Genomic DNA, 136,716 nt, shown 5'->3' with positions numbered 1-136,716 from the left:
CGTTTGATCAAACTGGTACATCAATAGCTCAAAATCATATAAAAAAATCACATTTGGTGAATAAAATCTACATTAACTTCTGAAATCAATCAATTATAGAGAAATTTCATTTAAGGTTCGGGCTGGATCTTAGTATCTTAATAATAATATTCTGTGAATTTTGTATAGGTACTTTTTCCAAACTCAGTTCGCTGTACATTACATCGGTACTGTTTCACTTATTATCGTTTTAAAACCAAATTTCGGAATTTCACAAGCGACACGTAAAGAGTATATGGTTCCAGTAATGCTAGGACGTAAATTCGATGAAAGAAAACAAGAAACTCGAGGCTCGCGTTAAACCTTAATCCGCAGTTTGCGACATGATCTTGCCGGATTAACACGTCGATGAGTACACACGGAGTCGTTAAGCAATACCCGTCGAATGGCGGAAAGCTTAAGCGACGGTAGCGAAGAGCGCGGAATCGCGTTGCAATATGCAGACCGTATACGTGAGAAAATAACGAGGGAAGAGTGCAGGTTGCAAGCGACCTGCAACCATCGTCGCTGCCGGCGGCGGCGGCGGCGCGGCGCAAGGCTATGGCTTCTTCGCACGACACGCCAATAAAACGTTTCCACGGGATATGCGCGGCCCGTAAAATGCTAATCGCGCCGATTCTAACGCGTCCTCGAACGGATTTCACTCGTCGACTTCGCGGAAACGGTTGCTCCGTCTTCCCGCCGCCACGACAGGAGTTTCTCCTTCTCCCTCGTGCCCTTTATTATGCCGGCTGCGAAAATCGAGAACGGAGAATTGCGACGCGATCGTGTTAGGGAAATTTAATCCACACCGTGCTTAGCGTGTAAGCGGTGTAAGAAAAGATTTTAATGACTGTCATAAAGCGCGAAAGAGTATATACTCACGAGAACGAAGTTTGGTTTCTGGATCTCCAATTCGAGAGTGTAAATTATAATTTAATTCGAACATAAAATGCGCCGATCTGAAAAAAAATGTTTGAAGCGAGATGAATAATTGTTGTGCCAATTATTTTCGTATACTGGTAATGCAAGTTAATTCGGTCTTTTAGAAATTGCCCAGGAGTTATCAAAAAAGTGCTTCTAGATGAGAAAAAGTGAGAGGCTCGACAAGCGGACAAGCCGTGGTGGGCAATTTTCGTAATAAATTGCCGTTAATTCTGAGCGTGAAATCGGAAAACGATGAAGACTTTACACCTTGGAATGCTCAAGAAGCAACGTGGTCACGCAAGCTGTACGTTGTTTTAACATCCGTAACGTTTGTAATATCTTTCGTCTGAGTAAATACGTCATACGGCACAAACATATCTGCGGATAAAACGTTGATTTCATAGAAAAGCAGTGCGATTAAAGCAAATGCATGACTCAGCCTTTCTTCTGCTTTTTTCCCCTTAAAGCATCATAAGTATATGCCGCAAGATTTATGGCAATCATTTCTCTCGACAAAAAAAAAAAAAAAAGAAAACTAGAATCCATCCAATTACCTAATATTTTTCATTGTGCCAGCAGTTAAGGAAATTTAGAAACTCGGCTGACGAGGTATAAGAACTTAAGAACCCCAATCACGTTAATAAAACGTTGCAAAACAATTATGCGACGACGCGAAGATAAAGAATGCCAAGGTGCCTATTCGTCGAATATTCATTACGGGCCTCGTTTCGATCTTGATTTGGAACGAATACACGGGCGAGGGATCGATGTCGATTCGAGACGTGAAATTCGAAGGCAATAAGCGGGATACGTGCGGTAATGACTAGTAATAAGCGTCCGGGCGCGATGGTGTAAGCGACTCGAAAAAGTCGTTAACTGGTCGGAAATCGGTAATCACGTGGAATAATCGACGCCTCTTATAAGTGCTTACCTTTTTGTGCCCCGTATTAGAAAGAGTCGTGTGCGTGCGTGCGTGCGTGCGTGCGTGCGCGTCACCGCGGGTGTTTCACGCGTAAGAAGCGGTCGTCGACGCGGGCGTAGTAGGGCGGTTAGAGTCGGTCCCCGCGGTGGGGCCCGGGTCCCTGCGGCCCTCCTTTTTATCGTCGCGTTAATCGGACTCAAGCTGCGCATATCTCGCGGTAATGAGGATTATCCTCTTTCCGTACAGGGACGGATAATGAAGGTCGGGGGGGGGGGGGCCCTGAAGCTGACCTTTGGAGTTTAATTGCGTGTATATGATATACGTGTGAAGGAAAAATTAGAAGTATCTTGATTTCATCCGTGAAGAATTTTCTAAAGTGTGTATCCATTATAATGTAAGATATTTTTTACACACTTTAGTAATAAAGAATACATCCATATTCTTCTGTAGCATCAAGATAACGCGCTCGCGTTTAACTTGAATTATTTCATCTCTCATACGAATTTTTGCCTTGTATATCTATTTATTTGTATAAGAAGATATTTCATAGTTGTCACTGCTTATCTCTCTATATCTCTATAAAATATTTTCTTATAAATGTAACTCGTTTTTCTGTTTAAAAATGCAATCAAAACGTTATATTTATTTTCAGAAACTTTGAGAACATTGTATACTTAAAGAGTCCCTATTTCAAAGGCGATCTTATTGGTTCACATATAAATCCGCCCCTGTTTCCGTGAGACATCTTTTTATTCGGTCTCCACGAGTCGCGTTTACTCCCCTGGAACGCGCTCGCCGAACGAACGGACGGACGAACGAACGAACGGGATATCCTAATCGTACGGTTCATTATGAGTGCGCGCACGCTCGCTCGCGATGACTATGACTGATGCCGCGGCACGACGAATTGCGATGCGCATTACGAATAAATATCGCACTCTTTGCTCCGCTCGCGCGTCTAATGCGGCCGCTCGCAGATGGCCACTTGGGTGGGTTTCGAAAATGTGTGCGCACGCGGCGGCGGCGCGGCGGCGGTCGGCGCGAAATATAACGCGCGCGATTAAATTAAATTGCGAACGCGCGGCTTTTCATCAGATCGCGCGATAAACATACGTCGGCGTGATGTTGCCCAAGACGATCGATTTATCACCGCGATCAATCACGCGTCCGCCTTAATTCGCGCGGCGTTTAAAGCGCCAAACCGCGTAACAACGCGCTCTAGGCGGTGCTCGAAAACGTATCCGTCAACGCGGAAACCTCGTGCGATTGAATTAAATCGCGTGCCGCCGTCGCGAATGTGGCGAAACGTGAATCGGACGCGTTATGCAACAAGGAGAATCAAGTATATAAGCGTTTCTTAACAAAGCACGTTAAATGGAAAATGCGTTGCTCTTCTTGCTTAAAAAAAAAATTAATTTCGGACCCATCGAAGGGGGTCCCCACCGTTATAAAATATTTATAATATCGATCGGAAGTGGTAAAAAGTTTTATGTAAATAAGGTGAAAAAATAACAAATATTAATTACAATTTGTCAAATTACATTTCTCTCAAAAGTAAACGTTTCTGGAGGAACGCAACCTCCCTTCTCGATCTGTGAAATTTACACGAAACAAAAGGAAAAGCCCAAAGAATTCGCGGTTAATTTGAGACTCGCTTAATTTAGATGGAGATCGAATTATGTCGCGGAAATCGCGGTTACGCTCGCACGGGGCGGCGCAACGTGCCGAGACGAGACGTGCGAGATTCCGTGGCCGCCATCTATCTTCGGGCGCGCTGGTAGCGCGAAGAAAGAGGGCATAATTAAATTAAATTAAACCCGGGACGAGCTCTCCTCTCTCGGCCTCCTTCCGTGACTTCCTTTCCGTCGTTCTCGCCGCCGCTGCCGCCGCCGCCGCGCCGCTGCCGTCCTACCGGCGGCGATAGTCGCCCGACGCCGCCTTTATTTGCAAGCAATTTGCGCTCGCGGATCGCGCGGCAAAAAATCCGAAAATAATGCTCGCGTATTAATCATACCCGCCGCGTGCCCGCGCGTCCCTCTTTCGTCGTCCTCCCGACGTCTCCTCGCCGCTCTCTTCCTCCGCGAGGGGTCTTCTTCCGACGGGGCCCCCTCGTCGACGTGCCCCGTGTCCGATGCTACCCCCTTCCCTCTTTTCGCCGCCGCAAAAATGCGTTCCCGTTCGTTGCCGGCGCATAGCTGTGCAATCACGTGCCGAGATCCTTTGTAGCACATGTGTCTGTGTGTGTGTCTTTCTCTCTCAGGCGCCCTCGCGCTGCCTGAAATCGAGTCCGAGGAAGCCGGGAAAGAAGCACCGCAGGACGCGTCAGCTCTTTAGCACCCTTTGGCAAATTAGCCTCGGCGACGAAACTCCTAATTCCATCGCGATACACATGTACGTAGGTTACACACGATGCGATGTATGCAGTGTAAGCTTTCCAACGTTACCGCTAGCAGTCGGTTTTATACCGACCTCGCTAAAGTGCACTAGGATCAAATTTAATGTAAGCGTTTAATATTTATATATCTACATTAATATAAGAGTAGGAGAGGCACTTGAATTCGACGTCTGCAAAACGTGCTTATTGAAACGTTAAGTTTCAATTAAAAAGTTAAGAAATTCTGAGCTATATATATCGAATAACAAAAAACTAATAAATATTCCTGAGATATATTTAAAATAATTAAAATAATAGATGTTACACTGTGTGTTGAATGAAATACAAGTAATATATTTCGATATAAGGTAAGGAGCGATATCTAATTGCGAGGTATAAAATACTTGTGTTCTTAATGGCCGTTGAGTTCGATCCTAAGAATAGTGCGAGTCACAATCTCGTGACTGCGTGCGGACGGTATGCTGGAGTGGAAACGAAAGCGCAATTAGCGTGATATCGTTATGACGCCGGCGAAATGGCGGTTTTGTAAGTACGTACTATCAGAAGGTGATTGCTAATTATTGTGAAAAGAATGAGATAAGCGGAGCCGGGGCAGCGAAAAGGGAGTTAAAACGTTGCGCGATCTCGTGACCGCGAAAGCGTATTCGACGTACAGCCCGTACCGTGCGATTAGCGCGATATCATTACAGTTAATTTCCCTAAACCCGGCATTTTCCGTCGTACTGCATTTTGCCGCAGCGTATTTGCCACCAATTAGTAACCATTGCAAAAAATAAAGTGGAGAACGATGTTAAATGACATCAGAAACGCACAGTAATAAAAATAGAAACTGTAGTTAACGTGAAATAGAAATCCAATCGTTATTGAGTAATTGTAACATTTGTAAAAAATAAATACATTATAAAATTATATCTTGCTCATTTTATGCTGCTTTGTGTATCAGGATTCAACCATAATCTCTGCTAGTTAATAAAAGATGATCCCGTAGAATATTCAAAATAGTAAAAATGGTAAATACATATTATTTAATCGTCACAGTAGACGCAAGAAAATTGCGAAAAGATGCACATCTTTCCGTATTAAAACACTAAAAAGATAACTATCGAGTATTTGGAAAGATAAAGGATAAACAAGTGTAAATTAGGTTAAAACATTTAATTAGCATTTATTGTAAAATATATATCAAGGGTAAAAACATGTGGGCGCATGTTCACAAGAAGCGATGCACGGACGCGAAATCGCTGTTGCTATTTACAACATGTATACAATCGAGCCAATGTACATACAATTGCGACGAAGCACGAGGAATTACTTCTTTGATGGCTTCTTCGGGGGTTCGAGGCCGCTATCGTATTCGGAGGTGTTGAGCATTCTAACCCTCTTCAATAATCCCGTTCTTTGCCCGTCGCCGTCTCGGGTCCTCTGCTTCTTTTGCGGCACCCCTTCAGATCTGGAAGTGAGAGCAGTCAGTCGGCGCGCACTTTAATTCTCACATTAGGACTAACCCGCAATTTTCGATAATTCGACGTAAACGACATGTGGTGAGGACAGAGCGCGGTAATCGGAAATTGAGGCAAAAAAAAAAAAGAAAAAACAGGACGCGCGCGCGCGCATCAAAACGCGACGATACACCCCGCGGACGAAACGGAGGTGGGCCTCCACCAACTGCCGTACCAAATTTCATGTCCGCTACCACGTTTTTGTCCACCGCTTCGCGTCACGCACGAAGTACGCGTTATCATGCTTTATGGTCTACAATGGCAGCTCCCGTTTAACCGAGATAATTTACATATAAGTTTCGCAATTAACTTTGCAGTAGTAATCGACACGATAGTTTTTAACTACAATGGAATTATACATAAAATAACATAATTATCGTCCAAAATTCGCATTGTATCGTTGTTGTATATCCAATAAAAAAAATATATATGTGTATACTACATATGTATACGTATATCTAATTTATACGCAATTTATTTACTAATTTGAGTAAAGTGGTTTCCAGAACTAGATATACTAATACTGAGGCAAGTTCTGTATAAATTGGAAATAGAAAGAAAATATAAATAGAAAATATTGGCTACATTTTAAATCCTTAAGCTGTAGAATGGCATTGATCGTTCCAGTTGCAAAGCATCGAAACTATGAAAATTATCGTCGGTCTTACAACGGTCCTGCAGTAGACTGCAAGGAGGACGACGTGAAACCGCGTCAAGCATACACGCATGCATACATTCGCAAACGCACTTGGGCCAAGATACGCACACAAACGTATAGGTAATCGCACCCACAGAGGCGTATACCGTGGTCGTCTCTCGATCCATTGGACCGTCAGCTCAGTGCCCGCCTTTCACCCATTAAAACTGACTCGTTCTCTCCCCGTGCGGAGGGCACCAGTCGGTTGCCCGTCGTGCTCACCCAAAGCACGCCCATTCAAATCGCATTAAACACGTTAATGCGTAATGCCGGTCTCGGGGAAAAAGATTCGCCGCGCTTAACGCGAAAAAAAGGGCTGATAGAGGAGACCACTGTGTGGTCGTAGAAGGAAAGAGAAAGACAGAGACGGAGAACGCTGAATATGGCAGTGCAGGCAAATGATCGCCGGAGAACATAGGAATTATAAAGCTCGGTAAAAACGCGGGAGGTACTCGTGTGTGATGTAGACAACGCGATATACATGAAGTAGAAGGAACGTTGGCGTAGAAATTACGAAGTATAGCGCCCGTGGTGTTTGGACTTGGCTCGTTTGCGGCCGTGAAAAGAAAGAGCAACGGACTAAGTGTACGTATATGTATACGTGTACAAGTCGGAGACATGGCAAGCAACAGATGTAAAATACGTTAGCTATGATAAGACTAGGGTATATTCATAACCGGGGTAACTCCGGGAAAACAAATTCAGATTTAAAATGAAAATAGAAAACCTGTATAAGATATATCATTTCATGTTTATATACAGCATTAGAAATTATGTTCACTGAAATTAAAAGCAGAATAATGGAGAATAATGCACGAATGGAAGGCGGGAAGCGCTCGTGTCAAAAAAATCAGGACACGCAAGAGGGCACACGCGAGCGGGTGGGTAGGTGACAGTTTCAGGATTTCGAGAACGCGAGCGAGACGGAGCGACGGGGGCAAAGAGAGGGATGCTCGTGCTCGTCCCGTGGTTTCCGTAAATGGCGCAGCCACGACCGGAAGTGGCGGTCGCATCAGTCTGTTTAATAGCCGTATTGTATAATTATGAACAATGGAGAGAGAGATAGAGATAGAGATAGAGAGAGAGAGAGAGAGAGAGAGAGAGAGAGAGAGAGAGAGAGAGAGAGAGAGAGAGAGAGAGAGAGAGAAGGAGAGACGGAGAGAAGCCTGGAGAAGGGCAGAAGCCAGCAGAGTGCCATGTGAAATGCACACCGCATGAAGATGGAACGCGAGCGAGAGAGGAAGGCCAGAGCAACGAGAGAAGGAATAAGATACACTTGTCGCGAGCGAGCGAGACGACGCGAGTTAGATGGAGTGAAATGGAGGGAACGCAACTCGGGGGGGGGAGGGGGAGAACGGGGACCACAACGAGGATGAACACGATGAGAGCCGTATGGCTTATGGCTGCCAGCCACCGTAGAACACGTCCGCCCGTTCGTCGTACATGACGGATGACACAGAGCGACAGTTTTGATGCGTTCAACCTCTCTAGGAGCCGCACCGAGCCATCCCGCACATGGCGTGTGCGTGCCATTGCTCGCCCTATGTCGGCTACGCCTGTACACGCGCGCTCGCGCGCGGGGGTGGGCGGCGAGGAAGAGGAAGAGGAGGGCCAGGGATGTGCGTCGCGGTTAACACGCCAAGCCACGCGTGAATCCGTCATTAATACCGTCACTCCGGAGACGATGGGCTTCGCGATCGCGCGGCTGAAACGTCAGCTGAGCGGGTCAACAGCCGGACCAACCATTCGTGATGTCCTCTCCCAAAATGGGAGCATATTGTCCGCCGCAACTGTGCGTGACGCAAAGTGTGCGCTTCCGAAGTTCCGCTATACGCGACGCCTCGATAAGAACAAATGGGACTTTAAGAACGTATCGATCGTGATAATCGCGATATACTCGCGCGTAAGATTAATTCGGACGTAATACATTCACACCTTGCAAATTAGAAAGAAAAGGAAAATATTATACTTACGGTTTGTTCGACAGACGATTATTGTGCCTAGGTCTCGAGATTTCTTTCTCGTGTAGCTTCTTGCCAATCCCGCCGATTCGTTGCGGCGGATCCCTCAACGCGAAACTCTTGGCATAGTGACCCAAATGAAGATCCTTTCGATTAAATATCTCGCGCATGTCGCGCGGATAACTTGAATAGAAACGCATCCAGGAGACGTAGGCTACAGAAGAGAATACGATTCTTATGTAAAATAAAACAATTATCTTTCCACCCGCTCGTTGTTCCCATTGCAGATATGCGCATCAGATTACTTGCAGACACGTTAAGTACGATAAAAAATATGTACCAGCGTAATTATCCACGTGATGTGCGATAATTGTGCTTGGAGGAATAAATATGTATTTTGTTTCAAATTAATCGTGACTATTGGTACTGTCATAATGAACCGTTATGCATATACGTTGCAATTAATAGCAAAATACTAAATTCATGCGTAGTCTCCCAATAAGACGAATAAGCCTAAAATGTGAATAAACTCGAGAGGTGCCGCGCGCGCGCGCGTCGAGTACACTTATCTCGTCTACGTTTAAGAGGTCACGTGCAATTCTCGGATGTAATGATCGGTTACATGTAGTGCGCCCTTATTAATCGCAGTTCCATTAGGTGGTTCCACGGAGGTTGGGCCGCGCGATTCCGTATGGGGTGTGCGCGCGCCCCGTGGCGGGCTATTAAGGGGCATTAACGGTGAGGAGGAGGTAGCCGAGTCAAGTGCTGCAGCTAATAGTCACCCTCGCGTCCCTTCTTAACGTCTCTTGCTTGTGCGCACGGGTGAGAAACCCGGGGGATCTCTGGTCCTGAGAGAACTCGACATGTGCAATGTGCACATGCACCGTTGGCGTGCGTTCCGTGTGAAAAATCTCTCACAATCAGGTCCTGATAGAGTAGATAAATTCGGCTTCCGGTTGCTCATTCCGGATATCCCTGATCGCTTAAATTTATATATTCTAGCAGCGAAGACGTTTCGCGTAAGATGATGACATTAAGTCAATGATTATAATGGAACAAGGTACGATACAAGAAGAAACATCTCTTCTTCAATTATTAATAAACTTTCTCAAATAAACTAAATGCAGTTTGGATGGCAGTGTTTGAATGCTATTGTATTCTTGTATCTAAATGCGGCATCTATTTCTCTTGAAACGAAATAATGAATTTATATATCACCGAATAGATTTAGTTACACGTTTCGCTTGAATTCCCTCTAAGTACCTCTGATTTTCATAATTCTCTACGTATGTCTCAACGTTTTCCGTCCTGATTTCCGTCTGCTTCCAATCTCAGCTCCTCCTTTCCGCGCATATATATAAGAAACACTGCCAGAGTCTTTCTTGCGACTTGGTGTCAGCGTTGAAAAGGGAGAAATGTTTTTCTCCATTTAGCACATAAATCACACGTGGGGGCGGTGTCTAACTGAGAAGCCGGAGCGGCGGGAAGAACGGGGGTGTAAGAGTGGGGTGGCATTGTTCCTAAGTGATGTAACTGCGTCTTATTGTATTTGTATCCTGTATCGTATTGTTAAGAGTCTCTCGCCACAAAGCGTAAGTGGTTTTGGCGGAAGTCACATTCAGTGGTTGGATTGTATCGGCCACCCTCTGTGAAAGGCGCGCGAACGATGTACACCGAATTCAATCTAACTCGCGACGAGTGCGCAAGATTAGCTCAACAGTGATACGATTGTCACGACAATAATTAGCAAAATATTGCTTTTTTTTTTAAACAAGTGCTGTCTAGAAAACTCGACTATAACCCGATAAAAAAAAAATATAAAGTATAGGCAACTTCATAACCATCTTAAATCTCGAATATGGTTTATTATATCAATTTACGTATCATTATCTTGATAAGTCTAAATCAATTAAGTGGCCCAATTGTTGTGTTGCTTCTGCTAAGCTATAATATTTAAAAAATATTTACAGAGAATTATGACGAATGGAATATAGCCGAGCGACCGACACGAGGCTCAAATCGTATATATATGGGATAGGAGTGAGGGATGAATCCCTCAGGTTAGTGGCGAGGGTCGCAGCTCGGGGGTAGTTCTATAGAGCTGTACTTGCTATTGAAGGCTGTTCGGCTCTATTGGGGTGATAATGTTACGAATTAGCGAGATTTCCACTTCTCCGCTCGTCTCCGCATCGGTCGCGAATTAAATAAATTTCGGAATTGTCGCGAAAAGCGCAGAACGTGTCCACGTGCCGCATTATTTTCCATTGTTGTGCTTCTGCTGTGCACGAGCGTTTTTACGATCTTAATTCCAACACTATGCCTTGTATTATGTGTTCGATATACGACGTTATCACGGATTTAAGTACGGCTAATTTTTTTCAGCTTAAATGTAAAATAGCTGATGTCAGATGCACGATTACATAAAACTGCAATAAAAATGCAAATAACAAAGAATATTGGAATGCTTGAAAATAATTTTTATTTGCGTGAAAAAATTATTCTTGGACAATTATTCAATCAATTTCAGAAAACACAACTTATGTGTTATTAGATCCTTGAGGTAGATGAAAATACTTCGTAATAAAAATATTGTTTTTACCATATTTCTCTCTGTCGCGAGAAATTTTTCCAAACAGTTTGAATTATTTTTGTCGATATGGGCACACATTAGGACAAATAAATGACTGACAGCAAATAGTCCCGGTAGATATATCGAGAGATGTTAACTAATTTGTTATCCACTTCCTGCTTTCCTCTCATTCGCTCCCTCGGTTTTCATGCGAAAAGTGCAATACCGAGGTCACGAACGGCGGCAGCAATTAATCTATCAATCACTCGGTACGTGCGGAGGAACGGTCAAGTGGTTAGCTGTGTAACGTCACTCAAATCTGGGGCGGCTAAGCGCTCAAAAACCGTGGCTAACCTTCGTGTAAAGCCTCGGCTGATGCGGGACAATTTCGAAGCTCGAAAACCTCTTAGAAAGATTAATGGTCCCGAATTTCCTTTTTGGAAATGCTCGTTCGCGCGGTTATAGCAATCGACGTAACACTATTATTGGTTAATGCACTTCCGTAAAAGTAATCCTCGTAAGATATGCAAAATTCGTTTACATTGCTATTATTACGTCTCAATGGAGCAGAGATCTCTCTGAAGCTTCTCAAGTTTAATAAGAAAAAAATTTAAAACCATGTACATACTCGTATTTAAGCGACAAAGTTGTCCCTAGCCTTGAATAAAGTAATCGAGAATAAGTGATTTAAGAGAGAGAGAAAGCAACAAGTTAACTGACGATATTTATATGGAAAAGCAAATAGATTTGTCGGATTTGCGGGAAAAAAAAGTCATCGTGAATGTGAAGAGGGCTAATGTCTTCACTTGACGAGTATTAGACCGGGTATAATGGATTTATTATTGCAGCAAATAAATTCTTCTCGGTAACGACCCTAATAGAGTAACCGTGGCATAGCAAACAGGATCATCCCTCCTCGTCCATAGACTATGTAAATATCCAAGTGGCGAACGAGGCAAATGTGAAGGGAGACGGAATAAGAGCCCCATAACGTGTACGCGTATAGGGGTTGCTTTATATGCGAGTGGGGTGCTCGTTGGAATTGGCTTAGTCTACCCTGAAAGTCAGCTCGCTTTCGTTACAATCCAACTGCGTCAAAGTAGATGTTCACTCATCCTTCGCAGCTCCTCGTCAACACTTTGCCTCTCACGAAAGCAAAGATTTAAGCTTTTATTGCACGCGCACCTCTTAAAGTATACACGCGAATATATATGCTAATAACTAGGAAGACACTATTTTAAGTAACTATTTCTATATAGCAGCAATTTACTATATGATAGTTTGCCTCATTATCGAATCATTGAATTAGTGTCAAATTCATAAATATTATATCCGGCTTCAAGTCTTCGTGATGATTAACAAGTTTATGGTATCAAAAGAAGAGTATATACGTTTTAATACGTAGCGCGATTCGTAAAATATTACACGCTTACCTTTACACGCTTTCGCGCCAAGTTGTTGATTCTCCAACACTAAATCTTCGAAATCATTTTGAAGGGCGACAGCCGCTGCCTGCACGGAGTTATGCTTGGAAAAGGGCCCCAGTAGCTTGTCCAGGACATCGTTCATGTCCTGCTGCTTGATTCTGATGCGCCTCGACTCGAGCATCCGCACGAACTCGATTTCCGGAGGCGTCAGGAAGATTGTCGCCGTGCCGGAGCAACCTGCGCGCGCGGTTCTACCGATTCGATGAACGTAATCTCTAGCCGAAATTGGACCGGTATACTGAACAACGCAATCTACCTTCGGCATGTCTAATCCTCGAGCTGCGACATCCTGGGAAAAAAAAGAGAAATATATATCTTACATACCCTAGAACCGGCAATTTTCACGTCGAACATCTTCCAAATCTTGTTGAACATAAGAATATAAGAACAAGACTGGCTAAATCTAAATCCGCTGTTTAATCCCAATGACATATTACGACCATTCATAAATTACGTCACGCGAGATATATAAAGAAAAGACTTCGGATCTTTTCTAGATCGAGATACAAAGCACCTTGATATAAAACAATTCGGATAAGAACCGGAACCTCGTGATTCCACCGCAATTTGTTCGGAACAATGTTCCTGGTAGTTATCGCGCTCCAACCTCCTCCGAGAAGTATGGCTCGTTCCACGAACAAGAGCGGCAACGGCGAGTCTGCGACCTGCTGGTACAAATGTCTTACAAACCGCGGCGATTTCTCGTTTTGTGGCGACGTGAATGCGCGCGGCTGGCAGCGGGCGCCCAGCTGCGAGACCCCAACGGCGAACGTTTGAGCACGGCCCTGATTTCCTACGTTCGGCTGGCCGATGATTTACCGCGGCGAGAGCCTCCGCCGGGTCGCTCCGCTTGACGGGCCCCGGGGACTAATCCCAGACCACCAGTGGGGGGGCGTCGCGGCACCCCGGAATTCTTTCGCGGCACGATACGGACGTGTATCCGCGCGTGTATTCTTATTACATCTTTTCCTGCTATTAATTCAACATACGTCGACGACGGCGCGACCCGGGCGCCAGCGTGAAGGAATACGAGAGATAAACCCCCGACCCCGAAATCGAAATAAATGCTGTCGATCGGACCGAATCACTCGAGCTCGCCCCGTGATTCCGTTACATCTTGTCGCTCGATGAATATCGATAAAGCAATTTCCAACCATTTATTTGGCGCGATTAAGAATATTAAGGAGAACAAAACGACTGAATAAAAGGAGAAGTCAATGCTTGCAACATGGAACTTGAACTTAATAACATATAGTTAAAGAAACACATCAAATAACTTACATAACTTTGACAAATATAGTGTTTATTATATATAGAATTATAGAATGTTTATATTATATAGAAAGTAAAAAATAAATTAAACGCTTTTAACGTTAACTATATAATGTGATATCATCGCGATTTAAATTGTCACTCGGAGTTAACTTTGCCAAAGAATATTTCCTTAAAATTCAACGCAAGCCTATAATCATTTGCGCGCGGCGCTCGCAATCGGAGCAAGTGCACTTGGCACATTAAAACGATACAAGCACGATACCTGCCACCGGTTTCAACACACGTAAAGAGAGCGGCGCGCTGAAGAGCGATCGATGGCGGCGATTAAGACAAACGATCGTTTAAGAAAGGAACCGGGGGATCGCGGGCCGCGGGATCGAGAACGGATCGTCCGCTCAAAACATCTCACTCGGGCCATAGATCACATCGTGGATCCGGATCCACCACCGCTGCGAGCCGCGGAACATTCCGGCCGCGGGTACCCTCGTGGCTTTTCAACGTGGAAATTAATAACGCGGCCCGTAAAACCTACGTGCATGGTAGCGACGCCGTAAAACGTGGGCGGCTGCCATCGCACATTCCGCGGATCAACATTAAGGAGTTAAATATGCCCGACGTCTCTCTAAGTACACAGTAAATTATTCCGCCTTCTTCCTTCTCCCTCTCGTGCTCGCAACTACGTTGGCGACGTCACGTCAATATGTTCGCGCGACCGGGATTTATCGGTTTAATAATAACGAGTAAATGCGTTGCATGTTCTTAGTAGCGTAATTATATATTCACGTGTTTTTTATATTTTAAATTTTCTGTATCTCGATGATCTTGATAAATCTACCTGCTTTCTTAGACAATTAAGCATTTAAAATCAACAAAGCAAATTTAACAAATTTGATATTAAACTCGGCTTTCTCAAGAATTTTGATATTAAAACAAATCTCGCAGGAGAGAGAGAGAGAAATTAATAAGCAACCAATGAAATATAAAAGTAAAAAAAAAATATATATAAGCATTCTTTGTAATAAAAAATTATGCGCAAATTGTTTAATCTACATTGGCATAACATGCAACTAGAAAAAATCACGTAAAAAGTAAATAAAGTAGATAACATTATAACATAATTTTTAAAAATTAGAATAATAAGCATCAAAATGTTATATACGCATTTATCAATATTTATATCGCCGTAAAATGACGTGAATTTTTAAGCATCATACATTCATGCTTCTAAAGAAATACAAAAATATATTTGATCGTAATTTTAATCTTTCTACATGTTAATTGCCTCGTTTCATCGCAGCAAATATTATTATTATATTCGTGCCGTAACTTCTTTAGACAAAGTTTGTTTTGCCAGAGAAATTATAGCATATGCGATAGTCGAGAATAAATAAAATCGTGAGAAAAGAAAGCTATAAAGTCCGACGAACGAATGTTCGTTATATTTAGAATTAATTTTGCAGATTCTGATCTTGTTGTTCTTCTTTGGAGGGCGACTCGTGACACGGGTTTGAGACATAATTCGAAAGAACAGGTCGTCAATTAATCGCAATGTATAGGGCTTAACGAGGACAGTATAGAGAAGATAACGAGAACCCGCGGCGAGTCTTCGGAATTTTCGAATCGGACGTCGACTTGAGAGAAAGAGAGAGAGAGAGAGAGAGAGAGAGAGAGAGAGAGAGAGAGAGAGAGAGAGAGATCGCCTGATGGAAAAGAATTAATTTTTACGATAAGTTGTGTCATTCGTTTGCGTGACGCCGATCGTGAAGTTCACAATTGGCAAATCTTACCGCGATTTAATATTTTTCTTCTTTCCTTTTGCACGAGTTCTTCCGATATTCGCGATACTTGAGACACGTGAAAGCGCCATTTAACAGTATTTCACGCTAAAATCTAAATTGGTCGATGAAGAAATGAGATCCGCCGCCGTTTTATTTTCGACGGTCCCCGCGTCTAATGACGAAATCGATCGCTTTCACCGGTAATTACGGCAGTTAAAGCCGTCGCGTCGCCGAGAGTTCAATGCGAATCAGAAAGCTGTTCTGTTATTCGACGTCGGATTAATTCGGCCGACGTAATACGAATGTAATTAGCGGCGGTGAGCGGGGAGAAAGAAAGTTACTTCGTTACTTCGCAAACATTATCGCGTCACGATTAATTACGCCGCTCGCAGAATGCAATTAGCGAAACAGACACTTCTGTGGATATATCGCAAATAGGTAAACATTTCGCGTTTATTACGATTCGGATGAGAAATATCTTTCCATTAGACTATTGGAGATTTGATTGAAAAGCAGCGCAGTTTGTTTTGTAGAAGATTAGTAATTGTTAATAGAAAAGGATTGTTAATGCAAAGTTCGGACTCCCCTAAATCGCTTCGTGACGTAAAGAAAGCACAAGATATGGGGAACAGACAAATGATTGTAATTATACTCATTACGAAGGGTTCATGCGCCCGCATAATTTTTAACCTCCGAACACAGCGTGGGTCCAGAGGTATTAAATTCCCTCTCGCGAAAGAATAAGCCACGAAGTAATTTACAGCATAGGGAGTGCCGACAGATATCCCTGACTTTTCTTTCGTTGTTATTCTTTCGTTGCTATTCTCTCTTAATTTTTCAACGCTTTCGTATTATACACTTATATTTTTTATTTATATAATATTTAATCTTTCGAAGTATATATCTGCTCTCGAGTAAAACTCATGACGTGCAATGTATATTTAAGAGTAAACAAGTTAAGAAGTTCAAACACTTATAATGCGCTAAAGGATTAAAGATAACTTAATTATGTCCACAATAGGTATATGGTATATTCGTAGACGTTCAAAGCATTTAAAGTAATTTTCGAAAATATATAACTTACCGTGCACAGTAGTACTCCACTTTTCGCTTGACTGAAAGTTTTGAAGACCTCCGTCCTTTCTTTCTGTGTCATATTACCATGTAATTTAAAGAATTCTACGTCAACCAGCGGATCGGAGTCTTCGTCGTCGTCATCAGTTGGTTTCGTAAGGACGGAGGACAAAATTTCAGTATGATAATCTACCATGTCTTGTGTGGCCATAAAAATTAGTGTTTTGTGTTGCCCAGGAGTCTAGAGAAAAAAAAAAGAAAATGCTACTATACAAGTCGCAAGTCGACACAATGTATTATTGCTACAATGCAGTTTGAAAATTTTCCTACCTGACATCTCCCGGCGATGTAAGCGCTTAGAGTGACCATTCTTAATTTAGGCGGGGTGACTATGTAATTCTGAATTACACTTTGCGGAACTATTAGGTCTTCGTTAATCTCGCTAATATCGCCCTCGCTCGCTTCTAAATTCTCTTTAGCCGCGTCAACGAATATCGGATTGCGCATCGTGAGACCCGCCAATTTCTCGACGGCTTGCGTCAAAGTCGCGGACAATAAGATTGTCTTCTTTTTCGATTGATTTTCACAATCTCGCTCGACGTTTTCACCATCTTCCACTTTCGAATAAGATTCTTGATCCACACCGGAATGTTTTTCATCCTTTTTCATTTTTCTCGATAGAACGGTATTAGCACTCTGATCGCTATCGCTGTCATCACTTGAATTATATATTTGTTTTTTTTTACTATCATCGGTATTATTTTCTCCTGTTTTGAATTTCATATTATGTTCCTTCAAAATTTCTTCAATTTCTTCATCTGTAAATGTCTTTTTACTATTTTGCTTAAATATTTTCATAGCGTCGTATCCCGATTCGTCATTATTAGAACACGATGTTTTCAAAGCGCTTACTATCCTGAATTGCACAATACATATTATCAATTAATTTTGTAATCATTGTAATTATGTTCATGTTATTATTTAATTTTCTTATTTTTAAGATATTAAATAATAATTGCATTATATACAAAATTTAATTGCTAATTTTTTTGAAAAATAAAAAAACCAGAAAACCTACCCAGAAATGTCCATTTCGTATCCCATATCAAGCATTCTATCAGCTTCATCTAATACAAAATATTTGACGTCATTTAATCTCAACGCTTTTGTATGCTTTATGTGATCTAATAATCTACCAGGAGTAGAAATTAATATATTACAGCCCTTTCGTAACCGAGCTTTTTCCGCTTTTCTCTTTTCTCCGCCAACTATGTAGCCTGGTACGATCCATGTAAAAGGCTAAAATTATTTAAAACGTAATTTTGACATCTAATAAATGCTAATGCTCGTGCTAATGTATTTAAAATATATTTGCCTCTAACTCACTTTAACTAGTTTTATAAAACACTCGTACGTCTGCAAGGCCAATTCTCTCGTCGGAACAATCACAAGGGCTGATAAACCGCTGTTTCTATTTAATTTTGGTCTAATTTTGTGTAACATTTCAACAATTGGTAAAGCATACGCTAACGTTTTACCAGATCCTGTCTGAGATCTTATTAGAATATCGTTAGCTGAGAATATTTGAGGGATCGCTTTTTGTTGAACCGTTGTCATTTTAGTTATACCCATATTTTGCTCTAAATTTGATATCTGTAAGAAGAGGTATAAATCGTTACTTTGTTACAAACGTTTTCATTACGAATGTTAACTACATACAAATACTAACCATAAACGGATGAATGTTGAGATCTGCGAAAGTGATCTTTGTAAAAACTGGTTCATTTACAGGTTTTACAAATCGCTGACCTATGGTTGGTATATCGGGATTATTGCCAAACAAAGAGGAAATTTTTCCACCAGCTCTGTGCATTAATTTTGGAGTTTTGTCCGATTCCCTATCGTTATTTACAATTCTCTCTTTGTGTTTCCTCTCTTTCTTTTTGTTTAAGATATCTGTCTTCTTTGTGTTTTTTAAAATAAGTGATTCCTGCGTTACTACTTTGTTTTTCTTGTCTGATTTAAAATTATCTTTCGGAGTATCATGTTTTTCAGTTATATTTAGAATATCTGACTCAGTTTGATTTTTTAGTTGATTCGAAAATGTATTGGAAAGTGATTTCTTCAGTTCACCCTTGGAATTCTTTTTCTTTTTCACTAATATTTTATCAACATGTCCTTTTTTTGCCTTTGTAAAAGACACAATTGTGGAATCAGAGTTTTTGGTAGAGGAAACCTTATTAGATTTTACAACTGGTGATTCCTTAGCTACTACTGTGGATTCTTCGTCTGATTTAAAATTATTTTTAGGAATGTAATGTTTTTGAGTCAAATTTAGCGTATCTGACTTATTTTGATTCTTTAATTGACTCGAAAATATATCAGAAAGTGATTTCTTTGATTCACACTTCAAATCATCTCGCTTTCTCGCCAACAGTACTTTACCAACATGACCTTTTGTCGCCTTTGCAAAGGAGACAGTTGATTCATTTGCGGAGTCAGAGTTCGAATGGATCTTTGAAGGAATCTCATCAAATTTCACATGCTTCTTGTTTGCTGCATTAGATTGTTCAATTTTTTCCGACTTTGCAATCTTCGCTGTTGCGCCTTTACCTTGAGATGGAATTCGAGGTTGCTGTATGTTTTGAGTAAAAGCGTTTGCTTCTTTTAGCATCTTGGCAAAGATAACCGACAATGACTTCTGTTTAATTCTTCCCTTATGCCCTGTCTCTTGCGTATTCGCGTTTCTCTTTGATTCCTTGCTGCTCAGTGCTGCATCTTTATGGAAAGATTGATTCTTCAATCTTTTAATTGAGATATTGGAAGACTCGGTTCTTCTCAATGTGTTCTAAGCACAAACAATTACTTTACGTTATTCATCAGTCTTTTTCTCAGATTTTTGTTCAGTTTACCATACGCAATTGCATAAAATTGGTGCAAATTCTTTGCACACATGTGGCATGCTTACAGATCCGCCTAACCTAAATCTAACCTAACCAAGCACCTACCTTCCTCGTTGTGACAGCTGGACCCGCCGTGACATTTAAACAGATGTCCATATCTTGAATTGTCATTGGTGCGCTTGTTTACCACAAATCACTTTTTCCTTACACGCGGAAAAATAAAATACGCGTAAAACTGTAACGTTTATAAACATACACCGAGCACCCCGCGTAAAGCACGTTGTGAAACATGTGGCGGGCGAACTGCGCGAGTGCTGGACGCTCGACTGCTGGCGCATGCGCGTATTTCAGATGATTGTATAAAAATTCTTAACTTTATAATTATATAATACTGTATTAAAATATGCGACTAATGTACAATTATATATTGTGGAGATGCTATAATTTATATGTATGCATAATATTATTTATATTATACTTATTATTTATATTATAATGTATCTTATTATATAATTATTTATATAATATATTAAATTATGTGTGTGTGTGTGTGTGTGATATACATGTTATATATATATTTTTATATACATATTTATACATGTACTTATATATAATACGGAGAAGTATTATATTATACACATATATAATATTGAAAATATTGAATTCTTTATAAATTGACAAGAGATTTATTTTCAAATAAATTTATAAATCAAATATTAAATAAGTACGCGCGCGTGTAGTTATTATTAATTTATATTTTTCGAAGAATAAAGTTTATTAACAATAAAGATTTTTTATTCGACCTAACTTTATTCAATCATCTTTATTAATTATATTATAATTATCACGACGTTTCGACTATTGGTTTTGGTCCTTCTCAATCGATGTAACTTTTCATATGCTATAATAAGCATCCTTTTTTTAAAATCACTGAAAGTAATTTATTGCAAAATAAATTTGATTTTTTTATTACTTAGGATTAAATTAATTACATATATATCACTCGATCTTAAATTTATATTTGTTCTGGGAATAAAAATCACGCAAGAATTATAACATTATTTCTCTACATTTATAAAATTTTTATAATGTAATTAAAACGATTTAGAGTCAGGATTTTTAGTTATAACTGAAAATTAGTGCGTGCACGTGCGTATATAGAACACACGTGCAATCAGGACCTGCATTTAGATATTGGATCAAATATATTTTAATAAATATGACTTCCTCACGAGAGACAAGTCGAAACGACCTGTTGAGAAATAACGCGATAAAACGCTGACATATGTTTGATTATATCATGATTACAACGGTGTATCATTAGCGCGTCTTTTCGGAGTTTGGACCAGCTAAGGCAACATTGTCGTCGCGACAGTCGAACAATACGGAACGATTCTGTTCGGCGGGGCGCCTGTCGAAGTCGAGACTCCTGTCCGACAATCGTCACGTTATTCGACGGACGGAACGGTGTTAATTATTCGTTAACACGTTCGGCAATTGTTCCTGGGGTCACGCTCGCGCGATACAACACGCCAACGGTGCGCGAGATTAATTTCGAAGATTGTCGCTTTTAACGTGTGTTTATCTCCGTCCATGTGTGTTTACACTTTTTACAACGTATCGTGCGAGTGTTGTCTGGCAAGGTAACACGAAAGGTGACGCCGCGCCGGTGGAATCGGGCATTTTGTGTCCGTGAGGCAGAGCGATCGGACGAAAAGTTCATTTCGATCATGGAGAGTCGTAGTTTATGTTGCATCGGTGTGTCGTTCGCGGCGAGGATAATCGGGGCATATACGATGGTAAGTTTAAAATTTCACGCGTACTATTATTCTGTATTCTTTTCATGGATTCGGAGTACGGCGCTGTCTGATTCGCGTATTGCGATTGCATTATACAACATCGAATGTAATCGTGCCGAAGAAATGAGATATATGTCGAAACGAGATAACGAAAAACACGAACACTGTTTATATGTTTATAATGATTGGCACCATATATTATATGTTGCCCCAACGTGGAATAATATATAAAATCTGCCTTGTGCGATCTTCTTTTGGTATGAGCACGCACACAATATTTCCGGTGCCGAGCAGCGACTGTCAATAACTCGAGTGACGTTGTCGAATACCGACTCAAATCAATTGATCACCGCTACTTTGGAGTATAAATATAACATTATTATTTTAAGATATACTGCTTCTTGTATTATTTTTGTTTTAGACACATACTTCGATTGTTTATTAATCATATTGAAAAATAAAAGCGAAATATAGTGTAAGAGTAATTTATAAATAGTAATTTAAATATTTTTGAACAAAGCCGTTTAAAAACACACATAATTTTGAAAATTTATATCAATCTGTCAACTGTATTAATTTATTTGTATATCTACTTCCAAATCGTTCAGCTTTTTGTTTATTCCTTTTCAGTCCACTTCGGTTCTACTAATAAACGTGTTGGTGAGCAACTTCTTCTCGAGAGACGAGGATGATGATTTTTTTGAATCCGTCAAGACTTGGGCCATGCTAGGAGTGAATTGGATGCAAGCAATGAGATATACGCAATTGCAGAAAAAAGGTGAGGCCCGGTCATACTTATTGTTAGATACGCAAATTGCTTCCGCAAACGAATGGTATAACGTAACGTTGTACATTTCAGCACAAGCCGCTTTGATATGTTTCCTCATATACGCCGTCTCGTTTCTGTTGGCCAGTGCATACCTCGCTTTGGGATCGATATCGGTGAGCGTCTTAAAATATTGTGTAATTACTTCTAAATAACTTAATCGGCCTTAAGTTAACGCACCGCATACCAGAGCTGTTTAACGGATAAATAAGCGATCGAATATATAAAAGAGAATTATTGAGAATAGTTGGTCTATTTCAATTGATCTAGTCATATAACTCTGCCATATATTTTATTTTTCATCTTTTTACTAAATTAATTTCGAATTTACTTACATCTGTAAATTATTAAGTTTCGATAAGTATTGCGAGAAATTTTGCGCGAGCCTTCTAATTTCTTTTTTTTTTCTCAAAATATCCAGCAGCAATGTAAAGAATTCTTATATACAACACTCTGCTCGCACAAGCACGATTTCTATTATTTTTTTTAAAGGTCGCGGCAGAGACACCGCCGATCGAATACAAATTCCGTCATCAAGCGTTCTTTATAAATCCGCGAGATGTATTTTAAGCACGTAACAGCCTTGTCTCAACTCGCTAACGACCGCGTTAACTTCCGCGTACGTTCACAGAGGAGACATATGAGCGCCGTGCCTTGGATGTATTTGCAAACGATTAGCGTAATAGATCAGACCGTGGCGCTGTGTAGCCATATAATACACGACCGGCAGACTACTTTTTATTTGTGGTACATCACGATATGCAGCATCTATCTGAGTAAGTATATTTCTAATCTTCTTTTGCGATTCAACGTAAATAACGCATACTAATCACTGAATTCTGAATACAAATATATCTTGAATTACCTTTGCGAATTCTATTGCAATTAAACGCGAACAAATCACTGTTAATCTAAAATGTTCTTAAGATAAAAGTTTGATGAAAAATTTTATTTTTAATTATTATAAATAAATTAAAAAGATATGTTTTTTACGATCAATATCAAAGTAACTTTATTCTAAAAATAATCTTGTCGGAAGCGTTTAATAAAAGGAGTATTTAGCATTATCAATTTAAAAGTTACAATGATCCGTTACTGAGTCTTTCGTAAAAATAAATTGTAATTTCCATAAATGTAATTGAAAAATAAATTAAAACCAAAAATATGTGTGTGTGGGGCACATTCTAATATACAATAATTACATTTGACAATAATTACAGTTTTGAGCGCGTATTTCTGGATGGTCGTGGAAGCAGCTCGAAACCAATGGTATGACGAGCAGAACCGAATTGCGAGTATCGAATCGAGCGTGTTGGAATTTGTATCGACACCTAGTAGCGGTTCGAAGTCACCGTCCTTCCTCTCACAAAATTTTTCGATGTTCGAATCACCGCGACCGCCAACGATCCTACCTAAATAGCAGAAATTCCATGAAGAATCATGGATATAATGCTGAAACAATCCTGATAGACTTGCCGCCTAAGGCGAACCGTTGCTAGAACGTACGTGCAGGATTGAGGGGGATATTTACAGAACAATGTGAGAGGAAGACTGAGAGGTTTCTTTCTTCATACTTCGTGGACGTTATTTGCCATCATAACTTAAGACTTACGCGTTATATGTAGTGTTATATGTAAATAAATATCTACTATATAAACATCTTTCACACGTTTAAACTGCGCGATGAAAATTTTTCTATTTTATATAAGATTACGTTATTTAATCAATATAATTTTTACACATTTAATTTGGCAATTTATTATTGCATAACATATTTGATCCTATTAGTATAGTACGAAGTTTGTTGTAACGCGCGCGCGCGCGATAAATTGATAAAACAAAATTTTAGTAACCATTAAATAAAATTAAATTTAAGTTTAATTAAATGTCCGAAACAATATAAATTTTAAATAAGACGTGCAGAAATTTCTGTTCCAAAAATATTTGATTATCCATCAGCCGAAATTACTGATCTCAATACATTTATTCGTGCAGAGCTATGTGGCATTTCAAAGAATTTAGATGTTAAGTCGGCAGAATATCCATTGATCTTCCTTGCCTAATGGAATATACGCGAGCCACTAAACTTCGCTACGGTGAATCCCAGTTTCGATACGGGGAAAATGTATAATAATGCGGAGAGTAACTTCATAAATCAGTCGGGAGATGCGACTAATAGAGTGTATCAAATGCGCCCCCGGCGGAGCGTGCTTGCATAGAAAATATGAGAAATGGCCGCGTTTTACGTCGAAATACTTTTAAACTTCCTGGATTCGAATCGCACGCAAGCATATTCGCCATACGGGATCGACCGTCTCTTCGGATAGAGGTCGATTTGTCCGAGAATGGCCACAACTTTTCGCAATACTCTTGAGAATGGTGATCAAGTGTACAATACATGATAGAGAAAAGCTCTCGATACAATTTATTGGGGATGTTTTGTCGTATCGATTTCATATAACATATCTATGTTTGCAAGGAGTATACTCTAATGATAGCACATATAACATCTATATGTTATTATAACAAATTATTATATATAAGGAAGGCAATCGTTTATTTTATTCAATATTTTGTTATTTTAAAAGTAAATGTAACATGATTTATGATTTTGTTTGATAAGTTGCTCTTTTTATTTCCATCTCTTAGAAATTTCCACTGAAACTTATATACAAGTGAGAAATGATTTTGTTAGCATTCACTATTATATTTAATCATGAAATGTTGAGAAAATTTTTCTTCTTATAAGTAGTAATTTGTAATTTTATTTCTAGGAATCTATAGAAACAAATTCTTTACTAATAAAACTTATCAAATATGTATAACATTAATTTTCTGTTGCTAAAGGAAGTAAACTGAAGCAAGTAATGTATTCGATAAGAGGTAAGACAAAAAAAACAAATGTTCTTGTTAAACGATTTGTTCGATACTTTGTAAAATTCCTTGTCCCCGTGAGAAGGACTGGATTTTTCAGTCGTCGACACGGTCCTGGCGCCGGGGACAGACGGAAAGCGGGTTGCGCGACGTGGTTGGTTGCCGCTGCTTTTAAAAAGAACTGAGCGAGTCAATTTGTAGGCTGTCGCAAACTTTTAAAACACTAGTTGACAGCCGTTCCACCCCCGTCGCGACGCCCGTCCAACCGTCCTGAAGGATTCCTCCGTCTCTCTTTCTCTGGTATCCCTCCCTCTCCCTTCCCGTTTCTCTTTTCGATCAGTCTCTTTCCCTCTTGCTCCTCGACTCGCGCTCCCGATGAAGGACCGGGGCCCACCCCTGCGTGTCGCGGCAGCCGATGGATTGTAAAATAAAACTAACTTGGCTTTTTCGTGGCTCGGGAACGGGAGTACCGGCGAAATCTCATTCCCGTGGATCTCTTTTATTTTCATGTACCCCTTTTTTTTATTCATCCTCCGCGTAACGAAGGGAGCCCGCGGACGGTTTGTCGAGCACCACCAACGAGTCACGTCTGTTTGAAGAAATGTTTGCCTTCCGAAGGAAGTTTATAAACGAGATCTTCATCTTACGAGATTCATGCTTAGTTGCTAAAAGTATCGCAACTCTTTATCTCTATTTTAAATCGTAATCAGCCAGCATCTTCTCGTTCAAAGGAATATACGGCATTATAAAATATAATTACCAGTACAAATACCAATTATTTGTTCTGATATTGCGCAAAATGCTTATTCATATTTAGCGACACTAAATGCGTAAATGGGATTGAACATGCTCTCCTATATAGAAGATGTACCTATTAAATTCAATTATAAGAACATAGTGGATTATTAATATTTGTATTACATATTGCTTATATTAATCATAAGTGGTATAAATGCTGATCCGGAGAATTACCATTCCACAATCTTTCTGACTAATCATATTTCTACACCTCAAGGCTTCACCGTCCTCTTCTGGTGGTGTTTTCTTCAAAGCAAATTTTACGTGACCTCGCCTACTTCGAGTCGTATCGAGCGGCCGAAGAAGAGAGTACCCGCTCGTATGACACACATAAAACGTAGCCGCGACGTAATTAATCTTCTCGCATGACACTTCAGCTGGTTACGGGGCAGAGCTTGCCAAGAACCAGAACACAACATACCACTTAAGCCCGCCGTCCAGAAAACAATTAATACGGAAATTGATTAATAATTACCGCGCCCCAATTTCCACCCTCTCTCGGACTCTCGTCAGTCACCACAACGAGAGAGCGACGAGCGAGAAAGAGAAGGAGAAATAGATGAAAAAAGAGCATCGATAATCCTGCAAAAACACACGCACCGGATAAGGATCACATTGCAGTGTTCCACAATATTCGTTCGTTATCTAAATTCGACAGTGATTAATTTTCTGGTGATTGTTTATATTTAGGCACCCTCAATGCTATTATTGTGTTGTTTTCAATCAATCATATTTTTGTTTAAGGAGATTTTTCTCGGAATAAACATTTAATCCTTTCATATTCTCATATTGCTGGATAAAATATTTTTTTCAAATGAGATAATCCATTTTAGGACGGCAGAAAATTCCACATTGAAATCGGCGCCTTATCGACGAAATTTAAACCATCGCTCGTTGTTCCGCTTCCTTTGTGGCATTTATACGTGCCGGGAGAGCGGAGAGTCGATTTGGCATTACTTTTCTAGACAGACAGATTTTATTGATCTGTGCACCGTGGCGGCTCTCTGCCTCATTCTCCCTTCCTCCGTCTCGCTCTCGCGAATGAGTGAGGGCCGCGGAGTCAGAACCGAGAGAGAACGGCGGAACTGAACGCCCCATAAAGCTAACCAATGCTAATACTTCTCGTTTCGGCAGTGGCGTCGGTGCCGGGCGGCGCGACGCCCGGTCGTCGATTCGCCTCGACGTCGCGCGTCGTCGGCGGGGAAGGACGCACCGACGCCGCTGGCCCGGACCGGAATCGGCAATAAACGCGTAACCGAGCCTAATTCGTAATGTTGGCCCAGTCATTGTGGACCATTGTGAATCCCTCTCCCGTCCCGTTCGCCGCGGACGGGGACGACGAGTATAACGCTGGGGTTATCGCAGGAAACTGCCAGTAACGGTGGCAAGAGGTATGCACTACTCCTCGATGCGCCGCGCCGTCCTGGACCGTCCGGCTCCCTTATTTCTATTTCAGTTTTATCGCGCGTCGCTCGCCACTAAATTGATATTCGCAACGCTGAGCCGAGATCACTAATTTAATAGACGAACGAGAGGGAACCGTGTATTCGCGTCTTGAATTGAATCGATAACGCGAATCTCGACGTGAATCGAAGGCTGTCGATCGTACGCACTGCGACTCTGTTGCGATCGCGCACCAGAAAGAACGAAATCTAAATTACGCAAATAAAATTTAAGTAGTTATTTTATAAAATACGTTGTAAAATTAAAAATTTCATTGTTGGGTTTTGATATAGAACAAATGGTTATCAATCAAGCAAACTGAAAAATTGTTGAAAATGATTTCGTGTATAATTTAGGCTTAAATATGTAGATTAGCTAGAAATTACCAGAAAATTAATATTGTTATAGTAATACAGTGAATAGCTTATTGTGCCAAACAGTTAATGATAAATACGTTCAGCGGACAAATTTCGTTGAACGAACCTCCGTGTGCAAATCTTTATTTCCTTCAGCAATGTTTATCTTTTCCCGCTCATGAAAGTCGATTCATCATCAACTCGGTAATTGCAGCATTTGCAATGCTACATTAGCGTTCTCCGTTTTGCCTCTATTCAGAGATTGTTCGCTCAACGACTCCGAGAAATTTGCAAGATTCGATAACTTATGCGGCAAGATAAAAATTGCAACACATTGATGAACCTTCAGCTATTGCTATGTTGCGGCTTATACATCAGGATTCCCTATGGCGGTTTTTCCGTTGTGGATTGTGTCAAGTTTTTTAGGAAATCACAAATTTGTCAATATTTAGTTAACGGAATACTCCGTTCATACAGTACACACTTTTCGATTTCATTGAATGAGTCATCATTCTTTATTTTACAGTTATATATTTTTATCCCGGTTGTTTTCTTCATAACTTTTATTTCTCGCTCGCTTTCCGCTTATCAGCGATTTCCATTTTATCAATAGGTATATAAGTATTTGTAAACACATTTTTCATATAAAACGAAATCTGAGACGAGAGAATTATATTAGAAAATTTTAGAATTAATTTAGATTTGACTCAGATTAATTTTTTTAGTATATAACAATATGATTATTTTACACAGCTATTTTCATAATTTTTATTTGCTTGGCTAAAGATATATTACAACCGGCACTCGATATTGATAAATATAAGAAATAAAAAAAAAGTCCATAAATAAGCTTTAATAAGTAAAAGGAATAGGAAAAATTTTAGTTTACAAAAAATAAAATAAAATTGCGCGAATTTCGTGTTGAAAAATTCGTTCTACAAGGATCGTCCGGGGATTTCGGCCAAACGTCTTAGCATATGAATGCCGCCTCTGTCCCGCGAGATATATACGATTTTTTCCCCGTTCCCCCGTGAATGGAAATTCGAAAACGCGGACCGATGACCGGATGAGGTTTAGTGAATACGGGGCGGGAGGAAGGGAGGGGTCTTGGTATATCTCTTTCGTTGGAATGAGGGTGGCACGTGCTCGTCTTTTCTGTCTTCGTCCTTTTAAGGCTGTATAAGGACGGACCTACAGAATGAACGGGGGTGCGGCGGAAGGAAAATTTGTGAGCGCGATGGACGGCCGCCGACACAATGGCTGCGTTTAATAGTACATTAAGCACATCGCGGAACGACCTTAGTCGTGACCGCCGTGACGAACTTTTCCTCGGACAGTAGGGCGCAATAATCACATCCGGGTGCGAATCCCCCATATGGGGATGAAAATCTTATGAGTCTGTGCAAAAATACTGTTAAAATGTGCATATTGTATATTATTGTTATATTAGGCAAAAAATCTCTATACCCCTATTTGACGCATGTTGAGTTTACTCATGCATATACATAATTGTGCAAGCTATAATTTAACTTACAATAGATAGACACTAGTTTTACTTCTCTTTTGGCTATATATATATTTTTTTAGATAATATTAAATAAATCATTTTCGAAGCATGCAGCTAATATATTATAAGTTTTTAAATTATAAAACACATAAGATTGTTTCAAAACTATGTATTCAAAACAAATTTATTATTTGTTCAAACAAAATTTTATTTATTAATAAAAAACATAATAAAAATAAAGTCAAAGAAAGGATGACTGCGAGATAAAACTCGCTAAGAATAGAATGACAAGCAAAGAAAACTTAAATAAATATTATTCTTGAATTCTCTTGTAACATTTTGATAACAACGGTGGTTTAATTGGATCATCAATCAGTAATCAGTACTATTTTCAGATAATACAGTGTCAACATACTCTGTCAATAATATTAAAGACTGATAAGAATCACCGAAACTGCTCGGTAAAATTATCAACTATCTGGATAAATAAAATTAAATTTCATAAATATAATTAAATCATGTAAAGTGATAAAAATTGTCAATTACTTCAAAGAACGAATAAACATTTCGAATTTTACTGCAATGTTCATCAAAATCGCGGGTAAATATAGGTATACAGAAAACGCAAATGTTTGGCTTCCACTCGTCGTAATCACCCGATGAAAATGATACGCTGCGCTATTCCATAAAGGAGAAACAACTTCTTTTCTCGTGTTCAATTACGAGAAAATACCGTATATCTCGATCTGCGAAGTATCGGCGTATAATACGTACTCGATGTATCAGTTTAGATTGCGTTGCAACGTCGGAGTAAATTGCCGCAATCGTTATCCTCCGCCAGGAAAGAACTGTTCGAAATGAGTTTCCTTCGATCGACTTCCGGCCTCGAAGGAGCAAGGAGGCATCGACGTTCTCGCACGTATGTCGGTTTGCGGCGGTTTGAGCAATTGCACGCGCTCTCCGCCTCGTTACCGCGCTACGTAATTGGTAATTGGTAATTGTTGGCAATTGGCCGCGCAATATCGCGCGCCAATGACGCACTTATATGGATGTAAATTATATATGGGGCGACGTACCGTGTCCGACGGCAAATTCACCTTTAAAGCTCTGAATATTCAGCGGCAATTTTAATTAACATTCAATGGCGCATTTTGCCATTACGCGCGATGCCATGCTGGAAATTAGCGTAAAAATCGCTACCAGGCTTTCACGCGATCGCTCAAGTGCGCGTGCGTGCGAATTGAATCGCAATGAGCGTCACCAGAAATGTTTAGCGTCACCAGAAATCAATTTCATGCGTAAAGACTGTTATCGGACTACTCCTAATATATAGCATTTTGTTTATTCCAATTGACGAGGAAAATAACTTAATAGTACTTTAAAATACAATAGAATGTTTTTCATCACGTATTGTATTATAAGTATAACAGTTCAAGATATTAGCGATATTAATATATCTATTTATTACAATGTTAAGCAAAGTAATCGCTCGTGAAAAGTAGCAAGAGAGAATCAATAGAGTCGTACTGTCAAATACGGCACGCGAGTATCGAGCTCTGCCTTATTTTCGATAACGCGCTGAACCTCGTAAGAATCTGGGTGTTAAGTAAAGCCAGGCATCGATCACTTAACGTTCGCCTCGCGGTAGGGCACGTATATATCGATCATACCGTCGAAAGATAGAAAGACACTGGCGTTATCTCGCCCGGCGATTCAAAGCGACGGAAGTGAACCGGGGGGGGGGGCGGAGGCGGAAGAAGCCGGTTTTTCGGGAACGGCTGCCGCCGTAGGTGTCGAAGGGACACGAGAGGCTCGAACGAGCCCGCAATTAGACGGTCCCGGGGTCGACGACGGGCGCAGCGACGGGGTCGGGCATTATGCAAAGCAGATTTTAAATTTAGATGCGGCCCACCGTGGCCCATACACATACATACGCGTGCGCTAGCACGCCGTTCGTGTGGCGCGCGCGCGAATAACCCACGCGGGCCACACGTAAGAGCCTGTAAGCGTGGGTCGTGTCGTGCTCGACAAATTAGCGCGTTTTAAATCCAATCCGTGCTGAAAGGGGGAGTCGTTGTGGATGGCTATGCCGGGGATGGAAACGAGAATGCGGGGGAGAGGGGGGGGAAGGGAATAGAAGGGTGGCTGTCGGGCTGTTTTGCATTTCTCGCGCGCGCGCGCGCGCCGAACATTTGAGGTGTAAAATATTAAATCCAGGCGCCTCCGCCATATCGCCTACGTCCTCGGCAGGGCGGCAGGATAGAGGGAGAGAGAAAGAGATGGATAAAGTGGAGGAAAGGGCGATAGCGGAGAGAGCGGAAAGGGGTCGGAAGCTGTCCCCCAGAAGGGGAAGGAGGATACGGCGAGGCGGCTCTGCGGCGCGCACTCAGCAAGTTTACATTTAAATGTAAAAGTGCCGAGTGCCGCTAGGCGAAAGCTGCTGTTTTGCATTCGAAAGCTCATGATTGCCTCTGAGCTTTGCTTTTGATGCCGAGGCATTTCGCGCTTTCGACATCGGGCGGAGAGGTGCGTCGCTGAAGTCTGGTCGACTTCGGCTCCGGTCGAGATGAAGTATGGAGCGCGCTACAGAGAGGCGGCGCTTCAGCTTCGTTTCATGCACGTCGTTTCACATTTGGACGCTTTCATCGATTCCGATTCGATTTCTTCGCAGCAAAAAGCTATGAAAGGATTTTTTTTTAGTCGCGTTCTTCTCGAATAATCCGGTGCGTCGAGATATTTAGAAATTTGCAAAAACGAACTTTCAGAAATATGCAGTTTTCTTATTTTTCATTTAATTTCAGATAGACTTCACTTTAGACGAAATATTATGCGCTCTTAGATTATATGCGTTATGATTTGCGAGGGCGTTACCACGTTGTACTGCGTGCGTCAATGATAATACCATTGCATTTTTCACAGATATTACATTTTCCGCAAAACGTCGTCCTTCGGACACACGTGCACTCACCCTCACATATACACGTGTCCGCGCGCGCGAGTGCACCCACACGTTTGTCCGTTTGATTTCCGGGATCTAATCAATTCTCGGAAAGCGAAACGACAGACGAGCAGGTTACGAGCAAGCGAGGCGAGCTAGCCGTTATTCCTCTAATATGTATGTTTCTTATATGAGCGCCGGTAAAAGGGCTCCGTGCAATTTCCTATGATAGATCGAGTCCCGCGGACAAGTTCCATTACGGCCGGCTCTGAATTATTGAGCTGGCAATTCCCCGGCGACACGCGGTACGCCCTGCATCAAAGTGTCAACGGGCTCATTAAGCCTCCAAATCAGGTGAACTAACGCGGTAACCGTTCGACCGTTCCGTTCGTTCGGGTTCGTCGATAAACACCCTAGTGGTTTAATTTGAATTTGTTCACGCCATTATGTGCGTATTAAGGGCTCCGACACCTTTTCGTTCAATGACTGATCAAGCTTCGCGCGCGCGATTCCAGCTTCTCTTTTGTCGGTATAAAAGAAGCATATATAGAGAATATATATAATAAATTATAAACTAAAGCATGACGTCTTTATGTTAAATAAAATCATACAAATTTCAATAGGTATATATAAGAAATGTTATATATTTAAGATATTATTTTTATTCACTATAAAACGTGAACACGGATGGATAAAAATACAGGATTACAAAAATAAAAGTCATTATAAAGACTTTTGTACAAAGAAAACCTTTACCTACCTAATTTTTAAAGTAAAAATTATAAAAGGTTACAAAGTTGCGTGATTCATCCAAAATATGAACTACCGAGCGGCTTCCGCAAGTGGCAAGCACTGCGTATTGCCCGATGACGTTATGAAATATCAAGTATGTTTTATCGTCGCGATCGACAGAATATATACGCAACGATACACCACAGGGGATGAAGTGTAATGTTACTCTCTCGTCGCGGTTTTATTTCATTTTTTTTCCTTTCGTCCCTTGCGGTCGGAAAGGAGCGCGCATTTGCATTTCTCTCTCCACGGATCGAAAAGCGGAAGATGGCCGATGCAGATTGCGACTATCTGTAATCCCTTGAAATAGGACCTGTTACTATAAACTGCTGCTTGTATCTGCGATCGCTAGAAGGGCCGAATTGGCACGATCGTTATCTCAAGTCGCCCTTCTGGTCCATATGCTGGGCTAATAAGAGCCCTAATAACGGGTGCCCCACCCCTTCGGTATATGTGGGGACTGTCACTAAATATTTTTCTTCCTCAACGGTTGCTCTGGGAGTTCGTCCGTGATGCGATGACGCATGTGTCCTCAACGGACGGCTTATTTCGACAAAGATCGATTTTTATATTCTCAATATTTAATAAAAAAAAGGCTTAAGTTAGATTTATCTAATCACTTTGTCGGAAAATGCGTTGACATCAAATTACCTTTTTGCTGTGTATCGTAAAAATGACTGTAATTCTTGCATTATATTTGCATAATAATATATTTTATCTCAATAATATATATAGATAACTATAATATTTATTTCTTTGGACAAAAAATGTTTTAGTGAAAAATGTAAGCTGTGGAGATTAAGAAAAATTGTTCTGTATTTTTCTTCTGACAACGCGCGATGAATAAAAATATCCCGTCAGTTTCATCAGATGCTAAAACCAGATCAAAGCTTTACATAAAGATATAGCTCCTGCACATTTAAGGCTGAATATAGTATATATATATATTTTTTTACTAACTCTGTTTTCGCTTCGAATGCAAATGGCTCAATCACGCGTTCGGGGGGCGCTGCAGTGGTTGGTGCTTACCCGCGTAATTTATTCGTAAGGGCGTTAAAGTTTCATAAGTCGTGCACATAAAATGCACTCGAGAATGGAGAGTAAGAGTGTCCACCCCCTCGCCACCTCTCTATCTCGTTGCGCCGCTCTCTCGCTCCCTCCTATCCACCAGCCCACCCTTCCCGCCATCCCTGGCGCGGCAGAAAATTATGCAGATGGCGGAGAAAACCTTTGATAAACACGACAGTCTCTGATCGTTATGCAGATCCGCGCCACTGTAAAATGGCGGCAATCTCTCCCTCTCACTCGAGCGGCCGCCAACCATCCCTCGCGTCCTCATCCTCCCTTTTTCCGCTCGCCCTCCTCCCTCTCGCCAGTCCACTGGACCCCGGAGGGTGTTTCAGTTTCTCACTCCCCGCCACCCTCATCTCGCTCCTCCGCAGCTCGCGCGCTCCTGATTTTCACACCCCGGCCGCGGCGGCGGCGGCGACGGCAACGGCACCACCACGCCAAGTCGAGAGGGTGGAAGTACGCACCCTCCCGCTCTCGGTTCGACTTGTCTAACGCGTCTGCGCCGGGTCGTACCACCCGATATATATATGCGCTGCGATTTCATTGGAAGATCCTGGTGCCGCTCGAAGAGCCACATGCACACAGACCGCACACACGAGGCCACCCATCCACTCACTCACCCATCCACCCACCCATCGCCCGTCGTTGCCGTCGTCATCGTCGCTCGGGGGTACTTCGGCACCCTGGCAGTCACTGAGACACTAGTAAAGAGAGCGTATACTTTATACCTACATCCTGCCACCCGCGCCACCAAAATGGTCGTGAAGACACTTTATCGTTCCATTTTTCTCCCGGGAAACGAGCCCGAGCTCCGAGCCCGTGAAATCCTTAGAAACTCAAGACCGCGGGAAGCAAGCAGCGATCGCATTTCCATACATTCGGATGACGTAACGCCCAATAAAAGTCAATTAACCGTGAGAGTGTACAACGACGATCCTTGTATATTCTCACGAACTAGGTCGCCGCTATATCGAGCAACTGACAATGGGGATGTTTTCACCTTTGATCACATTATTTTGACGCATTACCATTACATAGGATTTCTCTTCAAAAGAAACACTTTTGGATTAAACATGGTTTTGCGACATCTAAAAAGCTAATTCGAGAGAACCTTGATTTTTAATGTCCTCAAAGAAACTCGCATTTTATCATTTTCCTATATATGCTAAATGATCCTAAGATAACTTTTTGCCAAGTTATCCCGCGTAAAAATAAAATAATGTTTTATAATTTTAAAGAATTTTGGGCCATTACGTCCACGTTCTACGAAGATAAACGTCCTCGACGAAGGCTTTGATGGAATCGTTAATGCACGCCACACGCTGGAATATTCCATTATACGACCGATGCTGCTGACGTCATCGACTACAATCACAGGTATCCCGCTGGCATAACGTAATTTCCTGAACCGAGTGTCTAGATGTCGAAGCCCATGCACCCTTCGCGATAGCTGTCACACATTTATTTCGTTATGTATTTAAAACCATTGGATGTTATACTCATATCATAATTGTTCTTCCGACCTACTTTCGATATCACTCATTTATCAATATGATATATGATACCCGAGATACAGTTCTAGTCTAGATTACAGTTTTCTAATTTTTCTATACGAGACTCTTCTAAACATCGCATTGAAAGAATGACCGTTATTTCAACGTTGAGATATTACAAAAATTATAGAATTATATAATATCGAAAATTAAAAAATTTTTGACACATTTTTGAAACATTAAGTTTAAGAAATCTAGAAAAGTAAAAAAATGCACTTTTTAAATTTAAAATATTTAGTTTGACGTTTAATAGTCGAGACATTTGTCGAGACATTTTGCCATCAAATTTTACTCAAAAAGAATCGATTCTACATATATAAACTCACGAGATAATGCAATTTCTATATAGCTCGTATATAGATCTACAATAAAGATACCTATGACGTCATCATGATATTATGTAGCTGTTAACGAGCGGAAGGAATTATGTTACCTTTGAAGAGTAGTGTTTTTCAAAGCTCGTCTGTTTCTTGAACCCCTTGAAATAATGTTTTATTCATGCACACCGCGTCCATCGAAAAGCGTTGGCCGAGCAGAGTTGCCTATATTTAAGTGCGTATAAACTTTTCCCTGAAACCATAGAATATTTTAGCACCTCGACTAATTGCGTGGTTACGTGCCGCGAATGAAAGTCTCTGCTGATCGTTTCGCACTTCCGATACTTTCGCGGTGTTGCAAATTATTTGAGGGAATAATTTAAAATACATAATAGAAGCGAGTCCCCTCTCATCCATCCTCCACAATTCATTGAATTCCGAATAATGAAGCATGTTTTAATAACTGTCAGAGAATTGAATCATGAAAGATATTTACAAACAACAAATTACGAACAACAAATGTTTTCTTGTACGTAAATCCACTTTTTTTTTACTAAAATTTAATTAAAATTTGCAATTTCACGTAACATTAAAACTCTTCTGATAACTGTAATTTTAAGCTAAGTCCTTTTAAAATTAACTGAAGAATAAAATTGTTTTTATTTATTTGAATACTTAAAGTTCAAAGTTGATTAAGTTCGATTAATTCGTTACCTTTCTATATATTTATTTACCATCTATCAATCAAATGTATCGATTACGATTATTAATTCAAAAAATAGTTCTTTATAGGTACCTACAATAAACCCGACGATCAATAGACACAGTTATGAAGCTATGATCATTACGTAATGCATAATTAAAGAAGTTCAGTCAAACTAGTTAGCGATCGTGAGGCTCGTGAATGAAGCTTATTGAATTTAGAGCGCTCTTGTTGGAAGAGCACACTCTTTATGAAGTTTCGATCAAGACAAGTCGGGAGGAAATTGTCGTCCTGCCCGATTGGTCGGCATATCACGAACGCTCGGGGCGTGGCTCGATTACTAGCTCTCGGCCAACCGTTCTCTCCTTTCAATTATTATTTAATTACGCTAATTGCCCGCCGCCGAGTCCCGGCCTCTTGCGATTTGCGAGCCATCCGGGGGAGCGGCGATCGTTAAGCTGAAATAAACTTCGCGGGTTCCAAATGAATCGGGCTCGCTTGGATGTGATCATCGCCGTCACTAATTGTAAGTAGGAATGCGCTAATTAATTTACTCGACATGCAAATTGCCGTAGTCGCAATTTTTTATATTACCATTTCTTTGTTTATTGTGACCTTTTTTCATATTTTTAAAATATTACTCGGACTTTTTTTTCCGTTAAATGTTCTATCATTTTTTTAATTGTAGAAAATGCCGGAATTAAAAATGTATATGTAAGAAAACATCAGAGAAATGTTTAAAATATTTTTAACGTTTGGGGCATTTTTTAAACGTTTGTTAAATGTTTATTTTGAATTTTTGTGTTGTACGTATTGATTGAGATGTACACAAGTGTATTTTTTATTTCTATATTATTATTATATAGTTCTCTAGTATTTGCTAAAATTATAGTGTGTTGTAATAAATAATCTTATATAAATAGTAGATATAAAAATTGTCTATATTTAAATGGAAATACACTATTAATGAAATATTATACTATATGTATATATATTTTTATATATTTGTAAGCAAGAATTGAAATAATCTTTTTTATTAAGACGACATTTTGTTAGTTTCGTAAATTACTAATTCAATAAAATGATAAACGAATATCTGTGCGATCCTGCGTAAAAAACTTCGTGTGAGTGTGAACGAGCACTTGGCACCCACGCAAATTGTTCCGCAATGTCAAGCACCGTTGTTCGCCGTTTCTTTTTTGTAACGTCTCGTATATGCGGCCGCAGAAAATTCCGTGAAATTATGCGGGGCAGCATAACGTGCGCCGGTACGTGTAGCAGCAGAGGATCGCGGGCGAATCGGGACACACGTGAGCATAAATTGGCTTGACGCAGAATCGGCCTGACAGTTTAACTATGACAAAAGCACAATAGAATCCGCCGTTTCCTGAATGCAACATGCGGCTGTAATTTCTCTGTCCGTCCGTCCGCCCGTCCGTCCGTCCGTCCCGCGTTTTCTCTTTCTCTCTAACCACGCGTCTCTATCCTGCTCTCATTTTTTTCTTCCCTATATCGTTCGCGGCCCGTTTTGAAATGGCGGATATTGCGGACAGTTTAATGCCGCGCCAACATCACGACCGCTCGTTAGCGAACGATGCTTCAGTTAAATCAAATTCACCTTGTGAGTTTCGCGTAATCAGCCAGTGACGCATTAACCAGCAATGGGTTTATCAGTTTACTCGTTCTGCTTGCTTTTGGAGACTTGCGTCGATGACTTTTATTATTCGACTGCAACCGCAGCTTTAATTTATTATTTTTTAATTATTTACAATTATTCCTCAAATCGTAATTTTAATTTTGATATAGAAAACAATTTAGTTTATTACATATCGTAAACTTTGCTTGTAATATGCCACACGGGAATGTAAGATTTAAATCAAATTATATTTATATATTTGAATGCACATAAAATTACATATCATAAATAAACTAAAAAAAAAAAAATTATATTGTTGTTATAATATAGAATTATAAATTTGAGTTTTTTAAATTTTCTTTTTTTCTATAAGAAATGTATAAAATTAAAAATATTTTTAATAAAAAAAATATTATGTAATAACCGTTAGCTATACGGATATCTTTAAACTGCCTTATTTCAATTGAGGATATATCTCTGTTAGATTTATTTTGAAATATTGTTTCACCGTAGCTATGGTGAATTTTCCGCGAATCTTCTATCTCGGCTCTAACTGGTCGCCGTGTGATGACGGTTATTACCATGATGCGCCGTTTCCTGCGTCCGTGAACGAGCATGTCTGGTACAAAATCAACACGGCATTCCATGCTTGGAATTACAGATATCCCCGCAAAAAGGCAATAAACGTCAAATCGAAGTGTGTCATTAAATTACCACCTTTTTTCTGATATTTTTGGATCCGAGCTAACGTGACTTGGAACTTATTGTGTGTGTGTGTGTGTGTGTGTGTGTGTGTGTGTGTGTGTGTGTGTGTGTGTGCGCTACCTGCTTACTTATTATCTACGAAAAAAGCACTCTATCTTCTGATGATTACAAATCCTTTTTTGATTATCTAAAGATATAAAGAAAAGCGCCGGGAATAACTTCCAGAATCAATTATTTAAATAAGGTTACTGAATAATATTTATTAACATTTTAGTAGTGAAAAATTATGTTACAATTATATCGCTCCGCAATTATCTTTTAACATAAAAATTAAAGCGTTGATAAACTTTGCAAAGAGCGCGACTGCTTTCCCGTGCGTTGTTCTTCAACGATTCACGGTGCATCGTACCCCTGTGCGTTCGGATATACATAAAACAACGAATTTTCCACGTGGAACTCGACCTGGTTCTAAGTGGTTGTCGTTTGATGACGGTTATTACCATGATGCGCTGTTTCCTGCGACCGTGAGTATCTTCCACCCACGCTGCGGCGGGGCAAAGAAAACGCACGCGTGTCGGCCCGTGCGTGTATGTACACGCACGAGTGGTACTTCGTGTGCACGATATGTACACGACCGGTATGTAACGACCTGCGCACGTCTACACGCGTACGTTTCATAAACGCATTCAGGGTCGGACTGGACAGGCAATGTAATGAGAAATTTCTCAACGACATCAGAAACAACGCGACGTTATTCGCGTTCGCATATACCTTTTTATTCTGTATTACGCAAATTGCATTTTAAGCTAAATTGCGAACTCTACGACATGTGTATCGTCTTGTGAATTTTGTTGCTCCAAAAGTGCAAAATTTATGACATATGAAAGATATACTTTAGAAATATATTGACATTGAAAGAGTACATGATATATTATAACGATATCTAAATGATGGTTTTTTAAACTTTATAATGTAGATTTTTCTTTATACCGGAAATTCTTTACATTTGAATTCTTTATACTTGAAATTACAAAATTAAGTCGCATGTATTCAGTGTCGTGTTATTTTATATAGGAATTAGATAAGACTTTTCCAATTTAAGGGGTAATAAAATTCAAAATATTAATACATTTGAAAAGTTTAAAGATTAGAATTTAGATTACCTGCGTAAAAATTTAAATTCTTTTTCATTGGATATTATCTATATAGTGTTTTATGTTTATGTGTAAAAGCTTGATACAAAAATTGATATGAGAGAGAAAAAGAGAGAAATTTAAGTTGTATTTAAAATGCAACTTAAATTTCGCTCTTTTTCTTCTTCATATCGATTTTTACATATATATACATATATATTTCTTTTTTTTCATAAATATATATATATATATATTTTATTTTATTAAAATATTTTTTTTAGTCCGAGCCTGGGGTGTACCTCTCAGTTTCCCGCGACGGCGCATTTCGCCATTATATAATATACTCGTTTACACAGAACATTATTGTCGCAAATATGTCATTAACGTCGGAAATCAGCGGCCCGTACTCGTAACCGCCCTTGCGTGATGCGGTTCCCCAGGATCTGCCGCAATGGAGTCCTGTGCGCCGGGCGCGGAGGATTCCGGCGGTCGGCCCCGCGTGCCGGAAGTCGCCGATACGTCATTGTTCCTGCTAAACGAATCGCTGCTGCCGGAAAGAACGGGTGTCACGACACCTTTGTCTCGGCTCTTGGAAACGCGCGCGAGCCGCTCCGGCATAATGATCGTTTTCGGTTTGTAAATGCGATTGCTCCCATATTTCACCAAGGCTAACAGCGACGTTATATAGTCAAGGATGATATTGTCGTTAGATTGATAGGTTGTTTTGTGTTAGCGACCATTTAGCATTGTTTCGCGATTAGATAATTGGAGCGCTGGTAAAAAACACATTTGATTACAAAATTGAGAGAACCTACATTAGTTGTAATTTCTATCACAACAGCACTATTTTATATATCGTGTTTTATATTCTATAATGCAGTTGTATTTTATTTAAAATTATTCCTTTGAATCCCTGATCATATTGTGTATTTAATTATTCATGTATTAAATTAGAAACCTCTTTTGTTTTTGCTTATATTTGGTTTTAATAAAAATATTTTATGTTTTTCCTGCATAATTGTCTATTCAATTTTTCTGTCGATTTATATCGAACGAATCAGTACATTTTGTGAGTAATAATTGCAGGCGAGGGCAACAATGAAAATACGACGCCGACCTCATCGGTATGTTTGTTCGCCGTATTCTCCGATTCGAATAAGATCGTTGTCTATAGTTCGCGACAAGAAACTGTCTCACACGTTTTCTCTTTCTCCTTCTCTCTCTATTCCGGCGGTAATAATATAATTCAATCCAAGAGAGAATGAGCGAGCGAGCCAATAAGAGGCCCCCTTTAATCGGGTTACTTCGTTACCGCGTTACTCCGTTACTCGCGACGGTGATATCAGCGGAATATCAATTATAGTGATTAACCAAGACGCTCGACGCAAACTTCGACTCTCCCGGGAACACGGAACGAAAGAGAGAGGAAGAGGTTCGCGAGTTCGAGACGAGGGAGGGGGGAGAATAACATCTTTTGTCGGTCGGGAATTAGCCGAAGGAATATTCAAATCCACCGTCCGTTCGAGCGACGATCTTCGAGGCATTTCAATTAAGAGCAAAATGCTGCCGAAGGACTCGCCGTTGCTTTTCTTTCCCTCTGTCGAAACAAGGAATTCTCTCGAGAAATTTTTATCTCGATCTTTAATATCCCAATTTGAAATTATGTTAAACACTTTTACCGCAAATTGCGAACGAAGTAAACGAGATAAATAATAATGAAATTGTGTATCTTGGGAAAAATCTTACGGTATCTTCCGCGAAAAAATGTGTCTCAATATTTTTTCTGATTAAACTAAGCTTTAACAAATTTGATCGTTTTTATCATTAAATTGAAGATCATTAATATTATAATAAAATCCTTGTCCGACCCCGCTAAATATAATCGATCGGAATAAACAAATATTTAAATTGTGTCCACATTTCCCGTGTCCCAATCATCGCGAATTAATCGAAGCGGAATTGCTACCAATTATCCGGATCCACTGACTGATCTCGCACTCGTCGCGACCCTGAATACGGACAATGCATTAGGCACGGGTTCGTGATCTGGTAAAATTAGGCCCGAGGCCACATTATAATAATGCGGGAATCGGACGTAGTCCCCCGAGGGTGGGTGATCTGGCGCGGAGCAGAAGTATGTATCGCGACGCGTACAGCTGTCCACGTGGCGTGCGTCCATTGTGGACTCGGCGCGTTGGATTAACCAACCGTAAACGCCGAAAATCTAATTGACGAAATACAATTTCACGTCGACAATGGTCGCCGCGACGGATTATCGCGCGCTCGCGTCGATACGCGACCGGCTGTACTTTCCAAAAATTACGTTGAAATCGGCTTCGACGCATTCCTCCCTCGATCCGATTCGACACGGCCAAAGGATTCGGCGAATCGCGCGAATCGTGCTAACGATTATTCTTTCACCGGGCGGACCGCGTGACGACGCTAAGCCGTCCGGCAAACTTTGGAGAGCCCTCCTTGATCGCCATTCGATCATCGTGCCGAACATACGGCGAAAGAAGATTTTCCTCGGGGAAACCGCAATGTAATATAACGCATTGTAAAACGCATTGTTGCGAACTGTCAGGTTTTGTAACAAAATGTTTCTCTCTTTTGTTTACGCTTATACGTATACTGAACAATTGCACCAATGTATGTAAATTTTAACAATACAATTTTATAAAATTCTAAGAATAATTTAGCGTATCTACATGATTCCATTAAGTTTATTAAATTATATATTTAGCTGCAAAATTGTATTGTTTTTAAGTCGATTTTTTTCTGTTTGAAAGGTGTAATATTATTTATTATTACGTGTTTGTTTTAATAAACATTTGTTTCAAAACATACTTGAAATTGTAACAGAATTCGCTCGCACATATATCTCGCGTTTTTTTTTTTTTTTTTTTTTTTTTTAAATCCTGCTAATCTCTCGTGTCGAATTTTCAGGAAGAGTGGCTACTGCAATGCGTGATGTTTCCGAATTTCCATCAGAAAGATCGAATCACCATTTTCCTCTTCCTCTCGTTTTACGTAGCGGGGGAACGGCGTATTAAGGGTGAATTATCGCAGAATCAAAATAATTCGATAGATGGGGTGGCGTATTACAAGAGGGACGAATATTTCTGCGCGTTGGGGTGCCAAAACATCTCGTGCTATTCGAGAAAGTATTGTCAAAGGATCATTATCCTTTATTTTTGTTTGTCACAAAATTATCTGATCAGCTCCATTTGTATTTTATCGTATTAATATCACGATTCCGCCAAAAAACAATCTGAATATTAATGAAATCGATGACATATTTTTAGACACGCTGGAAGAAAGGACGCGTAATCACCGAAGGTCAATTCTTTTCACGTCGAGCCTGTTCGTATTTATTCATTTGAGCTAATTTTTTGGGCGTGGATGCGCCTATTAGATTTTCGTGTTATGCTTTAGGGCAGATTGGCGCCGTGGCTTGGAAAAAATAGCGTTAATGCAGCTGTCAAAATTGAGGCAATAAAGCTTGCAAAAGTAATACATGTTCGATATTTGTTGGCAATTATTTTTAAAGCATCTATTTGTGCAACAATAAATATATACCTATAGCTAAACTCGAAACATGTTAAAATTAAGTCAACATCAGAATTTGATCATAAATACTATAATAATTATATGAAATGGGATAATACTTTTTGGTATTTGCTTCAACTTTTAAAATCTCTCCACTTATATATTCTGTATCAATTTTTCGTGATGTAACAACAATAGAAACCAAGACATAACGCGATTCGGAAAAGTGGCAGGCTACAGGATTAAGAGTCGCCATTGTCGGTCGAGATTCGACGAGCGATCCGCGGTGCCGAGAGCGAGCTTAAAATACAGAAAGGCAAACGGTAGCGTGTCAAGGGCCGTCAGGTGGTCGTTTTAAAAGGACACAATGGCTCAATTCGGGACGAAAATCCGCCGGCTAAATCTCCCATTCAAATGCGATCTCAATCCCCTGCGTCAAACGGGGCCTAAGTAGGTACTTAGATGCACATTTGGTTTGAAATTCGTGATAGCTCCCACCATGGAGAGCGATTTTGCGATGCTTATCGGCACTTCTGTGACCCAAGTGGTATCTAACTACGTCACGTTGATATATTTTAAATTTCATCATCTTTATGGGCGTTCTAACGTGTTACACGCTTCCCTCATTTTATGCGTGTTGATTGCAAATATTTGTCAGTTGCATACCAAATTGAAAATAAAAGTGTAATTAAAAGATCTTAATAAAATCAAGCCATAGATACATTCAATCGCATTATGCCCGACTCTAAAAAGATAATACGATAAAATTATGCTATAGATGTACTTCAAAAATATATTTAAATCAAAACAAAATTTAATATCGGAATATATATATATATATATATATATATATCGTTTGTTTTAATTAATTGAAAACATTTATGTATATGGGCGTTTGCTCGAATACGCAATATCGATTTCTATATTTATCTGCGATTATATATTATCCCGGCGATTGTATACATTCTTCATTTTCGTTACAGTTTCGATAGCATTAGTGATGTTAAAGTTTAATATCGAATTCTCGCGAGACCTTGATTCCTCGAAATTGATCACCGGACGGAGAAGTTTCACGAGTTATCTCGGAAACCCTCGGTGTTGTTTTCAGTCGGTGGCAAACGGAGACTCCCTTTAAACACGCCCTTGCGTATACAATTAGCCGCGATCGCCCGCGGGAGCTCCGATTACGCCGACGGGAATAATTAGTTTTAATTGACCCGCCCGAAACTTATCCCGCTAACGCATTAAGGCCAAAGTTATACGGCCCGCCAGGAGGTTTAGGTTTTGCGAAGCGCGCGAGCAGGCAGGTAAGGTATACACGTACTACGTGACACGGTTGGTAAACCCGAAGCTGCCTTTGTTAAGCTCGGATTCTGAGTGCCTTTGATACGTGTACTTGCACGCTAACTAACCAACCTAAGCTATCCATAGTGGTTACTGGTTACGTGGCTGTGCGCGACGTATACAGGGTGTTTTCGACCAAACGTATCCTCGTTCAGCCTGAGAAGTTCCCCGATGAGTTGGAAATTCGTTCCCGAATATCAAAAACGTTCGCCCAAAGAACGTTTATTTAGAGAGATATCGAAGAAAGATTAGAATGTCTTTAAAACTACTTAACATTTTCCCTTTAGAGCAAATCTAATTCAAGCTATTACACAATATCATGATATAAACTTATATGTATATAACATATGTAAATATGTATACACAATATAATACAATATTGTATAATATAGAACTTACCACAATATAAATAATTTTAAATAGCTACACAATTATATAGGGGCATCGAGTTGTTTTTTAAAGTATACTTCTCTGAGAATTAAATAAAAATAAAGGAAGATTTGAAAAAAACAAGCTATTATATTCGTAAAAAATTTTGAAGAAAAGCATCTTTGGTTTCAACTCTGTATGAATATTTTGAATATCCTATATGCCTGGTGTGTGTACACATTTGTACTACACTACGCTGCTTTATTATCGATTTGATGTTGGTATCTCAGCAGAGATTTCTGTGAAACTATGGGCACTTGCGCAAATATTTGTCGAGCGATTTCAATCAAATTTCGATAATATCGCACGCGATAATTTTAGCTCGTTCCTACTCCGCTAAAGTTCCCATTAATTAATCGCATTTAAAAAAAAATAATCTATGGAATCTATTGCCAGTTTTTGCCGATACGATAAACAATGATCAACAATATTTTGGTGAAGCTACGTTTGGTAAACCAAGAAATTTTATAAAAAATCTACTCTTAAAAATTTTTAATAGAACTGTACGACTCACCACGAACGCGTCGATCTACTCCCAACACTACGAAGTTTTCTTTTCGCCTTCATTTCCGCGCCGAATCCACGTCCTTCTCCGCTCGCTGAAAACTGAAAACATGATAGATTGATCGAACGTCTCTTAATTTTCGCACCACCGTATTGTCGAGCGAGGTGCGCGTTATCTCGCGCCTCTCTTCGTCTTACCTGGACACCTGGGGCACGTTCGACGTTCCGCGGATTGACGCTTCCATCCGTCCGCCATGATTTTTCGGCGCGTTTCTCCGCGCATGGCCGAGCGCGCGCGAGCGCGGGATACATATCCATCCGGGAATTGAATTTCCTCGGTAATTTTAATGCCATTGTGAGCCACCGAGGACGAAAGGCTAGTTATTTAAAAAAAAAATTTTACAAGAATAAAACGGGATTTTTTAAAGATATTATAGTACCCGATTTTGCTTCACCGATAGAGTAAAATCGGTTGAAAGTATGTAAAACACCGAAGTTACAATTACGAAGTTTTGTTTTTTAGTCAAATTACACTGACAATGAGAAAAAAATTGTCTGCATTTTTCTTAGTGAATACACATATGCTAATAATAATAAAGAAACTGTTCTTCATTTTAGTAAATAAAGTCAAGGTTGTTTGCAAACTAATATTTACTGAAATGTACAATACGTTGTTGAATATTTCTCTTTTGAATATTTTTTTCTTCTTAAGAAGGGGAAGTCGAGAGCATTGCAAATGTTGACGGGTGGATTTCATTATTTCCAGATATCACAGAGTAGGCCTCATCATCTTGGATTTCCTGGTGCATAGGCATTTCAGTGGTTTTTGATGGAGCATGAGGATGATCAGCAAACACGTCTCTATTCAATGGGTATATTCCCGATTTTTTAAAACCTTCTACAGCCCTTTGTCTTAGAGCTGCTCTAGAAAAAGCTTTTTCGTATAGTAGCGACACTTTATATATTGGTACATATCGTTTGTAATAATTTTGCCATTTTTGCACCTCTTGTTCATAATATGTTATCAAAGGGAGTATGAATGATACGTCAAGTGGCTGCAACCAATGTGTGCAATGCGGAGGGAAGGACAAGATGATGACGTTGTTTCTTGTGCAAGTTTGATAAGCTCCACACTTTTGGTATGAAAAGCGTGTCCATCTATAAGCAAAAGCACCGGTTTTTCAGCAAATTCAAATGCGAGATGCGTATATCTATTAAAGTGAGGCCTTTAGGTGTAAGAAAGAAAATATTATATAGACTTATTTATATTTATACACAAAAAAGATATATAATTCTAAGTAGAATCGTGCAGATGTGACAACTTGCCCCCATACCCAGGGTTGGTTGTCACGTGACTCCGGATTCGTTATCACTTATCACGTGTCTTTCATATAGAGGAAACATACGACAAATAATTCCTGGTTTAATATTTTATTAATGTTAGTGACAGTTTCTTGTAGATACTTAATAATATTTCGCAGCATAAATTAAACGAAAAATTAATGATTTTTAATTTAAACTTTGTTAATTTTAAACTTTGTAATATAATACAATTCTCTCATAAACTTTGAATCTCATCTCATTTGAGACAACTTATCTCGAACGGTCATTTTAAACAAAAAAGATTATATTTATAAACTATATGTTGCAATATGAGACGGTTAACTAACTACAGGAAAAATTATCTGAAACTATAATATTTTTTATGACTAAAAAGAAATTACGATTAGTAATTCCAAAAACCAACGGGACAATAAAAATAGAGGTAAGAATAGTTTATTTACCATTGCACGTCCAATTTTTAAAAAATACTCGTAAATATCATATGCGATATTTTTGAAACGAGCTATTTCGTACACCCGACTAGCACAATAGGAGCGACCTATACTATTATAGAGAAGAATATGCCACTTCATCTATTAAGTGAGATATAAGCTTTATGACAACTTATTCGTGTGTCCTCTAGCCCCGGTCTCCCCCTGCCTTAATACGAGAAGAATAATAAACACGGCGGTTGTACATTTCGCCGTACAAAGTAAAGATCAAAATTAGTGCGATATACTCTCTAATACGTATACAGAATGCAATGCTGGCACTTACCGATTTTTTCTATACAGATGCTTTGTGTAGAAGGAGTCTACGACGGCTCGTTTTATTATTGTCCCGATGTCGATTATCTGGTTCGAAAATTTTACACGTTTCTCTAAAAAAAATATATCGTGTGCACGTGGGCATTAACACAATTAATAACACGATTTAACCGAGGATAGCAGCACCTGTCACGAAGAAAGAGGAGGTACCCGGTCGACCAATAGGCTGCAATCCTAGGTTGGCCTATGTATACTCCTTCTTTGGTTTAATGAAAAATAAAAATAAAAAAGTGGGGTACCCGGTTATATGCTACTTTTCCTTACAATTCTATCGAAAATTATATTGATCATTTTGGACCACAGCCTTCAACTAAAAAAAGATATCGTTATATTTTTGTAGTCGCAAATGCATTTTCAAAATTTGTGTGGCTATTCGAAATACGATCAACTAGATTAACAGAAATTTTATATAAATTAAATAAATTGGTTGTGAATTGGTATGTACATACAAAGTCTTGACATGGTGCAAACCTTTCGTCATCCTTAGGGAAAGTAAAGAAATGGCAATTTGAGTTTTTGCTCGTATAGTTTGGCAGTCTCGAACACTGCGAATTTTATAACTTTTCTTTTATTCATTTTGGCGACACACTGATTTGCACTGATTAACGAATTTTTAATTTTTACGATACTAGTCGGTTTACATGATTGTGATTAATCCGATTGCTAAACGTAAATACCCACTATATTTCACCGAAAATTTGAGCGCTGTGGCGTCACACCGACTTTGCATTACCACATATACAAAAATCCTCTGATTGGTGGCACCGTCGAAAATGGCGATGCGCAGTACGGATCGGCGCAAACCACAAAAAAGGGTTAAATGACAGTACTAGTTATACTATGCTCTAACTATCGGCCAAATATGACATGTGACCCACAGAGCAGACTAGCGCGCGCGATAACAACGCCGTGCACGACGCGCGATATCCAATAAGGGTGCAGCGATGAATAGAAAAGCTTTACGTTCTGCCGGAGCCCGACATAAAGGCAACTAGAAATCACTAAAATTCCCCATGCGGATGCATGTCATTGGTTAATCAATTTCCTTTGTAACTCAGTCGATAGCCAATAAGAGAACATATAAATGTAAATATATCGTTTTTTCGCTTTTTCTTTTTATTTAACACAACGATTAATGATAATTAAACGCTATAAACCTTGCTTGATCAATAAGAAACTTATATACGGAAGCACATGTCAAAGTATGTTGTAGTTATCGAGAACTAAGGTAACAAAGGTTCGGCCCCGGTGAAACGCATACTCCCTCGTCTTCGCCAACCGAAGGTTGGGAGCAGTCGGAAGAAAAAGTCTTTATTATTAAAACAAAACGTTTTTATAATAGGTTTTTAAATTATATTTAACTATATTTAAACTATATTTAAACTATATATATATTTTCCAATAAACATTGGAAAAGAAACGTTCCATCGAACGTTTTTCGAATGGACATTTTTATTACTCATGAGAAACGTTTCTAGAAATCGGTTTTAAAACCTTTCGAAAAAACGCTTATAAAATATTTCTGAAACGTGTATGTGTATTGTGTATGTGCTACCTGGGTAGCGATAAAATTGCCGACAAAGCTACACCATATTGATGCATGGCTTCCGATAGGTTGAAAATTTTGTCGCTATCGCTATCGCTATCGCCTCGCAAAAACTTGTACCTGTGTAAAAAACTTAATGCGGATACAGATTATATTATTATATTCATTATAATATACCAGGTATGTTGCTCTGTTGCGATATCAGATTGTTATACAAACTCATGAAGAGTCACACATATACTTTAGTTTAATTATCGGCCGCTTGGTGCCTTTCACCTTGTATCTTTGCGATTATTTAAGTTGTTTGCAAAATTTATGTTATACATTTATATTAGAATTTATAATATTTTAGTCGAAAATCTTGCAAATAATTGAATAACTTTATATCTTCAATATTAACTAAGTTTTATTATTTAGTTTAATTTCACTATTAGCTTCATTTCGGAAAAATAAAATTAACAAAAAGTTTTTTTGATTCTCGATAGCGGTTGTTTTGTAATGATTCTTATATAAGGATAGGGCATAGATGGATACTTTGGATCCTATAAGGAGTATAAAGCAGAACTCATGGTCCGATCTTGTACTCAAGATCGTTCTCGTCATACACTCGAAATGTTGTATGGTCATTCTACTTGCTGGGGATGGTAGCCTTAAGACTGTTCAGACATTCGGACGGTCTTGAGTATACGTTCGGACTGTGAATATTGTTCCTGAGGATCTGGTAGTCTGATACTAGTCAGAGAAGTGTCATCTTTACCTTTACCTTTACCTGCATTTCCATCTCTTAAAGACTGATAAGAAAGACTGATAATATAGACATCATCATCATATAATTAGGAAATTGTTTCTTCATTCGACTTTTATTTCAAAATTAAATTCAAACGAAATTAAACATATAGCATATTGCGATTGAGGACCGTGATTGAATCGATTACGTATCGATCACAATTGGACATAGATATTGGTAACAATTCTATGTCGAGCGGACCTATTGTGTATCGATCACAATCGTATTTAATCTCGATCATCCTCAATCGCAATATTATACTACACAATACTATACTATACGCTATACACTATATACATACACCACTTTGTATTTGCTATAATAGTCCACTGTACATATATATTACAGTAAAAATCGAGTGAAAAAGCAGTTTCCTTGTATCATTTAGATAATATAACTACAAATAATATAACATAATATATAACAATAAATAATATAACAATATAACAATAAATAATATAACATAATAGAACAATTAACTAACAAAGCAAACTAACAAAATAACAAAGCAGCTTTCTTAAGATCTCAATAATTTAAGTGCCATGGGTGGTTCTACTTGAGCCCCCAATGCCGCACATAATCATGCATCATATAATTTAAAAAGTCTGCAGGTAATGGTTTAGGTTAAGGTGCCTAAGCACAATATGTATAAAGCATAGTGCTGGCTGAACTGGTAACGTTGACTAGCATTTTTTTTTTTTTTTTTTTTTTTTTTTTTTTTACAAAAGCTGTATTTCTTTATTTTTCCAATATATGACTACAGGTTGATAGCAGATATTTGTTCAGATATCGCAACGGATCCGGTATCATCTGTGTCCGCATTAAACTCGTGTTTTGCCGATATAGAGCCTGCCGATATAATCTGACAGCAGATTGTTCGCAGAAACCGAGCAAAATCTGTTCATTATTTAAACATTTAAGGTAGTTCTCCGGTCCTTATACTAGAGAAAATCAATTTTCTATAGATTTTCTTGAAACTGTGAATATACGTTAATTTAGGTGTGCTTTATGCGTGGTATAAATTTTAGTACCTCTTCCGGTATAAAAAAAATCAAGATACTGAGCCCCAAAAAATTTCAATATTTACCAAAAAAAATTTTTAATTTAATTTTTTTTAATTTTGGCATTTTTTCCTTATATAAACTTGACGAGAGGAGCAACTTTGGTCCTCTTGGCCAACCTCGTATCTCTTACCGTTTGGCCTGGAAAACCTTTTTCATTAGTAAAAGTTGAAACTTTGAGGCTCATCAGTATCTTAATTTTTTTTCTTTCCCTTATGATTTTATAAAACTATTTGTGGGGCTACTTAAAAATAATATTTCGGAATTGTTACGCTATATACTTAATAGCCAGAACTATTTTCTTTCTCGCAATCAGTGCAAACTATGTAAAGTAAGAGTCCGTCCGAAAAGTTTTTACGTTTCGTTCGCGAAGGGGGGGCCGTTCCGTTCTAAAAATTCTACGCCAAGGCGTAGCGCGCGACCATGCGAAACATCGTCAGGGGCCGGGGCCTCGATGGACGATCGATGATGGATCACCGTGGCCCTCGCAGACTCCCAGCGCGAGGAGGAGAGCTCGATCTCGGTTCTCCATTCTCGCGCATAAATCGAGCGCCGGGCCGCGGCCGATGGGGCTTTATTTCCGGTGCTTAAGCCGAGCCGTCGGAAAGCCGTCGGATACAAAGCCAAAGCGCCATAACCACTTAAGGGAGCTTTTCGCCCGCCGTGGGTGGTTCATATAGCGGAATCGCGGAGTATAAGCGGATTTGGCCGCTGTTATATCTTTATAAATGGAACTACTCGGGGGCTCCCGTCCGCGCGCGCGCGCCAGCGCGGACGTTCCATATCGCTCAGAGGATTTGCAAAATTACGCCTTTGTTGCCGACTTGAAAATCTCGAGAAAAATTGTCGTTGGTCTCTGAGCCGTCAGATTGACGCGGATCGTCTGGCGAGTTATAACACTCCGGTAATTGACACTTCACCGCAAAGTTGTACGGTCAAGATTACACCTATAATATGAATTATGTTTACACGAATCTTTTTCACAGATAATAATCAATGTGAATTGATATAAATTGATGATTAATTTTGGTAAATTGATTAATTTCTTTAAACTGTATATATTTTTGCAAATAATCCTACAAAAATAAAAAATAGTTTCAAACTAGATTAGATTAGATCCATTTTAGTTATAATTTATTTGTTAACTATACACAGTGTGACGTAAAAGATATTTATTCCTTACGAAAATTTAAGACTGTAATTATTTGGCTATAGTGATTAATTACTTATTTTCAGTATTAAAAGAACTGTTTTTAATGCTTTATTTAATGCTGAAAATAAGTAATTATAATCACTAGCCAAAGAATCGCACTATTAAACTTCTGTAAGGGATGATATATATATTAATATAGAAACATTATTTTACAGGATATATTCTTATAGATGGCGATTAATAAACAACCATTTTTTTCTGTTATTTTATTTCTGCAGAGAAAAAAATATAATGATTTCTTGACACCGTGTTACGCAATGGCGATATCCCAGAATACTGCTTTTCCGACTACGGAAATCTTATAACGGATGCCTGCCGAGGTGGAGTTATCACCGTATGCACCGAGAATGTTTTCACAAGTTTACGCACGTAATTTAGCTGTAGAGCTAACAATTTGGAACATAACTAATTTTCAATCCTTGTCAGTATCGATAAAATCACAAACAATTCTTTAATAAGGACACCAAACATGTATTTTTTTTTTTAAAGGAGATTTAAGAATTAACAACAGTAGGTACGCTCGCTCGGCATTCGTAATCAAGCGTTCGCTGATAAATCATTTACTGCCATCTACGAGTTATTTGTTATATTTAACGTATAAAATGTACTACATACACGCGCACACAGCACGCAGCATCAGAGAGAATAACAGAGAACGCGAAAAAACACAGCTGTGTGATATGCGAGCTGTATGCACATTGCACGTCAAAGATACAATACATATTATTGCATTATGTTGGAAAAATCAGTATCGTCCAGTACGGACAATCAGTTATCCAAAGAAGATTATTTAATAATGAGAGCTAAGCAGGCACTACCGAGCGATATTTACGCCGCTAAATCCTGGCTGATTACCGCAAAATCATTATTTCCGCATAGCGCGAAAGTTCAGGTTAGTACCGGCTCGTCATTGTACATATACTTGATCTCTCTCTCTCTCTCTCTCTCTCTCTCTCTCTCTCTCTCTCTCTCTCTCTCTCTCTCTCTCTCTCTCTCTCTCTTTGCTTCTTTATTTTATATATTTACTATATATTTTTTCTCTTTACTTTTTTTTATATGAAGTAATTTCCGAAGAGTATTGTCATAATTTTCAATAACTGGATTTGAATCAAGGTTTGTCTCTGTAATGACCATATGAGTACCGATATGAGTCTTTTCTGCTTTCAGTTTGAGGCATATCGTATCGAGAAATTGTCAAAAAATGTGAAAGAGGCAGCGAAATGCTTCAGCGAGATGTGAGTATCGATCACTATTGAAATTTATGTACAGAAGGCGTCATTAATGCCCTTCCTAGCTGTGTTCTCGGGATTTCTATAGTGCACGTGACGTACGTGTACTATGCTTCAGGTGGAAGGCATTAATGACGCCTATAAATATAAGACTTTCTTTTAATCTTTTCTTAAACCTAAGCACAGATTCCAAAATTTTCCGGACGACCGCGATATATGGAAAGAGATAGAAACGATAACGACGTGTCTTCGCTTAGAACAGTGCGACGGCGAGGCTGAATTTTTGTGCCAGATGTTTCAACATATCCCGCAGGATCTACAACATAGGCTGCTCGTAATGACAGCGGATCATAGCGAAGACACGATGGAACATTGCAAATTATTGCTATTGCTACTGCGCAAGTTTCCTCAAACTATAGCGACTCATGGAGTATGTATCTTAAAGTATGAATGAGAGGATGCTTTGATTTTTAGGAGATGCTTATTTACGTTATTGTTTTAGCCGCGTTTAGTGGAAACTCTGTTAACTGCGGAGAAACACAGTCATCCAGGCCGAGCTGTGAATGGTTTCAGAAGATTATTGGCATGCGACGCATTGCCACTGCTTGGTGGTGCTGTAGTAGAATTGAATGCTCGTCTCAGCTTGCGATTGTTATGTAAGGCTGTAGAATTTTATTTAGCGTACATACAGCAGCCACAAGACACGCAAATTCAAAATCCATGGGACAGACTTTTCCAAATCGTGGAGCTAATAGGCAAGAAATTGGGATGGGAATTGAGCAGTTTATTTGCTATGCCTTGGAATCGCGAAACATACAGCGATAGACTGCAACAGTATGCGATTGCACATAGCACCGGTCTGTGCGACGAGCCTATTGTCAGACAATTATTGATGTGTACAATTGTAGTATTATTAAGAATACTGAACGAGCATAACGGTCTTATTTCTAATGAAGAGACAACGTATTGTCTTGTAGAAGCGTTTGGGGAAGGAGTATATTCCTCGGCAGGTAAAATATTATGTTTATAATTATTTGGATAATTAAATTTTATACTTGTATATCTTAAATTTCATGAACCAGAATCCAAATTGAAAAAGCGAAAGCGAGATGATAATGCTGGCGTAATAATAACTAGTGACAGCGATTACAATGGCAGTGGCCTAGCAGTGGCAGTAAAATTATGGGACTTGTTACACAGTAGTGACTATCTTCAAAGAGAGATAACCAAATTGAATCAACAATTACGGCTAGATAATTGGCTGAATCTTTTCTTAACGGATTTAGCAGTGTATAAAGGTTTACATCATGAAGTGTTGGCCAGATTAACAGAAGGGGGTAATTTAGCCTCTAATCTTCGTTCGGCCAGTACATGTTTCTTCTTGAAAGATTATAAGGTGCGCTGTGATTATATTTTCATTGAACCTTAATCAATTATATAGGGTGTTCTCTAGTATATTTTCAATCTTTCTTTTCCGAAGCTATATTAAATAATCTTTCTTCTAGAGTATGTTGGAATATATTATTCTGGTAGTAAACTCGTTACCCACTGCATCAGGCAAAGTATCTCACAATCTGACGGTTTCAAGCGTGAGACATTTACATTATTTGACTCTCGCCCGTTTCCCTATTCTACAATATTGTTGCAGATTGCTTCTTTTAGCTATAAAGGTAATCATTCTTTTTTTTCTGTCATAATATCCTATAATATTGGTAAATATATGATTGATTTTTGACTTCAGGAAAATTTTTCTTTGCCCGGAAATATTGGGGACTTGGCTATTGGACACGCATTGGTCCTTATGCAGATAGATTGGCCACAAGAAGCTAGTACTTTAACTACAGTGACGGAACGAATTCTCAATCGTGGAAATTTTTCTTATCCATTATTTCAAGGGTATATAATATGTGTAGATATTTTAGAAGAATTAACGTATTTATGGACTGAACATGGCGGAGGAGTATCGCTGGACATAACATCAGGAACGGGGATTATACAAAGTATATATAACTTTCTTTAATATAATACTAGTAGAAATAAAAGAGTAAATGAGAATTATTCTAGATCGCCGCATTACAACCCGCGGTGCAGATAAAGGAGTACGGGAGGAATTGAAACAAGCCATGCGTCGACAAGCCGCGCGGGATGGTATCGACCCTTTAGATGAACTTCTACAAAAATTTATTATTAACGAGCAAGGCGCCATTCTACATAGCTTAATCATCCAATAAATTTTGAGCCTCACTATACACTACAATATTTTTACGTCAAATTTTTTGAAACAGTTTCCAACGCCCGTAACATAGTTTGTTCCTGAGTTTGATTTAACTCAATATAATCACGTGATACTTTATAAATTATTTATACAGATTTTATAAAGTATAATATACAAGTTTATACAATTAAAGAACGTTATTTTTATTTATTGCAAAATCCCATTTTACATGTTAAATATATATATATATATTGAACACAAAGACCACAATTTTTAAGATTTATAAAAAACAAATATTCAATTTTCTCATATAATAGATTTTAATATTATAATTATATATACATATGATTATAAAACAAGATTTTTCTTAAGGCTCCCGGGTACTCGTCATTTCCGTCGTCGTCAAACAAAAATAGAAGCGGCGAGTATCCAAAAGTCTTAACACATTTTGCCTTTCAATCTTTTTATATGGACGTCTTCTGCAAATATCTTAATTTCTTACAGATATATATCTTTAATAATAAGATTAATAACTAAAAAAATAATGTAAAATTACTCTTATAATTGATAATTGATAAAATATAATTTTCAAAGCAGGGTTTATGAAATTTGATTACCAAATAATGTGTAATTGATTATGGGTATAATTATATGCTACATTATTAATTACTCACTATCGAGATTATTATACAAAGTTAATATAACAAATAATTCTCTTGTTAAGGCTGTTTAGAATTATAAAAATTCATAATGAATATATAAACAATTTAGATTTTTGGGCATTCTATCTAATGTAAACGCTCAATTGAAGGGCACTTAGAAGTAATACTTTAATTCCAGGCATAAAGGAAGCTATTTGACTAAAATCTGGTCCTGATACTAATTGCGTATGTAAGTCTAATCCGCCTGTATAATTGCCATTTTGAATCATCTGTGATATCTGATGTAAGCCTTGCAAGGTATTCTGAGATAACTGAAAAAAGATAATTTGTTTCAGATGCACATAATGTACAATAACGTTACAACTGACTTACCTTATTCTCTCTAAGGCAATCGTATAACATTTCCAATTTCTTTGACACATCTTCTATCTTCCTTTTGATTTGCTAGAAAGAAAATACGAATACAAATGTCTTAAGCAGTAAAAAAAAAACAAATTATATATATATAAAATAATGTATTATGTATAGATATTGTTACATATATAATATTTTTAAAATCAAGTATTTACCGGATTCTTCGCAGTTTCATAGCATTGATTTTTTAATTCATCTAATATTGTTTTTAAATGAATATGTTGCTCGGGTATAGGTGCTTTAGGTTTCTCAGGTTCCGCCACCCTCGCGGGCATTGCAGGTTGTAACGGTTCAATTGGTTTGTTAAATGGTACCGTATTCGACACACCTTGCCTGAATTGCGAATTATAAAGGGGAGGTTCTTGATAGAAATTGTCTTGAGGTAAGGGCTAAAAAAATATGTCAAAGTATAAATTACAAATGCATCCATACGAATGCGTATACAGAAATTATATGTAAAGCTTACACTCGGTTCTGGTTGATTAGTTTGCAATGGATGCATTATTGGATTTTGTGGTTGATAATCTGTCTTCGGCTGGAAAAATATGAATAATTCATTTTTAGTAATGCATTCTTACTATAAACTTTTCAGCCACTTTGCAGTGGTGATTGATGACGCATTTATGGCACTATGGAAATAAATAAAAGCTTTCAAACAATAAAGCTCCACAAATTCACTTTGATATTTAAAGTGATAATAACATCAATCAAATGTATGAAAAGTTCTTTACGTTTATAAAATTTATGTCGCGTAAGATATAAATAAATAATAATAATCTGCGTGATACCAGTTTCAAAATGTAAAGCAGTTCGATCTTTTCTTTCGTATAACACGCTTATTAGTTCATATCACACAAATAAAAGATTACATCATAATCAGTTAGATTAATTCTACATATTAAGTATGGGAATGCAGAGGTAAACACTAATGATAATATATTATACAATTACACGAAACATTGTAGATATAGCATTCTCGACAAATGAAACCGACTACCTTAACGTCTATACCCTTTGAATGTTTTGCCTTCCACTTCTTAGTACCAGAATGTTCCGCAGACATTTCGTTGTATAGTGCTAGTACTGGCTATATGATTTTATAACGAATATATACATATATCAGTATATCTAAACGTAAGAGATTTATTCGATCGAAAGACAAGGAAATAACACGAATAGGAGCTATTAATAGGAACTAAACGTTGTAAACTCAAGATTATAATTTACCTGTGGTCTGGAACTTTTCGCAATTGGCGGATCGTTCCATCCAGACGATTGCGGCGGCATTTGATACGCATTTCCACTCCCGTATGTTTGCGTTTGTGAAGTAGGCTGCGATCTAATAGGATCGTACATTTGGGTCTGTGGCACATTTTGCAACGGCGACATTATGTTCGGCTGAAGCGGCTTGTACGGTTCCGGTTCTTTAGGAGTATTCATAAAACTTGGCGGTTGATTGGGATAGACGTTACCCGGCACAGGAACCTGAGGTTGATACGAATTTTGCTGAGGGTAGCCAGGAACAGGTGGGACTTGCTGAGAATTGTACGATGGATTTGACGGTGGAAAACTGCTCTGACCATATGACGGAGTGGATTGCACAGAAGGATCTATCAAATATTTCGTTCTCGATTGCGGTCCAACACTGGATGGTCTTGAGCCACTCAAGTTAGAACTGGATGTCGGTGGAGGCGGAGGAAGAGGCTGAGCTGGGATTTGATTGTACGGGTGTGATGTAGAATATTGATCGTAAATTGTAGATTGCGGTTGAGGATGGGGAGGGGGCATTCCATACGGCTGAGATGGCTGAGACGGCTGAGATAACTGATTTGTAGGAGCTCCATAAGTTTGCTTTAGTGGAGTCGTGTTCCAATTTTGGACTGAAGGTGCTGTTTGCTGTAATGGCTGCTGCAGCAGACCTTGCGACACTCTTCGTGGCTGTTCATAATAGTAATTCTGAGCTGCAGGTTTTGTAACATGCCTCTGTTCCTGCATGTAACTTAAAGCTTTGCACAAACGATCTCGCAGCATCGAAATTCTTTGCTCTTGACTGTTCCCAAGATAATTCAAGGCAGCTTCTAGATCCCCTTCTGCCGCCAGCATTTCAGCGTACTGAGACAGCACAGTGGCAATTTTATCCTCTATCGGAACTTCTCTGATACCTTGATGGAGTTCCAAAGCTTTTTGCATTATTACGATCAGTTCTACCACTTCTTGTATATCAGCATCAGACACTTCAATTAATTTATTCAAATTGCCAGAGCAAATGTAACAAATTTGTGCTTGCTTTTTAAGAACGGGATTTTCACATAGCACCAAGCGATCACCAAGCATATCTGTTATACACAATTCATATTGTAAACATGAAGACAGTAAATGATAATAACAAATTATTATTGTAACAGTTTATTGTATTCTTACCACACAAGGCAGATCGCTCTTCTTGAGTAGTGGAATGTGTAAATATACCAACTAGTGCTTCCTTCCAACACTTTATATCACTGTTCTTAATAACTTCAGCCCAATTTTCACTAACTAATGAATTGATGAGAGAATTTAATGCACTAGAGTGCTCTAAAAAGTATTTGTATTGGGTACGTGCTAGTAGTTCAGGACCAGCAGCCATCGAAAGAATTATAGCGTCGGCGTACCTTTTGCTAGCAAAACACAAAGATACAGCGGCCTCAATATTTCCTAAGAGAATGGCTTGAGTGATAAGACCATCTTCATCTAAAAAAAAAAAAAAAAAACAAAAAACAGTACAAACGTAAATCGTTTATAAATTTGATTTGCCACAGTATTGATGTCATCAATATATGTGTTACGTACCATCAGAAGTATTTATGATGTAAGTACTATCTGCAGGCTTATTTGCCGGTACTTGTTTACTTTGCTCTTGTGCAATAGGATCAAAGGCAGTACTACCGACCATAACATTACCATTTAATACCTGTCAAATAAAAAACACAATTAAAACTAAAATAGTTTGACAGCAAAAATATATTATAGCAAAAGTAGACGACATAAGCAAAAGCGCGATGTAAATCAGTCAAAACCTTACATTATTAAGATTAGAGACACCCTCTACAATATTATTTATATCATCCTGAGGCACAAACTGATTCAGCTTATTATTCATTGTCTCGGTATTGTAACCCAACAACTCCAATATACTCTTTGTCACATTTTCATCAAAGTAAGCACGTACACATCTCCAGATTTTCTTGGTATGTTCATCTGGAGACTTATCCATCTTTTCCGTACAAAAGTCACTGAATTGCTTAGTCTCCAGCGTTGCTTTTAGTTTGTTGGAACGTTGAATAAGACTGGGCTGTATAATTACTTGTGATATAATAACCTTTCTACTCGCTTTCTTGTTTGCTATATTCGGATCAACAGGCTGATTTTCGAAAATCACTAATTTACCACCAAACTGAAAACGGTATTATTTTTATAAAATAATTTGTATTTTATATTACAAAAGAGTATTTTCTGTTTAACAAATAGTTAATATAATATAAAGCAAAATTAAAAACTTACTCCAAATGATGCTCCAAATGGCCTTTTCAACCACTTAGGAGCTTTCGTTAATACTGCCGTCGTTCCTGTTTGTACTGTAGATTGAGTGAAAGGATCCACTCCTGGGAATGAATCCGCTATTTTGTTGGCTGTCTCTTGCTGTTGTCCACCTAATAAAGAATAGACAACAGCATGACCATCAAAACTACTGCCAACAATTAATCCTGGATTTCTTGGACACCAAGACACATCAAAGTTCCACTGAGCTGTTTGGGCTAACTCACAAATCACCTCACCATTCTGTCATTAAAAAATAATAATACTTAAAATTTCACTAATTTGTCGAAATGCGTAGTAGGAAGCATTATGTACCAATGCATTTGAGTTGGGATTCCAACACAAGATTCTGTTATCTTTAGCACAACTCAAGAGTAAGTCAGCATCCTGTGGATTCCATGCGATTGAAAGAACGCCACGCTGATGACCTTGTAGAGTTTTTAAAGGTGATGTTGGAACTCTTACATCCCATAATTCAATGATAGGTGTTTGATCATCTTCAGATGCTAAACACAATTGCGTTCCAATATCTGGGTGCCACTGGGCAATTTTCCAGCGTACCTACATATAATTGAAACATACCAATTGAGATCTTTTCTAAACAGAGAAGCATTTTACCGCGTATTCTATCGCAGTATCAAAATGAAAAAAGTTGTACCCTTGTATTTGCATCTGTCAGTTTAAATATCGGCTTCTTTTCTTTCACATTCCATATAACGCAGCATTGTGAAAATGTGGAAGCAAGAATGTCTTTTAAATGTGCTGTAAAATGAAATAAGAATTATATTGATTATCAATAGATCAGATTTGTACAAATAATTAGTTTTGGCATGCAATTTCCTTGAGCATAATTTGATATAGAGACCTTGTTTGTTCCATGCAATATGCTGAACGTCTTCTGACTGCTGGCTTCGAGAAAGGGTTGTTGGCGTGTTTGTATTAATATCCCAAATAAAGATCTCGCTTTCCGTCGCTCCTGTAGCCAGTTGATTTTCTTCTCGAAAGGGATTAAAATCCAATGCCCTGACAGGACCGGCATGTCTGTGAGGACTGTTTATCAGGCAATTACTCTCTCTGGCCAATAACTTTGTAGCAGAATAGATCTTTATGGTCCCGTCCTCACAACCACCGACAATTATGCCTGCTGGATTATTTCCATAGGATTCCCAGATGATTTTGTGAAATCTAGATTGACAAATATCACTTGATTAGTCAGCCTGAGATGTTAAATTTAATTTTATGCAAGTCACCGACCTATGATCGCTAGGCACACTGGCCTGAAGCTCCATCTCGTATCCTGGCTGTTGTAGATTCAGCGAGTACAAATCCAAACTGGCAGAAGTGCTGAAACTGGCGTCCAACTGCTGCGCCGCTGTCCCAGCAGCCAGCATGATGGGATGCTGAGCTGACGGGGACCATGCTACGTTCACCGTCTTCAGCAGTTCCTTGACTTTCATCTGTATACAATGTCAGAAAGAAACTTGATGAAGCTCTTAATGCTCCATGCATTTTGTTGGACGTCTTAACAAGTTATAAAGGAGAAGTTCGTTCGTGAGTGAGACACAGTGGCACTGAAGCAGGAAGAGCCGAGCGATAGCAATTGATTGCACGTAAATGCAGTGTCAAAAAATGCGGCCGACGTTACGGTGATCGCATCAGGGACTTGCGTCCGTCGTCGTTCGCGCGATACACGATCGTCGGGACGTTCGTCGAGATCGAACGAACGGCGTTCTCACCTTGGCTCGTAATTCGGGCGAGCGTAAACAGAGAAGTTCCTCGGGCAAAACGACAGACGGAGCGGTCCGGTGAACTCCGGCGAGATGCGACGACCCGTCAAGCTTCCAACGTGGCGTGTTGCACGCGAGCCCGTCGGCGGTGCCGCCCTCCGTCGGCGCATTATTACGTCCGCGTGCCCGTGTTTGTTTCCGCGCGTCGGCTGCTGCGAGCAGTGCGAGCGCGAGCGGCGGCCGGCGAATGGCGAATGGCGAGACATCCCTCGGCGTCGAACGTCGGGCGTCGGAGCACTCGCCTCCGCTACTGACACTGTGACTCTTGTGACACTACGGACACTACCACACTATTGACCTGACGGGAGCTAGAGCGTTCTTCGGGACACTGCGCGAGGTAATATCAGCAAGGTAATATTAGTATTGTTAGTTATTCGCTTTTCATGACGTTGTTGGCTAATAGAGCGTCCGTTTAAGTCCGCTTGTCTATCGTTTTTCAGCGTAAATTGCACTCTGTACGGGCGTTCTTTCTCTCGTTGCGAAGCTCTACGTTTATGGTATTGCATGCATGATGCACTGACATTGCATCACCGGTTTCCACGCTGCGTTGCGATAAATTGTTGATTGTCTCAAGATTGTCTCAACATCTACTTTCACTTAAAAGTGAGTTACAACTTAATTGACTAAAGGGTTCAAGACAGTTGTACTTAACGATGTTCTGTAATTTGTATATATGATATCGTGAGCAATTATTGTGCTATATTCTGCAATTTTTCTTTTGTTTGTTGTATAAATTTTCAAATTATTTGCTTTTGCATTTGTTTACACGCTGCAGAATTGATTTGACTCAAAAGCAATTATTGTATAAATGTATATCACATTATATTATCTATTCTCAATGTTATAACATTAGCTCTTTGTTTTGTTTTTTCTTCTATACTAAATTTATCTAATAAATGTTCAGATAATAGATATGTTCTTTGCAACTTGACTGTTTTACAGTAACATAATTATATTAATATAAATATAAAAAACTTATTATTTTTATTGTATTAGTATAATAAAATAAATATATATTCAATAATAAGTGAAACAGGACACGGTGTAATATACAATCAATTAGAGAAATCGCTATTTAAAGTCCAGGCTGGATCTTTCTTGGTAGCCTAATAATAATATTCTGTGAGTTTTGTATATTTTTTCCAAATTCACTCAGTAAACTGCACGCTGATTTTTTGTTATTTTAAATATATATTAATATACCTATATATATATATATATATATATATAATATCTACTAATACAATATGCAAACTTCAATTTGCTATGTAAATTTAATTGATATAAATTTTATCGATATGAAAAATATACGGAATGAATGAAAATGTTATTAGTTCTGAAAAGCAAAACAATAACAAACAATCTTTCTTCCAGAGTCCAGTTCAGAAATTCTTGGAATCTTCCTTTTTTTGTCGCAATGACCCGACCTATACCGATCACGAAGAACTCGAGATAACAGAGGCCGGATCTAAGTGATAATTTCAGGCAGCTTGAACTGATCAGTGCTCGAACTGATCCTCTGCCGGTACGCGTCGAGGATATGACCAAGAGTGATATTATGGATTAACGAGCAGCAGAATGTGGCCTAGATTAAGACGATCACGACGTCTTGCGACGATCGTTTTCTTGATCGTTGTATTCATAGGCACGTTTCTGATTTGGTCTAGAAGCAGGGAGAAAAGCGTCAATCTGCAAAATAACTTGGGGTATGAATTAACATAATTAATTTTTATTTAAATTGATTTAAGTACTGATTTAATTTAGAATGCTTCTGACTGTTATAGATCACATGGAAACCAGAAAGATTACATTGATCATCGAGGAATTCATGTAGTAGTTGGTCATTACATAGGAGACTCTGTAGATTCCTTGAAAATGCCGAACATCACGAAAGGTAATAAATATAATTATATTCAAATCTGTTGAAATGTTAAAATCTGAATAGAAACATTACAAATTTTTCTTCTAGATGTTATTAATCAAAATTTATTCAACCCCCTGCCGTTTGAAGGCAAAAATGGAGAACCTGTAGTAATACATCCAAAAGATTTTTACAAGATGCAGCAGTTGTACCAAATTAACCGATTTAATTTAATGGCTAGCGATAAAATACCACTAAACCGATCTCTACCCGATGTTAGGAAGAAAAAGTAAGAGTGCTTATTGTCTAATTTCTTTGTCAGATAAAGATTTAATATCATTTAATATTGTCTTAAAATGTCTTAAATAATTATATTAAAAATATTTTACAGGTGTATTTCACGGTACGCAAACTTAGGTAATTTGCCAAAAACATCAATCATTATAGTATTTCACAATGAAGCTTGGAGTACACTATTACGGACAGTACATAGCGTCATCAATAGATCTCCGAGAGAACTGTTAGAAGAGATTATTCTTGTTGATGATAATAGTGAAAGAGGTAAGTGAATATAAAATTAATTACAAGATAAATCAATTTTATCATATTTGTAACAAATTTATCTTCTCTCTACGATCTTGTCATTTATTGCTAGAATTCCTGAAAAATCCTTTGGATGATTACGTTAAAAACTTGAACGTCCCCACCAGAGTTTTGCGATCTAACGAACGGATAGGATTGATAAAAGCGAGAATTTTGGGTGCGGACGATGCTAAAGGGGAAGTTCTCACTTTTCTCGATGCTCACTGCGAATGTACGGTTGGTAGGTAAGCTCCATTATTTTACAATAACCTCTGAAACAGTCTTTTTGATGTTATATACATGGTTGTTATTGGATATAATATTTGCAGGGTGGTTGGAGCCATTACTTGAAGTGGTTAGTAAAAATGCAACGAGAATAGTCGCTCCAGTAATTGATATAATAAACGATAATACCTTCAGTTATACAAGGTAATTATTCATTCTTATATTTACCATTGTGATAGTATCTTGATAGAGAGTTTTTACGATTAAGACTTTGTTTTTGTTATTCACTTTCTAGTTAGTATTCTAAGAATTAGTAATTTCGTAGATCGTTTGAGCTTCACTGGGGTGCATTCAACTGGGACTTACACTTTCGCTGGCTAACTTTGAACGGTCGTCTATTGAAGGAAAGACGCGATAACATTGTTGAACCGTTCCGAACGCCCGCAATGGCAGGTGGACTGTTTTCAATAAACAAAGATTACTTCTTTAAATTGGGCAGTTACGATGATCAGATGCGAATCTGGGGTGGCGAGAATTTGGAACTGTCGTTCCGAGCTTGGCAATGCGGAGGCAGTATCGAGATTGCCCCATGTTCCCATGTCGGGCATCTCTTTCGGAAGTCTTCTCCTTACACTTTTCCGGGCGGCGTCGGAGATATCTTGTACGGCAATCTCGCCAGAGTCGCTTTGGTATGGATGGATCAATGGGCGGAGTTCTATTTCAAGTTCAATCCTGGTGAGATTATTATTAAGAATGATACATTTTATCATCATTATGAATTTATTTTATCCATTCAGTTAGATCTTTGATTTCATAGATGTCATCAATAGATTCTTATACCTTGAATTTTATTAGAGGCGGCTAGATTAAGATATAAGCAGCAAATTCGTTCGAGACTAGCTTTACGCGAGAAACTGCGGTGTAAAAGTTTCGAGTGGTACTTGGAGAATGTGTGGCCGGAGCATTTCTTTCCTACGGATGATCGATTCTTCGGCAGGGTATTGTTGATTTTATTGTATAATGCAATAATATTTTTAATAGCATTCAATTAAATTGAGATTAGTCGGTTATAATTTTATTCATGTCAGATAGTGCATGCTACAACAAAGAAATGCATTATGCGACCGACTGCGAAAGGTTCTTACGCACAACCTTCAGGAAACGCAGTTCTACACTCATGCATACCGCGGCCGATGCTCAGTCAGATGTTCGTGATGACCAAAAACGGAGTGATAATGACTGATGAAAGTGTATGTTTGGACGCACCGGAACGAGATATGCAGCAAAAGACGCCAAAAGTGAAAATAATGGCATGTAGCGGTCGTGAAAGGCAGAAATGGCAATATAATGAACAAGTACCGTATCTCTCTGATGAAGTATCAGCTGCGATAATGCTTCTTTTAACGACTTTTACAGTACCAATAATTATTTCTAGACGAAAGTATTTTTGCACGTGCCTTCCGAGATGTGTCTTCAGGCAACAACGGACGATGACACGCCTACAATAGCGGCTTGTACTAAGAATCTCGATCAACAATGGATCTTAGAACCAGTTCCTTGGAAATGATATTCACGATGTTATTAGCAACGAAGAAAAGAAAAGGCAATGCCTTCTGAGTAATCAGTCTATCAGTAACTAATGTATGTTTTTACTGCTATACCAACTTCACGGCAGTTCTCATTGTCGCGGTATCATTTCAATGGAAAATTAATATTTTTTACTTTTATACTGACGAAATTAAATAGGACGTATATCTTTGCTCTATGACAAGACTTGAATTATGTAATAAAACATATATAGATACTATTTATCATCTGTATTACTTTTTCTCCATATCCTTCAATTATTATATAATTATAATTTCCTGTAAACTTTCTCATTTTTTTTAATTTGCAACTTAATTTCGTTTATTATTCATTTTGATCTTGCTTCCCTTCTCTTTATTGCAATCTGTACTTTTATAAAATTGTATTCAGTATTTTACAACAGATAATCCATATATTATTTAAAAAAGAGCACAAAAACAAATTTTTTTGCTTTGCGCGGTCTTTTCATCTTGGTAAATGGATCTCGTTTTGCAATCTAATGGATGAGATGACTGTGCTTGATCACGGTTAATAATCTGAACATGAATGGTCGTTTCGAGAATAAGAGTGCGTCGATGCCATATTATCGTATACATGTTGTGTACGTGAGCATCGTTTTGCTATACGACTTCCTATCGACATTACCCTTCAAAGTAACGTCGTATCAACGCCAAGTTGGATAACTAGTTTTGAAGTGCCTTAAATAAATGCACGTGGATCACGGGGACACGTTCCTTCGACCTATTTGGTATTGTCTTAAATAGGTAATCTTTCGATGTCGCAATTCCGAAGAAGATACGTATTGTTAGTGATTCATTGCTAGTTAAGGCCCTGCCGACGAGTCATCTTTATTGTCATCGTTGTCAAGGCTGAATCGAAAATGCTTCAGTTTTATGTCGTTCTATAATCTTGGAACATTAACGATAAACGTCATTTACAAGCTCCTCTTTGTTTTCCGTGAAATAGTTATTCTATGATATATTCCTCCTAGTATTATTCAAATATTTTTTACTTATATATATTCATACAAATTTTATTTTTAGATTTGCAAAAATATCATTAAGACTGCAGGAATTATATATTTTAAAGTTTAAAGCACGATACTTTCGCCGAGAATATTTCATACGTCATACATTTATTATGTACAAAAAAAATACGGATAAATACAGCAGATTTTCAAAAATATTCAACTTGTTAAACTTAACGATTATGCATGAGTTCTACGTTAAATTTATCTACATATTTGAAATATTCGCCGTCTTTATTTTAAACGTCCAATTTAATTGAAATACGTCGTTACAGTACAACATTCCTAATTAAAAGTAACGTCTCAAGGATCTCGGTTTCTTTCAACCCTGATCAACTACAGTAGGCAAATACGGTACGTTTGCCGAAGGTTAACACATAATAATAATGTACCTAATACAAAGTTTTCTCGGCAACATTAATTTTTTAAGATATTATTATTTCTGCATTTTTTAATGACTTTTTTCGAGAATTTGCATTACATAAACAAGACTTGGGTCAATATGTATGTACGTTTTTAACAGAAATATTTTATACAATATTATTTCTGTTATCATAAAATTATATTCAAATGTAATTTTTCTGCTACAATTTTTTCGAATGGACATTTTTACTTATGAGAAACGTTTCTAGAAATCGGTTTTAAAACCTTTCGAAAAAACGCTTATAAAATATTTCTGAAACGTGTATGTGTATGTGCTACCTGGGTAGCGATAAAATTGCCGACAAAGCTACACCATTGATGCATGGCTTCCGATACCTGTGTAAAAAACTTAATGCGGATACAGATTATATTATTATATTCATCATAATATACCAGGTATGTTGCTCTGTTGCGATATCAGATTGTTATACAAACTCATGAAGAGTCACACATATACTTTAGTTTAATTATCGGCCGCTTGGTGCCTTTCACCTTGTATCTTTGCGATTATTTAAGTTGTTTGCAAAATTTATGTTATACATTTATATTAGAATTTATAATATTTTAGTCGAAAATCTTGCAAATAATTGAATAACTTTATATCTTCAATATTAACTAAGTTTTATTATCTAGTTTAATTTCACTATTAGCTTCATTTCGGAAAAATAAAATTAACAAAAAGTTTTTTTGATTCTCGATAGCGGTTGTTTTGTAATGATTCTTATATAAGGATAGGGCATAGATGGATACTTTGGATCCTATAAGGAGTATAAAGCAGAACTCATGGTCCGATCTTGTACTCAAGATCGTTCTCGTCATACACTCGAAATGTTGTATGGTCATTCTAGTAGCCTTAAGACTGTTCAGACATTCGGACGGTCTTGAGTATACGTTCGGACTGTGAATATTGTTCCTGAGGATCTGGTAGTCTGATACTAGTCAGAGAAGTGTCATCTTTACCTTTACCTTTACCTGCATTTCCATCTCTTAAAGACTGATAAGAAAGACTGATAATATAGACATCATCATCATATAATTAGGAAATTGTTTCTTCATTCGACTTTTATTTCAAAATTAAATTCAAACAAAATTAAACATATAGCATATTGCGATTGAGGACCGTGATTGAATCGATTACGTATCGATCACAATTGGACATAGATATTGGTAACAATTCTATGTCGAGCGGACCTATTGTGTATCGATCACAATCGTATTTAATCTCGATCATCCTCAATCGCAATATTATACTACACAATACTATACTATACGCTATACTATATACCATTCGCTATACACTATATATATACACCACTTTGTATTTGCTCTAATAGTCCACTATACATATATATTACAGTAAAAATCGAGTGAAAAAGCAGTTTCCTTGTACCATTTAGATAATATAACTATAAATAATATAACACAATATAACAATAAATAATATAACAATATAACAATAAATAATATAACATAATAGAACAATTAACTAACAAAGCAAACTAACAAAATAACAAAGCAGCTTTCTTAAGATCTCAATAATTTAAGTGCCATGGGTGGTTCTACTTGAGCCCCCAATGCCGCACATAATCATGCATCATATAATTTAAAAAGTCTGCAGGTAATGGTTTAGGTTAAGGTGCCTAAGCACAATATGTATAAAGCATAGTGCTGGCTGAACTGGTAACGTTGACTAGCAATTTTTTTATTTTTTTTTTATTTTTTATACTGATGTACAACCAATATATAAAACTACATTAAAAGACAAATATAGCAGCGTGTTATAGTCATTTGCACCGCATTACTTTGCCATATTATATAATCGCCAATTATCTTAAAACATTTGTATTGTATAAATATCATAAACTTGCACACTAAATCACAAACGTGCAGTGTCCATAACAATTCTGGATAAATTACCTGCCGAAATCTGAACTCTCAAGGTCGGTTGGCGAATTGATTGGAAAGGAAGAATGTTCGTTAAATCATGACGCGCGGTAGGAGATCTATCTCTGTCATATCATTTCGGCGTGATTTCGATCCAGACGATACGAGTTGCATCCGCGGGCTACTTGGCACAATTTACCGATATCTGGGTCAAAGTCACGTCCTCGGCGAGGCTGAGAAAGCATACTTAGTCCGAAGCGCACTATTCCGTCCGTGCCTTCGGATCTGATCACCTCCAGGCCAAGTTTGGTCGAGATGAGTGAGACTTTATTTATGGACTCGCGTTGTCTCCGAAACGAACAATTTTTTTTTCCCGTCGACGAAGGTAATTGAAACACTACATACCATATGCATCTTGCAATGTGCAAAACTCTAATTAAATCTACTTTTTAATTAGAAATAAATTTTGTACGTACATGTCTAATATATTATTTAGATTAAGATACATGTGTTCTCCGGTAAAAATGCTCATAATATTATTAAGAATTATTTATATTTTATTATATTTTAAATTTATGAGAAATTCTGAAAAAAATCTTAATTTTCTTTAAATTTTGTAAATTTTTTAAAAAATTAGAGTATAAAAAATTTCAAAAAATTTCAGAATTTATATATGTATATAAAAAATTCTAGAAAAGATGTACTTTTTCAGTATTTTCGAAAAGTCTTCCAATTCGTATCAAAAATCTAAAAAGTTATAAAATTTATATGAAAGTTCTGAAAAATTATATAAATCGTGAAAAATTGTAAGAAATTTTTTCAGGGATATATTATTTACTTAAGGTCAGTTGTTCAAATGTGCGCTTGTACTTTACTTTCTCTTATTATAACCGGGACTGTACGTGATTTTATAGAAGAAATCATGATTTTGTGCTTAATGAAGGCTATTAATATGCCGCGATTAACTCCAGATATTCTTCAGATTTTTCTAAATATTCCTCTTATAATATATCGCCGATTCTGATTTTAATTTCAAGTTGTAAATACTGTAGCACATGAATAAATGGATGTAGTTTAGGATTGTCATAGATGTCTCATAATTTTCAAAATTCATCGTCAAGTCACGTCGTCAACTCGTCCACCGGCAGTGCAAGTGTTCCGGTTCTCACACACCTATGACCCTGGTCAAGTTGTCGTTTCTCACATTAATTTGCGGTTCTTCTTTTCAATGTGGGGAAAAGAGAACATAATTTTCTGAAAACGGGATCATTTTCGGTTGAACTCGCCATTAACCTCCTCGACGTATAGCTGTAAAGGAAGCTATAAAAAAAGAAGAAAGAGATGATTTTAAAAAGCATTTAAACGCGAGAGAAGCGTCGCACCCAGTTTACGCCGAAGCCTGGTTTCTAGTTTACAATGTTGTTTTGCGAAACGACCGTGTGCATTAATGATATGTAGCAGTTAACAAAAATTCCAAGAGTAAATATCGTTGAAGAAAATTGAAGATTTATGATAGAAGGATCGATGCACATTGTCAATTTTTAGAATAGATAAACACATAAAAAGTATACACATAGTACACATAGTATAAAAATATAGAAAATAAATTATTTATACAATTTATTAATATACAATGTATAGTTGTACATTGTATAAGAACAATTACAACAAATCATTTTCGTATACATTAGTTGTTCTTTTAATAATGAAGTGGTCTTGTTTTTCTGTCGAAAACTTCGCAGAAAGGATTTGGTGGAGTAAATCTAAACATAAAGAAGTCTTCTTTATATATATATTGAATCATTATATATATATTTTTTGCATCAAATATTACATATTGACATATATACAGTCATCATCGTGCTGCACACACAAAGGCGTGACTACGTAACTATGTCATATGGAAAATAGGAGTGACGAACAATTATAGGATTGTTCACGGACGTCATCTTTACTTGATCATCCCGTTCGATGAGCCAACGCCATTGGAAAGGATTGAACACTTCAATGGTCATTCCGGAAAGCAATTTCAATTAGCAATTCAAGCAAGAGTGCGAATTGTGGACATAATTTGCTTCTTGATAGAGATCTTGAGAGAGAGATTTATATATAATTATTAAATAAATATATCTATATATTATAATATAAATAATAATTTCTTTTTAATATATATAAGATCATTATGTTGAGTTTTTAAGAACATTGATTAAAATAAGAATAATCGAAATGTTAATAATTAAAGCTGTTTGAAAAAACTTCAAGTTTAGAACAAATTTTCTTTTTTACATAAAAAATAACTTTTAGCTACAAGAACGAACCATTGAAATGTGAAGGCGTCGTTCATCTTTCACGCAACATACAGTTTGTTAAAAGAAAACATGTCTTCTTTGCAACAATAAAACAATACTACGATCGCTCATCCGATTGAAGCGCTTTTCCATGCTTTTCAATTTGATTATAGACATAAGGAGAATCTGTGGGATTGAACTGAGCTTGAAAACTTGTGTGTGTGTGTTTGTGTATGTGTACGTGTGTAATTTATGTGTCCTTAAATACTACTTGTTCTAAAGGTAACGAGCGCTTTACAGCTTCCTCGGCACACGGCGCCGTTTCCGTGGCTAATAGTAAAAGTACGTATATATATATATATATAAACACGGTAACCTCGGTGAAATCACAATCGTGGTACGATTTATATTTATATTTGTATGTATATATATTATCTATATTCACATATATATATCTGTGTGTGTATATATATATATATATTTTTGTGTCTATATACCTCATATAAAAATTAGAGATAATTCTTTACAGTTCTCTTAATACATACCGCGCGCGGTTGACTATATATAATTACAGGATGGTGGTACGAACACTCGTGCGAATCGGATCAACAATTCCATTAGAATTCAACGTAGCGACGATCGAGATCTCGGTAGGGCCCAAAGGTGTCTACACAGGCCAGACTTAAGTCGTAACTAAAATAAGGATCTAAGCCGTTAAATTAATCGAAGATGTTAAGTCGTGATGGCATACGCTGCGAGATTAATTTACTTTAGTCCACGTGTCGCGAAATTTGCTCTCTTATATTTGTATATAAACGTCCGTTCAAAGATGTCGTTTCTCGAATAGCGTTTACCGTCGAGATAACATCTATAGACGCGTTGTCGAAGTGAGCGATCTTTCATGAAATTGTGTAATAGCAGCGTAATATCAGCGACTTGGAACGCGATCGTGGCGAAAATATCTAATTCTGTTACAAAAAAGATTTCGGAGATAAGATACTCGAAAGTGCGTTCGCGACGCTCATTGCACTGATTGCACATCGCAGCGTTACTCTTACGGCTTTGTCTAACTAATTGTATAAGATTGAGCCTCGAATACGAATTCTAACAGCTAGGTATAATGTGTACATCGCTCTCATATGTGAAAAAAAACGTTTGCATAGGCACAGTGCTGTACACATGCTACATATCCTTATCATTAATGTCGTTGTCACGATACGCACTTATACGTGTAGTCGTCGGAATTTATGATTCGCGACTGAAAGGTAACATAAGGCTCGCGTGCTGAGGAGCACCGCAGCTCACGCACGCTCGAACAAACGTTACAGTTTCCTAACGGCGACCAAGCGCGCTCTCCTCTACTCTTCCTTCGCTATATATATTCTCTTTCTTTTTATGTGTGTGTGTTTTTTTCTTTATCTCTGCTTGCCGACTGTCGCAATTCGGTGGAGATCAGATGGCCGAGAGTGTCGCAAGTGGACATGAGTGACCGGTGAAATCACGCACGCGAACTGGAACGCGAAGCCCTCCGAGATGAGATCGAAAAGTGCGAGGCGTGTCTCGTCCCGCGAGTACCTGGCGCAATTTAGTCGAGTAGACGCGGCGACGATAACGATGCGGGAGATGAAAGAGCTCCGGGAATCACTCGACGAGTCCCCCGGTTAGATGGTGAACAAGGGAACGGATCTCCTGTGCAATCTTCACGCAAGCCGCGTCGCTTTTGACGAAACGTTCGAACGATTCGTCATAAGTTTTCTGGGGCTTATTGTTATTAAAATACTTGCTCCGAGATGTTAGGATACGTTTAAAATCCGAGATATAAGCTCTTGTACTACAGTTAAAAAATAACGATAAGCGTAGTTAATTGTTGAAAGACTCTTAAGAAGCTTCATCCAGCACCTTCTTATCACAAACTCTTTTTTCATGAAATGTGAATGACCGTAGTGTAGGATGCATGATTTATAGCTAAATTATTGTATTTATGTTAAATTATTATTGTTGTAAAATTATTATATTCGCCAGATGTGCGCAATTTAAAAGGAAATTTAAGATTACAAGAGTATATCTCTTTGCACGCCGATGACTATACGGGATGCTGCGAGAAAACCGATTTCCAGGCCTCGAGGTTCTGATCGATAGGATCTCACATCTCTCTCTTTCTCTATCTCTCTCTCTCTCTCCCTCACCCTGTCTCTCTTTCTCTCTCCCGTCTCAAGCCCCCTTTTCCTTCTCTCTTCCGCCTTCACGCGGAACGCGGACTGTTGAGACTCTCGCTCGGCGTGGCTCCTTTATTGCGTTTCACTTTCGCGATGAGCTTACCCGTTCGATCGGGGCGTGGCAAAAGTGTAACGCAAGAGAGGTCCGAGGCCATCGGCTGCGATCGTACGCGTGTGAAGGAGAGAAACAGGGCCCGTGTGCGCGCCAGGGCTTCACCCGAGATCTGCATTGTGCGAGCTTAGTCACCGCGCGTTCGCAAGGCCGCGTTACGAAACGCCAATAATAAGAGTAAAATGAGGAATTCGACGGTGGGATGGTGGTACGAGGGAAGATAAAAGTATATGATGAGAGTAGAAACTTGAGGGAGCGTGTAGAATTATCGGAAGCTGGATATGTGTAATATTGATCTTCTTCGGGAAAAAAGTGAAGATGTTAAATATGTGCGTGCCTTTGATACCATTGTGAACAAATATACGTCAGAAAACAAATTGAGAATTCTTAAATCAGGTACAGGTATCAAAAAATCTGGAAAACGGAAAATAAAAGTATAGGAAGATTAAATATAGAGAAAATCAATATTGAAAAGAAAAATTTTAAAAATATCGATTATCGAAGAATTTGAATTAAATTAATTGCGCTACGAAACAGGCGAAGAAGGAATTAAATTAGATTAGAAAACTTATTAGCAAAGTATTCATAAATGGAATTTCAATTTTCCCCGTACGCAGCGTTCAATGTATTTTCTCGTGTAAAAAATATTTATCTGCGAGATAACCGTAATTTAAAATTCAAATTGCACCAAAATCTAATTTCAACGTCATCAGTGATTCCTCGACTTTTACCGTTCAGTGAGACGAGACTCACCCGCAAGATTGCTCCTATCTCGAAAGCACCCGCGTTGCGTAGATAATATATCGTTTAGAAAGCGCAATAATTTTGATCCGGCGATATTAAATTCCCGTCGTCGGGGAGGACGGCGGCACTTTCCGCCGCGGCGATTCGAATAATAATCCGGTAAGATATCTATTAGATCCTTCCCCCTGCGAGCCGCGATGCAAAAGTAGATCGCTTCGGGGAAGCGCACCGTTAAAATGTTGCGGTTTACGAGTCATTGTCGGCCCTATCGCACGCCGGGATCTTTCCGCGCGTTTGCATCCGCACGTCGTACTTATAGAAAGTGCGGGACCGTTTTTCGCCGAGCTCGCGCGATCAAGTGCGGGAAGGGCGTGGAAAAAATTCGCATCCAACAGATGCGAGATGCGCCGCGGGAGCACCTTGAGCTACTCCGTAGCTCACGCGTCACCCCCCCCCCCGCGCCGGAGAGCCCACGGGTTCTCATTACGATGTTACGAATCAACTGATCGGGTTAATCAAGGTCGGATTTACGCGCACCACCTCCGCGCCACGCGCTTAGAAAGCGCTGATAAATTTGCACCCAATATCGTACCGGAAGCAACGATTAAAATCGCTTTACGGCGAGCGAACCCACGCGACGACTTATACTCGCCGAGATTATCGCTCTAATCGGACGAGGTTTGCGATATAACGTTCTTAAGTTGATCTAAAGCAATTTACAAGGCAACCATTGAATTGCAATAAAAGATAAGCAAGAACTCCGGATAGAAGTAATGCGTCTAATATATTAATGGATTTCTCGCGCGCGTTGGTTTTGTTATATTTTCATTATTATTTACAAACATATATTACAGATCTTTTTTGTATGATCTATAGAGATTAAGATCAGTGCGATAAATTAAAAATTTGGGATCGAAACGTTTCGATATTTACACATTTTCGCGTTGATTTTCGCGTCACCGTGACTTCATAATAAACGATCGATTGATTCTTGGGACGAATGCGGATCGGTGAAACAGCTTGGATAAACGATATATTATATCGGCATCACAGCTGCGCGTAGATGTGAGTCTCGCAATTAATCGGAGTCGCTCGAGATAACACTTTCAGTCACGAAACTGACGTGGTGTTTGTTTTCCGCTTCGATGGTGTCGGCACGATCTAGAAAGCGCAGTAAACTCGCGCCCGAAGAGTCGGGAAGCGATTAATTTGTTTTTAAGGCTCGCACCGGTCGGGATTTTCAACTGCGTTCCATAGAACTCGAGAAAACCGATCACGCGCTTATAATATTATAGTAGTATCGCGTGTCGCGGAATTACTTCAATGACGAGAGCAATTCGTAATTATAAATATTTCTCGGTCAATTCCATTCTACGACTTTAATAATCAGAATACTAGAAATAACATTTAAATGCGCATGATTCACACAAAAAATTTTCATAAAGCCAGTGAAGCTTTAATACTAGAACTATCGATGATTAATGCATATGATTTTATTTCTACTACTTAATTATATTAAAGGATGAAGAGTGAAAACAAATTGATTAATTTCATCATTTATAAATTGCAAAAAGAAATTACGGAAAATGTAGGTACCGTTATAAATTTGAAAAGAAATTTATACAAATTAATTATTTTGACTTTGATAGGCCTAGTATTAAATCTGCTCGCAGACTTACGTTTGGTATCCAGTAAGACTTGATTTTTAAAAATTTAGCATACCAATAAAATATCTCTTACTTAAGATTTTCTATAGGATATATATGTTTTTAATTTTAGATTTGATGTGAAAGAAAAGAAGGAAGTAATAAAGCTAGAAAGTTAATCATAATGAAGTAAACAGCCTTTTTTCGTTAGAAAGACCTCGCAAAGATAATAAAATAGGAATAGGCAATTTTGATAAAGGAGCGCCACGTACTTAATGATGACTCTGAGACAGAATATATATCTATCTGTCACTCAAGCCGCAAGCCTTCTAATTTAGCAATATGATTTCGCGGAGGTTGCACGTTTAATCTTCCACAATCGTCCACACGCGAAGATCTTTGCGCGCACGATGATAATACACACGTAAAGGCCTATCTACATAAGACGCAGAACGCGAGTCGCAAGACACACGCACAGTCTACATGTCAATCTAACAAAAAGGTTAGATTGACGTGTAGACTGTGTGTGTGTGCTTGCGACTCGCGTTCTACGTCTTATGTAGATAGGCCTTAAGGTCCTGGTATTCACGCGAGGCATTCACGCACACAAGATCTCGTATTTTCTCTACGTGAAAGATACTGGACACGTGAGGTCCTTAAGATCTGCCCTCACCCGAAGCTCTCGCGCATAAATCTACCTTGTGCACACGCAAGACGGATAGACAGTCATACCGTTCCCCTTACGCTTTAGCTTCCATTATGCCTTTGACCTCCCGCGTTACGCTCCTGCTACCAGGAATTGATTGGGTTAATCCCGAGGATCAACGGATCCGCACCTGCGGATACTACGGCGTTCGCGTATCGAGCGAATGCATTCGCTAGAAAGTGCCGATAAATTTGCACCTGACTCAAGGAGCGGAAGACGATTACATCGTTTTACCCGAGGTACGGTCTTCAGCGACCGTCCGCGGGAAACGAGGGGATATATCATCATCCCGTGTGGGATTGCCCGCGGTGGGATTTACCAGGCACTCCGCTCGTTTACTCGCTTCTTCTTGCCCGATCATCGCCGGCAGGAAGCACGCGGCTTTTCCACGCCGCAGAGATTCCGCGTATGCCACGCCGCGTCGGTTTCAGAGATCGGGTCCTCTTTCTTCACCGTAGACGTTTCCGCGGTTCGATGAGAACCTCGAGAGATATTTCGCACCGTTCGCCGTTCGTTGCCAAGAAGTGCCGGCCGGAATGATACCAGTTTACCGTCGTAAGTTTTTGCTCGGCCCCGCGAAACACGTTGCATATCGGCGGATATCGTTTCTCGACGTTAATCGCAAACAAAGCATCACGGTCGAACAAGCGGAGCAGAAATGCCTCGCTACATCCCGCTGTCATTTGCCTAACCGCGAGTAAAAAAAAGCTGCCTAACGAGATGTGTCAGCAGCTATCCGCGTTAATGCGATCTATCAGAGATGCGAGATCAGATATTATACGACGGTACTTTCCGTTAATTTCTTCCAGAGCTTTTAGATGCTTCATGCGTGATAAAGAAAACGATATCGCGGAAATTAATATCAATAAATTGTCACTTGTCTTCTTATTTAATTTCCGAGCTATAAGATTAGGTAATTCAAAAAACCGCATATACCAGTATACCGATTACGATCTCAAACCGTGCATACGAGTACCGTGGAGTTCGTTAAGTTCGCGATGGAGAGGATCGCGTCGCTATTACGTTTTTCTGCCGACGTGATAATTATACATTTTAATGACTGCTGGTACGGATTTCTTTCCGCGGCGCGAATTGGTTTCGAAGACGAAGAAGCGTAGAGTCGTTCTCTTCCGCTTCTTCGGCGCAGCGACGCACGTGTCGCGATCAGTCTTCATTCAGGTGTTTCGCGGAATTTCGATTGAAAAGTAAACGTAATTACCTCTTTGACAATTCTTGAAATAAACTTTAATTATAATCTTATTGGATCAATGACGAGATAATTATATAATGCGTTTCTGGATGTTCGAGTGATTTGTGTATCAAAGTGTATTCCAGCGAAGTGTATTTGTGTATTCCATATTGAAAGAAGATTGAGAAACGTTGCGCCAGGTATTCGCGTTTCATTTCGCGGCGATAATTTATGGAATATCTCCGCGACACGTCACCGGCTTCCCCGATTGAAAACTTAATGATCCGAGGTGTGCGCGGAGTGCGACGAACTTTCCGAGCTCTTCCGATTTCCCAACGCATCAGCAAGACCGATCGGCGCACGGAGATCCGCCCATCGATTTCTAAACACTATTTTATTATCCGGCTTCCTCAGCGGATCATTGGTCCCGACAATTCCGCGATCCGCGGATTACGCTCGAAGGCGCCCGAGTTGCCCGAGCGCTGAAATTCACTTTCTAGGTCGTAAAATCGAGTGATCACCCATCAGCGATTTCTGCCGCAACAAATCGTCCCTTGTTCTTGAACTTTTTCTTTTATTAATTTTCTTCGTCTGCCTGGGGTTACGAATTCTTTTGACAAGCGTTCGATATTTGCGAATCTTGTGACACGTGACGTGTAATAATTTTTCAAAATTTAAGGGGATCCTAAAGCAAAGGCCGAACTTCCTCGATGTCGGTAAAGTCAACATTTCTAATCCTGTTTTCTATGTCATATATCTATATCTGTCCTTGTCTAACGAGAGGCATCTGTCCTTGTTTCGATCTCTCGCTACACGCAATGTCAACCTGAATGTGCTTTTGCACATATAAAAGTTTATTTAAACTAATCTTTTTTTCTAGGCGTTGAATCTTAGTTCTATTTACACAATATTGTTCCTACATATTGTCCCTAAGTCATGCCGGTCTAACTTTGTGGATATTTATGTACAAAGCAAATATTGTCGTCACGTTTACCAAAAATTTACAAAAATATTAATTTTTTTTATTTTCGATATAAATTCGACCACCATGACCTAGATTTTGATGCGTACTTTAAATTCTAGACAAGAATTTTGCATTTCTATAAAGCCAATTAAAAGATTAGTGCTAAGAAAAAAAGCCGGTATTACAGACGGCTTTAGGATCCCTTTAAGCTGAGATGCTCATCGGATTATGCAAATTTAGCAACGTATTTGGAAATTACGCCCAACGACACTACGCGAGAAACGAATATTAACCCTCAGTTACCTCACCTGGGTCTGAGAGACCCTGGCACATTGTTAAAACGTGCAGGGTCTTTAAAACGCTCATAAAACCCTTGTATCTTTTTTTAGTCAGTACTACGTCAACTTGAAAAAAAGCAATCTTTTTCGCTTTTTCAGAAAAACTGGTGAGGTAATATCGGGGTGTAAAAACGTAAGGTAACTGAGGGTTAAACTGGACATTCTAGTATGCACATATTGCTTAACTTTTCTTCTCACGTTTCTTGTAGCTACGTGACTTGTTCTTGATTTTTAATTAGCAATAAAGATATGATTGAAAAGGCTTGTGCATCATCAGCCTATAGCGAAATTATTATTGCCATTGCAATTTTTGATATTTATCATATACATATAAATTTGTTGGGATTTGGAAGAACCGATACATACGTCGTTTATTCTATGATTAAATGGCCCGCAATTTCTTCGGATGATACTTCGCGTTGATCTCGAAATCGGACATCTGCAACTTTGAGCTGAACTCGTCGCGCGAAAAGGAAATGCGTCGTGAAAGGTGGAAAAGTGTAGGGACGATCGAAAGGATTGCAACGGCCTTAATTACAGTGCCGGCGCTTTTTTCCGTGCTATCCTTTCTTCTTTGCAAATTAGTCATGCATTATGCCGTTATAATTTGCGACGCGGCTTAACGTAATTTAAGAACAATGTCGTTTTTTTCACAGGACTTTCTTACCATTTGCGAGTAATATTGGCCGGCTGATGTAATTTATATTTTTTTTCCCGGTATTAATGAAAAACTTTGTATTATAGCGATTCAAACTTACGGCGATTAAAAGTGGCGATTAAATTCATCTATGACAATTTTCGTTAAGTAAGAATAAAAATATTGCGACAGCCTGCAAGCATAAATTAATTATGTCTTGTACACATCGTTCTGTTGATAATTCTACAATTGTGCCTACGAAGGGAGTAGAATGAACAAAATGCTCCTTATCATTAATATTGAGCTTGTATGTGAGAAATATGAAAGAGAAGACACAAATATATATATATTTTAGGTAAAATTTATGGGAGATCTAAATTTATTAAGTGTAATACCAAGTGCAACTTTCATCTCGTTTCACAAAAAAACATAAAAATTTAACACGCATAGTAATCTCTATACTTTAGGTTATATCACTCAGAATTGCAATTCTCCAATTAAATTAAAAAGATGAATGTAATAAAAATGAATAAAATTAAATATTAAATTTTGCAGACCAAAAAACGCAAGAGATATATTTACATCTTCTCTTATAAAGTAAAAGTCTATATTATAGATATAGACTTCATCTTTTCCATCTTCACAAATCGGTCCTATAGATTACGATCAACTTCGCCTATTTTTCTATGACTTTCCGGCTCACTCAAGCACGCGTTTAAGTCTAATATTCTAATATTGTACGATATTTAGTGTAGGTTAATTGTTTATCTAACTTTATTATTAAGGCTTTTTATATTGATCCGGTTGGATCGTATTCTTCAGGATTGAAGGACGATACATCCTAGTTAGGCACATGTTTCTTCAAGGCACCACGTTTTAATTTTTCTCTCACAGTGAACTGAATCTACGTATTAATCCTTCAGGTTAACATTCTGCGAATTCGTTTTAAAGTCCGTAATTATTAAAACCTAGAATAAAAAACTGATTCGACTGTTGCTCGCTAGTTCGAGCAAGGAATTCGTCGCCGATCTTTAGGATTTATCTTTATCAATATCTATAGATCACTTTCTTTTTCGTCACAGATTCCGCCGGTTTACCTTTACGTTTCGGCTTATAGGAATTTCTACGAGGAAATAAAATAATTTACCTCATAATGTAGTTTCGAATTAATCTAAGATCACTGTAAATAAAATAGTTCTTCGTAGCAATATCTTACGGAATTTTGTTAAAAGTTTAATTTTTTAAAGTCTTTCGCTCTTAGTGTCAATTCCGACGGTTCGAAATATCGAATTTTCTCTTATTCTCGAACTTTATTGCGCTTTGATGAACCGACGAAAACCTTTCTTAACTGGATTATCATGCTGATAATCGCGCCCCAGGACTCAGGTGTTATTGCCGGGAGAGAGTAGCGGCGAGTTCACTTCCCTTTGTTCCTCTTGGACGCTCTCCGGCCTGCTGGCCGTACTGCTCGACCTCGAACTAAGATTGTCCCGGTCGCTGAAGTACGACGAGTCGCCTCGCTTTTCCTCCAGCTGCAGTTGCTGCTTGTCGTTTCTGAAGTCATCAGTTGCGTGACCTAGTAGACCAGGGAAGTACGGTATGCTCTGTCGTTGCGAAGTGATCTTTCCCATGAAGCTGCGGATCTCCTCGAAGTAGGAATCGTCGGCTCGCGGAAGTTGACCGTGATACCTCGATCTGACCTCATCCAGTATCGTCGGCCCGTCCGCGTCGTGCTTCTTCAGATGACGATCCAGATTGGTTTGTTGGCCGAAGCATCTCTCGCAAAGCGGACACTTAAACGGCTTTTCCTTGTTGTGGATGTTTCTGACGTGACGCTGAAGGTTGCTGGAGATGCTGAAGCTTCTCTCGCAGTATTTGCACTTATACGGTTGCTCGCCGGTATGCGTCCTCAGGTGTCTCGTCAGGTTCGCCGATCTAGGGAAGACCTTACCGCAGAATTTGCAGGAGTATCTGTCCTTGGGCTTGAGACCCGCTTGCATGCTGATCGAATAGGGCGGCAAACTCGAGCTCTGTTGTTGCGGTTGTTGTTGCTGCTGCTGTTGCTGCTGTTGCGAGGGATGATTCTGTTGATGCTGGGATTGTTGACCAACGGCCGGACTGACAGCTCTCGCGGTCGGCTGCGACGAGGACGAGGAGGACGTGGATGACGAGGTCGAGGAGAATCTGTTGGGCGGCAGGGGTACCATCGTGGGTAGCGCTCTGACTTGGATCTTTGGCAGATCGGGCACTGGCGAGCTGTGATGATGTGACCTGTACATCGCTTCCAGAACGAGCGGGTGCATCGCGTGATGCTGTGGAAAAAGCACCGTGTGGTAGGGCAGACTACTACCGCCCAAGCTGTTCTGATTCAGCACCTCGATCTCGTTCTGGTTCTCATCCCTGAGCCGCTCCTTCTTGTGATCGACACGAAGATCGAGCGGCTCGCAGTCGAGCTCGTCCTGATGATGCGGCTGAGGCGGTTTGGCCGCGGGACTCATGTGCGGCTGCTGCTGTTGTTGATTCGTCGGGCTCGACATGCCGCGGCCGTGACCGTGGCTGAGATCGTATGGCAGCTCCTCTACGTCCGGTACGCGGACGCTCAGAGGATAAATGCTGGCTTGCTTTGGGCTTATGTGGCCCGGCATCTTTCTCGGACTCGAGTCTTTCTCCCGCATGGCTGGAGGGTACTTCGGGTCGTGCAGCAACGTCGGGGGCAGGGTGATGCTACCGGGGTATCCGCTCATCACACTGCCTCTATCACTCGGCCTTGCTCCTGCTCTCCGCTTGCGGTAATCTGAAACGTGGAATGTATGGCACGTTTAATTAGCTAATAAATAAACTAAAGAGAATTAAATAACACTTTAAAAATTTTCCAATTTATTGGAGACATATGGTACTGTAAACCATGTGCCTCGACTTTCTTCGTTCGTGGGTGGAGGTTCGTTCTGTTTTCGGGTACATTTATTAAGCAAAGATTTAATTTTCGTATTAAATGAAAACAGATATGAATCTTTTAGTCTTATTATGTTTCTGTGAAATTTCCAGTCAGTAAACTTACCATGTTGTAAAAAAGAATAGTTTTATTATTTTATACTTTTTAATATTATACCGGTGAAGATGGCTCAAATTGGAGCCGAAACGTACGGATGGATGTAATTAAACAATAAATCAGTGATATTGATACTACGCACTAAGAACTGCGTTTAATCCTTAAATCCTTACAGCCTCTTCCAATTTATATTTTTAAAAGGAATTATATATTTTACTTTTGGCTATTAAATTGAAAATATCTAGCCATATGGAGGAAGGTAATTCCATAGAAAATTGTTAAACATGTGAATCATAAAGCAATTTACACGTTAGAAATTACAAAACTTATTAACTTATTAACATTAAATATATTTTTTTGTAAGCGAAATTTTTAGAAATATTGAGAGAAACGTTCCATATCAATTTAGATATTTGTATTTTTCATGGAAGCCGAGGAGACAACGGCTTCTAATATGTAATAGAGCGGCTATGTAAAGATTTAGAATAAGATTGCTTTATTGTATCAGCAGCTAGATAAACCGAAAACAATTCCAAAAAGGTAATTGTTCTCGCGCACGTATATATTCGCGGAGTCATGCCTACTATGACTAATTAATAAAGAGCTTTAGCAAAAATAAATTATCTTCTTTTGTCTAGGCTTACACTTTATATATATATTTGGGAATATTATGTTAAAATACTAATCTCTTAAGTAATAGCAAAATTTGAAGTTGACAAGACAATAGCGAAAATAAAAAATATGTTGTTGAGCAACGCCAGACGTGTGGTGTTAGATAAATTTTAAGGTCACGTCCGATTACAACACTCGAAACGTCAATCAAAAGTAATTGAATATACCAATCTGTGGCATCTCTAGATAGACACAACCGATTATTAGATATACGTATCGCGTAACATCGGCCGGTTGACAAGCGAGCCTCACCGCTTGTGTTTCATAAATCAAAAACTCATCGTGCCAGACTTTCTTTCTATCGCTCGTAATATTATAGAACCAGATTACGTCGAGTCGAGAAGAATGGAGAAGCGTTATAGGATCGCTAGGAAACGACGCTATTTGAAAACATTAGTGAAAGGATCTCCTTCTCTCTCTTTCTCTCTCTCTCTCTCTCTCTCTCTTTCTCTCTCTCTCTCTCTCTCTCTCTCTCTCTCTCTCTCTCTCTCTCTCTCTCTCTCTCTCTCTCTCCTTTCTCGACATCATCGTGAATCGTAGCGCGAAACAGGCAGGGAGAGACAGGGTAGAGAAAGAGAGAGTGAAAAAAGAGAGAAAGGCAAAGAGAGAGAACGCAACGGGACTCGATAAATCAAGGCATCAATCGCGTTGTGATAAATGTGTCTTCGGCCCGAGGCTACGTCGAAGATTTTAGAAGCCGAAGAAATCGATCTCCCGGGCAAATCGACCTGCTCGCATTTTTACCGTTCGACGTCAGACGTCGGGAATAGAAAAAGAAAATATAGATGAAGTAGGAACACCTGCCAGATATGTAAGATGTGTCTATCAGATTTTTACGATCCCGTATTATGGATCATTCAGTCGAGCCTTTCTCTCTGTCTCTCTCTTCCTCTCGTTTTATGCCCTGTTTCTAAATGCTTCACCGTTTCACTCTGGCACGTGCTTCGGACTCCGTAGCGCCCGCTAATTGACAGAATTTTATTAATGGATCGCGATCATACGCGCAGTTAATTTTGCTCGAATTTTTTCCGTCTCGCTCGTCAGCGAATAGGATACCGTATAAGTTCTTCCGCGATGTAATGAAGTAACGATATCTGTAACAATTCGAAAGGTCTGTTTGAACAACTTGTCGGTTAAATATAAACATGCTGTCAATTAGTACACGTCTTAAAGAAACATAAGGTAAATAAATCGAAGACAATTCTAAAAACGTAATTTTCGCACGCGTATCCGCGAAGCTATGTTTGTGACCAGTTAATAAGTTAATAACCAATTAATAACCAATTTAGTAACGCGCGCGCGCGATAAATTCTTTTCTTTTGTCTCGGCCTAGGAAAAAGAGAAACGATACAATAGGAAAAAAGAAATAGAAAATGTTTTATGTGTATAATCATAAATATTGATTGTTACATTTAGATTGCTAGAATACAGATATAAAATTTAAAATGTAAACGATGATGGAGGAATTAATTCAACACATGTAATTTCATAAGTCATGAACGCAAGGAATATTTCACATTTTTTATCTTCCTTTTTACCATTCTGTCATGTTTATTAGCTGCAATAATTATCGACACGTTCCCGGCGTTCCCGCACGGAATATTCAGTTTCTGAAGAAAGAAAAATAATGTTTTTTGTTTGTCATATACTGCGAAGAGATCGCCGTGATAAGTCGATTCGTCGACTGAAAGTGACGCAGCTATGTCGAGATCACTGCTTTCCGCGTGTTCTTGCAAGCATTGATGTCTCTATCCGCGCATGGCGAGAAGGCGAGTATATTTTATCTTCAATCGCCGTGCTACCGAGCCAAACGTATAGAAACGCGAGAAGCTTTTATTATGTATATCGCAAACATATCTCACCGTGACTATATATACATATTTGTTGATTTTTCCAACAGTACTCTAATAGAGAAATATAAAATATATAATCAAATCAAAGTTAAAAACGATTAAAAATCAAATTTAGAGAAATGTAAATCTAAAAAAACTTTTTTCTCTGTGTATATGTAATGCATTACACGTACACAGAATAAGTGTACTATTATATTATATTTCATTGTGTGAATATTTTTATATACAATGTTGGATGAAGCATATTTAGTCGGGTATTAAATGTGATACATCGGATAACAATTTCAGCTCACTGACATAATCGGATAATTTTTCATCAGATGTCAATCGATTTCATCGGTTATTATATTTTGTCGAAATATTTATTGATTAAATATAACGTATTGCATTTTGAACGTTAAGCTTGGTCAGATAAAATAGTTTTAAAGTTGCTGGCCATTTTTCTCAGTGCATGTTAACTCATGAGCTTTAAATATGCAAACACGATCTAGAAAACCTTTCACCGTCGCAGATATAAGCAATTAATGCAATGATTTAATGAGCTTCATCACTGAGTCGTAAACATATATATATATCGATGGAGATCGCGATCGTTTAGCGATCGATGGCCTCTGTCCGTGTATTGTTGCGCTTGGACTGATCCAGTTACAAACCAGAAACTCTAATCCACTCTTCGGTTGTCCACTTCGGCGAAAGAGAAATCTGCTCGTTGTGCCATCAGCGCGGCCGAGAGGGCGAGGCGGAAAAAGAGCGGACGAGCGCAAAAATATCGCTCGTCCGCCGATAATAGTGAAAAGCGTTAATTATGGGCGTTAAGTGGGATTCCTTGAGACTTGGGTTTCGAAGTCGAAAGTACGCGCGGCGCGACACCGATCGCGGCGGTCGATTTTTCTGTATTGTCGCTTGCTGCGTCGCCGTCGCTGCCTCGCGCGCAAGAAAGTGATAGTAGTAGAACGTGTGTGTTGTCCGGCGAGAGATGCGGTCGATTAAGCTCGATTTACATGTACTTTCCCTTGTTCCCCGTAATAATACTCCGCGAGGAGAAACTTTCGCGCGACTCGAGTGCGGACGCATCCTCGGGCGACGCCCTGTCGAATTTAAGAAGATGAGAACCTGGCGATCTGTGCTTGGATCGGGTTGTTTAAACTTTTTGGTAACATGCATTTTTAAACGCATTGCTATATAATACTATATCAAAATATGGTACACTAGCTTGATATCCGTGTTTCACTACGGTATATATGTAACTATATACTTTAAGTGAAAAACCAAGTCGATATCTCATCGGGCCTAAGAAATATTAAGGAATCCATGAAAATAATCCCGCAATTCTTAGTGGGTGATTACGTCATGGAAGGAATATACTCCCCGAATTTCATGTTTCTAGGTTTAGAGGTTTGGGCTGAGCGTTGATGAGTCATTCAGTCAGTCAATCAGGACATTTGTTTTTATGTACATAGAATATAGATAGATAAAGATAGATAGGTTAAATCGAAAATTCAAAGCTCGTAAATTGTTTTTATTTTAAAAAATGTTGCACATTTAGTTATTTGATATAAAAATCGAAGATTTATAATCTAAATATTAAATTTGACTTTTGTTAAAAAATAGTGCGCAATGGAATAATCCAGAAATAAAATATATTATCGATTCTAATGCAGCGCATTCTCCGATCGGCTTGATTAAATTTGTTTTAAAAATCTCGGATTTTTTTCTGCGCCGAGCGGAGTTTCTCCGAGCGGCCGAGAGTGAGTAATGTCCACGGGAAATGGTAGCCGGTTACGCGGAACGGGAGGAGAAATAAGAAGAGCGAAAGAAAGAGGAGCGCGGTTGGCGAGGACTGACGTCTGTTACGTGAATCAACCGGGACTGACGTTTCTCGAGATCTCCCGAGATGTTGGTAGCCGCGATCCAGTTTTCGGTTTCTAGAAAGTCGGGATGAGCCCGGGCGTGGTTTGTATCTCTTTCCCGCTCAGTCCGCTCACCCTGCCCTGCTCTTTCTCTCGCTACGTCGTCCTTGCTGGTATGATTTCTCTGCCGACATTCACCTACGTGTACGATAAGTGCTTCTCCAGGGCCGCATGCATCTTGATATATATATTGCGCGATACTCTATTGAATACATCTCTCGATACGAATGCTCTTTATCATTTTATTATATGTATACAATACGGTAGAGTTTTTCTATCTATCAGAATAAATGAGATTCGGGTAGAAATAATTTAAAAAAATTTATATACAAATGCCACATTTTGTCTATAAATATTTAAATCTCTTCGGCTTTTTACATATGTTTTGTATATAATAATCTACACATACGTATATACAAACACAATTTTTAGCATTTAATTTATTGTAATATTCCACGAGCCACGCTTATTTTTTTATCAATCTATAATGATAAGTAGGTGCCGTCCCACAGTACCAATATAAGATCGGGCTTTTGCGAATCGCCAGGCAGGTGACGATTATTTTCACTTTAATTAATTCCCGCGTGTGTAACATACCATAAACGATGGTCATGTAACGCGCATATTTATTCACTACTTGTTATCCAAAAGAGACATCCCTGGTCGCTTGTCGAGCACGAAGACGATTTTAATCGGCCGTTTTTTCTCGCGTGACGTAATTCCTCTTTCTTCGTTCGCAAAGAAAAAAAGAGAGCCGAGCGGGACCAAAAGAAGGAAGCGCCAATTTTCTTCGCGTGCATAATAGGCGGATCTTAATACACTTCGCGGCAGCGAAATCTTCATTGAATCACTCCCCTCCAACATCCTTAGATTACTGAAGTATTGTGCGATCTTAATTTTCGCGTTGCGATTTGTCGCCGGTTTTTTTCTTCTTTTTACAAATGCAATGTCCGCTTCGGTCACAACATTGTTAAATTACTTATAATTTGCAGGAACTTTAAATAATATTTTTATACTATTCAAATAACACACAAGTAATATTCCTCAGAATAATAAATAAATTTAATGAATGAGCGTGCGCCTTTCATGCTTTTCAAGATGTCTTTGAGAAAGATTCATATTTCGCACGAGCGCGCGATATATTCACGCGCATGATGCTCGTAAGTATACTTACTTGCTTCGGAATTTACAGCGCGTTCAACGAATTCGTCACTCGTTATCCTACCGACATGAGTTGCTTGGTCGCGTTGTCGGATCGCGCGCGAGATTTCAATCGGCCGTTTTTTTTCGGTTGACACAATTTCTCTCTCTGCAGTCTCTCTTCCGTCTACGCTTTAAGGATGTCGCGGAAGGGGGGTGGAGTTAAGGAAGGGAAAAAAATAAGAGTATCGTGTATCATCGATCCACGCGGCCGCGCGTCCTTCCTCGCTCTCCACGCGTGGGACCCGCGTATGCTGGGGCCCGCGATCGCTCCTACCGATAAGCCAACCAAGAAGTGCCGGTATTTAATTACGACGCGCGCCGCTTTAAACACAACCTTGTCGGAGATAAAGTGCGCCATACGTCGCTAAATTGATACATTGCGCGACGCGAAAATATTACTCGCCGTGTGCGACACAGTCACGAAATTTCTTGTGATAGTTTTGGGCGCATTTGAATATTCTCGTTACTCCCCTGCCTCCCAAAAAATAAATATAATTTTTAAAACGACTCTATAAATCATCTCGGATTCTAACTGCAACTAAGATGAATATGATGTATTGCGTATCATCGATCTTTCTCAGGGACGAGAGGGCAATCGGTATCACATCTCGCGACTTGGCCCTCATCGACCCGCGCGAGAAAAGGAATCGAAAACTTGTCTGAGAAGCACACGTGCGTGAGATCATACCCCCCTCCGTCGCGCGGGGACTTGCGCCCCCTTATTTCTAAGTTGCGATATGATACCGGTTGCTTTGCGATCCCGAGATATAATTCACAAATATCAAAATTATACAATTTCCATCGGCGCAGTATTGAAATATGAGTATCACAATTGAATTGTGACATTAGAGGATCCTATAGTGGCAGTAGTTACCGACATTTTTTTATTTTAAGGGTGCAGTTTGGAATATAAAAATTCCTGTGATCAGGTGGACTCGAACCCGGTTTCACAGAGTTACGAGTCTGGCGCTTTACCACAAGACCACACTGCCACCCAAGGAAGATACATAATTATTTTGATATTATTATAGTATTCTTGCAAACAAATGTTTTTCTGAATGTAAACGCAGATTTTTAAAGTGCATAAATATCGGTATAAATTTTTCAAAGGCTTCAAGAATTCTATTCCAATTATATTTTTTAAGTTTTTTAAAATATTAAAGCAAATGTATTCATGTTTTTAATATTTTTCTGAAGATTTCAGAATTAAATTAATTAAATTAATTAAATTTTTTCGAATTTTTATAAGGTTTTCTCTGAGTGATAAAAATTATATGTCTCTTACACGAGATAACATTGACATAAAAGAATATTCAATAACGATATATCGTAAAAAATATTTTAAAATTTAAACCGTTAAATTAAAATATCACAATTCTTTTGATTTGTAATGAGTATTAATTGATAGAGAGGAAAGAGAGAGTTTTTTATTTCATAAAACGTGTACTCACAATTAGAAGAAGAGTACCTTTAACCGCATGTTCTTCTTCTCATGAGAAGTCACAGAAGGGTGCAAGCGCGTTTTTTTCGCACTCGCTACTGGCGTTCATGTTACCGAGATTCTCTTGTCCAATTACCTTATTACTATATTACTAGAAATGCGTATCGACTCTTTATAAGCTTGGGAAATACAGCGTGTAACGACGCGCGTAATGCGAAAAACTGCTCGGCTCCAAAGAAATGTATTCATTACGCTGAAAGAGAGCGAGGTACAAGCAAATAGTTTCCCTCCGCTCCATCCCGCGTCTGTCTCATTATCGTGTTAGTGGCGACGAGCGTTGCCCCTCTGGCTATAATACATTATAAAGACCGGATATATGACGTGGCGCGCGATCACGTAACGCGCAGAACGTCTTCTTCGTCGTAAAGAAAAATTGTTACTACGCGAAGTTTATCGGGCTCATTAGCCGCTATGATTCATCGGAACGTGTGCTCGACGCATCGTTCAGCGTCTCTCGGTGAAAGGATGTAAACAAAGGATACAAAGGAGATACGCACGCGGATCGCGAACCATTTTACCGCTATTAAAGCTGAGAACAAATTGAGAATATCTTCCAGCGAATAATCGCAAAAACCACTCGTTTTACGTAACCAATTTTAATTCTTAGAATATTTGTGGCGCTAACGTAAGAGGTAAGAATCGTAAGATAAATCCTATTATACATTACAACATAGAGTTCCAAAAATTGACTGAAATTTTTAGTATAAATCCTCAATATTTGAAGATATTTTTTATGATGTGTTTTAAACAGGAAAAAATAATGTTACCGACTCAGAAATATATATACGAAAGGAATATATTGTTAAAGGACTGTAGATGACTGTGATGACTTTAAAGAAGAAAATGTATCACTCTTTACGAAGATCAATCTGAATGCTTTCAAAGGGAAGGCCACCGCTTCCGATGTCTTCGTTTTGAGTCCGCGGCCTGATTAATGCGTCCAACGAGTAACAGGTAGTAAATAATCCGCGAAGAGGGAACGGATGGTGAAAGGTGGCGATGCCGCGATGTGCTTTCAAAGACGCCACGCATCGAAGTCGGTGCGTAGTGTGTTTCAGCTTTTATAAACGTCGCTTTCTCAGTTCGGTTGGCAGTCGTCGGTCATTATTTATGGATTTCGCGCGCGTATACGCTATAAAGCGCAGCGTGGCGCAGCACCGTGCCGCGCCGCGAGAATTAATTCGCCGACAACATTACGTCGAGAGGTACGCGCGCGTGCATCCGCCGATAATCCGACAATTATTATTTATGATTCCGCTTGGCATCGCGACGTAAAAGGCTGAATGCTGTCCCGGTTGTACGCGGGAGCCGACATGTGCGGCGCCCACGCGCGTCCCCTCCACTGGTTCGTTCCTTCATAGACATTATCGTATAGCCGGTAGTCTTGCCAATAACGCGTGCAAACGTCGGCATTGTCATTCGGTATATGTCTGCCCATAAATACGCTCCTCCTTCGGTGACGATTTATCTCTCTCGGAGGATCCCGCATCACTCGCGCCGCAGATCGAGACTCGACTTTTTGCACGCAATCGATCTTCCTTCGTATGGCGATCGTTTTTCTCGATCGAATCACTCAGAGGCGACTGTTTCGTCGAAAAGATATTTCTCTATATACGATTTGCATGATATAACGCGATTTTATAAGATTTTTTACGATTTGGACATAACTTGTTCAAAAACGCGCAATGGACAAAATATTCATAATTAACAGATTTATGACTTTACAATTATAACGATTTTGGTTTTATAACGGTCTGAAGATCTGCAGATCTATGGACTCAACAAATTGTACGTATGTCTATAGATCTGTGTAGTTATCATTTTTAAACTACATTTTTATAAAAAATATATTATGATTTTTTCAATATAGCTAGAAATTGAAGTAATAAATAATAAGATATAAGTGCACCTTTATTGCAATGACAAACAAATTATTAATTTTAGTAATTGATCATTTACGATTGCACGTATACCCTCTCATGCGTATTCTCCGATACAGTTAATAGAGTGCCATTTAATAGGCAGTTAAATGTCTTGTATCTTTTTTATGTGTTCCGGTCTTGGCGAGATTTGTAGATGTTCCATCGTGTTAGAATGAATTATTTACGCGTTGTATTGCGGAGGATTCTTTTTTCTATGAAAGTAAATTAATGGCTCTTTAATTCACTAGCTGACGTTACGCGTAAACCGACAGTTGAGAGACAGCGCGAGATCGCAGTCAATCCGTGTAAGTAAATCGGTTCTAATCGCGCGGCCACTTCTTGGAAGTGGAAACCGGCAGGCTCGGGTCAGACACGTTTGGAAGTAACTTGCCTACTTTTACGCGCGAGGCATTTCACAGTATATACTCCAAACATTTCCATGTAACGCGAGTATTTTTCTTTTCCCACTCCACTTTTTGTCTCTCCGATGTTATCTCAATAGGAAATTAAAACCCACCTTTCCGAATCGATTAACGCGAAAACAATCTTCCTTAATTGAGGAGTCAAATGGCCAGCTAAGCAATAAGATGATATTGTGACTTGTTGAAAAACATTTCGAATTTCATGGTTCATCACGTCTCGCGGAGACTTCGCAACCGATCGCGATCATTAATCTTCGGGATCTGTCGTCTCATTTACTCGGAAGAGCGCTCGTGAAACGCATCAACGGTCTTATCGACTAAATAACGCTATCTCTCTCGCTTCTTCGAGCTGAGACGGAAGAATTAAGATTCACTAGATTGGTTATATACTTTTATATACAGTCGGTGACTCTAATAGGATCAAAAATTGGTAAAATCGATCAAGTGATTATTATTGACACTGTCATTAAGAGTGTTACAATTATCCTTTCTCGCGCTATTTTCGAGAAACGCCAAGACGTTCACGTTCGCGACGAATTGCGAGGTACATGGAAAGTATAGCCGCGGCAATTTATATTATCATCTCGCAAAAACTGTCGGGAAATGTTGCGTAATCGGTATACAATTCCGTCACTGTTACATCGAGATCGGTTGTTTCAGAATTGAGCAACGTGACGGTGTTCGGATCTGCCCAAGCGAAACTAACTTCCACTTCGTGGTTTTTTTACTTGCTTTTCCGGCCCGGCGAACTCGACAATTGGCCGATAGCGTTCGCGGGGGTAGCGGGAGGAGCAAGAAAATCGATCGGCATTTCGGATTTGCCAACGATTTTAATGCGGAGATCGCGATCGCGCGGAAAGCGACTCTTCACCGGGGATTTTCTTTTTTATGGCGTACCCGCGGAATTTTAAATCGTTCAGATGCACGAACGTATCTTGGCAAGACGCGCGGTATACTGTTCGATAGTTTTCTCTATACGCGAGCACGCTGTGATTTAGTTAAATAGCGACTTGCTCCGGACGTTTCCTTATGAAACCGAGGTGTAAAGCGAGCCGCTGGAATCCCGATCCGCGCTCTCACCGTAAAACTAACAACCCCGTCGAATTCCGCGTAACTCATAAGTGAAGCCGATTATATAAAAAGGACGATCACGATGTTAATCCCTTCAATATCGCGCGAATCTTCAATAATTTTTACATGGTTATAGATTTTAAAGAGATTTAATTTGTTACTTTTATGGACCAGTTTCGAGATTAAAATTTTACGTGGATATTTGTATATTGTATAAATAGAGAAAAATGTTTATGTGTTATGGCGAACGGAAGAAATAACTCGGCGTATCGTATTACGATTTTAAATCGCCTTCTCGAGATTTCAATAAACTCGTGCGCGCGTCTCGCGTTTGCTCATTTAATTTGTTGCTCTCGTTTCGTGTCTCGTCTTGATTTTATTGAGATTTCACTTCTCTCTCGACGCAGATGTCGATCCGGCAATCGGACGGAATTTGCAGGACACTAAAATTGAAAGTTCTTACACTCTTAACGTATTTATTTTCAATAATATTAATTATAACAGTTTCTATTATTTGTAGCAACTTTTCGTGAAATTTTTTGTGAGGAATAGAGACAATAATATTTATTTTTTAAATAAATGCAGTAATTTAACTGCTTTTATAAACCGCGAAATAGAAAAAAGAGTGAGAAATTTTAACAAGTAGTTAACATATTATCTTATATATAGAACTGTATTAAATGCAGCTACATTACAAAATATATTTTCTAGTACAAGTATTTTATTGTGTTCGCATATACATATTTGTACAAATTCTTATGAAAACGGATATGTAAATATTCAGGTGCTATAGATATCTGCCTCGTTTCGCTTATAACATAGTTTCACATTTGATAAAAAGCTGCACACGATAAAAGTCGACTGTGAAAGTATTAGTACAACCCGCGGCTACATATAAGAGCCAGGTGCAACATCAAGATTCGTCGCGAATAGTACACGAGCCTTTCTCATGAATTCCGCAGCGTCTTTCCACCGTGTTTGGCCTTTCGTCAGGAAATCGCGGATTAGGGTGAAGAAGTATGGAGGAAGGATGGCGAGGGGGGGAGCCTCTCCCCAGTCGAGGTCGGGGAGAAGAGGACGATGAAGGGTTCTGGCGTAACAGAGATATTAGACAATTGGTTCCGCCATTAAACACGATCATCATCAGGCACAATAATTTTCTCAGTTCTGTTAGCCACGCTGAAAATGGTTTCTACCCGCTGGCGGATATCCGAGTTTGCGAAACTGGCCGTTAGTGCAGTAATGGAAAGCGAACGCAATGAGTACACAAAATCGCTCGCTATTTCGTCCGCGACGACTCTCGTCGAGCATTTGCTGATTGGAGCTATTAACAGTTTTAGCAGCATTGGGTTTCTGTTATCAGAATAATACTCTTAGAAATTTATAGTTAATTTGACTCAGGTTCATTAAATCTTTATTTTGATATCCAGCTAGATTATTTCATAAAATCTCTTTCTCTCTCTCTCTCTCTCTCTCTCTCTCTCTCTCTCTCTCAAATTATAATTAGAATATTTACTTAGAAAGACGCAATTAAATAAATTTTTGTACATTAAAGCGGAAAATTTATTTTTATAAAATCTTAGTAGTTCTTCTTGAATATTTAACTTTTTTGAGAAAATGTCAGATTTAAATTGCTAATGTTCATATCAACAAGTTTATATCGCATAATTGCAATATAATTCAAAGATAAATTGTTCTGGAATTTTAACATATTGTATAATAATTTGTTGAAATTAAATTATTATTTTAGAAAAACATTTAAAGTTCTTTTTATTACGTTATTTTTCTACTACGTCCTTATAAAATTAATAATGTTTATCTTCTTATGTAACGTAAATATGCCAAATTGATGATAACAATTTTCGAAAACATATATATAATTCGCATCGATAAAGTGTTATACTGATGTTATTATACGATAACGTAATATTAGCTTGCGCAAGGTTCGAATTTTGTTTTAACCGTTTCACGAACCATCGATCCGGTTTGCAATTGAGAAAATAAAGTTTCATCTTTAACGAGCGATTGTGATTTAAAAGGAGTGAAATCGACCGCGAATAAAAAAACGAGAAGTACGACAGTATAGAAAATAAACGGGGAACGCCCGTGAGTGATGGCACATGGGGACCGAATGGACTGAACGTAATTTAATTGGACGCTCTAGAAAGTGTCTTCCTAATTAATCGATTAGCACATTATTAGTTCTTGTATCGGACGAGTGCGAATCAGGAAGCTGCCGCGTAATTAAACATTTAATTTAATATTGCTTCAGTACTGCCTTCCATAATGATTACTAATGAGAATAAAAGATCTTCTCAATTAACATAAACTCCCTTCGATGGTTTATGTATAGATTCATTAATATGTTCTCTCAGTTCGAGAAGCACATATAGGATCATCCCAAGTTTCATCAAAACATTGTGTTAATTTTTGAAGCTATAACAAGACACAATAAATTAATAAAATAATAAATAATAAATAATAAATAAATGTTATTCTCACATCAAAAAATGTTATTTACAACGATTACTAAAAATTATGTTAACATTTATCAAATCCGAACACTTTATAACGTTTAAAATATACATTTACGGTGGCTTTATTTTGCGCGTATGCTTTCGTTCGTTAAACTAAATATAAGCGAATTACTCTCGGTTTGTAAAATTAAATAATTATTGCGTTTTTAAATTACGCGAAATTGTTTCGTTGAAACGAGCAACATCGGTCGGGGTGCGCAACTTTTTCCTAGGCGTACAAGCAGGAAAACCGAGGAATCTCCCTCCTCGATCGCTTGAAATCGCCAACAGGATTACACGGACTCTTCCATATTGCGCATAAATATATACAACGATCGGCCACGAAATCAGGAATAGATTTTCATGAATTTTCCTCTGGGGCCGGTTATTGCCCAGCCGTTGGCCTGATTCCCTTTCTTTAACCTCCCTTCCACTTCCACCTCCTTCCCTGATCTGTCTTCCGTCCTCTTCCGCGATCGTACCGTTCCCTCTTGTCGTCCCCTTCGTCGTAACGCATCTATCTCGTCTCCTCTCCACGCTCGATCGTCTGCCGATCCGCCGATCTCGTTCACCGTACGACCGCCCAACTTCTACGCGGTATCTCCGACCGTTTCCTCATGAAATATTCACGCAGTACGACGAAATCATCGTTTGTTAGTCAACACCATCTCTTCGTCTTTCTTCTCCTCCTTCTCTTTTCTTCTCTCTGACGAGAGCGCGAGGACCTTACACTGTCGGGCATTGTCAGCCTCGTTGTTCGTGGCCCATTTCTTTCTGCGCTCCGGCGACCTTTTAGTTATCGTCACGTTTCTTTTCTCGCGATGAATTTGCGAGTAGAAAATACATTTTAGATATAAAAAAATGCTTTTTTATATATTTTAAATCGAACATCTTGCCATTTATTGAAGAAATTTCAAGTTTCTCTTCTAGGTTTGTGAAGAAAAAAACGATTTTATGAAGAACGTAAAACGCCGAAAGAAAAACTGGCAAGGATATAAAAATAAATTTAAGCAATAATGAACAATGGCATAATCATGATGTAATCATATATAATTAGGAACTTATTTAGTGTATTAGTAAATCATTGATAAAACTGAGATTTAAGATTAAGTTACTTAAAAGTTAGTTATAGTAAAATTTACTAAACTAAAGGTTTGTTTTTATTTTTTTATACAAATTTATGTTTAATAACTAATTTCTATTTGAAAAAATTAACTTATATTTGTCGTACTTAAAAGAATCTGGATTAGAGATATTCAATACGTTAAAATTATTATCAAATACACACTTTATATTCGTATATAGATTCGTACAAATCTACGATTTTTTTAAATCAAAAATTTAAATATAGAAAAATGCTGATTAAAATTTCATCGTACAAAACTAAAAGATAGCTAAATCTTGTTCTTGTATTAAACGCAAAACGTATTTCCTGGTTATTATATTAATGCCATTGACCATAATTTTTCGTATTATAGAATTCGTCAAAAGTTGCCGTGATAGCAAGGTGCTCGATAGTAAAATATTACATGACACGCCTAGGTCTAATCAATGCCTAAATTACTAGTGCCCTTGCAACCTTGGAACGAAATGGTATTCGAATAGCATCACAAGGTCGCCGCCGCCTAATGATGCACGAAACGAAAATTGGTTAAAGGATGCGTGGGATAACACAGCCTCTCTGAAGGGTGCCGTATAACGTTCGCGAAGATTTTCTGCGCTTTTAATGAGCAGGTAGATCGTTAATAGACCGCATCGATCGTGAGAACATTTTCGTTTCCAGCCTGATAAATCGGCGCGCTCGTAACGTCCACTACATTCTTATGCGTGCGTCGATAGATAGGCAAATGAAATGAGTTACCAATATCTCAAGGTGGTAAATAAACTTTTACTTATATTTAAGACGATTGTCTTTCATATTCTCAGATTTGTATTTAACTGAAGTTTATCGTGTTCAACATAATGATTGTAAAAGATCACTAATGAGCAAGCGACCGAAATTGTAGCGTACACGATCATATACCCTCTTTAATTTGTCAGATGACTGACCGTCTTAAGATGCTGGTTTCGATTTCAATTCATGATTATGTTCGCATGTAACAATGCGAAGGCAGAAGGCGGCTCGTCTCGCAATGACGAGCAAGAAGTAACAAGTGTGCGCAACCTTCAGCGATGATGGAGGGCTGATTAAGCAAATCAGAAACATGCGTACATGATGCGCACGCGATCGAATCTGCTCACCATTGCATGATTGAATTTTGGATTTTAATATTGATCTGTTTTAATTTTTATTTTTCCGCCAAAATTTACGTAATGCTTTCATTTAATTGGCTACTATAATTTTAGATTATTTAATTTATAATATTGTATATTATTCTACCTTTTAGATTTATTATAATTTTGGCTTTATATTCTAGTTGAAGGAATTTTGTGCATCAATTTTTTATTAGAAAATGCTCTGTAAATGCAATATATAAATATATTTGATTATTCACCCAAAGTGAAACTAACATCGTGTATGCATCGAATGAATTATTGCTCGATTACTGATGCAGCCTAATTATCGATAATTAAATGACTTTCATAAAATTCGGTCATAATCAGCAAATACAGTCGCAAATTGTCACCGAGCCATTAAATTAAATTAATTCCCGCATTAATTTTGGTACAAGTTGTATTCGTACTTTCCGCGCAATTTATAATTGCACGAGATTGAATTATGTATCACATTCGATGGTATTGCTAAATGTTTATTTAGTTGTACGATACGATTTAAGATGTTCGATTAAGCGAGATAGCAAGGCGAGGAGGCCGTGGTGAATCGCGAGATGAAATAAGAGGGTCAGCGTGTATGGGATAAGTGGTGGCGCGCGCATACATACGCGTTGAATAATAAAGCACGTAGGTACTGTCCGGCCCTTTTTTACATCTCCGTTTGCCACTTTACGCACCGCCCGATGTTATCGTCGTTCTTACATCACGAATGTAGGCTGTGGCCTCAAATTTAAGCTTCCATCTCGAGGCGCTACAATTATCTTTCCACGCCGACAAGGTCACCGCATTGTCCACTCGAAGATGCAGTCGATGCAGCAGTTTTATCATGCCACAAGGCTAACGTCGCGTCCGTTCACTACAATTAAATAACGGACAATGCGTTTTTTGTAGTACAACTGTACCTCGCGTAAAATTGGATGAAAAATTCATCGCACAGAGTTGCGTGTTTTGTTTGTGCTTTCGTGAGTTAAGAAGATCGCCGGCACGGCTCGGCCTATAATTTGCATGTTTTTTTTTCGGCGAGAATAGCTAATTGATATGCAGTTTGCTTAAATGGTGCACTTCGTCTTTTCGACGCAATACATAAATCGAGGCGGAAATAAAAAAAATTCACACGTTCGCAGTAATCTTCAACGATTGCCGCTTGGTCGCAAAAGCGTCAGCTTCGTGTTTTGGGCCACCGCGCCGCTGAAGGATCTTTCGGCGAGATGCAACGCGTGCTCGCAACGGATCCCCCGTGTTTTTTGCATATCTTTCACGTCGAATCAGTTTGTAAATTTTCATTTTCGTCACGAGTGGACATATTTTAATTGCTAATTCGTAATTTGCTGAATCAACATTAATAGAGACAGAGGACTCGGCTCTATCTTGAATCTTTAGGAGCGTTTAAGAACCGTTACGCATTGCAGTCGACTAAACCGTTATTGCAGCATAAATGTCTTTTATGATCGATCTCTTATGAGGATTTTGGCGCAGTCTGATATTTTTAGCGGATTACGCGCATAATTTTCTTCATAAACTGGTTTGCATAACACACATATATTTATAATGTTTGCTAATTTCCTGCAAGCGAGCACATCGTGAGATAAACGTTAAATTTATCGACCCTATCGTTAGCTATATTATTAATGAGATGCGGATACTATATGTAAAACGGTTTATCGTGATTGCTCATTACGGAAACGTACTGTCATTCGATCGTGAATCATAAATTTCGTTTAACCGAAATTTTCTCGGTCCACGTGGATTGTTTGTAGTACGAGATAAAGTTTCTGGACGGCAATGAAATTTAACAATGGCATTGCGGTACTGCTCGAATTTAATTTAAAGGCAGCGAGTCCATTGTACGCGCGAGAATGTATAAATAGACTCGGCATGCGAGCCCACGCATCAGCTTTATGCCACCGAAGATCCCGTCCTCGTCGCGAAACGAATTTACATTTATAGTCATAGGTAAAAAGACGATTAAAGTTATTTCAATTTTCTCCTCTTAAACGACTTCTTACGTAAGTTCGTTCTTCAACGCTCATTTTGCATCACAAAGTGAATCTGTTTACGTCGTAAAAAAATTGCGCTCACTCCAATAATTTTTTTTGCCGACGTGCAGTTGACTACTGTTATTAATAAAAATATTAAATCAAATTATTATAATTTTTTTAGACTTGAAATATATTTTGTTTAATTTTATAAAAGTGAAGAATTGTTTATAGAGTAAGGATATGCATATATGAACAATGGAGAAACTTTAAATTGAAGCCTTACCTCAAAAGAGGGCTTTGTCAAAAATATTGAAATATAATCAGCGACAAGAAGGTATTTTAAGAATAAAATTAACAGAGAATAAGAAAAGGATAAATTGTTTTTAACAGTAGTATTAATATATAAAGCTTCCATTAAATTTTCTTCTGGAATTCAAGAAAAAATAAATTAATTTATAAATATAAAATAAAAAATATCAAATTTTATGTAAATATTAAACTAGGACAATATAAATGTTAAAATTGATATAAATGTTAAAAAAATATATAATTTAATTACGCACTAAATATCACCCTGCGCGATGTGTGTGTGTATGTGTGATAACTATTTAATATAAAGACAGTGTGTATATATATATATATATATATATATATATAAATATATATATATATATATATCACTGCAGATTATGGAAGACACCGGTTGATAGAATCACCGCGGCAGAGAAGTACTTAATGGCCGGTACTCGGTGACGGTAATGTCGTTCGAGGCCCGTTTTATTGCCGTTTGCGCCAGTCCAGGATCGAGGTGAGGACATTGTTCGAACGTCTGGGAATCTCTCATGATTGTCGTGCTCTCCGTAATAGCCGCGTATTCAAATACCGGCCTACCGCTTGTATACGTTTGCCCGGATTGTTGAGTAACGAAATGGAAAAAAAGGAAGTAGGATCCCGATGTCGTTCGCGTAATATCGCTTGACACTGCCATGTTCCGTTCGGTTTTGCAAGGATGGGATTGAAGAGAAAAACGGAGTCATTTATGTATGGGCTTTTGTATTAAACCATATCTGACTCTCGATATCTCTGATGGCTCTATTCGACTCTACATTTAATTGCTTTTTCACACATAATGAGATCGTTTTTTCATACATAAAATAATATACAATTATACGTAAATTGATGAAAACGAACGAAATTTTAGCGGTTTTATGCAAAATCCGATTTCGACGCGCTGACTATATGAATGCGACTCTTATTATCACGATCTCTTATTATTAGTTGTAGCTCTGAATTTATTTTCCTCTGATCGATCTCGTATAAGTATAGCCAATCTATTTCGCGGCGAGGGAAAGATCTACGTCCGGAAGATCTTACTCGTTATACCCGCGTATATAGATTTACCTCTTCAAATTTTCTGCCCGCGCAGTCGTACAAATTATCGTTATTCCCATAGGCGAAAGGAGGAGATCCAGCGCGTATTATTTACAATTACTTTCGTGCGATGCGCGATGTTCGCGCCCGTCGTAATTTGCGATTTATCGCGTACGGATAGTCATGGGTGCGTCGGCGCACGTACGAAGCCGATTCTAACAAATTGCCGATAGCGAGGCAGAGATGGATCGGACAACAGCACGAGCAACGGAGTAAGGGAGAGGAAAATAATGGGCCACGGGACAAGAGCGGCCTGCCGCTCTCGGCCGCATTGGTTTCACATAACTGTTAACGGCGTTGTCGGTCGGTCTATATCGTGATCGGCATCGCTCGGCGGCAACAAAAATCACCGCGTCCCGCACTCGACTTACCTGTTATCAATTAACTGTTAATATACGTACGCTCGGTAGCGCGTCTATTGCGTGTGTTATCGACGCAAGCTGTGCGCTATGAATAATGCATCGCTGGTATATATCTCGTGTGCCACTTAGTCGAATATTCTGAGAGAGAGAGACTCGCGTCTTTATTCTCCGAGAGAAATTTTTGACGAGAGAGAAATAAAATTAAATGAACTTTGCGAAATCTGATTTTAGTTTTCATCGATGAATATTCTTTTTTTTTTCTCCAATTGCGATATTCACAGCGACTACGATTTGTAAGAGCTTTAACAGAGCTATTTTTGGCACTTAATAATTAAATATCTCAGATATGTTTGTACGCAGAGGAGATTTCGTAACTAATGTGAATGTCGCGTGATTCGACATCCATCACTTTTGCGTTTGCATTATGGTGGCTTCCGTTGTTTTGACCAGTTCAACGCAAACATATTTATCGGGGTCTCTCGTGTCTTGCGTATCGGATAATCTCACGTGTTCTCTATCCTTCGGATGGGCGCAGTCGCGCGCGCCTGGAGGCACGTAAATTTATGAACGAGGAAACGGCGGGGATGACGCAGGAACATAGCTTTTGCAACGTCTGCTTTCTTGGGCGGCAAAACGAACCGTTCGGTGATGTAAGGACGAGCGTGGGCGATTCGCTCTTGCGCGGAATCGCAAGCGCAGCTTCAGAACTGGTCTCGAAACGAATTAGACGACCAACGCATTTTCGCGCGGAACCTTATGAAGAACGCGAATTTATGGGCGTGACTTTGCGTCCCTTTTAATTGCGTTACGTAAGATTTTCTCGGTGTCAATCTGCAATAATTACGCGTGTAAAAAAATATGCGAGCGTGATCCATAATTGCAAGTATTTTAGTAAATTCTAGTGCTGTCAGTTACTATCTGAATTCATGGTTATTAATTAGCTACTAAAGTTGCGGGAAATAATCCGAAAGAATATCTAGATAATGTCCGAAAAATCTGTATATCTAAATAGTACAAAGTATAATATTGATGATTAATTAAATTTTTTAATAATTTTTATAAAAATATCGAGGCACGTACAAATGTATGGTACAAGGCACTAAAAATAATAATAGATAAATATTTATGTATTCTATTAATTAATTTGAGTTATCATCATATTTTTGCTTTTGCAAAATGTGCACACTTGTCAGACGATAAACGTATGTATGTATGTATGTATGTACGTCGACAAATTATCGGACAACTTCCGCGGTCATACTCGTGAGCGTTCGATTGTTTTCATTCAAATGAAAACCTCTCCGTCATCTTCGCCTATATTACTATTCAATATTCCTGTTTGCAGATTGCTGCGCACGCGACACCGTGTCTGTGCATTTCACAGGAACTCTGTAATTACCGGGAGCGAGGGACGCAGGCGCCAGGAGTACGAATCGAGATTTCGTCGACGACGTTGGACGCACGGCCGAGCCAACCGAGAAAAAACCGAGAGAGTTAACGTTTCGATTAGCGTAAGGATTTTTTTCAATATTCAGAATCCAAATACTGCGAACGTTGAAATTCCGTTTGTAAACTTTTAAAAACAGTTATAAATTAACGTGAAATGTTCATTTTACAATATTATCTAGAGAAGAAGACAGGACTACGAGATTGTGTTTTCAACTTATAACACTAGATTCATCAAATTAATTTTATAGATTGATTAAATGCTTTAAATTTTGCGAATTATAAATTTACGTAAACCATCGCATCATTTTAAATTTTTTCAAAGAATATTGTATGTTTTTCTATAACTGCTTCAATACTTAATTATTGTGTTTATGTGTTATACTGCATTTATATTGTTTGAATTGGAAAATGGAAGTTGCATGTTACTTGCATGGTGTTTACTAAGTTTTATCTTATTTCACATTTAAACTGGTTTATAAAGATTATTATTGACGCAATTTGGCATACGATTAGATTATCATGTCTGGAATATTAATAGAAATGGTTAAACGCTCTCGTTCTCCTCTGGAAAATACCGATCGCGCGTCGTTCATAAATATTCAGAAGCAGCACTGCTCGGAATACCATAACAATACACAGCATCCCGGCGTCGTGACGACGAACGGGAAGAGAGAAAATCGTAAATCGCTTTACCTTATACGTCATGCCACGACCTTGAAGCCGAGGGTGACAGCGGTTCCTGTACTTCCGTTGATTCGCGGCACTTTTCCACCTTTGCTCTGCTCATAAGGCAATCCGAACGAAAAAGAGAGATAAAAGGAATAAAAAAGGAAGAGAAGAGGAGAAAGGGAGAAAGAGTCAGACTACGCCGGGGAAGGGGTGGTGAAAGAAAGGGTGATGGATGTAGAGGGAACACTTGTTTTACAACAACACACTATCTTCACACTCGTGATCACTCTCCCTCTTGCCCCTCGTGGAAGGGGCCCTTCCACGTGCGCGAGACGTCGGCCCTTACGAGGATACGAGATACTGGAACGTCCGCACGAACATTCCGCCGAGCCGTACCGGATCGTTCCTCAACGATAATACATCCAGGATCCCAACCGGAAGCCTCTCGTTTCTTGCACCTCGTGGTACCGCAACCACGTGCTCGGATAACGGTTTCGATCGTTCCCGCTCCGGCGAATGTACGACGCGTGTCCCTTTTTTTTAGTATATCACACACCGCACCAGACAGCCTTCCGTTTTCTCAGAGAGACAGTTCTCTTCTCTCTCCTCTCTCTCTCTCTTTCTCTCTCTCTCTCTCCTTATTCTTTCTGACTAGAGTTCGTTCTGGTCTCGTGCTCCGATCAGACGCCAAAGGGCGACGATCGACCTTATTAACGGTTCCCTCGTGGCGATCGTTCTACAGGATGATCGATTCCTGTGGGATTACACTGTCAATCCTCGGTGCCGAGCCCGGATGCGTATCGAAATGCGCGAGTATCGTGTTGACAGGACAGTCGAATCCTGACTGTTGATTTCTCTCACGGGAGGAGCGACGGAAGGAGCCAACCACGTTGCTCACCACCGTCCGGCGATCGTTTGGTGCCCGTGCTCCGTTGTCCAGGTCCTCTCTCGAGGCGTGTGATATCTCCCTCCCCTCCCCCTACCCCTCCTCTCTCTCTATCTCTCTTTTTCCTTCGCGCCGCGGACGAGGCGGAATATCAGCGAGAAACCGTGAGCGCTCTCGGAGGAGATTCGTGAGACGCGACGAGAGCGGAGTGGTCCGTACGGTGGTGAGTAAGACGTGTGCCGATGTGTGAGGCGGGCGATGCCGCGTACGAACGTCTTGCGCACACACCGTACAACCGCGACGTACACAAACACGCGAGTACGTACCGTCGTGGGTACCGTCGATTGGGCGGGGAGACTGAATCCGTAGGCTGCGGTGCGGGTAGGTTAGTAAGTAGGTAGGTAGGTAGGTAGGTAGGTGAGCCACACACCGGAGAAACACACCGTTGAGACACCGAAGAGACGTCCGCACACGCGGGGTGGGGTGGGAGGGGAAACCGCACCGTTTGTGAGCGCGCGCGCGTGTATACGCATATTAAAGCGCCCGTTCCCTGTGTGTGTGAGAACGCACGCGGAGAAATATAGCGAAGGAGCTCCCCTGCGTGTTAACCGTGAGAGACGTCGGTAAGGTAAGTGCTCTCCTCTCTTTCAGCTCCGGAGTAGCACCACGCCGGCACGCGACCTGCCCTCCCCCCTCCTCCTCCTTCTGCCCCCCCTCCTTCCCCCTTCGCTCTCATTGTGTTCCTTTTCCTACTTCATCGGCGAAGGACGTCTCTCCCTCTAGCCAACGTTTCCTCCTAGCTAGATTCCTCCGGCACTCTTCTGACTGTCCTTCCCACTCCCCGTGCGCCCCGATCTGGACCCCGAAGAGAGGAGGTGGATGGTGTTGGTGCACCACTCCCACCCGATGGTCACCGACACACCGGAATCCTCCCAGCCAGCCGACGTGCTCTCGCAGGAGCGAGAAAGAGAGAACAAGTAAAAAAGAGTAAGAAGAAGAGAGGGAAAGAGAGAGAGAGAGGTAGGCAGGAAGGAGGGATGGGACGCAGAGTATCGAACACAGTCACTATCTCTTCTCTATCGTTACTCGCGATGCAACCTCCCAGGCAACTAATTCACCTTTGCAACTGTATCGACACCCTACCGCTCGCTCCATCGCTCGCGAATATATTCGTTCTTTCGTTGCCTCCTCTTTCTTTTCTTCGTCTTCATCCGCATTCGTCTCGATAAAACTTGAGCGATTTATAATAGGATTAAAAGACAAAAAACATACAGATACATACATACATACATACAAATATTTAATCATTTATATTTTTGGACAATTATGATTTTTAGCAATTGTTATAGACAATTTCATATTTTGATATTTTCTTCACATGGTATTAAGAATACTCTCATATTCAGGCAATGTAAATTTTACATCGTATAAAAAAATGGATTATCGTCGAGAATTTTTGTTGATGTGTGTGTGCTCAATTATCTCATTTAAATATCCGTTAATTTTATGTAAATTTTGCCTGAGTGATATCAAAAGATCGTCTTTAAATTTTAATTCGTGATGTCACAACTAACAAATATCAGCGATTAATGATCTACCAGTGAAGTTCTCTCTGTTAAAGTAGAATCGGCTCCGAATTTATGGCACTGTCTGTGAATAAAGGACATCCGATAGGCCTGAGACTCCTCTTGCATTGTATCGTTAGCTTCCAAGTATATTTCTTTGGTTTGATTACGCATTTTACTTCGTTGTCCTGTCGTCGCGTTATCTATTGACTTCCTGCTCAGTCCGCTGCGTTTCGATTTTGGTATTGTCGCAATTGTATCACGAGTGTGTCGGTATTTCCATTTCCATTGACGTAAGCTTATCAATAAAGATGGAAACCGTTTCTCATCGTTCATCATCGCAGTACCCGCGGTATTCCCGTTTCGTTCTTCACCTCCTGACGCTAATTCACTTCTGGAACTGTGTAGTAGCACCCCACCACGTGATACTTTGCTCCGGTACTCTCCAGTTTTCCACGATGACGATCTGGTTGTCCTAGGACCGGATCAGCTCGTTACCGTATCGTACCCTGCTTGGTTTAAATGCCTTCAACTCTTTCTCTTCGATCAGTGTCGTAACTCTGGAAGTCTTTGGTGAAATACCGAGATTGATAAAAAATAATGATTATTCCAAACTAATGCTATGATTAGGATTGACTCTGCACTGACAATAAAAATATTTAGAGATTAATATACAATATGTATGGTAAAAAGTTGCGACAACAACTTTACAGCCCGAATAAAGTAAGGTATGTATAATAATTATAACTTATAAAAGATGTTTCTTGACGGTTCGACCAGTTTATCGGTTGTAATCGCTGTATTATCCTATGTTTATGAAATTTTTTTGAAGTTTCTTTTTAATCGCGCGATTAGATCGTGCAGCAATTCTGTCATAAAAAGAGCGCAATAAATCAAGATTTTATGCGAATGAGAGTATTAATGACCTAATTAATCTTACTAAGTTATTCATCTTCGTTCCGTCATACTTCGGGAAAAAACTTTTTACACATTTTCATGCTATTTTGCTTCGTTATATTTGTCACAAAACTTTTTCTATAAAGCAAAATTTTTCTATTTGAAATAAAAAGTGGAAATGTTTTACTACAGATGAAAAAAAAAGGTAAAGCAATTACATTCTATAATTTTAATGTTATAATTTATTTTGAATTTTTTAGATTTTAATCTTACGAGGTTGATTTTTTGTCATTGATCACGGAATAGATTCTTGCTAATTGTGATGCTTGCGTTTTTCTAGAACTTTTCTTGAAATATACTTTCTCGACATTTCTATAATATATAATTTAATCAGATTCGTGTAACTTTATTTTCATGTGCTTCTGCATTCACTCATTCTAGTCATTTCTACATCATCGCTACGGCGTACTTGACGGCAACTTTATTCAAGTTGCAACTTTCTGGGTCAATCTCTAGTTAGCTTCTTAGCTTTAGGTTGCCCGAGAAACCAAGCACGGCGAGTAAATCGAGGAGGCCGGTGTATACGCCCCGAGACCTTAGATCATCGGATCCTCGTGGATCTCCACGCTCCGCCTTGTTGCGCAACTGTCGGTGATCTCGGGCACAACGGTCCTGACACAGTTACCTGGTCAGGGCGTTACGACGGGATTAAAAAGAACGAAGAGAGGGAAAAAAAAGAAGAGGAAGAAGCGGAGAAACGTGAGCCGCTCTCGGAGAGCCTTCCCCGGTTTCACGGTTTGATGACTTTTTTTGCGACCTTTTGTTGCCGGACAAAAAGACGTATACGCTCTCTGATCCCTCGCCGCGGCTTTTCTCCGTTAAATGTCGTGCCGTTTCGTCCGTTTCGTCGGCGATTCTCTCTTTCGCCGGCGACGTGTTGCAACCTGCACAAATTTTGGCCTTCAACTCGGCACGCGGCCGCCGTCATCATGTCGCTGATGACGTTAAAAGCCGGCCCCGCTCGCACGACGTCACAATGCTCGAATGTCGCTTTGAATGACCGCCGTTACAACGAATTGCACCGACAATGGATCTTCTTGCGATTCTGCATAGTCACAAAATCGCGCATAATGTAGTCGTACCTCCGTCGCATTCTCTCGTGAAAAAAAGAAAAAGGAGTAACCGATTTACCATTTATCAGAATCTTTTGTTGTGTCACGCGTATATTGTATCGATTTTCTGCGTTCGAAATTTATTCGCGACGTTCATTCGCGCCCGGTTCGTTGCTCAACGAGGCCTCCGGAGAGAACCGGATGAACGACGGAGGTTCACCGTGTTGGTGTCACTTCAGGGTCGTCGATCGTGATATTTGAGGCTTATGGAGGCAGGTCGGAATTCGCGACCGCGTCGCGACGGATTCTCCCCCCCCCCTCCTCTTGCTCCCCGTTGAGGCATTCTATTCTCATATACGACGACACCTCTTCACCACGGGGTTGACGGCGTGCGTGCACGCGGGCACGCACACCACGGCGCTCGCCGCGGAACCCATCATTAAACGCCTACGCGGACGAATATCGGCGAGGACGGCACGACATGATGTCGCTGATGGTGTCGTGCATGTCGCGATAAAGGCCGCGACAAACGCACGCGAAATAGCCGTCGCCCCAGTAAGAACGTCGCGTCGTTGACAATGGCGCGCGCGCGCACCGGAAGCCTCGCTCACCGCCGCGCCGGGCGCCGGTCGCGGTGAAAGTTAATCATCCTAAACGCTCTTCTCCCGAGAGATTAGCCCCATCATCCGGGATCCACCGAGCGAGGATCGCTCCAGCGTCTCGTTACGTTACCAACCTGGGAGTGTTGTTACGTCGAAAATGTTCTATTTCTTGAAATATTTGTAAAAAGCGAACCTCGAGATGCGATCATATACAATAAGGATTGAATAGAGCAGCACGAAAAATTACATTAAAAATTATATATTAAAAAAATAGTTGAAAAAATATCAGTATTCTATGTGTATATTTTATTATTTAAATGCATTAAAAAAAAAATAATTTTCACATAGAATGTATCATGCAATAAACGTATAATACACGATCAAATCTAGAAATGAGCCCTGGGCACTAGGATAATTCTTGTAGCAGCAGATTTAAGGCTTTATTGTAGCGAGCAACTTAAATCTCGATGTGCTAATAGAGATATCGTAACGCCTTCTCGACTTTCATCGACTATGGGGCATCTCGACGGCCGCAAACTCGTCTTTATTGTCGATGCTCGAATCCTGTTCGAATCCTCGTCAGCTCGTTGTAATTTTCGTGCCAATTTACTTCCCGTGGGCGCAACGCTGTAACCGACTTGCTTTAAATCTTACTTAAACGACGTTCCAGATAAGTTAAGTACAAAGATCTCACTTGGTTCGTCCGGGCATTGTTGGTGAAATCCTGCCACTTGCACAATTTTCGATCTAAATTCTACCGATGATGCTTCCAGGGAAATTACGAAAAGACGAGAGCGAAGAGAGAAGCTTTGTGCAAAATTCAATCGTAATATTATTAATGCTCGCAATAATATCTAATACAAATCCTGAAGCTGAATATATAATCTCGGTATATATTATATAATTATCAAAAGAATGCGTACAATGGCATCGTATATTCTGTCTTTCTTTCTTTTTGCACTATTCGTTATTCGTTATTGATGCCAGGCTGCTTGCTTCCGCACTGCAGCAAAATATAATTGAATATTTTTAAATTCAATTTCTAATGAAATCCTTTCCTCGAGATGTACCGCTTTTTCATGTGTAAAATCGTGTTCGCCGCAGTAAGGATACGCGAAACAGCGCATCTCTAAGCTGGCGAGCGCGAGGATTCGTCCGCGTGTGTTCGACGAACAAGTGCATTTATTATGCGCCGCGGTAAGATATTGACGCGGAAGGGGCGACGCGATTTCTGTTCTCTCTGGATTGGTCACCACACCGTCGCGTTTTCAGTGGGAGGAGCGCGTTGTGTACGAACGCTGCACGGCCGCGCGTAGAGCGAAAATGCATAATGCATGCCTACGTAACTGTCAGCGATACAGCGGGCGTCCGCGGGCGGCTTCGTTACACCTCTTCGCGTTACGCGGCACGCAATCACGCTTCTTTGTGCGATTCGCGCGCGGCACGGATTGTACTTCTGGCGGCCGGATGATGAATCGAGGCATGTCCACCGATTCGATAAGGATCTCGGAACTGGACGGGAATGACCCGCAAAATGTTTACCGCATATGCTTACTAACTATTTATTTCAAGACGACACTTTGTGTTTCTTTCTTATTCTCTCTCTCTCTCTCTCTCTCTCTCTCTCTCTCTCTCTCTCTCTCTCTCTCTCTCTCTCTCTCTCTCTCTCTGCGGAAATAAATTTATGGAGCAAATCAGAAACTTTGCTTTGCCAATAAATAATTAACAATAAAGATGTTTTATTCGATTTAACTGGCCATCTTTATTAATTATAATCGTCACGACGTTTCGACCATTGCATTGGTTTAGATTTATAGACCATTTACATTTCGCGGCATTTATCGAGCGTGTTTATGAATGTACATATATTTGAATAATATTAATGCGGGAACTGTGAGTTACAAAATACTTGATCGCGCGAAATAATTTGTGTACGTCGAACTTTGTGTATGATAATTATTATTCACGGAATGCTGTAATTCTCAATAAAACAATTAATGACAGATCCCTCTAAAGTGTTTCTATTTTAATTATCGTTACGCGATTATGTATTTTAGAAATCATTTACTAGAAATTCTGCCGAGAGCAGAAATCGAGCCCCTCTACAGTTGACCGCCGTATGAGAACTCGGTTGAGATTTTTTTTATAAAATCATGACAACCGCTAATAATCTCGGGACACGCGTTAACATCGCTCTAATATGGTAATATGGAATCTGACGAACAAGCACGAGTGAGATCCCGACTGGTGAATCATTAAAGAATGTTCACTGTTTCGCTGACGGACGTTTATTGCCAGGTGCTCGAGGATACTTTTGGACTTGTTATGAGCTCCGACTTTGAACGTTGCACTCTCGACAAAACGTCGACTACCACTCGCAGGAAGTACGTCGGACGGAATTCCATTGTTAATTTACATATAAAACGCATTGTCTTAGCCTACATAATGGGACAGGTCTTCGTCCTAGAGATCTTCGTCCTAGAAGGTACGAAGGAATCTTCCCTCGTCATTACGGAATGACATCATCAGTCACTCATTCTCAGATGCTTCTAGAATACCGACCAAAGTATATATAATCGTCGTATTTTAATTATTTTGTATTCTTAAATGAGATATAAACGTGATTGTAAATTCATATATTGCGATCGGGGACGAAAATTGGACGTTTAATAAGTAAATAAATCTTTTTTTTTATTATTACGACGTCATTGCTATTGATTTGGATCATCAAGCATTTGCGAGCTGTGATTTGTCATTTAGATCACTCGATATCTTCGGCATACGATGGTCAGTCCGGAGGGGTCCTTGGAAACCTCTATGACGCAACTGGAGTTATAGCTAGAACTTCGGAGTACTAACTCACCTCACGCACATCTAATCTACCGATCATGTTTGGCAATTATTTTTTTCTTTCTCCCACTCTCCTTCTTTTCGCGATCATAAGTGGGTCGGCAGCAAATTCATTTTTCATTCTCTCTTAGATGTTTGAATAGAAAATAATAAATAAGTAGTCTAAATAGATACTGCGTTGATATGCTTAAATAATACATATCATTACGATATTGTACTTTAATAGAATCGCTTTTTGCTATCGCTATTTAATATTTAACTCTCATTAAACTTACAAACAACTAGCGGGCACTGATTGATCAATACGTCACATTAGCAATGTATGGAATAACAGATCGTTCTTTAGTTGACGTAATAGAAGAACAATTATGAAATAATTAACTCCAAATCGAATTTGCATGTCAAAGGATAATTTTAAAATAACCTTTTAAGTAAACGATAATTTTTTATGCTAATGAGCTAATGTTAAAATATTGATTACTATATGAAATATTTATATGTTATTTTAATAAATGAAATAACATATACCTATTTTTTACATCGTATTATCACAAAAGGAACATTTTTTCTCAAATTATCTACCGTCTCGTGTAACCTATCCTTCATTTTAATCATAACTAGGCCAATGACCAGATTTCTCTCTTCATCGGAACTGTTCCTCCCTCTCTTTATACTCGGCCTGTTTCGATCCTCCTCAATGATTACGAATCGACTGTAATTATTGCGATATCTAGTTTGCAGGCGATTCGGTATTTAGGATGACGTCAACTCTGGTAATGTCGATGTCGGTTTGCCGTTTTGATCGACTAATTTGTACCATGTACCAGCGTGCTCTATTTCCACTACCGAATACCTACGAATGCTCTGTCAAAATAGAAATAAATAGAATTCTGAACGAGCAATAATTACGAATGTTTTTCTTTGCAAAATATGCACTATTAAGTTTTTATAAAAATTTTACAACTTTTTATTTTCTATAAAACTATCCCATCACTTATGGAGAAAAAATTGTCAAAAAAGAAGTTAACAATTTATCGTACTTAAATGTGTCAAATACACACACACACGATACGTTAAATACGTTAAAAATATAATAATTGTTAAATAATACATGAACAATAATGTGAATATGATAGAGAGAAAGAAACTAAGCTTTGTGTTAGAAACGCGAAGATTGAATTGTTTATTCACGTTTCACGACGTATATATAAACGCGCGAATATAATTATACCGCGTCCGTAATTATCCGCCAAATCACGTATTGTTTTTCTCATTGACGTATTGTGAACTCCACCCAACGGATCGTGGGCATGTGTATTGTTGACGGAGATGCTCGTGGATAATTGCCGCACTTTAGCAGGTTACACTCCCAAGCAAAGCGGAGTAATTATCTGATAATTTCCACACATTTCAGCATATATTTTTCCCAACGCACCTAGCGTACGATCAACGTTTACATCGATATCGGCGATATATTATGAAATACTGCTAATCAAAATCAAAACTTTGAAAAATAAATAATAGTATTTTAAAAATATTACAATATTATCAATCTATGTAACAAAAGACTCATAAGATTAAGAATCAATCAAGAAAAAAGGAGCGTCGCGAGCCGTAACAAGGTGTTAGTGTTAAAAATTCTGTATTAATTCAAATAATAATAATACAGAATTTTTAACACTAACACCTTGTTACGGCTCGACGCTCTTTTTCTTATTGATTATTAATCTTATGAGCTTTTGTTACATGCGGGCATAAACATGCATTGTCTAACTTTTCCGATTTTAACTTGAAGTTTTATTGCAATATTTGTAACGTCGTCTAACTTTTTCGATTCTGACTTAAGTTTTTGCGACACTGAAGATGGTCCGATAAAGGTCTGAAACGTTTGTTATTATTATTTGAATTAATACAGAATTTTTAACACTAACACCTTGTTACGGCTCGACGCTCTTTTTCTTATTGATTATTAATCTATCTTTATCGTTACTTTAGATCTTTCTGCATTTTGCAAGAGCTGAAAGACGCAAAAATATTCAATAATATATACATTCGACCACATAATTTCGTTCTACTACCGTGTGCTATTCAATATCATAATTATTTTAATCTTAACTATACAAATTCGTTGGTCTTCTTACCACGCACATACGCAGACGCGAAAATCGCGAATGTTTGCTGCCAACTCGGTCGGAGTCGCGAGTGCAAAGGGTTAATGCGCGAGCAGAGTCAAGCTTGGGGAGATCCCCATTTACAAAGATAGAGGCAGTAATTCGCGGCGTTTTGTTCCCGGTGATTACTTATGCTCTTACACGCCCGCCGGAGCGCATCCGCGCCTTGCGCCGCGTGCATATTGTATACGAGTGCCCGCGCGCCCGGTCGCTCGCGTGAGCGCCGGTGTGTGTCTCGGGTTGCTTCATTCCATTCGCGATATTCCACATTCTTCCCACACGTGTAAGAACACATCGGTAGGTACACTGTGCCCGAGATGCCTGACGCTGATACGACCTGCTGGGTCGCGCCGCCGCTATACCGCGCCGCGCCATTTATGGGGGGGCCAAGAGAACATCGGAACCGTTTACGGGGCACACACCGGGATGCGTCCCACCGGGAGGTTCCTCTTCGTCGCGCTCGTCCGAGAAGCGAATTCTTGCCGCGTCACTGCCGCAACTTTTGGCGTAATGAAACAGTGTATACATTGTTACAGATATAAAATGTCTAATTCTTTAACATATAGAATCGAATTTCTATTTCATTTAAAATTGCACCATTTCCTTTCCGATGATTGAATTTCGTTATTAACCGTGCGCCGTAATTCGATATACGTAGTGTAAAACGAGAACTTCCGTAAATCCTCACGAGAGCCTCTATATAAGTAAAGTATATATATAGTAAGCTATATAAGGAAATTACAAAGGCCGCCGGCAAACTCTGAGAATATGCAGCGCGGGAGGGAAAGCCGTGTGCAAAGTCAAGGCAGAGATTTATCCTATATATGAAGGTGTGCGCTCGTAGGAATTTTTGGGAAGGGCGAGGATCACGTTGCCAAGTATACAGCCTGAATATACGTGCGAGCTGCGAATTTCGAGAATTCGCGGTCGTCTAACCGCAACGAGATATCTAGGTGATTGAAACGAGGGGTGGAGGAGAGGGGGAGGGAAGGCGCAGCACCGTCTATGGTGTTTCTCAATGGGCGGTAAATGCACCGACGGATGGTTGCAGGGGCCCGCGATGCGATTGTGGGAGGTGGGAGACACGTGAGATACGGTTTAACGTTCTCATAGTTCTGATGCATCTCCTTCTCCTCCTGTTCCACCGCGCGGCGTTCGTGGGCGTAAGGAAAGGGTTTTATCGTCATTTTAATGCACGACGGACGTACGCGAGCCGCATAATTAGCCTCGCCCCCGATTCGCAACTAAATCAAATTGAAATTATGATTGTAAATAGCTTCATTAGGACACGTGAGTAAAATCGAAACGACGTTCCCATAAAATATGTCTCACGCACCGAGAATGAATGATCGCCGTTTTGTCCGGATCTTTCTGACGCTACGGTGTTAATATACACGTCGATGATACACGCGGAATGATCAAGTCGTGCGTATTTTCGTAATTATAACAACAATATCAATGTTAGATATCAAAAGTGTTCTGCAGGCGGGTGTTAAAAATTAAGTTTAGTCTTTAATAATCTTTTAAGATAGAACCTAAAATTTATTTTCCTTTTCTCTTTCGCTTTTTATCGCCATGTAACATTATAATCAGCAATGCTTATTCATATGTATCGGTAATCTTATTTTTACGTTGAGACCGTTGCAAATTTGCATACAAATTGCCGAAGATAATTTGCAAAACGCGGAATAAAAGACAAAATCGCCAGACGATGTTTGTGCAAAGTCATGTCGCGGTAATAAGGCATATTCGTTACACTACATTAGCATTAGTGAGGTAAGTAACGCGTGATAGCAATAGCGACCGATTACCAATAGGGACGCCAATCGACGCTTGCTGCATGTAAAATATCTTCGCGACGAACGAACCATGAAAACGGCGAATGGTCTCACGGCGCCGGAGATGCGCACAAAATTCTACACAGGGATAGTAAACTTGCCAGGTGTGCCAGTGCGAAAGTAGTGACCCATTATCGCACCTGCGGGGGAAGTCGCCGACGAAGATCGTCTCAGTCGAGTAACTAAGAAATATTTCAAAAGACCTTAATAGAAGAAACGCGCCCATATAAACAAGAATTTCACGCGAGCACGCGACAATTATTTTTGTTCTGAAATCATACAGCACACACAAACATTGATATACGTATTACGACTTAAAAATGATCGACGTGCAATATTTGCAAAATGCAAGTGGTACATTCGTCCAGCAAGAAATTTACAAAACAATCCGATAAAACTCTTTCGCGAATTTATTTCGCGCTGCTAATCAATTATGGCATAATTGCATTTTGTAATATACTGGAAATGTATGTACACACAACTTTGCGTATTTTTTAAAATTAGTATCATCGGGTATAATAATTTTTCTCATATTGTATTAATTAGTTCCAGCGATAGAAATAGAAATTTCAATAATAAGTAGAAATTTAATTAACTGATAGGATCGTCAAAGTTCGTTAATGATTCTTTTTACGAGTTGAATCAATCTTTATGAAATTGCACGCGATGCTTTCGATGTCGACATTGCTTCATATCTCATCCCGTCACTTCATCAATGAAGCGCGTCTATCGTGTATCGGCATTACCCACGTATATAATCACAATCTCCGTCGACTTATTCACTTTCACTCGTTTCATTCACTCTCCGGCGCTCTATTATTCGGATATGTCTTCGAACGAAAGCCAGTGGCAATTCTCTATCCACCGCTGATCATCTTTCCGCTTCAAAGAATCAATCCAATAATACCGTAAACTGCGCGCGGCACTTCCCTTTCCTGCGTAAATTTCTTTAAGAAGTAATTAAGAGTAGAAAAAGAAAAAAGTCACACAGAGAGTTCTTCAAGGTACTCTGAGCAATTTGCTTTACAACCGTCACTTTTTTCATAAAGTGAGACACGATACTGTAAATTGTAATAGAATCTTCAACGTAAGCCACAAAATAGAAGAAATCTGTAGAATTAATCCGCGCCAAAGTGCACAATCATTTTTGTCAAACTTAAAGAAACAGATCGTCATGCCATTCAGAATTCATGGATTTTAGGCCACGGTTTTACAGCCGTCCAAATTTCAAGCAAGAAGAAGAAACAAAAAAAGAAGAAAAATAATAAGCGCTCCAACTTTTACTCCGCTCTTCGTGAGTCCCATCGCCTATCCACGCGGCGTTTTTCCACGGATAATCGACGGCGAGCCGTCGCTAATCACGCGTACGCGTGTGCAGCGTGCTCGCACACGGACGGGCGTGCACGCGTGCGTTTCGCGCGCGAGTCTCTTTCAACGGGCGCAGCGTGAGCAACGGGACGGGAACGGAGCGCGCCGCTCGTCAGAGTGGGGTTCACAGACGTCGATCGGGCCGCGACGGTGGAAGTTTAACACACTCTTCGGTTTTACTTTCTAAGATCTTTTCCCTCCCCGCGCGCCCGCGCCACGCCTCTCTTCCTGGATACTCGCGATACTGTCGTACGTTCCGACGAGAACGTACTTACACCTACTCTCGCGAGGGTAGACTGCAAAAATCGCTTCTCCCTTCCCCGCCCGTACCCTCGTACCCGGCATCCTTTCACGAAATTCGTTCTGCTCCTTTTTTCCTTTCGCGGCAGACGAAGCCGGACGCTCGGTCGACGACAGGCGAGAGATATAGGTTTCTGCCTTTTTGCTCATTGTCAGCGACGTTGCGGTTTACGAATCTCTACGAGTTTTTATTATCCCCACGTCATATTTGCAGCCTTTGCGTCGCGATGTAGAATAAATTTTAGTTCCAAGGACAATATATATAACAAGCGTATTATATAAATAACTTTGTAAGAAAGTGATCGTGCAATTTTTGTTTGTTCCGTATCGCTATAGCAGATATTTCTCTCGTCTGTCGATATCCTGCACAATTTCGCGTTGTGAGATCCTTTGAAATGTCATTTTTATTCAGTCTCTTTTGCTCTGGGAGATCTTTTCAAAATTTTATTTTAAATGATGGAGCGATATATCGGAAACCGTAGTTTGGTCCCTCTTCGCGCGTCTCGCCGCGACGATGCGCGATGCGGATGCAGCGACCGCTGTTTTCCTCTCGACGTCACTTTAAATTCGTTCACGCGCACGTACGCGAGGCTCCACACGCGCAACGGCTTACGGTGCGCGGAGTAGACCACGTCAGGGTGGGGTCCTCTCGCATCCGACTTGGCGTTTTCAGTTTCACTTTCTAAGTCGTCGTTTCCCCGTCGTTCCTCTCTCCCACTTGAGGCCACCTTGCGGGAGCGATCTGGGCTCCGGAGTAGTCAGCCACCCCACGCCCTGCTATTCGCTCGACGCCGCTCGCGGATGCAAGGATCGAGAGAGAGATCCAGCACGGCTGTTCCCTCGATCGAGCGCGAGCGGCTCGATCGACGCGATCGTTCCCGTTACGCGAGAAATACGTAGATTCGAGGATCGTCTCTCCGAATTAATCTATACTTTTATGAACTCCGTGCTTCTTTTTTATTTAGCTAACGAGGATGATCCTCTTCCTCGAATTTACTAATGGCGATTAGAGGTTTTTATTCTATACAGCAGTACAAATTTTTTTTACCGTTTTATCATTAACTTGAAACAATAAATCTGAAATTAAGTTATATATAATTTTCTACCCTATAGAGAAGAGTTAATTTTCTTTAAAGATAACTTGTTTGAGATTATTTGAACTCCTTGAATATCATTTGGGATCATCTGTGCTCCTTAAATATCATTTACACTTCACTTAAATATATTATCATACTTATATGATAATAAATTGAAAGTAATTTATGTAAATTGTTTAATAATACATTTGTTGAACAAAAGATAAAGAGATTTACGTCACGAGATTTATTGCCAAATTACATACTTAACGTTTCTTTCGTGACAACGTCTTATTTAACGACAAAGTACCGTTTACGTGTACTAATTTTCGGCTTGCGTTGCTCTCACGATGACGGCGAGTGTGGGTGCGAAATGTGAAATCGTTCGCCAGAAGCTCTCGAGATGTCCGGACTCGAGGGCGCCGGATTCGAAGTTATTATCTGTGCGAGGACCGAGTGTTTTCTCGGAGAGATTTATTCCTGAATTCGTTGGTCAATTTAATTGGACCGGGGCCGCAAGGGCGGCATTGCCGCGATCCTCGTTGTGGTTCTCGAGACTTTCTTCGTACTCGACGCAGCAAGGATCGAAACTGAATTTTACGAAATATATTTACTTTATAGCACACTAGCCACAGCGATTTTTTTAACAGACAAAAGCATATAACTATATTTTTCTGTGTATTAGTGCATAGACTTGATTTAACCCTATAATAGTTTGAATTCCTACAAGGTTTTATCATAGTTTCTTTGTACAATAAATCTCGCGGAATTAACCGCGAGAAAGTCGTTGCTGATGCATGCGCGTTCGGTAATGGCGATAAATTAAGGTTTGGCAGCGAATAAGGACGGTGTTAATTGTTGCTGTCGTTGTTATCGGCACTTCTCCGACGACAAAAATGCAATGTCGACGCGCCGTACACGGTGCAGCCCACAACGCTTGTGGATTGTAATTATAATTAATCGTACATGCTTTCATTTTGCTCGTGCGAACGATGGTACGCGCGAAAAATCTTAACGAGCTACCGGCGAACGTTTTAGTTAACTGTGAGCCCGGGAGATTTAATTATCATTCGGCAACGCGTGCGTAAAATAATGCGCAAGGACTTATATGTCGTGTCGTGTATGCAGCCGAAAGCACGCGTCTTTTAATAAAAAAAAACAAAACGGTTATATTCAAATAAATGACAAAAACAAATTGTGCACAATGAGTAATGCGATAATTGATTAACTATAATACTTTTATAAATACGAGATTGAACTATAAAGAACTGATAGATTCACAATACGGTTAAGTGTCTGTTAAGTGTAACAAGGAACAGTTAGTTAATAGACATCGCAGTTTATTTTTCATCTACTTCACGGAAAGCAGGTACGGCAGATGAACTTTTATACAATGACAGCTGAAAAGTGCAGGTCAGAAACAGGTTCTTTTAAACCGGAAATGCGTCTCTATTAAGCGATCTTGCGGATCGGTTAATTTCCTGCGCTTCGATTAAACCGCTTACCCGCGCAGAAACTTTATGTTGGAAAACAAAATGCAAATTCTCGATGAGCGCCAGTGCGTATGCCTGATGGCGAGCGTAAACGCGGACACACAGTCTATTAGCAATTAAATGTGACGTCGGGATTGGACACGTAACGCGTTCAAGTCCTTTTAAATTCGCCGCTGTGTCCGAAGTGGAATTCGGTATTTTGATCCAAACACAGTAACTCAAAACAAATTGATCTAAAGCACCGTGAAAGCCGCAAATCCGGTTTACCGTTATCATTATACACGTCCGTTCGGTCTCTATACATCCCTCGGCGACCCGCAGACCGAAATTCGCCACGATAAAAAGTGTCGTTTTCTTGCGTCGCGATTATAAAGCATTTCACAGGCGTTTCGTATTAATCGCGTCCGGCCGTAGCCAGCGGTAGATTTCTGAAATCATCCGCTTCCTTTTTCCCGTCACAGTTTAATCAACAGTTTCCTCAGTCGCAATAATGGACGCCGGCTAAAACGAGCTGAGAAAAGAGAGAAAGAGGGACATCCCTCTGGCGCTCCTTCCATAATCGGACGTTTCACTGAAGCGCGAAAGACAAATGAGATATATAACGGCGAATTAGATTAAATTCACCACAGTGTTTATAAATCGCAAAAATCTAAATAAAATTCTGCGTTAAATAATAATCATATCTTTTATATAATCAATTATAGTTTCGTTTTTTGATAAAACATATATTATGCATGCGTATATATTGCTTCAACTCTCATATAAATTATAGTATATTTTGTATATGGCAGACTTGTTTTGTACATTTTGTATCAATAGTTTGATTCAAAGGCACGCTCGACACGGAGAATTGGAGGCCACATCTTATACGGTTGCGAGTACCACGAAGAGCCTCAACCTCTGTGCCGAATTCCCGGAGAGGGCGAAGCGTGAGAACACCTCTCTCTTCCTCCACATCTTGCGTTTCTCTCGGCGTTTTTGTCGGTTTATCTTCGATCCGCCTGCATCCTTCTGGCAAATAGCTTCTCGAAACTCGACCTCGTTAGAGGTCGTTTTTTCACTTCCGTTGTAATCTCCTAGAAAAAATTTGCCTTATACTTAGACAAATATGGGATAAAAGAAAAATACACACAAGTTGTGAAGGATGTCTATATGACTGCAAAGTTCTTTGTTAAGATAATATTCAGGGAGCAGAGAAGTAAGAGCTCGAGTAAGAGAGAAAAAAAGCTTGTTAGTAAATTAATATATTTATACTTGGATTAGATAATTTATCTTATTTTGTGAGAATGATTTTATTACATTTGACCCATTGAATCTAAAAAAATTTAATTTTTTACTATAAATATAATAGTATCAAGTTAAATCAGTTTATCCAGTTAATCCAATCTTGAAAATTATGTTTTATTTTACTTCTTTCGCGCATAATCGAATAATCTGGCTTTATTGTGAGGTTTGAAGAGTAATTATATAGTTTAAACTTGAAGAAATATAATGCTTAATAGTGACAAAATACATCGATATGTTGAAAGTTCTATCATCCGCATCTCTAAAATGTATATATTTTATTACAACATTGTAATGAATTTCATTAAATTTCTTGCTTTATGAATTAGTTTAATTATTAAATGTACAAAATCTAAATGCGTTAAGCTAAGAGAATTTAATGTAATAAGAGAAAAAGATTATGTATAAAGAAAATATACAATTTATAAAAAAATTATAAAAGATAAAAATAAATAATGTATATATATATATATATATATATATATATATGAGGAATCAAATATTAAAAAAATGATATTAAAATTAACGTAATATTATTTTTAGAATAATTTTTATCTCTAATACATTCAATTAACACGAAGCGATAGTAGCATCTATAATTAACTGTAGAGGTGGCGATCTTGAAATAGCGGGTTGTCATAGGTAGACAGGTTGAAGATACGAAAGAAGCGGAGGCAAGAATAAGCAGTTGGTTAAGATTGATTAAAGCATATTAGGTAAGTCGACTTCAAGACATGCGTTATAACAGATCGAAAAGCCTTAGCAAAAAAGAATATTCATCGAAAATTAAAAGGTGAATATAGATGAATATAGATAATGGAGATTCAAAAGCAGGTGAAATTGATTATGATACGTTTTATGATATGTTCTTTTATTACTTTCATGTTTATGTTATGGGTTATTAATCAATAACTCTGAAAAATGAGCTGAACAATTGTAAATTACACGATTGTATATTGTTATATATTATAATCGATTTCAGAAATATTTTGATTTTATTCTAGAACTCTTGAGTCGTTTTATTTGAGTTATAATAACTGTGTTTTAAATAACTTGTTATTATTTAACAGAGCTATAATGACTCTAATATATATATATATATATATATATATATATATATATATATATATTAGAGTCATTATAGCTCTGTTAAATAATAACAAGTTAACATATATATATATATATATATAATTTAATTATTCTTTATTACTTCAATATCGTATAATTTCGTTTGTTGCAAATTTTACGCATAACTGCGCATGGCGAGGTTTCAGTTGAGCATGGTTGGAAGTCCTCACCTTGGAATAATAGGTGGTCGCATTTGGTCAGGCTGAAGATGCGGAAGGAGCTCATGCAAGAAGTTGCCCGTTATGGTCGATTAGGGCGATTAAGGTTGGAAGACCTTAAAGGCCAGTCGGTGACAATTCGTTGGCGAGACCGTCTTGTCGTGCACAATGTCAACACCAAACGATTGGTCGTGTCGAGCTAACACCTGGCGACTGATGATGCATAAGAACCTAACCGGGCATTTCCTGCATTAGTATATCATTTACATCCCCGCGTGCGCGCGTATCTCTGGCTCATTATCTGCCTACGTGCACCCCGATGCTTGTTGAGTGACCGGCGTTACTGCATCTGGATACTGGCACTTGACCATAATACGATCAGGAACGGATTGGCTAAGCTCTAATAAGTTATTCTGAAAAATTTGTCACTTGAAAAAGTGAGAGACAGTTTTTGTATTTTCTTAAAATAAATTCTCTTCACAAGAACCTTTCACAAGTTTCGTTTTATGTATAGCAATTGATATGTACATCGATCATCGCAAATGTCATAAATTATAGATTTTTGTATTAAATTTTAAAGAAATATAATTTCTTTAAAAAAACAAGTAATTTAATATTAACAACAATAAATATTAAATATTACAAAGTGTAATTTAATAACGTTATAATATCTAATACTTAAATATCTATATATTCTATATATTTACATTTTGAAATAATATCTGTATTTATAATACCTTCATATATAAATTTGATATTATAATGGTCAATGTAACTTATGTCTCATTGGCATACAAGAATTTTCTCGGTCTGCCCCTGAATGTGAACACGACTTCCACAGATAGAAGTTCTCGTCATCACTTGCACATAAATGTGGTTTTTAAACAAAAAATTTTAAGCAAGAAATTTTCCATCCTCGCGCGAACTTGTTTTCTTGAAAGATGGTAATTTCCGGGACACAAATAAAGCGCATCAAAGCGTTTCCGTTTTGCGTCGATGTAATTTGACTAAACATAAGATCGAAAAGGCGGATTTGTTATCATAGTTAATTATGTAGAATACAATGAAAGCGTACACTTCCGCGTACTTTCTCTCAATTAAAGGATTCTTCTCGGAATCGCTTTTTTTCTCGTCGCGAACTTTAGAATTTGCGCAAATTTTAGTTTACATTTTTATCGCACATTTAACACTAAATTGTTTGCATGGTTTTGTTAAATAAAAGCGGAGATATTATCTTATTTGCAATTTATTCAAAAACGCTGAATTCACGGTATTAATGTTTGCAATCTCCAATGTTGCGTTTTAGTAAATCAACAGTATAAGTATAATGACTATACAAAATCAGTGTCACTTGTTTAAAAGATTCTACGGTTTGATACAAGTTTATATTGACGACTTTGTTAATCCCAGAATGTTTGAATATTGCTCGCTGAGTAAATATTGTACTCGAGTATTATATGTAGTAGTTCTTTAAGCAAATTGCTATTTGCTAAATGATATTAAGTGTCTCTGGTGAGACAAAAAAACTGGGAAAGAGAAATTTTCGAGCGGACCTTGTCCGTGGCTAGAGAAAAATGTGTCACCGTTTCGTCGAGCAGAATCTCAGGACTTTTATGAATTCAGGGCGATTCTTCCTCGAGTTTATGTCGAGTTAATGAGCGTGACTAAAGAATGGGTTCCACGCGTGACTGTCTCTTGAATTCTGCGACGACACGAAATTGAAGACTCGCGTCGCGGTTATAGATAACAGAAAATAAACTGACTCTGTTTACGAATGAATTCAACGAGGCTAAAAGCGGAGCTAAAGCTTTGCGGTCGGCTGTGCATATTCCGTCTTGTGTCACTTTCTATGTCAACACAAAAGCGTTTTGCCTATCAGATATTTTATTTAAGTGTTAATTATAAAATCGTTGAAGCTCCATAAATTCAACGTTCTATTTTTATGAATTTATGATGTAAATCATGTAGAATTTTTTAAACAATTCGAGATTATAATAATTGTTTTATCATTGTTTGTAATTAAACATTAAAATTATATCTCAGAATTAATCGTTCATGAAAATAAAAAGATTTATTTTTTGGGACAACAATACAACGCTCGGTGATCTTATAGGCTTTAGTATGGTATTCGGAGACTCTATCGGACAATGATCGGAACACGAGGATGCGGAACATTAAGAGAGAACGCGTCAATGGTGAGCAAGCAGATAACACGGTTAACAGTGAGTGCAATTAGATGGGAATGCCTGGAAAGCCAATGAAGGTGCGTTTAGAAAAATCAAGGAAGATTGGGTGCATGCTCCCTCCGCGATTCAACGCACGGGCAGCGATTTATAGTTAATTGATCGCGAACAGGAACAAATAATAATTTGTTGACACTTAAAATTGATAATATTTTTAAGGACCTCCAGAAGAATACAATTACAAAATAAAGACTATAATTAAGAAGATGATTATTAACGAGAATTTTTTTTTCTTTTTTTTTATATAATTTTAAAGAGTTTGAAAGAAGAATTTATAATATCGATATATAATCCACTTAGTATTTTATTTATTTTATATCGTACCATACTTTTTTTTTTTACCTAATGTTTTGATTTCTTAATTTACTCTTTATACTATGCATAGATTCAGAAATATTTTTATGTTGACAGTTGAGACTTAAATTTGATTCGAAATTTGAGTAATTCCTAAATCAATTTCCAGATTCGTCCCTGGCATTGATGCTCTCTTGGAGTCCTTCCTAGCTCTGAAGAAGAAAGGAAAGAAAGATCAAAGAAGAACAAATTGCTCATCCGTTTAATTCGAGGAGTCGGCCACTTCGTTAGACCATCGGACGTGGCTGCGGCGGCGTGGCTTTCACCCATTCCTCATAAAATCCGAAACGCGCATCTCCGTAGGTATTCTCATTTCGAGGTAATTCTGCAGCGTGCTTGAATGCCACGCACGGTGCATATTTACTGACCTGGAAAATAATTCAGGAGATAAAGAAAAAATCTAGGAATTCTACATAAATTTATGCTTCGTATTATTCAATTTCCTGATAAGAATTTGCGATTATCTTCTAGTTGAGCTATTCTGTTAATTTTTTCCTAATTAATCTGTAATTCTTTTTAATATTGTGTATGTAGTTTTGATATAAAACCTAACGCAACCAGAATATCAAAAACTTATGAAAACGTGAAATGCAATTATAAAAAAGAAGATTGCAGAATATTGATTATATTTGTTAATAATTATTATTAAGAAAAAGTTTAATTAAATTCTTAGCCCTTTTAGCCTTTTAAAAGAAATGGCTTAAAATTAGACACATAACACATATGTACTTTAACATAAATTTTATAGGTATATAACATCAATCTTGTGTGAGAAATAGAATGATAAATATAATTACCAAAATATTTAAATATTAAACTAGTAAAATATTATAAAATGTAAGATTTATCATTAAATTTATTTGCAAAATAATCATATTAAATTGTCATTCAAAATATTAGATATGCAATATTATACAGATAATAAATCAAAATTTACAGTGACAGCGCATTCTGAATGAATTGTCGGGTACTAGTGTGTCTCCAACAGATAGTAACAATTAATATACCAAATTCAAATTTATTAAAAAAAAACATATTTTTCTAATAATAATTTTGTAATGACAGTCGATATAATTATTTTAAGAGTAAAACATGATTATAAAAAGTGGAACGGCCACGTAAAAATGCAAGGGAGATGAATCCTTCGCGGCGAGATAGCGTTTGCTATACGTATCTGGCATAACCTGTTTCGGACGTGCATTTAAATTTACCTTAATTACCGGCTTCCCCTCGTTATAAAGTTGTACGGTATTTATCGTACGCCCCACATTTTCGCGAACCTGAGAATTTCATCAAACGGTCCGGCCGGCGTAATCCGCCGGCGCGGCGCGGCGTGGCTTTCACTCGTTCTTCGCAAAATCCTCAACAACTCGTTCGCTCGAGTTCTCCGGAGATGATGTTGTTTCAAGTGAAGATTGAAACCAAATGTAATGGAAAGAATATGTTTTGAGTAGTATACAAATAATAAATGATAAATTTAATTAAAATTTTATTTAATTAAAAAAAAAATTTATAACAGCGTTAGCAAAAATATAAGAAAATCGCAATTCTAATTTTCTTTAAAATCATAAAATGTATCTATAAAAATACAATGCGACGAAGCTAGTAGCGATGCTAACAACGACGTAGCATTGTTAGCGGCAATGAGCATCCGTGGTATTGAAATTTAAATTTGTATGATTAAGAGCTCGTCTTGAAAGGAACAGCCGGACAATTCTCAATTTCCGTCGCCGGCGAAGAGGAAAGGCGAATCTCAGCTATAGCGGCGTAATGGATTCGTATACAGGTGACGTGTCGTTGCCACCGAAAGGCGCGGTGGCGACGGCGACTCTCCGTTAAAAACGTTTCTGGAGCACGCGATTCCCGGTGGCGATTGTTGCCCAACGTGCTATCGTGAACCGTGACTTTAGGACCCTTCTCCCTCTCTCCTTCTTTCTCTGTTCCTCTTTCTCTGCGTCACCTTTCCCTTCCTTCCTTATCTCCCGGCACCTTTTCCACTCTTACTCCTAACGCGAACTGACGCAGTTAGATTGGCAGCAAAACCGATCGAGCCTGTCCATCTCAATATTTTACACAAGAATATTGCTGCTTGACAGTGGAGCGCTCGCAATAAAATCAGTAATTATGGGTGATAAACATGCGTGATCTTCTTTTGCGTGAAACAGGATTTGCACGTTGTATGCGATAAACGCTATTAAATTGACTCAATCGAATATTTCTGAAAAATAGACATACTATAAACTACCGTGCGAATGATCGTATTGCGCGAAAACGATTTTGATGTTGCAGTTTGACGCATATCTTGCAAGTGCAGATTCCACGCGCACCTCTCTCGAGAGCTTATCAATTAGCCGTTATTAGCGGTAGTTGATACTCGATATGGAGTCAGATAAGCATCGTTTATAGCAAATTATTAATTATAGCGACCGCCGCGATGCCGCGGTGATTTCGCCATTTAGTTTGCTCCTGCAAGGCATCTCCTGTCAACTCATGATATGATCTCGTTCGTAGAAGTGTAAGAACGCGAAAAAAACCAAGACGCGTGAGAAAATATTCGAAGTGGAATAGACTTGTTAATGGTGGCCCACGATAACGGAATGACTAATTGAAACTTCGCGACAATATACACACACAATCGGTCAATATTATTACATATCCTATGTTAGAGATGGGATCAAATTCAATATGTACTTAAAAAAATCCGAGACAAATCCAATAATCAAGTTTCATTTCTTTGGATTCGAGTAATATTCGTAAGATACAATATTTTATACGTTGTACTTGCGAAGTAATCGAATCCCGATTATAGTTAGTTTCGAATTTTAGAATAAATGCCTGTAGGATTCGAAATGTACTTATAAGCAGTTTCTATCGTAAAAAATCGAAACATTCACAAGTAGTATTTGAATATGTCATCATAATATATAAATTATAATATATGTAAAATTGTAACAAAGAGATATTCGTATATATACACACACACATTATGTTTCAAACATTAAATTTCTAGTAAAGTACTTTATAACTTATACTATACTATAAAAGATTCGAAAATATTTGATCCAGGTTCGAGTCTATTTGGAAGTAACACTCCTGTTTTTCAATGTACTCATAGAAGATGCGAACATACTTGTAAGATACTTAATCTTATCACTAATATATGTGTATAAACATGTATATTAGTGGATTGGTCAATTAGTTTATCGAATACCGTGAGCAGCGGAGCAGAATTTATCATGCACTGATCGGTTTCGGTCCGTAACTCGTTATGTCGTTATAAACCTCATCGCGGCTGATAAGCCATAATAAGGTACTCCCGATAAGTCTCATGAAATACTAACTGCCAAGTAAAAGAATGTGCTAATGTATTTTTACGTTAATTACTCAATATTCCCGTAACACAAGCCAATTATCCTCGGAGTTCCGAAGCGCAATTGACACATCGTTCGTTTATGGAAACGTCGAGGCTGCACCGCGAGATTAAGCAACATGCAAATAAGCCCAATCTACGCTATAAAACGTCTAATTTACGTATCCTTGCTCCAATGCAAAGATACCGCGAAAATTAATACATTCACGATGTGTGTTCTCGTAATCGATAATGTTTCCCTGCTTAATGATCGAATGCAAACTATATAACCACAGTTTCAATCGATTTGGATGAACTTGTCTATTAAGTTATCATCTGCGTCTTGGCAGATAATACCGCGGTAAGTTAACAAGAATGGATATTGTCGGACAATGTTTCGCTAAACCGAGTTTGTTGACGTCAGACGATCGACATTTCGCGAAAGCAAATATGAATCGAGCACGTGTTATATCCGAGTTGGAGCCAAGTCGAAACCTGGCCATTTCCCGATGACGTGTTACGCGGTAAGCACCAAAGGTCGTACAATTTTATCGGGGAATCTCGTGCTATATTACTCGAATCCTTTTACGAACTCTTATACCGGACTCGCGAAACAGTGGCGCAAATCGGGCAACCCTGGTATAACACATGTTCGTCTTATCGGCGGCGGGCACGAGTGCATACGGAAACGTGGCGCAACGAAATAACGAGTTCTAATTGCGAAAGCAGATCTGCAGGCCGGCCGGTCGCGCAAGAAGAAAAAAACACCGAGTGAGAGAGAGGAGGAGAGAAAAAGAGGGAGGGAGATAGAGAGGGATAGCGATTGCTGAGAGAAGAGAAAAAAAAATAAAAGAACGAGAAGGTGCACCCGGCACCTGATTCATTTGAGTAGATAGCAATCTATGACGCAGATACGCGCGAGCGGGTCTCCTTTAAAAATCGTTCTTCCACGCCCGAGAATTTCACCCTTTCGAGAGGCACCGCGCGCGCGAAGCAAGATCAAAAGAGATCTCTCGCGCGCGGTGGCGTGACGTTGCAAACTGCAATAGTCAACGTCGATCCGCACCTCGCCGTCGCGGTCGGGTGTCAACTCGAAGGTTTCGCCGATTAAAGATCGCAAAAACTGGCGCCGTTACCCGACCCGATTGATTAATTGCGCTGGCACTGATGTATGTACGATTAATTGGAATATCATGTTGGTGGCTTGTTTCCTGCGCGCTCGCAAAGCGCGCTGCGGCAATTTTCTCCACGAGAAGTATAGGATAGATCGATGTTTGTATCGCAAACTGAAGAAAAATCCCCATCTTTCTCTTTCTCTTACAAAAATCGAATTTCAGAAATCACTTGTATGTTAGATAGAATTAGCGTTCGAAATAGGTGTAGCTTGTTAGATCCTTACCATTGTGCACCGCAAGGATTCTTACTTTATATATTCTGCTCACCGCGATATGTTGCTGAAATTTTTGAAATTAGCAACAACTAGTATATTATTTATTTATTTAACTTATTTAATTTATTTTATATATATATATATATATATATAGGTCCGAAAGTATGTTCCGGGACTTTTATTTTTGATATCGGTATATTCCGGGACATTTGGCAGTTTCCAGGACTGTCCTGGAAAAAATTGATGTCCTACGGCAATGTTCGGGACAGTTTTTTGAATCTGATTACATATATATGCGTTATATTCCAGGACTGTACATTTCAAAAAACGTAAACGTCCCGGAACATACCTCTGGACCTACATATATATATATATATATATATATTATTAGTATATTATTTAGTACATTATTCTTCTAATCTTCTAATATACTATCAAAAAAGCTAGAGCATTACTGACAGAATATCCATTCGGCCAGACCCGCGCGCCGTACAAGCTTCTTTCCACTCTTATTGTTAGACTTTAGGGGATTTGCACTCGGCGGGATCTGTGCAATCGCGCTGCCGGGCGTAAGTATCTCTTACGTGGCACTACAATTACGCCCGGATTGAAGACCATCCGCTAATTCCGCTGGTAGGCAGAGGTCATTTGCAACATGATGACTTCCTCCGCTTCAAGAGATCACGGCTCTCCCTCGCCTCCATTACACGAGAAACGAGTAATCCGATTAACGGCTTTCTCTCTCTCTCTTTCTTTCTTTCTTTCTGTGTCTGTCCGATCGGTGCCTTCCGTGAAAAGGGTTTTCCTCACAGTAATTTTTGTTAATTATGTTACGCGGATAATTCCACAAGTACGTAACCGCGTCCACATTAATATCCGGTGTTTACGTTTACGGTCGTTTAATTCGAGAGAAGAAAAAAAGAGACGCGCCTTTTCCCAGGATCGCGTTCCGTCGATCCCGTCGCTTGATACCACGAACTTATAGGAATTCGAGGCCCCCGACGAGGTACCATGCAATTTTCATGCTGCGCTTTGTATCGTATTCTCATTGATATTAATGCTATACTTCAACTATATACCGTGAAACCCGATATATGTATATGTATATTATTTTGATGATTTGAGAGCGATCGTTGCTAAATGATACGTTAATTGCAGTAATGATAAGTGGCGTGATTTCATATGTTATATACCTTGGTGCAGAAAGGTACAACGTGATGTACATACAAGTCGCTATCCCTGTCGGGAATATCTGACGTTTCCATATAAACGCGAGTGAATTCCTTAACGCTCTACACGCGGTCCTAACAGCAGGTCGCAGGGAAATGTAGTAACACACGAAATAACGAGTTCTGTTTGCGAAACCAGAACTCACGCCTGATGCAAAAAGAAGGGAAAAAAGGGAGCAACAGTGGTGGCCGATCGCCGTATGCGTGTACTAATACCGCGGCAAAAAGGCGCTACGATCCAGCTTTATAGTGCGGCTCTAAAGTGACGGATAAGCGAATCGAAGCCATTTATATTTGCTGCAATCGACAAATTAATGTTGTCAGACCAGTTGACTCCCGCGATATCAATTAGTTTCTACGCTTCGAAGACATTGCGCCTTACACATTTGATCGGTATACATTTACGTGTTTCTATAATTATGATAAGGGTATTTGATTTAAAGGACGTCTTACGTGCGAGGCAGTTTAATAATATGTAACAAGTTAATCTCTAAGATACATGTTTATAATAACAACGATAGCTTCGGAAATAGCGGTTCATACAACTAATTGTAAGCTATTAATTACTATAAAATCCTTTCCCGATTCTTCCTTAAAAGAAATGCGTGGCGTGCTTTGCTTATTAATATTCACACCTGTAAAATTTTAAAGAGCGTACACATTGCATTATTTTATATGAATGTAAAATAATTGGCGAAGACTCGATTGCGTCTCATATTCTACGTGGAATTGCCGTATAAAACAATCGGATTTTATTTGAGAATTTCGCAACTCTCGGACTTTTCTCTCGGAAATGTATAAAGCGATCCGTACAACTTTGTTGTATACTTTAAAACGCGCATAAAAACAAATTAATATTTATCGGCGTGTATGTATACATCACATATGCGTGCAGATACGCGCGAGTGTGCCCGTGCATGCGGCCGCCATTAGTTTGCGTTGCCGGCGCGCGACAGAGTAATTGATAATTATCGCGATATAGCACCGGGTGGAAGCGAATTCAAGCCGCGCGCTCGTTTTCTCTCCATCCGACGTAGGAATTCTCTCCGTTCAACGTACGGTGCGCGCAGTCGACCAGTTCCCCGTGGCGCAAATCAGCTTTTTCGCGACCCGCTCCGTCGCCGTCGCAGCGGCGACACTCCGGCAAGCGAGTCGGCCGCTTAAGAGCGGTACATTAAATGCATCCGAGAACGGGTACGAGCGCGAAAATATATATCGTTGCGGTAACAAGCGGTCGTTACCGTATTTCTGCGGGCTACCGAAGTCCTGATAACTAGCAGATCTTTTTTCCTCTCCCGCCGTTCGCGACGCAAACCGCTCGCTCGGTTACACGGGTCACCCGGTATATTGCGAAATGGAGAAAACAATTGTGTCGTTAAGGAAACATTTAATCGTCTCGTGCGTTTGATTGCTTTCTCACGCCTTCACGCTTCATCCAGCACTATTCCTTTTTAAAGTTAAAGCTGCTAAATTCTCTTGTCCTTACAATAAGCATTTTGTGTCTTGATTAAATATCGTTAATATCCTACACAGTTTCTGATATGAAATTACTTTCGCGAGACTAAGGTAATGCACCTCTGCGAGGCGATATCTCGTATTTCTACTCTTGTTCTCCGCGTTTCCGTCGTAGGTGCAATCGATGCGACTACATTACGATAGATCGCGATGCACACGTACATATACACGGGATTGTTACACTCGGACGTGTGTATGCACGCGCGTGTCCGTGTGCAAAGCTGGTCGTACAGCCGGAATTGCGAAAGCGCCAGGACGCACATCTATTAATACCGGGTTATCTTTGTTAGTGTGGGTGTTATCAGGGCAGGGCGTGTCGCCAGGAAAGCAGCCTAGCGAACCGGCAGTCAGCAACGTGACTGTCTGCTGCTAGTCAGGATCCGCTTCGTTCTCCTTTTCGCGTTCCCTGCATCTTCGACCTCTTACTTCTATCTCTCGCTCCTTCTCCGTTTTCCTGGTTTTTTTCTTGCGATTTTTTTCAAGCTATCCATTCAATCTTGGATGCTTTGTTTCATCGTGGATCGATGATAAGTATTTCGATTATTCTGATAATTTCATTAATAGATTTTACATTTAGATGATATGTATATCAAGCTCGAATTACATAGTTTTCATTCTCTTTTCTAATATTTATGAAATGTGTGTCCGAAAAATAAGATGTTTATTATATTGATTTGAGATAATTGAATAATTAAAGTTACTCGTTTACAGTGCGCGTAAGTTATGCAATGCAATATACTTCCACATGTAAAATTGCAAATATCTGAAATCTTTCTTTTGTTACATGTTTATTCAATTTTCTTGCTCGCCGCGAATTCTCGCTGTATATAGCACTTCAGGTTCGTCAAGATTGTTTTTAAGTTCGATATCCGGAGTAGTGAGTCACGGTCTGGCAGGAGAAAATATTGCGTAAAATCCTTGCGGGAAGTTTCCTCGAAATCTAAAGCGTTTTCCACGAGATCGCGTCATACGCCACATTCCTCCCGCTATTGCCTCAGTACACACATACTTATATTCGGTGTGCACGTACACCGAGAGCGTATCGGGACTACAATATATGAATCGAGTCTATTTACATACAATCTCTCTCGCGCATCTTGTCGTTACCACATCTGTCCTTTGTGGGAGAAAATTCTGCGCGTTATTAACTGTACGATGGCGACGTAATATTACAATAACAAAGAAGGTGACGCGGGCCCGTCTCTGTTTTCTTAGATTTCTTCTCGGTCACAAACACATTTCGCTGATTGTCTCTCCTCTGACGAAGAAATTCGCGGCGAAGAAATGAAGTTGTGCGTATATAGCGGAGAATGCAGCGATAAGAGAGTCTCTCGAAGCCAAAGGTCAGCCGCATTCGGTACCGTGGCTTGGTACCGAAAACGCCTCGTAAAGTTGCACGCGTGGTCCTCTCGTGATTCACGAGTGGCCGTCCCTTTGCCCCGTGAGAACACATCGCACGCGTGAGATAGGCGTACACGGCCGATGTATGTATACATACGAGCGAGCGAAGAGATTTCACGGTGAAACGGTACACGTACAACGACGGCGGATAACCGGATAACCGGCGTTATGTAACGCGTGAATATAATTATGCAGATCGGCGTGCCGCGAACGTGTCTCTTTTAACATTTACCTTTAGCCCGGCCCATCGCGATACTTAAGGACGGGTCACGCATGCCGGTTCCAGCCGGTTTTCTAGGCGACAAACACGACGCCGCGGTGACGGCGACTGCTTTTCCACGGTGTGAGAAGTGTACCGCCGTAATAGGAGGAACGGTATTATCCGTATTTAAGATCGTCATTACCTGGACTTCTGCCGGTAGCAGTTTGACTCTTGAAACGTGTGAATTGCTCGCTCGAGCGATCCCGCGGCGCGTACATCCCCGTTCCGGCAAACCTGATTATAATCGTTAACCGCAGCGATTCGTTTGAATTATTGGGCTTTATAGCAGATTTACGATATTAAATGTAGATGATTCTCGATTTTTCTCATACAAAACACTCTGCTGTAAAGAACAGGAAACACATGAGGACATCTACGTAAGTTATATTTATGTTTTGTGTCATGTTACATATCGATATCAAACGATATGTACATGTACATGTTTAAATACGTGGATTAAAATCCTTTGAGGTACTTTCTCGACATACGTGACGTTAACGTCGACGTGACGGCTACACGTACGTTGTACATAAACCGTATTTTGTATTGATGTAATGTTCTCTTTGGGTATACAATGTCCTAGCAATCGCTTAGAAAGTTTACGCTACGATATTCTTGAATGAAGGCTCGCAAAGAGTACCGCGTAAGATTAATCTTAATTTTTATGTGTAGTATTGTTTAAAAAAGAGTAGCTAAATTATTATAATTAAAGTCTATATACATTTTTATTTATATTAAAGAAAACGGAAGCATTGGAACCACTAATAATCATCACATTTTTCTAAATATTTCCAGCTAAACTGTAATAAATCGTACGATTAAATCTAAATATTCCTTTATTTACTATAATATTTAAAAAAAACTTGTAGCTTTTTATTATCTCTAATACTTTTGCGCATTTTATTTAGAAAATAATTATTTATCTAGAAGTCTATCTGAAGTTGATAACAGAAATGAAATGTTATCAAATATATACACATACATACGCATCATACACATTTTATAAAAAAATTAATTAAATTAAGTAATACTCTTATCAGAAACATAGATAAAATAGAAAAAAATAATATTTAAATATCGATCTCATTTCTGTGATTTGTTACACGGTGCC

At 39.1% G+C, this 136,716-nt stretch overlaps 6 protein-coding genes and 3 long non-coding RNA genes across 15 annotated transcripts; 5 read left to right on the top strand and 4 right to left on the bottom strand.

The window, feature by feature from the left end:
* Window positions 1-5,402: 5,402 nt before the first annotated feature.
* Window positions 5,403-19,807, bottom strand: LOC143899419 (ATP-dependent DNA helicase DDX31). Its single transcript, XM_077409715.1, has 9 exons — window positions 19,611-19,807; window positions 18,332-19,450; window positions 17,989-18,255; window positions 17,681-17,901; window positions 16,933-17,518; window positions 16,613-16,843; window positions 12,422-12,764; window positions 8,432-8,633; window positions 5,403-5,712 (listed from the first exon to the last, which is right to left on the bottom strand). The coding sequence occupies exons 1-9, from the start codon at window positions 19,674-19,676 to the stop codon at window positions 5,571-5,573; spliced, it is 3,177 nt and encodes a 1,058-aa protein (XP_077265841.1). The 5' UTR covers window positions 19,677-19,807; the 3' UTR covers window positions 5,403-5,570.
* Window positions 19,808-20,873: 1,066 nt separating this feature from the next.
* On the top strand, window positions 20,874-23,873 carry LOC143899464 (uncharacterized). The gene is made up of 5 exons (XM_077409771.1): window positions 20,874-21,304; window positions 21,935-22,082; window positions 22,164-22,246; window positions 22,762-22,906; window positions 23,351-23,873. The coding sequence occupies exons 1-5, from the start codon at window positions 21,236-21,238 to the stop codon at window positions 23,548-23,550; spliced, it is 645 nt and encodes a 214-aa protein (XP_077265897.1). The 5' UTR covers window positions 20,874-21,235; the 3' UTR covers window positions 23,551-23,873.
* A 12,712-nt stretch (window positions 23,874-36,585) lies between these two features.
* LOC143899499 (uncharacterized) lies at window positions 36,586-47,210 on the top strand. The gene is made up of 3 exons (XR_013257515.1): window positions 36,586-37,008; window positions 46,549-46,654; window positions 46,813-47,210. It is a non-coding gene; the product is annotated as an uncharacterized LOC143899499 (long non-coding RNA).
* A 5,943-nt stretch (window positions 47,211-53,153) lies between these two features.
* Ints10 (integrator complex subunit 10) lies at window positions 53,154-56,148 on the top strand. Of its 2 annotated transcripts, none has more exons than XM_077409614.1 (8): window positions 53,154-53,431; window positions 53,707-53,774; window positions 53,955-54,198; window positions 54,271-54,778; window positions 54,851-55,164; window positions 55,274-55,438; window positions 55,510-55,768; window positions 55,833-56,148. In XM_077409614.1, exons 1-8 carry the CDS (start codon window positions 53,231-53,233, stop codon window positions 55,997-55,999), a joined length of 1,926 nt encoding a protein of 641 aa, XP_077265740.1. In that variant the 5' UTR covers window positions 53,154-53,230; the 3' UTR covers window positions 56,000-56,148. The 2 variants fall into 2 exon arrangements, with proteins under 2 accessions (XP_077265740.1, XP_077265741.1); XM_077409615.1 differs by having other exon boundaries at window positions 53,950-54,198.
* A 22-nt stretch (window positions 56,149-56,170) lies between these two features.
* Sec31 (COPII coat complex component secretory 31) lies at window positions 56,171-62,524 on the bottom strand. 2 transcript variants are annotated; one of them, XM_077409613.1, is made up of 15 exons: window positions 62,372-62,524; window positions 61,890-62,092; window positions 61,501-61,820; window positions 61,294-61,397; window positions 60,951-61,196; window positions 60,600-60,878; window positions 60,121-60,492; window positions 59,889-60,009; window positions 59,481-59,789; window positions 58,287-59,395; window positions 58,057-58,146; window positions 57,526-57,594; window positions 57,215-57,448; window positions 57,018-57,089; window positions 56,171-56,956 (listed from the first exon to the last, which is right to left on the bottom strand). In XM_077409613.1, exons 2-15 carry the CDS (start codon window positions 62,090-62,092, stop codon window positions 56,768-56,770), a joined length of 3,717 nt encoding a protein of 1,238 aa, XP_077265739.1. In that variant the 5' UTR covers window positions 62,372-62,524; the 3' UTR covers window positions 56,171-56,767. The 2 variants fall into 2 exon arrangements, with proteins under 2 accessions (XP_077265739.1, XP_077265737.1); XM_077409611.1 differs by lacking the exon at window positions 58,057-58,146.
* Window positions 62,525-62,620: 96 nt separating this feature from the next.
* Window positions 62,621-66,897, top strand: LOC143899370 (polypeptide N-acetylgalactosaminyltransferase 1). 4 transcript variants are annotated; one of them, XM_077409616.1, is made up of 12 exons: window positions 62,636-62,773; window positions 62,863-63,025; window positions 63,797-64,128; window positions 64,207-64,316; window positions 64,392-64,572; window positions 64,675-64,844; window positions 64,939-65,106; window positions 65,195-65,294; window positions 65,416-65,825; window positions 65,946-66,088; window positions 66,179-66,445; window positions 66,526-66,897. In XM_077409616.1, the coding sequence occupies exons 3-12, from the start codon at window positions 64,001-64,003 to the stop codon at window positions 66,655-66,657; spliced, it is 1,809 nt and encodes a 602-aa protein (XP_077265742.1). In that variant the 5' UTR covers window positions 62,636-62,773; window positions 62,863-63,025; window positions 63,797-64,000; the 3' UTR covers window positions 66,658-66,897. The 4 variants fall into 4 exon arrangements, with proteins under 4 accessions (XP_077265745.1, XP_077265742.1, XP_077265744.1 ...); XM_077409617.1 differs by having other exon boundaries at window positions 62,646-62,759; XM_077409619.1 differs by lacking the exon at window positions 62,863-63,025 and having other exon boundaries at window positions 62,621-62,759.
* A 4,782-nt stretch (window positions 66,898-71,679) lies between these two features.
* LOC143899378 (uncharacterized) lies at window positions 71,680-106,086 on the bottom strand. Of its 2 annotated transcripts, none has more exons than XM_077409639.1 (2): window positions 105,159-106,086; window positions 71,680-83,645 (listed from the first exon to the last, which is right to left on the bottom strand). In XM_077409639.1, the coding sequence occupies exon 2, from the start codon at window positions 83,593-83,595 to the stop codon at window positions 82,234-82,236; it is 1,362 nt and encodes a 453-aa protein (XP_077265765.1). In that variant the 5' UTR covers window positions 83,596-83,645; window positions 105,159-106,086; the 3' UTR covers window positions 71,680-82,233. The 2 variants fall into 2 exon arrangements, with proteins under 2 accessions (XP_077265765.1, XP_077265768.1); XM_077409642.1 differs by lacking the exon at window positions 105,159-106,086 and adding an exon at window positions 90,990-91,186.
* On the top strand, window positions 87,208-128,405 carry LOC143899381 (uncharacterized). The gene is made up of 5 exons (XR_013257470.1): window positions 87,208-87,578; window positions 104,362-104,527; window positions 125,976-126,125; window positions 126,569-126,758; window positions 128,145-128,405. It is a non-coding gene; the product is annotated as an uncharacterized LOC143899381 (long non-coding RNA).
* LOC143899379 (uncharacterized) lies at window positions 122,060-124,314 on the bottom strand. Its single transcript, XR_013257468.1, has 2 exons — window positions 123,875-124,314; window positions 122,060-122,368 (listed from the first exon to the last, which is right to left on the bottom strand). It is a non-coding gene; the product is annotated as an uncharacterized LOC143899379 (long non-coding RNA).
* Window positions 128,406-136,716: the final 8,311 nt, after the last annotated feature.

Source organism: Temnothorax americanus, unplaced genomic scaffold, assembly GCF_048541705.1.
Source record: "Temnothorax americanus isolate GAGA-0224 unplaced genomic scaffold, ASM4854170v1 Scaffold27, whole genome shotgun sequence".
Taxonomy (NCBI): domain Eukaryota; kingdom Metazoa; phylum Arthropoda; class Insecta; order Hymenoptera; family Formicidae; genus Temnothorax; species Temnothorax americanus.
This window is presented reverse-complemented; position numbering and strand designations above follow the sequence as displayed.

What these genes read in the sequence shown, in the direction of transcription:
- Ints10 (XM_077409614.1), top strand. Translation starts at nt 53,231, where the DNA reads ATGCACATTGCACGTCAAAGATACAATACATATTATTGCATTATGTTG. An exon ending in AAACTATAGCGACTCATGGA is followed by an intron (nt 54,199 to 54,270) that starts GTATGTATCTTA and finishes TTATTGTTTTAG; the next exon opens with CCGCGTTTAGTGGAAACTCT. An exon ending in TGCTTCTTTTAGCTATAAAG is followed by an intron (nt 55,439 to 55,509) that starts GTAATCATTCTT and finishes TTTTGACTTCAG; the next exon opens with GAAAATTTTTCTTTGCCCGG.
- LOC143899464 (XM_077409771.1), top strand. Translation starts at nt 21,236, where the DNA reads ATGGAGAGTCGTAGTTTATGTTGCATCGGTGTGTCGTTCGCGGCGAGG. An exon ending in TACGCAATTGCAGAAAAAAG is followed by an intron (nt 22,083 to 22,163) that starts GTGAGGCCCGGT and finishes TGTACATTTCAG; the next exon opens with CACAAGCCGCTTTGATATGT. An exon ending in TCGCTTTGGGATCGATATCG is followed by an intron (nt 22,247 to 22,761) that starts GTGAGCGTCTTA and finishes GTACGTTCACAG; the next exon opens with AGGAGACATATGAGCGCCGT.
- LOC143899378 (XM_077409639.1), bottom strand. Translation starts at nt 83,595, where the DNA reads ATGAGCGGATACCCCGGTAGCATCACCCTGCCCCCGACGTTGCTGCAC.
- Sec31 (XM_077409613.1), bottom strand. Translation starts at nt 62,092, where the DNA reads ATGAAAGTCAAGGAACTGCTGAAGACGGTGAACGTAGCATGGTCCCCG. An exon ending in TATTGCATGGAACAAACAAG is followed by an intron (nt 61,398 to 61,500) that starts GTCTCTATATCA and finishes TTCATTTTACAG; the next exon opens with CACATTTAAAAGACATTCTT. An exon ending in CAAAGGGTATAGACGTTAAG is followed by an intron (nt 57,595 to 58,056) that starts GTAGTCGGTTTC and finishes ATATTTTTCCAG; the next exon opens with CCGAAGACAGATTATCAACC.
- LOC143899370 (XM_077409619.1), top strand. Translation starts at nt 64,001, where the DNA reads ATGTGGCCTAGATTAAGACGATCACGACGTCTTGCGACGATCGTTTTC. An exon ending in TGATGATAATAGTGAAAGAG is followed by an intron (nt 64,845 to 64,938) that starts GTAAGTGAATAT and finishes ATTTATTGCTAG; the next exon opens with AATTCCTGAAAAATCCTTTG. An exon ending in ATGATCGATTCTTCGGCAGG is followed by an intron (nt 66,089 to 66,178) that starts GTATTGTTGATT and finishes TATTCATGTCAG; the next exon opens with ATAGTGCATGCTACAACAAA.
- LOC143899419 (XM_077409715.1), bottom strand. Translation starts at nt 19,676, where the DNA reads ATGACAATTCAAGATATGGACATCTGTTTAAATGTCACGGCGGGTCCA. An exon ending in GTTTTATAAAACTAGTTAAA is followed by an intron (nt 17,902 to 17,988) that starts GTGAGTTAGAGG and finishes AAATAATTTTAG; the next exon opens with CCTTTTACATGGATCGTACC. An exon ending in GTGGAGTACTACTGTGCACG is followed by an intron (nt 12,765 to 16,612) that starts GTAAGTTATATA and finishes TTTTTTTCCCAG; the next exon opens with GATGTCGCAGCTCGAGGATT.